Consider the following 144,179-nt stretch of genomic DNA (forward strand, 5'->3'; position numbering starts at 1 on the left):
GCTGCTGTGCCTGGGCTTTTAGACCAATTCTTTTTTGAACTTTTGTCAAATCCTATTTGCATATTGTAAGGAAATGCCTATTTTTTGTATTATCACCTTTTGGACTGATGCTGCTGGTATTTCGACTCTGAAAGTCCACTGATTCCTGCCAACCAAATCTCAGTGCCAGTGTTCTGACTCTAAAACGTGTTTGTCTAATTAGTTTACCCACAATTGGCATAAGTTATCTTACGTTCAAGTCCCTAGCAGATGGTACCGGGTGAACTTAGGAACTTTAACTTAAGTGCCCCTTGTGGATTGCAGCACTTATTATATCACCACAAGTTTGTTTAATTAACGTTACATGTGCTTCTGTAAAAACCCAACATTGTCGTTTTTACTGTAGCAAGGCTACTAGCCACATTGGTGAGTATGGAGTCGTATGCTGACATCTCAGCAGTGTTAACTTCCAAATGGGACTACTAAATATTATACTTCATGGTATCAAAAGAATCATTGCATTAAACCCAGCTTGTTCCTCAAGTCAGATTTAACCCCTTGGCTGCTCATGACGAGCTGTGCTGATGACGAGCTGAGCTGAGGCTGTGCTGATGACGAGCTGAGCTCGTCATGTAAAATGGGATTTACTCATAGCTCAGCACCGGGGGGGGGGGAAAACCTCTAGCAGCCAAGGTGTTAATGTAACTATTTCACAAATTACAACTGTTGCCATTTTGTTGCACAGCATTTGTATCAGCTCTTTCAAGGTTGCACACAAGTTGTTGTCCTCAAGGAAGCCTGATCCCCTCCTAGGGAGAGGTGACACTGACTCTCAGTAGGAGGAACATAGGGCCTGCAGAGGTAAGAGATATGACCTCCTCCTGCCAGAATGGACCCAGTGTGTGTGAGCTCTAAAGGTGGGTTGGGTTTCAAAGGGTAAGCCGTCTTTGAGGGGTAAATGTAGCCATCCTAGGAAAGGACTGCTCTTTTGTTTAGACAGACAGGCTGGCATCTCAGGCAAAGAAGGAGAAACTGTAGACAAACTGTTTTTTCAAGGGGAGTGTGACCTCCAGGTAGCCTTTTCTCTGGTTTCTGCCATGGGGCTCCATGCATTGAGAGGGTTCTGTCATGTTGGGAGTGGGCAAAATAATGCATTCTTGGCTAGCTAGATGCCACACTTCACAGAAATCCAAGAAGTCAAGCCCTTCCCTCGGGAAAGGGTCTATCCCTGTAGACTCTCACAAAGCGAAGAAGATGCTTTAGTACAGTGTATTTCAATAGAATTCTTAATTTATTCAACATGTGTGTCTTTTTTCATTGTAATTCTCTATGTAACTTTCAATAATCTCCTCAATGTTCATTTTATTTTGCATTCCAAACGTATATTGAGTTTCTTCAATTTCAAATAACATTCCTCACACGGTCACACATCACCCTATGCATTTCGGGACCTGCCCTTCGTCAGGGGATTATCCCTGAAAAGATAATAATGATGTCTCAGTTAGGCCAAGAAAGAAAATGCATATAAATCATATTTACATCCTTACATTACCGTGGATTCTTATTACTGCTTAAGTGGTGAGGGGAATGGAATCGATAGCGGAATATACATCATGCATTGCAACAGTAAAGTATAGTGGATGTGAAACATTCAGTATTGTGCAAATACATTCTAAACTAATAAAGTGAGTGAAAATATATCTTTGGGTGACTACGCTGTATTCACCCAAGCGCCTGCTCATTCAAGTGGCGTCCGTGATGGTGAAAATGCCGGTGTAGTGGATTTTTTCTCGTATTATGGTAATCATTATTCATACGTTAATGGTATACGTGATTTCAATGTGCGTTAGGCTAAGAAAGAGTCATTGCCGGTCATCGAAGGCATGCTCAATAAGAATCACGTGTAAAGTGGTACCGTGCCGTTTAAACGTATTAAACGTATAATCGTGCGGTGTGCTCGTTGTTCCAAACAATCTCTAGTATGCGCGATTGGAGGAACGTGTTACACGCATATCTGTGGGATTTCTTCGGTGTGTTGATTGTGTTCTACGTCGGTCGCCCGGTGTGGTCAGTGAAATAGTTAGTTTGGGCTAAGCGCGCCTTCGGATGAAAAACCAACCAATGTACGATCTCTTCCGGTATTTCGTAATCACGTGACCCATTGTAGGTCTTACAGTGTAAGCCAATGGGTGGCGAGATAAACCGTAGTTCTACCCGTCGGTGGTTATCAATGTTTGTTTGTCGGCGAAAATGCGCCGAATAAAGATAATGAAACGTAGAGAAGACACAAAAGAATGTATGATCATGATAGAGAGTAAGAGTGTAGTGGGCTTTTGATTTGAGGAAATCGACAGTGTTAGATATTACAAATGTAGATAAAGGAATCCAATCTATGGCAACATGATAAAATACACATAAATATTCTTGTATGACGTAACATTGGTTCGTCCAAACAAATATTCGCATATATTCATAGGCGACAACTGAATTCTAGTGTTTCATTCAGTCCCCTAGGGTGCAAAGCATTGAGTCTGTGAATCGAATATAGTTCCCGTTGGAGTAGAAACTTTTTATTGTTGCGTCCATCTTTTTCTAGCACTTGTTCCAGTATCATATACCAAAGTTGGCTGGTATTGTGATTTTTCTCAGCAAAATGTAACGCCACTGTGGATTTTGTGTTCTTGTTCCTTATGTTACTTTTATGCTCAATGAGCCTTGTCTTTATCTTACGTTCTGTTTTCCCCACATATGATATGACACACGGGCATTTCAGAAGATATATCACAAAATTGGTGTCGCAGGTAGCATTTACTTGCAATTTGATCATTGTTCCTTGTGTAGGGTGCATTACTGTATTTCCTCGTATGATACTATTGCAATTACCACAGTTGTAGCAGGGCATAGTTCCTTTATAAACAGATTTCATGGATGGTGGATCAGAACACAACATTTGTTTCAGATTCCTTGACCGCTAGTATGCAAAGATAGGTCTAGCCTGGACTAGATTGTTGAAAAGGGTTCCAGTTCGAATAGTGACCAATGTTTCATGATGATACGTTTGATTCCAATGCTTTGGGTGGAAAATTTAGAAACAAAAACTGGTCGTTCAGTGGTCGAGGTTGTTGGTACTTTTGGTCTCAATAGTTGACTCTGTTCTTTGGTATCTACTCATGTTTGTGCTTCCTGAATGATGTGAGATGGATATGCTCGTTGTAGAAATTTCTCTTTGATATTCTCACTGTTTGTTTTGTAAATCTCATTGGTAGATGATATGCGTTTCATGTGAAGAAGTTGTGAATATGGTAAATGTCTCTTGATGCTCATCTGGTGAAAACTATAAAAGTGAAGATAGTTGTTGCGGTCTGTTTTTTTTGTGTAAACCGAGGTGACCAATTTGTTTCGTTCCAAAATTATTGCAACATCCAGGAACGTTATTTTTTCTTTGTCTATAGTGTGTGTAAATTGGATCTTCTCATGGATTGAATTTAATTGGTTTACATTTTCCACTAGTAGCCTCTCTTCTCCTTTCCAAATCAGAAAAATATCATTGATGTACCAGTAGTAAGGTAATAGGTGTTGTTGCCATACTTTTTTTGATAAAATATGATCTAGTTCAAACCGGTGCATGTATAGGTTAGCATATGACGGGGCTGCACAATTGCCCATGGCTACGCCTGACAGTTGTGCAAAGAATCTGTTGTTCCAAGTGAAATAACTGCTGTAATGAAAATTGCATTAGTTCCATCAGAAATATTTGTAAGTTTATGTCCTTGCCACTGTTTACCAAAAACGATTCCATTGCTTGTAGACCTTGGTCGTGGGGATTGATGTATATAAAGAGGTTACATCCACAGTACATAGGGTCACATTACTTTGTTCATCTATTTTTTTTCATCCAATTTTCCTAGAAAGTCTGTAGTATCTTGTAAAAACATTGTCATTTTTTGGACACTCGGTTGTAAGTGTAGATCAATGTGCCTCCCTATTGGCTCGTGTATCGAATTTCTTGTGTTTACTATAGGTCTGAATGTTGGTTTGTGTAGGTCTTTGTGAAACTTTGAGACCATTTGTAGGTTTGGTGTACTGGGATTTTCCTTCATTAAGAAATTTCTATCTCGTTCTGTGATGGTGCCCAAGGTCACTGCGTGATCAATAATTGTGTTGAGTACTTTCTTGTATTCTTTGGTAGGATTGCTGTTTAATTCCATGTAGAGTGAGTTGTCATTCACATGTGCTTCTACATTTTTTTTGTAAGATTCCATGTCTAAAATAACAAGTGCTCCTCCTTTATCTGCCTTGCAAACTGTTGTCTTTTTGTTACTTGCTATTTGACGGAATACATTTCTTTCTTGAGTAGTGAGGTTGTTTTTATATTTTCTTTTTTGGTTGGACATCTCAAATATGTCTTTTTGTACCATAGTCTCGAAGGTGTCAAGAATTTTGTGGCTCACAGGAGCTACAAATGAACTTTTTGGTGACAGTCCCATTAATGTGCCTTTATCCTCTTGTGATTGTGAGTCCACTATGTTTTTAAAGAAGTGTTTTAGTCGAAGTGATCTCATGAATTTGTATGCTTTGATCAAGGCTTCAAGCTTATTTGATTCGTATGTGGGGACATATGATATCCCTATTTGTAACGTTTTCATTTGCAACGGCGTTAGTTGTGTTCGAGATATGTTGATCACTAGGTTCTGTGACTCCTCATTGCTTTGGCTATAGGTGTTGAGTCTTCTTATCCTCTTTGCCCTCTGGGTTGTATGGTGATGGTGTGGCCCTTCTCTAAAAAAGGCGTTTTTCCGGTATTACTAGTGTCTGATGTTGATGGTCTATTCTCCTGATTGTCCTGTGTTGGTGGTCTTTTTGAGTACGTTTTCCGTTGAGAGTCATCCAAGAAAGATGTATCACCTTCTGTTGATCGATTGGTATATGTGCATTGTTGTCTTCTTGCTGCATATATTTTGGCCAAATTGTAGACATCCCCCAACTTACAATCAACCATATCTCTTTTAAATTTACGGAGTTTCCTTTCGTTAATTTCTTTTGTGTATTTACCAAGCTATGTGTTAATCTCTTCCAAAGTTTTTTGCCATTTCTCTTTAGTTAGTTTGTCACTCAGTTCCTAATTGAGCAGGGCTACTTCTTTTTCCAATTCATCCAGTCGTTTAGACATTTCTTCGACTATTAATAGGATAAGGTCTAACGAACACTTGTTCAAAATAACGTTCCAACATTCTGTAAAATGCGCGTTGTTTTTACATAAGGTTGGTTTTAACGGTATTCGTAAACCCCTGGGGATCCTTTGGACTTTATGGTACTTAATTAAAGGACTTGCGTGCAACCGCTGGTTAATTTATCTTTTGGCTGCAAAAAGCAATTGTCTAATGTTTGATTGGACTGTTCCTGTGCTGGTCGAAACGCATTCCGGTTCTTGGATTAGTGAGTATATCCGGTTGGTGTCATCCTGTGAAAAAACAAATGTCTCAGCCTTGTTGCCAGTGAGGTTAGCTATATCTTATTACGACATTATTCAATGTAAGGTGCGGTGCGTCATCAGGGGGAGGGGGCCTGCTATAGCTCATTGACAGGTTTGTAGCCAAATCCCCGAAGGCTCATAGCGGGTATAAATGTGCCACTCCTGGCACCAAGACCTCAGATCACTTATATACTGGAGAGAGGATGGGAGAAGGACTCCCCTGGGGCTCATTGGGCCCAGCAAAGAGAGGTTACACCAATGACTTGTTGGCACCTGCTGCACATATGAACTAGCAAAGAAAGGACTGTGTCTGTGGTGCTCCGCTCTAGGAAATGTTGCCCATGAGCCCCAGACAGAGAAGGTGCCACTAGAGTCAGTTGGCTGACCCCCTGTTACAGCTACAGGGTCAAAAAAGCTGAGAACAATGCCTGAAGTCAGCGGCAGGCAAAGAAGCCGGCCTGCCACTGAAGGCAAAGCTGCAGCCTAGGAGATTGAGTCCTGACCCTCAAAAGCTGCGCCTGAGTTTGCTGGACGCAACAGAGTACCCAGAGTGTCATTTGGTTGCCCAGCAAGGAAGCACTTGCCAACTAAAGCAAACTGCTTGATATGCTGTAAACAGAGACCAGTAGACCAGTAGACCAGTGGCAACTGTACTTGTGGTGGGCTGCATCCAGACTTATTTGGAAACTGGCTGCTGCAGTCAAAGTCGCCCCCCAAGCTTGAGGACCTAGGGATGGCCAGAGGAAGACCCCGCAACACCGTCTCAGCATCCTCAGCATACTTGAACAGCTACAGCATCCTGTAGCCGTTGAGGAAATTGATTTCACTGGCTCTTTGTCCATATGATTCAGAACAGCACTGGAGACTTCTGAAACAGACAGGTAACTATCTCTATGGACCACAGTGGTCCCTATGACTAGCTTCTTATTGAGTTGACCCCCTAAGAGTGCCTATATCGCTATTTTTAACTTATTTGTTGTGGCTAGCTATAAACTGCGATTGCATTAGATTACAAACATTTATTGTGTCTAGTGAAAAGCAGTGATTTATTGTTTCTTCAAAAATTCACATCTCCAACACCCTCCAGTGAATTTTTGTCATAAAGTGCCTATTTAAAGATAAAAATACAATCTGTTTTTATACATTGGTATTGGATTTTCCTTGTGTTGGAGTTTCTTCTTATTCAACTGTTTTGATACTTAAAACTTTGAACTTATTTCTTTGATAAAGCCTGACTGATCTGAGTGACAGTTACTTAGGAATGGGCTGTGGTTTTACAAACAAACCTAACTGGGCCTGATGTGTATTTGTGCCATTATTACACCATGGGGGGCACTCAGCCACACAATATAATGATCTATAATTCCTCACACATATCCTTTGTGTTTGCAAAAAAAATAAAAAATATATTGTACACTTGTCAAGGACAAACCTATTGGCTTTCCCAATGTTTAGTATACTTAGCTTGTGGAATTACACGCTTTAACTGTCCACAGGACCTAACTGTGTAGTGAGGAGTGTAGTTATCTAATTTATAACCCACAAATCCAAACCCTCACCATAGTAGATTTTGTGTGTGATACACACTAATTTGAATAGATCATCTTCCAGGCAGGTAGCTAGATTAATGTTTTCAATAGTAGACTTTGCATTTTATGAAACCCCTGAATGCAAGTTTTGGGTAGGCCCAAAATTGTCATAACCAATGCACCATTGAGCAAAGGTGTAATAAGTGACAATACTCAACCAGTGACCAAGTGAAACGGTCTGCCAATGGCTGCCAGCCACTTGGCATTTACATTAAAAAATGGCTACCCATGCATGCTCATATTTGCACATACAAGGTCAGCCATCTTTGAATATTGAATGTTTTTGTGATCAAGATTTACAAAACATTTAAAGATGGCCTCTAATGCATGCACAGGCAGACGCATGCACAGGCCACATTTTTGAACGTTTTTCTAATAAAATTTAACAAAAACATTCAAACATGACTACCCTTGTATGGACGTGTGTATGCAAAGATGGCCATTATTTTGAAAAATTCAAAGGCCATTCAAAATTACATTCTGCGTGCACCATGTGCAGGAAAAAGTGGCTATTTTCGAATGTGTTAAAAAAAAGCCAATTTTAAAACATGGTCTCCACAAGCAGTGCAAGGTGGAGGCAATGTAATGCAAGCATGAGCAAGTGTCCAGTTGCAGATCAGATCAGAAGGAACTCTATGTTGCCACTAGTATGTTCTGGACCAGGCGCGCAACACCCATTGGACTCAAAGGGCTTCAGCCCCCCTGTCGTATGTGGCAGCCCGGGATGAGGCAGCTTCCTGGGCACACACACAGCCGCACCCGACCACTTCATGGGTCTTTAAAAGACAATTTTCATGTTAATGAGGCTTTGTTATTGTTTCAACCCCTCTAAGAGCCCTTGCAGGCCACTCTGCCTATTGCTTAAAAACTCAGCCCCCCCCCCCGAAATTTTTTCTTAGCCCCCCCCCGAAATTTGGCTCTAGTTGCGCTTCTGTTCTGGATAGTTACATATAAGTTGGGAATCATACATATACATATTTTATTATTAAACTGGTGGAGCGACTTGAATGTTCATTACACTTATGTAGTAAATGACTCTCCCCATACATTGTTGACTTATGAGGGCCCTTGTCTTGGATTTTCCACTTTCCTTTTTAGGGCTCGCGCCTGCGTTGCAGTGCGCAGTATTGTCCGCACAGTGAGAGCCCTTTTGTCTGGGGCTTTGAAAGCTGACCACACGCTTGTGCGTGTGATTAGGCTTTCGCAATCAGGCATTGGCTTGTCCCGCCTTTGCAACGCCCATTCCCGTCCGTGTCTAGCACGCGCAGCAGCACGCGTTCACCTCGCTGCCGCTGCCTCGCTCCATCCCCCCGCTCCTCTATGGTGCGCGCGCACCACGAGCTGCTGGGACCTGACGGAGTTAATGGTTACTCACAGCACATACACCTATTATTTTTCTTATTTTCTTGCAGATTCCTAACAGCTGGGTTCTCCCTCATGGCGACCTCTCGAGTACCATAATAACTGGGAGGCCCCATTCATCAAGGCGGGGACAGGCCAGGGGAACTCTTGCCGGCTCGTGGAATTACAGAAGCAAATTGTAGCAATTTATCATTTTTACTGTCATTGACTGCTTCTTGCTGGGGTAAAGTAGCGTCGCCCGAGGAAGTAATGCCTGTTCTCGTGACTGCGGCGGTGTCTCACTTACCTCTTAGGCATCAATAACCCTGACAACCAGAGTAGAAAATGCGCTGCGAACATCTCTCTGCAGCGCTTCTTTGTCGTAGAGAGAAGAGCCCCATTAAAAGGAGACTTGGCCGGAAGTAATCATTTTCAATCATTCGATAACTAGGGGGCTTCTGTTTATTTATTTGTGCTGTGTATAGTCTTGCAATGAATGCTGGCATTGCAGAGTTGTGCCGCATAAAAGGGTATAACTACAACAAGCAACAACTTACTTTCCAAACAGCGCCCAGTTAAGCAGAATCGCCTCTGGGCACACAGGCTTACGGAAAATGGTGGATTCAGGATGGTAGAGGTAAAGTCTAGCTGTGTTTCATCCACGGGAACATTTGGCGAGGACACGCTGTGCGACTCTGACGATACAGATTAGAAGGGATGGTCACTTGTACTATATAAAATATTTGGATCGTGCACACTTCAGGTTCATTTCAGTTATACTTTACCCGTGGATCGGCACCGAGAGGATACCAACCCGGGTCCATTAATGCAAGCGCATGTTCTTGGACTTTACCACTCATACTTTTACTAGCTAATGTGATATTCAAGTTTCTGGTCTGCCGATTGAAGAGGATACAATGCGAGTTTAATTCCTGTGCACCGACAAAGACGCCGATTGCTGTTTTTGGATATCCTGGATCGGTTAATCAGAAGCAAATTTTCATCTTCAATGAATTTGAGCTTGAATCTTTCCACTGCTGCTGATATTCCATGAATGCTATTTGGACGCTGCTAAACTTTCAAGATCCATTTTGAAGTACGGCAGGTTCTACTATTACTGATCTTGCTGCCCAGGACCGAATTAACAGTTGTATTATACTGATTGATTTTATGTACGGAATTGACTGATTGCAGATACACTTTTGTGCCCTGAGGAAGCTCCCATCTTGGGAGCGAAACGCGTTGGCTGTCTTAACTGATTTTACATTTTGGAAAAATTCCGATCTAATAAAAAAGTGACTGTTTTTCAAAAATCTTTGGTCTACTGGACTATGTTAAGTCGTGCACCCGCATTTGTTTTCTAACTCTAGTTGTGAATAGGTAAAATCGGCTGTCAATGGCAACAAGTCTTTCTGCAGCATCAAAATACTGTAATGAGGACGGCGCTTTTCCCGTACCTCAAGGATGCCACCAAGCGGTCACACTCTACTTTTCTTCCTTTAGTCCCTTTCATAATATTTTCCGCTCTCTGCTAGGGCCAGGACTCCCCCCTCCCTCTCCCCCACCATCTCAGCACTGCGAGCTCTGGGCTGTCTCTACCACCAATCCTTGGTGTTTATTAGAAAGGCCATACGGAGAGCAGCCAGTCCTGCTTATTTTTTTTTTTATCAAAACGATGTATTCCTGCAGCCGATTAGGCAATACCCCAGTCCTTTTCATAGCAGTGATCCAGTACCTAAATCCACACCAAGGGTTACCAACCTTGGCAGGATGATGAACCCGCCGCTAGAGTATGAGATTATACCGTCAGCTGACTCACAGATCTCTGCTGAAAAATGTTGGTGGTTCAATATCACATTAATAAGACAATAGTGCGTGTAGGCTACAGTAGGTTTCATTGCACATTCATATACGTTTTGATTATGTACGTAAAATACAACCAGCTGCATTACATGCTTCTAAAGATTGAATAATTTTTTTTTAAACCCAAGGACTTCCTGGAAGTGATTACGAGATTCAAATAGTCTTGTTCTGAACCATGCTGGACTTAGCACACTAACCTGGGGTGTTGTACATGCCCCTGCAGTGTAGAAGGCTGCGCAACTGTCCCATACTCGGTATTTAAAGAACTCTGCGATCTCGGGTGACAGGCGCCTGTCACAGTGATTTACCGCCTCTGCACATGTTTTGGCCTTCCACAGAAGGATCTCGCATCTCCGTTTGAGACTGCATGGAAAGGGTTTCACCGTTTACTTGGTTTAGTGTGTCTTTATTTATTAAAGTGATCAAAGGATGCTTCCAATGGAAGTGGCCCTATGGCTGGAGTTGATCCGGGACCGTGCCTCAGGATGGGGTTCATACAGGCACTGTCTGCCTCTGGGGTGCCAATGGGACAGGGCCTCACGGTTGCTCGATGAATGTGTTAACAAGCATTTTCAATGCAATCGGTCTCGCTAGGATTCACTAACAAAAGTGGAAGGTGCACATACTATATGTAACATTCTCACTCAGGTCACATCCTTGCATGTGTAACTTAGATGCATTTGGACATCACATTCTGCAACTAAACTACAGAAGTGTGAGTCAGACAATTGCATAACATGGTATACCACTTGAGTCCTACTGTCCTCTCCTGCCTCTACACGGCCTTCTCAGCAAATACAAAATCCTGCCGCCTACCTATGCTGCCCTCCCTCTCAACACATCCACTCACACCTGAAAACTACAAAATAACAGCTGGTTGCTCCTGTCCCTCCTCCTCCACTCCCTAACACAGAAGCAAACAAGCATTTGCAATGCAATAGGTCTTGCATTTACGCGATTTTGAGCTATTGACATTGCAAATAACAATGCCTTTTATTTTTGTTTTATTTGTAAAACATAAATAAAAGGCAGTGTCATTTATAATGCCAATAGCTTAAACTTTCGTAAATGCAAGACCTATTGCATTGCAAATGCTTGTTTGTTTGTATTCTGGGATTTGTGGCTCTCTTGAACCCATTATAAAATTAAGACTACAAATCCCAGATTGCAAAGAAAACTCTTCTATACTGGATGAGCTATTCAAAACTATTTAAGGCTCTGCGAGTGACACCCGTCTCTCTCTCTCTAACTCCCAGTATACTGAAATACTATCTTGCCCAAAGGGCAGAATGCTGATAATCGCAAATCCCCAATAAACAAATATATCTGCCCTGAACTTTTCAGAGCGTCTTAATGCCCTCTGGGTTTTTCTATGCCTATTGTAATCTGTGGCTTCGGCTGCTAAACCTCCACACATATGCTGTTTCATGCCACTGTGTAGTCTACCCCAAAACATGTAGGATCTTCCATGACAGAAAGGGTTCGCGCTCTCATTGAATCTCCTCACCTGTGCGTACGAACTGTTGACTGGCCCCCATTTCACCCATCTCAACACATTATCCACTGCTGCTAAGTGGCCCAAAGTGAAGTGTCCTATGAGTGAGAAACCAGCCTCGCTCATTTACCAAAAGTAATTTGCCCGCTGGCATTCTGACCTCCCTTACACTATGGAAACAAAACCTCATATCCAAGAACAAAATGTGCCTAAAAGAAGAAATTATTCAAGGCGACTCACATAGTATGAGCCCGCTATCCAGCTATAAAGAGATAATAAAAGAAAATGTAATAACGAAACTACAAGTCCCAGAGTCCAATTTTTTAAAACCATAACTCGTGCCTATCACCCTGGGCTTTTCTATAAGCCATTCATCCACTCACTTGTTTTCTGGGTTTCTCCCTTTAAGGTATTAGTGGATCGTGTTATTAGAGACTGATGTTCGTTGACTGTGTCAACTCCTCTGACTTACGCCTTCTTTCTTAGTTGTAAAAACGGCAAGCAAAATGTAACCTTTGGCACGCAAATAGCTTTCAACCAATCCAGTAGGAAGGCACATTCTAATGGTATTGGTGGGGAAGTGTAACGACTTTGCATTGGCTTGAGAAATTGCTACTGTGATAGGCGCTGCGCTCGACTCCAGCTTCAGCAGCCATACGGTCTCCACCAATGACACAAACTCGCTTTCAGCTCCCTTCCTTCTATCTCCCTAGCACAGGGAATTCTGGTGTTTGACGATTATCAAGTGGCATTTTTGTGCCGGTTTCTAATGTGTCACTCCTTAGTGCCCGCCGGGTGAGCTACGCAGTTTTGATCTTTGTGCTGTTTACCTTTCTACCAGCGTCGTTCTTCCTCACACCAGGCATGGCGGATGTACTTGAACGCTTGCCATTTTAATATACATCAACATTTTACGTGCGCATACTGTATACATTTATCTTTATGCTTTTAGAGCCCTGAACCATCAATATGTTGATGACCTGCAACAAACCTCATTGAAAAACAATGACTATACGGGACGCGTCCTTCAGTGACTCAGAATCGGCAGTAATTACAAGTGAGGCCACAAGCTGTTAATTAGGTGAAAACCGAAGCGGCTCGAGTAAATGACGGCGATGCTGCAAGAGAGGGGAGAGAGACTGCGTGGGAGATAAGCACAATTATAAACCAGCACGGTCGGGCACAGAAAAGCGGCAATTGAATGCACAAGCCCTTCAGGAAATAACACACTCCTTCTAATTATAAAGCAGCAAGCGGCAAAGAAACCTAACACCCGCCTTCCTAAAGGAAAACTGACACAACACAGATGGCCCTGCATGCCCTGCAGGCTCCCCAGCGTTTACCTTGCGGGAGCGAGCGCGATAATTGGTAACACATGGGGCCACTCGCTCCCGAAAGGGAATAGCCAAACGTGCACACCTTGCAATAGAAAGCAATGCAAAGCGTGCACGTTTTTGGGGAGAAAAGCTGACCAATTACATGAGGTGCCCTCCTATGCAGCGCATGCGCATTGCGTAGGCGAGACCTAAACACAGGAATCCGTTTTGCTGCATTTGCCGATGACACTGGGCAGACGTTCAGACTAAAAAAACAAAATAAAGAAAGGGCAGCTGCAGGGCCATAATGAAAGCAGCCTGTCCTGGCGTCACTGCTTCTGTAAGGGTGAGTCTAACTTTGGTACTGCAGGCTTCTCTTAAGGAGTGGGAGGTTCAGAACACAGCATCCGTACTGTTTAAATAAACTATGTAAAGTTAGCACTGAAAAACTGAAATAACAAGCATTGGAAATGCAATAGGTCGCGCATTAGGAAAGTTTGAGCAATTGGTATTGTAAATGGCACTTTTTTTATTTATGTGTTGGTTTTGAAAATAGCAAAAGTAATAGCTTTGTCAGTTACAATGTCAATAGTTTTAACTTTCGCAAATGTGACACCTATAGCATTTGTAATGCAATGTGTGTTGTATTTACGTGACTTAGATGTATTGATATTGCAAATAACAATGGCTTTTAATTTTGTAAATAATTAATACTTAAATAAAATTTATTGTAATTTATAATGGAAATAGCTTAAACGTTTGTAAATAACTTTTGTGAAGATTATGTTCAGTGTATTTTATTGTGACGAAAATCCAAGAACATTGCATTTGCACCTACACACACACACAGCCACACACACACACACACACACACATAGATGTGGTGGATCTGGGGGATATGGTGGTGGTGGTGGTGGATGTGGTGGTGATGGTGGTGGATGTGGGGGTGGATGTGGGGGTGGATGTGGGGGTGGATGTGGTGGTGGATGTGGTGGTGGAGGTGGTGGAGGTGGAGGTGGAGGTGGTGGTGGATGTGGTGGATGTGGTGTATGTGGTGGTGGATGTGGTGGTGGAGGTGGTGGTGGATGTGGTGGTGGTGGGTGTGGTGGATGTGGTGGTGGATGTCATGGTGGATGTGGAGGTGATGGTGGATGTGGTGGTGGATGTGGTGGTGACGGTGGATGTGGTGGTGGATGTGGTGGTGGATGCGGTGGTGGATTCGGTGATGGATGCGGTGGATGTGGTGGTGGTGGATGTGGTGGTAGATGCGGTGGCGGTGGTGGATGCGGTGGTGGTGGTGGTGATGGAGGATGTGGTGGTGGATGTGGTGGTGGATGGGTGGTGGATGCGGTGGTGGATGCGGTGGATGTGGTTGTGGTGGATGCGGTGGATGTGGTGGTGGTGGATGCGGTCGATGTGGTGGTGGATGTGGTGGTGATGGTGAATGTGGTGGTGGATGTGGCATGACATTTTTATTATATACAGAGGGGTACTTATTTTGTACCAATCACTGACCGATGTTAATGTAAGGGTTGTAGATGGTGGGTTGCGCATGCCTTGTTTTGGAATAGGGAGAGTTACCCGCTTTTTGTGACTGCGAGAATTGAGGTTATAGTGTGCTTGGACGAGGGGCGCTCCTTAATACATTTTGGGTAGTTGTGTGTGTCTGGGTATGCCCTGAACTTTGCTTCCCCTCTGTATCTAGTGCTGCAGGTAACAGCCGCGGGCAGTGGTGACAAGTGCCCGTGTTAGTGAAAATACCAGTGCATCTCTGATATGGAGACCCAAGAAGATGACGGAATTGACTGTTAGTACTGAATTAGAATGTCTGCAGTTCACAAATATTTAAATACTTGACAGCAATGACAGGTCAAAAGTAATTAATCCCATTTTGATATAGAGGTGTACACTACGCTACCATAAGCATACTATGCAATATAAGCTAAAAGAGGGAGTTTTAGGAATCAGGAATCATTTATGATTGAGCAGGGGTACTATATGACATCAATGGGAGTTGGCAGCGCCCCCCTAAGTAAGGGATGATCTTTCAGCCCGCGATTTTAGCCTCCTATGGGTTTAGGTTTTTATCTAAGTGTAGTAGTAGGTTCTGTCAGTCCTCCGCCATGTTGCAGGCTCGCAGAGTTCAGATTCGTAAAGTCCTCTGTGTTGCAGAGAAAAACGATGCAGCGAAAGGAATTGCAGACATCATGTCCAATGGGAGAATGAGACGGGTAAGTTCTTCACTCTTCTAACTCGCAGTATGCATTTCCACTTTGCTTTCTTGTTCTTAAGCACATGCCTGCACAGAAGTCGGCTTTAGTTCAAACGGCTATACACCATACACATTCTCTCCACTGTATTGCCTGTGGCACGTAATCATGACCTTCCTCAAATATAAATTGCACCTTTGAATTATGCGATTAATATCTCAAAGTATGATTGTGTTCATATATAGACGACAATTGAGATTCGTCAGGGTTACCAGGTGTTGTTACCTCTGGTTTACTGTTTGTTTACCTCGAGATCTGCCCTTAATACTCATGGCCCGAGTGGTCAAGAAGCAGTGCAGAACAGAAAGTAAACACCATGCCAAGAACCCTGTCGACGTTTCGTAATTTGAACTCACTGCGTTTCCATTAGCCTCCATCCGCATTCCGTCCATCATCTGTTCTTTTTGCAGTGTTTAGTAGGGCAGACAGGCAAATGGAGATAAAATCACGCGCGCACAGCTGCACCTGTGGATGCCTTTCATTTACTGGGACATGATCTAAAACCTGCCCAGTCTGTAAGTCTGTCTGCGCCGGGGCTGGTGACGTCATACACCTGCATGCTTTGTGGCGCGGTGTCTCTAGATGTCCCTCTGAGTCTAGGAGGCTTCACATCTCTCTCTTTCGCAGACGGTATAATTGCCGCCGGGATGAACAGGTCTCTTCTGTTCTGTCGACCGTGACGGGCCTGGGACCTCCCAGGGCAGAGTCAGAGGCTGGGAATTTTAACAGGATTGATACGCGATGGGATATCTCCCTTAGACGCCAGGAGGAGCCGGCCCGCCACACGAGTCATCTTCCCAAAAATAGGATGGGAAAGGAAAAGCGACCGTCTATCAATCGCCAGAGAGGAACCTCGACCCCCTTCCTCGTTAGTCACCGGCTGCGCGCTCTCATGCGTAGATGCATTGATAACCGCTCGCGCCCGAGACGCATGCCCTCTGGTGCAACATGAAAGAAAAGTCTTTGATGACATCGTACTGCAAATAAAAAAAAAACTGTGCTGTTCCTGCAGTTTTCAATTAGGTCATTGATGAATATATCAGGGCTCTTTTGAACAGAGCCTGAGATTTGCAAGAACTTACATTTGAACTGGGAAATAGAAAAGCCTGTTATCAGAGCTGCCAACATGTCACTGGCATGCAAGTAAAAAAAACAAGGAGAAACACGAGAGACGGCCTGCGGCCGTCAAAGTGAAAGTACGAGGAGTAATGCGACACGGCGGGCAGGGGAGGGGGCGGAGCGGGGAGAACGGCATGAGGGTGTGAAGCAGCAGGGGCCTGAGACGCGGCCGCCTTTGATGTGGTAATGCGAGGCAAGCGGCTGGTGGCATTGTGCACGCGCTTTCACATGCACTGCAAGAAATCGCCTGGGAATCGCCTGATCTTGGTAAGCTCTGTTTAAGCCCCTATATATCGAGCTCCCGCTCAATGCGCATTCGCATTGAGATAGGTCGCTCGACCTCAAAAGCATTTTATCCAAATAAAGCTAAGAAGAGTGTGATATATTTAATGGGCAATAGGACCAAAGTCATGAAAGGCAGGCCTGCTACGATTAATGTTTTATGTGCTTATTTAATATTTATGTTTAGTGTCGATTAGGCCAGTTAGCAGTCTGAGCTCTACACATAAGGGCACAAACTTTAACATAATTATTATTAATACAATGGCATGTGCAGACTATATGTCGCATATGCTTCAGGTGTGAATTTTTAAGAATGTTTGTCCTCCTTGGAAAACAAGGCTCTAGATTAGGGGTCCCTTGGTGTGGAAGTTGGGAGGTAAAGGAGGAGGGAATAGGGGAGCAAAAGCCAGCCAAGCACACCACATGCATTTGGAGATGAACGCTTTCTATGACTTGATATTTTCTCTTAAAATAGCAACGCAAATCAACAGACACTCGTTCAAAACCAAGCTTTCTTCTTGCTGAATGTCAAAATCACTCCTACTGCACTGTAACTGGGGGCTGGGTAGACACTGGACAACAACAAGCATTTGCAATGCAATAGGTATCGCATTTACGCGAGCTTGAGCTATTGGAATTGTAAATGACAATGCCTTTTATTAATGTTTTGGTTTTAAAAACATAAACAAAAGGCATTGGCATTTACAATGCCAATAGCTTAAACTTGGGTAAATGAGAGACCTATTGTATTGCAAATGCTTGTTGTTTTATGTTACAGAATAAGAATCCTTCTTTGCTAGTTCCCTTGCTTAGTTCTGAATAAGAAGAACATTGTTTTGCCTGTGACATTTTTCTTGTTGAGGCGGGTTATAGCCACATATAGTTAGTCCCTTTGGAAACCCCCTTGAATAAACAACAAGTACAGAGGGAGGTGGCAGACAATATACGTCTGCAGAGGTAAGAACTGGAAGAAGAAAGTGAATGGGTTTGGGGTTGGACAGGACGCCACAGTATTCATAATAAAAACACATTTCTTGTATTCCATTGGTAGTTGTATGTAGTATTTATTTTTTCCTCAATGGTGATTGGGTACAGAGGATAGGGTAGTACACAGATATTACCACTACTCACGACTGGGAGGATGAGTACTCTTAGGTGACATCAATAAAGTTATGAAGGCAAGAGGCAAAGGTGATGCATCAACACTTTTCCATCACTGATTGCAGGCTGGTCTACTGGAGGCCAGCATTGAAGTGTGCAAGGGTTGCAAGCACATTTGTATAGTCAGTCAGGCACACTACAGTACTGATTCTCTAGGGCCCATGAGATTGTTTTATGTTATTCTGTGCCCCTGTGACTTATACACTATTCATGTTATGTTTATTTGTTACGTTAAGTTCATTTATTTGTAAAGCATTGCTGATACCAGTAGATGTTTCTTGGCACTAGCTCATAAGAGACTTCCCAAACTATGTCAGCATCAAAAGATATACTTTATATAGAGTTAAGAAGTCACGTTTTTAAGGCTTGCCTAATAAACCAAGAGATTTTTCATTGTTATTAAATGAATACGTAGGGCATGCCAGGTTTGTGATGCACTGTAAATTCTTTCATAGAATTACGATTTGTAGAACTTTGCATTACTTATTCCACCACATCCACCTACATAGCCCGAAACAATGTGCTTGAAGGTATGGAAAAAAATAGAAATGTTTAAATAAATGATGTCATGGATGACACTTCCCTCACCCAACACATATGCGTTTATAAAAATAACTAGACTGCAAAGTTAGATACATTGCATCAAAACCTTTGGTGGTTTGAATGTATGCTGCATAATGTATTTTACAATATCATGCACCATGAATAGAACTAACCTGGTAAAGCATCATGTTCTTCGGACAAAATTCAGCACATAACAATAATTCTAGTGGTCCTACTTTTTCCATACTCCTGACTCCTACCCTAAGGCTCACTGCCCACACCCTACCCTCAACCCTACTACATTACCAGTACAACAAATATTCATGGTTTATGGAACGAGTGAGTGTTTGGGAAGGTTGATATTTTAGGACAGGCTAGGGCTAGGTTTAGATAGGTCTATTGACAGGGTGTATGGTTAATGGAAGCTACATGTCAGTCGGGGGGTCTGAACCAAAGCTTACCGTCTCAAGGAGGGGTCGCGGAGACGCTGCATACACCGCCTTTGCTTCACAGCGCCGCTGGGTCCCTGACGTTGTGGTCGCCCCCGCCGCCGTGCAGCGCCATCGCACGGCCACGGAGCGGAGCGGACCACAACTCCCAGCGAGCCCTGCTGCATCCTACGCCCACTTCCTGCTCAAGCGCCAGGAGGCGCTACTAAAGGCGACAGCTACCTCCGCGGCGCGGACGCGCGCGGGCGGCGCCGGGCGGAGCCCGGGCAGAGGGCGGGCCGTCTAAGGCCGTCCAAGGACGACCAGGGACGGGACGGGCCACGTCCCTTTCATCATGGGTAAGCGCAAATTGGCCACAGCGGCAGCAGGCGAGGGAAATGCGAAGGGGCCTAAATACACTACCAGCATAATCACTTTCTTAACATCTAAGGTGGGAGAATTGTCCACGCAGATTGCTGAGTCAGAGCGTGAGCTGGGGCTTGTTTCCAGCCCTGGGGCAGCCAATTCATCTAACGTCTCTGCTTCTACATTAAACTGTATCCCGTTGGAGCCCCGGGTCATTATCGAGTCATGTAGACCTACTTTGCCACAATCTGCCACAGTTCTTCCGTTTCCGGCTTTGTCTGAAACTGTGATACCAACACTTCCCTTGAGCACGGGGGGTGCTGAAAGGTTGGCTGTTAGTCAGTCTGGTATTCAACAGCCAATTTATGTAACTGAGGATTGCATTTCGGTCCTACTAGAAAAACTGTTCACAGAAAGACTGGAATCTGCTTTGATCCAGATTGCCTCTGACATTACCGAGACTTTGAAGGATTGTGTTAAGAACCTTATGGCAAAATGTGATCGTATTAATGATGCACTCATTTCTCGGGGTCCACCACCCTGCATAACTACATCATCTCTTCCTGCAGTTGTGCAGGTGCCTGCCCCTAAGGGTGGGGGTCAATCCACAATTAGGCTGGCTAGCCCCCCTTTAGTTACCATTGATAACCCTGTGCACAAAAAAGGGAAAGTGGATAATGGAATATACATCCCCTCAACGGAGGCTGCCTCCCAAGTAATTACCCCTGCAAATCCAAGAATCCAGCAGGAGGCTGTGGTAAGAAGGGTTACCCCAGTAAATTTACCGCCAGAGGCAACACCCTTTGTCGCAATTCTAGTTAACGTGCCAAAACTTAGAGAGGGGGAGGTGGAACAACATGATACCCTCCTTAGACAAGTAAAAAAATGGTGTAATGCTAATTGCACAGGAGAAAGCAATATTTCTGACAATATTCTGACAAGTAGAAGGGTTAACTGGGTGGGCACAAGTAAGAAAAAGGCATTGGGAGACTGTGTCATTGTTAATTTCAAATCCAGAAACGTCGCTTGTCGACTTTTTTGGGATGATTCCCCTTTGGACCCTGCAAGCAAAGGTGTCCGGGCTATGCCTCTTGGCTTTTTTTATCCTCGCGTTCATAGATTGAGAGGTGTGGAGAATAACACGACATACCCTAATGAAAAATCTTGGGCGGAGGATAAACTTATTTCATCTGTGGTAACCAATGATTGGGTCACTAAGCCAACTAAGGGGAACGGTTTACTTAATGCTGAAAGGAGTTTTCCCACAAACGATTTATTATTGTCAAATAGGTTTGCGGCCCTCACTGATAGAATAGATACTGAATGACTAGTGCCCGCACATGAAAACCTGACTGCCCCATGTTTAGGTTCTGCAGAGGCCAATACACCTGAGGCCATGGCCAAAACTGTTACAGACGTCCCATTATTAATGGGCGAAGGGCACATCAGGTTATTATCTTGGAATATTGCGGGCCTACGGGCAAAACAGGATGACCCGATTTGGATACAACAACTGAAGGATCATGACATAGTTGCCTTGCAAGAAACCTGGTCACAAGATAAGGGTTTCTGGCTAGATGGTTACATCTCTTTTTTTGTTGATGCCCAGAGCTCCATGGCGGGAAGGGACAGAGGTGGCCTGTTATTTCTTGTTTCAATCAAATTGGTAGGGAAGGTCAGAGAAATACCCAGTTCATCTCCTTTCTTCCAGTTGGTGGAAATTTGTTTGCCAGACAAGAATAAGATTGTGCTCGTAAATTGTTATAACTCATCCCATGGGGGGGGCCCCCAATGCTGTTTTAGATGGCTTATCGGCCTTTTTAACGAAGTATATGTCAAATCAAACCACTTTTGTTCAGCTAATTATGATGGGTGATTTTAATGTTCACTTATGTAAGTTTCACTGCCAGATTGTAGATGATACCGGCCCAGATCACACATCATTGCCTCACTTCGAACATAGCTCCAAGGGTGTGGCAATGGAAAACCTGTTATCATCCAATGATTTATATGAGCCAGGGTTTGAAGACCACACAAATCGAGTGTCCACGTATAACGCGAGGGGTAGCGAATCAATCATTGATTATTTTTTTATGTCCCCGGGGCTTTTGCGTTATGTTTTGTTCTACAATGCTTATGTAAGTGGGTACAGTGACCATAATCCGGTGCTGTTGGTTTTGGACACTCTCTCTGGTTTATGTAAAGGGGAACACATGACTACTTCTGCAAAGGACGTAAGGAGTAGTGACCAGGGAAGACGCCTGAAATGGTGCAAGGTCTGCCCGGTGGACTTTCAGGGTCAGATTGAGCAACATATGGCAGTTGAATTTGAGAAATGTCGGGATGGAGAGAGTAGGGGGGGGATGTTGTTGGTGCCTTTGAAGCTATCTGTACAAGGATAGATAAAGAGCTTACAGCAAAACCGAGGAGGGGCCCTGCTCCAGTGTTTAGGTGGTTTGACCACACTTGTTCAAAGGCTCACTCGGCTCTGTTGAGGGCACTAAAACAATCGCCTAGAAATAGGACTATGGTGGCCCAGTTGAGAAGAGAATATGCAATGGCAGTTAAATCACGGAAAAAAGCCATTAAAGATGAAGCTTGGGATTCTTTAATGGATTCCACAACTCTCAAACAAAGCTCCAAATTCTGGGCCATAATTAATAATCCCCTGTTTGCTAATACCAATAACTCGGATCTTGATATAAATATCCCGGAAGCAGACTGGATAAACCATTTTTCCCATATATATGGCTCAAATGAAGCAATTGAAGCTTTCACAACACCATACTCCCTATCTTACCCTACCAAGCTAACTTTCAGTAAATCAGAAGTAGAGTTGGCAATCCTGGGTTCTGCTGCCAACAAAGCCCCGGGCCCGGATGGGGTACCTCTGGACCTCTACAAATGCAAACCTGAGTTGTGGGCGGAGATCCTGGCTAATGTTTTCAATTGTGTACATGAGGGGGGCTTGCCAAAAACCTGGGCATGTTCAGTTATAGTACCCATTTTTAAAAAGGGCCAAAGAAGAGACCCCAAGTGTTTTCGTCCAATTTCTTTATTGGATTCTTCGATGAAGATATTGGGAAAGGTCCTGTTAGCTAGAATTAATACCTGGTCCCTAGAGAATGACATTCTAGCAGACACCCAGTACGGGTTTCGTGCAGGCAGAGGGACAGAGGACCAATGCCTTAATCTTCATCTGATAATCTCGAAATACACCATTGCTAAGAAGGGCTCAATTTTTGTTGCGTTTATGGACCTGTCCACAGCTTTTGATTTAGTTAATAGAGCTCGGCTGTGGACCATGTTATTAAAATTGGGTTTGGATCCACCCCTTGTATATTTTTTGGCAGAACTACACAAGGATTTAAAAGCTTCCATTAGGATGGACCAAGAGGGGAATTGCACAGCCTGGTTCAAATCGAGCAGGGGGGTGCGGCAGGGCTGCATTCTTGCTCCCATGCTGTTCACGCTCTATATAAATTCACTTGAGAAAACTCTTTTAAATGCCACCTTGGACATTCCGCGTGCAGGGGAAACTAGAATTCCCGTTCTCCTGTACGCGGATGACGCAGCCTTGATAGCGCGTACGCCCATAGGTCTACAAAGATTCTTAAATGGTTTTAATGATTTTATGTCTTCACTGGACTTAGTGATAAATAATTCTAAATCTCACGTCATGACTTTTGGGACTGTCAAAAATAACTCTAAACAGTTCTACTGTAATGGTGACGTGATCACTAATGTCAAAACTTTTACTTATCTGGGTGTGATTTTTGACACCAGGGGAAGCTGGGCTCCCCAAATTACAGCTAAAACTAAAGCAGTTAGGAGTTCGGCTAATGCCATTCTAAGTTTCTCCAGGAGACTGGGCGGGAAACCAACTGGTGCTTTATTAAACATGTACAGGGCGAAATCTGTGGCAATAGCCAGGTATGGTTCAGGTTTATGGGGGCATGTGAACGGCGAGTCGGTCCAAAGGGAAGAAAATAAGTTTCTTCGATCCATATTAGGGTTACCCCAATCCACAGCCACGTTTTCAGTCCACCAGGAACTTGGTCTAGGATACATCTCAGACACTCTCCTTATGGCCCCAATTTTGTTATGGATAAGGACCTGGACCAACACCAATCTAGGCCTGAACCATAAAATTTTGGTGGATTCCTTAAAATTGGACAATTTCAATAAAATAGTTTGGCTTTCTTATATTCAGAAGTGTTCTTTGGTCCTTGGACGCCCAGATATTTTTTCGGACCCACAAGGCCTAAGGAAATCTGATTTGGATTGGGTTAAGCTCAACTTCATTAAACTTAAAAATATGGAGAGAGAGGATCGACAACTGACTAAAACCACAGTCAGAGCTCATTACCTGACCATCACTTCCCTCTCTATACAACCATACCTTACGATTGTCAACATCCCCTTTCACAGGTGGCTTCTGGTTAAACTCCGGTTTAATCAGATCTATATGGTTCTCTGTGATAGTCAATGCTGGTATAGGGAGGAGGACGCCCCTGTTTGTAACTGTGATAACTTTTCAGTACAAGATAACATGCACTTTATGCTGTTTTGTCATTTCTTTACTGTGCCCAGGCAAAAATACCTGGTTCCATTATTGAAGGATAAAGCCTTCCAACAGGCAAAACCTGCCCTCCTGTATCTCCAACTTTTGGATTCTGCTTTGGCTATGTTTAGCGTGGCCAATTACCTTGTTGCTGCAGTTAGGATCAGGAGGAAAAGACTTAAAACTTAATATATGGGATTTTGCACGGAAGGCTAATTTGGATAATGTCTTGTGTATTTGTAATTTTCTAAAAGCGAAATATGTACTCCTACTTTTAGCTGTATTTTGTAAGTATGAATTATATGTTTTTTACTGATGTTTTTAACTTTTTAATAGTGTGATTCTGTAAATAGTACTGACTCAATAAATTTGTATTTTCTCAAGTTGTTATACTGTCACCTCTTTGTGAATGTAGAATGCTTTTATGATTTTTAAACTAAATCGAATAAAGTGGTTTTTGACTTGACTTGACTACATGTCAGTCCAGTTTCAGAGATGACATACAGGGAAGAAACTTAGAAAGGAGCTGAGGGAGAATTTGGGGAATCCTCAGGAATGGGAGAGGATGGAATGGTAGGTAAGATATAGGTGGACAGTGGGCAAAGGCAACATGAACACACCTTTTCTACTTCCCTTAATTTAAATAGCCAAAGGCCAAAGATAGACACATACAAAGGTGGATAATTTAAAAAGGATCGGGGATCGGAATTAGGAAGGAAAAGGGAAGTAAATGAATGTCTTAAAAAAACGCTGCGAATGTGCTCTTCGTTATTGAGAAGGGAGTGAAACTCTGACTTACTGCTCAACCCAGATGCCACTTGCTCCTTCTCTTCCTTCCTGTAATCTTCGTCATGGCCCTTTTCCTCTGCTTTGGCAGATTCTAGAAAACAAGGCGCTTATTTAGTAATGTCAATACCAACTGCATTGCTTTGCACACGATAAAACAAAGGAGCATATTATCAACAACTAGCGATATTTATCGCTAAATGGGCTTAGCGATGGTTTTTTTTATCGCCGCGCGTCGCCGGAATTTATCGCAGAGATAACGTGCTATTAACAACGTTTATCTCTAAAGCGATAAAATATCTGGCGATAGCGGTAAAATGCGTCAATATCGCTGGGAATCCAGCGATATTCAGCCACGGCCCGTGGAGGGAGTTCTGGTGGGGCAGAGAGGTGGGAGGGGGGCAGGGTGGTGGGTGCTAAAAACCGGAATATGGATAATTGGAGGTAAGTAAACAATTTATTAAATAAAACAAATTTCGTAGCGCGCCCTGCATCCCAAAATGCCATGCAGAGCTTGTACGAAATTTGTTTTATTAATTAAATTGTTTACTTACCTCCAATTATCCATATTCCTGTTTTTATCAACCCCCGCCCCTCCTTTCTGCCCCACCGGAACTCCGTCCACGGGCCGTGACTGGCGATATTCAGGCATTATCGCTATTGAGGTTTTAACCTGAATATCCACCTCCCGTTGGATATACAGGTTAAGAAGTGGTTAGAGCAGGCGTTAGGTTTTGGCGACATTTGCGCTTAGCGCAAATTTTTTCATCGCTACACCAGCGTTGATAATAGGCGATAGCTATGTTAGCGGCTGCTTTCAGTCGCTAACAGGTTGGGTACGCCCACTATGCATGTCATTAGCGATAAATATCAGTGACATGCAAAGCGGTCGCTGTCGCTAACTGCTGTTAGCGACAGCTTGCTAATAGGGCGATAAAATTATCGCCGCTTTTTGGCCGAAAACGGCCACAAAAGTGGCGATAATCTCCTATCGCCCGCCTTGATAATATGCCCCAAAATACCTAACGGATCTCAATTTATTGCTAGCTAAAGAATTACTTTAAAAGGTATTCTTCTATAGTTTAAAAATCAAATATTCTAAAATTGAACACATTCTGCCAGATTCATGAAAGCCAAAATATGCGAATTCAAAATTGCGATTAATACCGAATCGCAATTTAGAATTTGCATATTGCTATTCATGTAAAAGTGCGAGAAAAAATAGCGATTCGCATCCGGCCGCAAAAGCCGATGGCGATTTTCCGAAATCGCAGTAAAATCGCAAAATCCGTCCATTTTCGCGTTGGAATTGCGATCTCGCAATTAGCGAGATCGCAAATTGCGATCTCGCTAATAGCGAGATCGCAAAAACGGGAAGTTGCATTTCGAGCACAGTGATGACATCACAACCAGGAAGCAGACAGTTCCCTCCCCCATTGAGAACACTGAGGCAGACATTGAAGCAGCACCACTCAGAGCTCCTCACAAACCACCTCCAGTCTTGGAATTTAGGAAACTGCAGACTGCAGCTATGGCACAGGAAGCAGGAGTAGGGCCCAGTGACACCGGGCGAAAGCGCAAGATAAAGTTCTCGGAGCATGAGCTGGAGCATCTAATCGATGGAGTCTGCAAAGACCACGACAAACTTTTCGGCAAGGACTCCAGGAGGGTTCCTGAGGCCGAGAAACGGCGACTGTGGCTGCACATCCGCGCCAGAGTGAACGCAGTAGGAGTCACCCAGAGGTCCATAGACGACCTCAAGAAGAGGTGGTACGACCTCCGAGGTTGTGCCAAGGAGAGGGTGGCTGAGAGGCTTGGAGAGTGCCTTGCAACTGGAGGGGGAGAGCCTACAGTCCCTTCCAACACCCCCTTGGAGGATCGTGTGGAGGACACACTGCAGCATGAGCCATGTGTTGGGGTTATCCGTCTGGACTCATCCCGACCCACCCAAGACAGCCAAGGTAAGTGCCATGCGACTGCGACCCTGTCCCCTAACAATGGCCATGACCCTATAGCCTCCCATAATCAACCCCAGTCATGCAGCCCATGCACATCAGAACATCCCAATTGCATTGTGGGACATGTAGTCTGACCACAATGTAAAAAAACTCCCATGCAGCCAGACATGTCCCAATGTACGCGTCGCATCAGCCAGTTAGGGAATGGAAGCCAGCATGCATGTAGCAACTGCACATGTCAAAGATACATGTAATTAATCTACTTCCACTTTCCATCACAGGTGGCGCAGATAACACCAGCAGTGACAGCGAGAGGCTGCAGATAGATGACGCTCCGGAGGAGCCTGATGGTGAGGAAGAGGGAACATCCACACAACCAGCACCATCTGGCCAAGCTCCAGTGCCACCAAGCGTACCACCACCTGCAACACCAGCTACATCAGGCACACCAACATTGCCAGCTACAAGACCCATTCCAGTGGCACCATCAACATCGGGTGCTGCTAGACCTGCGACACAGCGCATACCCACTGTGCCCAGCCAGCACGGCAGGCATGTCAGGGAGCAGCGGCAGAGTACACCACGCACCGGCAGGAGGGGGATGGCTGTGCGTGTGCCAGGGCTCTCTATTGAGCGCCGCATGCTGCGCGTGCACCAATTGCAGGCACGACACCTAGGTGCAATACACTTGCAGCTGCACAACACAGGCAGGAACGTTGCCAATCTGTCTGATCGCATTGACCGGATGTCCACTGCCATGGAGGCAAACACTGCGGCCATGATCAGCCAGCGCAACCTCACCCGCCACCGCCACCGTCAGCTACTCACACGCCTCTCGGCGTACACACGTTCAAATTACGTGATAGGAAATGCCACCTCCCAGCTGTCCCATAGGTGCCTGGCAATGCAGCTGCAGATGGTACAATGCTGTGAGGACGTGGCATGTGCACTCGAGCAGGTGACCACTGCTGTCCAGGCTCTACAACCAACTGGCCAAGCCAATGCGGCAGGGGATGACACAAGCGAGGGGACATCGAGTATCAGCAGCCTGTCTGCGACACAGGTCGGTGTCCTACGCCGCAGCAGCAGGCCCAGTGCAGGATCACATGCCCTGCCGGAGGAGGAGCCTGAGAGGCGACTGGGAGCTGCGCACCGGAGGCGACAATGACATTTCAGTACATGGGCAGGGACATGCTGCTGACATAAGCATGTCCAGTTAGTATTATTGAGCAGTATGGTGCAATACTCCTCATATGTAACTGATACAAATTATTCCTTATTATTGTGCACACAACAATAATATTTATTCAAGCATTGAACATCGGACTCATGTCATTATTTCAATTGTCATGCATGAGTGAAGTGTTGGGTGAGGGGAGTGGGTGCACTAGAAACAGTTCATTGTGATTTGGTTGCGCCGTCTGTGTCCTTCAGCAGGATTGTCCCCACGTGCATGACGCGCATGTGCAGGTGGCCGGTGGTCCCCTTCCGGCTCACTGCCAGATATCTCTACAGGTATCCGGCGCTTGGTAGCAATATTGTGTAGTATAGCACACACAGCCACAATGCGGCAGCAGACATCCGAATCGTATTTCATGGCCCCACCAGTCTTGTGAAGTATGCAGAATCTGCTCTTCAGGAGCCCAAATGTCCTCTCAATGCAATTCCTTGTGCGTATGTGTGCTACATTGTAGCGCCGTTGCTGTGGTGTTGCAGGGTTGAGGTATGGGGTGAGGAGGTACTCACGGAGAGCGTAGCCACTGTCACCTGAATGAGAGGAGCAGAGGGTGAGTGCCCGTGCTGCGCTGCTACATCATCACAGTGTAACATTGTGGGCCGAGTAGGTGTCCTTCACCAAAGTCTCCCCTGGCCAGTCATGTGTGGAGGCCGCTGTGCCGGAATATGAAGGAGTCATGTGTGCTCCCAGGGTACTGTGCCACTATGTCCGTGTTGTATGTCTTAGCATTGCACACCATCTGGATGTTGAGGGAGTGGTAGGACTTGCGGTTGCGGTACAAGTATTCCGTTTGTGCTGGTGGGCAGATGTGGATGTGGGTACAGTCAATGCATCCTATCACATGTGGAAATTGTGCAACATTGTAAAATTGATGCTTGGTCTCATCCAAGTCCTGTTGGCTGGTGGGGAATAAGATGTGGTGGTGTAGCTGGGTCAGCATTGCATCTAGGAAACTCCTGAGGTAGCGGGACATGGTGGGCTGGGATATCCCCCCAGCAACGGCAACTATCCCCTGGAAGGTTCCAGAGGCCAGTAGGTGCAGGCTGCACAATACCTGGACATGTGTGGGCACGGCATTGGTCCGCCTTGTTGGGTGCTGCATCAGGGGGTCCAGGTCCTGGATAAGCTTGATGATCATTGGGCCATTCAGGCGGTACTTAGCGTATATTTGCTCTCTGGTTTGGCCCAGCAGGGTGACCTGCTGGCGGAATATCCTCTCCTGGATCCTACGTCTGTTCCGTGCTGCTCGCTGTAGCCGTCGCCGCCTGACCACCATGTAGAGTCCTGGCATTGTGAGTGTCCTAATGCTGCAGCTGCATCTCCTTAAGTGTGTTTGGTCAGGCCAGCACCTGTTGCTGATTAGGAAACGTTTTAAAAAAAAAACCACATTACTAGTTACCACCTGGTTTGGGTTCTCCTTAAATTGCGCCTCGCAAAATGCGATTTTCAGGGTATTCGCAAATTGCGATGTTTCTTGAATAGCGATTGCGATTTATTTGCGAGTTCGCTGATTTATTCGCAGAATCCGTGGTTTCTTGCATTTACAGAATCGCTAATGGGGTACTACCAGGAGTCTGCGAATTATATTGCGAAATCGCAATTCTATGTTAGCGAACTTGCAAATTTTGTTATTGAATAGCTTTTCATCAAATTGCGATCGCAATAGCTTTTTCGCAGCTATTGCTATCGCAATTTGGCTTCATGAATCTGGCTATATGAATGTTTTAAAAATGAGGAAAGGCCAGGGAACAATGAGGAAAACAATGATTAAAGAAAGGAAAAGGGAATGGAGAGGAGAAATGTATGACGGGGAAGGAAGAGATTGATAATGCAACAGCAAGTAAAAGGGGGAAAGAATGGAGAATCAAAGAAAATAGGAGAGAGTAGGTTGCTCGAATATGACAGGATGTAAAGAGGAAATACAAGGAGGTGTGCAGGAAGTACAGACACTGACTAAAGTAGATAAAGGGGAAATTAAAAAAAAAGTTGGGAAAAATACAAAAAACATAAAATATAATTTGACAGACGATTACTCTGCATTACCATAGATGAGATTTTTACTTGAAATCTAAAAGTGAATAAATAATTATACGTGTCTTACCAGCACCAGAGGAATGCCTTCCTATCTGGTGGTGGCAGCAGATGATGCTGACTTCCTTCTCTTGGGTCTGCTTTTCTTTGGTGTTCCTGAAAGGAGGATAATGAAAGAAGACACTGATTATTAGTAGTGCTATCCACAATAACATTAAAGCACAATCAACAAGAATTTGCAGACAAACACAAGTACTGCTTGAGTGACCAAACCAAAGACCCTTTAATCTCCAACCTTAAAACAATTTATTTTCATGCAAACTAGTAACAAGTACAATTAATATTACTTCTCTACTAACTTCATACGTTTGCTAATCAATCTGCAATTTAAGTCGACAATATTGTGCTGCGCCTCAGGGAGAAGGAAACTAACTATGCATCAACCGGGGAGTCACTCAAGCATGGTTACTAGCTGGGGGGGCTAATGGGGCCTTCTGCAATTGCATGAGTTGTGGGTGCCTGGGGTGGAACCGAGGCACCCACAAAATATGTGTTATTAAAAATAAAATAATCAGCTGCGCAAGGCCGTGCTGGAAAGAGAGTAGAATTGCTCAGCTGTCATAAAATATACTCAGCCCCATAGTGCCCTGCAAGGGCTTGCTTTATGAATATTTTCTTCCTCGTGGTTCCCCAGTAGTGTGTAGTGGGGGCTTGGCCACCTAATGGGGCTTGAGGGTCTGGAGAGACTGATTGTTCGTGAAGAGTCCCCTACAAGACAAGGGCTGCGCCTAGTAGGGGCTTTGCCACCTAAAGGAGCTTGGATGTCTGGAGAGAGAGGCCGCTCTGTGAAGAGCTGTTCATGGGGCAAAAGCTGTGTGTAATAGGGGCTTGGCCATCTAATGGGGTGTCGATCTCTGGAGGAAATGGATTTTCCTTCAACAGTTGTGCACATGGTGAAAACTGTGCATTGTAGGGGCTTGGCCACCCAGTGGGGCTTGGTTGTCTGGGGGCAGTAGTCTCTTTGTGAATAGTTGTGCACCTAATGGTGCTTGAGTATGTGAGGGAGAGGGCTCTCCATGAAGAGTTGTACCTAGGGTGAAGGCTGTGCAAAGAAGCGGCTTGACCACTTAATGACGCTTGAGTGTCTGTAGAGAATAGGCTCTCTGTGAAGACATGTGCCCTAGGCAAAGGCTGTGCGTAGTAATGCCTTCATTCTATAATTATCTTTATATAGTTCTATATAGTGCTATATACAAAAACTATTATTGAACAGTAGTAGGGTGGCTGATGTCATCAGTGATGTCAGCATTATCATAAAATCACTTGAACTTACAGATGATGTCAATAATGCCACCTGCAAAGTAATAAATATACAATTAGAACATTTTCAACATCAGTTGCTTGTCTATGCCATATTGATGCTGAGCAGGTCAAGCAGATACTGTTCTCACCCCAGCAAGTCAGCCCAGCAAAGCATGACCTGTGCCTGGGTGTGAGAGATCCCAATTTAATGGTGCATGCTGATCACACTCTACCCCAGCACAGGGTCTGCTACACGGTGTAGGAATGCCACGCAAGAAACACCAGCAGAACCATCTTCCCCGAAAATGATTGCTTGTGGTGGCCACAGCATGTCCATTCCTAAGTTGGGGGAATTTAGCCACATTCTCTTCCTGTGGCACACTGTTTGCCTCTATAACACTACATTGAAACCTCTGGTCTAAGACAACAAAAAGGAGATGAGAGACAACATCTAAGATAAGCCCCTGGTGTCCCCAGGGGTATCCCTTTATAAGGACAAAATCCCTCAAACACCATAGGTAGCATGCTCCATCATTGGTATTTTCCTCGTGACGGGAAAATCTAGTCCCGCCATGGGCTACAACCCCATTTCTAAGAGCAAGGAGCTCAGGGATTTTTTGTTCCTAGTTTTGGATGTACTTAATCGGACAAAGAGGAGTAGAAAACTAGGTTGGGTGAGGTACGCAGCGCAAAAGAAACCAAGGTAACGAAAAGGGTAAGGTGAGGTAAAACTAGCTACCAGGTATGTAAAACAACTTTATTATGTCGTCCTGGGGCCAGGATTAAAACAAGGGCACTAGCAGGGGTAGTATATACCCAGGGGTTGGTGACAAGAAGGAAAAAGGTCTACATGTTTCAGCCCATCTTTGACCCTCTATAGAGGTGTTGCAGCTAGGATTTTATGCTTTGGTAAAATTAGAGTATCGAGACTGGCAACTGCATCTGCAGTTAACCAAGTCTGCACCACTCCTAGACAAACACGATGGGAGTTGAGTTGAGTTGAGAGAGAATTTGTATAGCGCTATTTTACCCGTAGGCGTCAAGGCGCTGACAGGATGTAGCCTTACGACCAGAGCTGCCGACTTTGGAACTGGGGGAACCAGGTTTGATCCTTGGTGTCGGCTCAACATCCTGTGATTCTAGGCAAAGCACTTAATTTCCCTGTGCCTACCACAAATGAATGTGTCCTAGTGTGACATAACTGTTGCTCATTTAAAGTGCTCCAATACCTTCAGGTTGAATTTGCGTTATATAAATCTGCAACAGAATAAAACACACTTGTCCTTTAACATCTTTAGTACTAGGAAGCAATTCTCTGCTGAAGTCTGTTCAGGAATATGGGTGTACAAAGGTTGCCTTGGCTATGTGGAGAGTTGTGGGCACTCTCTGTTACTCCTAGTTGGTTGCCTAGTGTGACTTGGCTGACGTCCCCAATAAGATGATGAGTTGGTTGGGTTATATGATTCAGTGCCTTCTGGTCGTTTCATTGTGGGTTTTTCTCTTTTAATTTCGTTTTTGATTTGCAGGTAGTGAAAGAGTTCATCAAAGTGCCTAGATTACGCTAACACTCTCTATCTGGGCTCACCCTCTTTTTTGTTAAACAAGCTGCAGCTCATCCAAAATGCGGCGGCAAGACTTTTGCTGGGCATCCCCAGACGCATCAGCATAAGATCACACCTGGCCACACTCCACTGGCTGCCGGTGGCCCAAAGAGTGCAATTCAAGGCTCTGGTTCTCACTCATCGAGCCCTGCACGATACTGGCCCGGCTTATCTTAAGGAAAGTGTGACGTTCCACATTCCCAGTCGCCTCCTCAGGTCGGCTGCCCAACGCCGGCTGGTAACTCCCCGCTTTAGGCGCACTAGGCTGGGCGGCCAATCTTTTTCTGTCAAAGCAACCACCCTCTGGAATGCCCTTCCGTTCACTCTTAGGGACACCAGAGACCTGAGCTGCTTCAAAAAGCTTCTTAAAACTCACCTCTTCAATCAAGCTTACTAAAATAATGCTGTGCTTTTCTTCAGTGACTTCTCTGTGGTTATGCTTCGCGCCAGGATACTCAAGAGTAGTCGTGCGCGTAATAAATACCCATATAACATAACATAACATAAGAACTTTGTGACTGGCTTGGCTCACAGAGCTCACCTGTGCGTGATGTTGGAGCTGTTGAAAAATCTCACCTTTCTGTAGTAGGTAGGAGGGAATTGTGGGATAGCAGAGCTAACTTGATGGCATAGTCAGGAACACTGACTGTTCAATGAAGATGATTAGTAGCCCCTTAATTAAGGTACAGAACAATTGTCTTTAACCCTCCCAATGGTCAATCAAGATGTAGTAAAAACAACTCACCGAAGAGTTAGAGCAAGGCTGCTTCAATGTTAGAAAGGGGCCCAGGCAGAAACAGAATGGTCTTAATATAGCCTTGTAGCCCCTTCTGAAGAGGTCAATATGAGTTTTTAAAGACCCTGAGCCCAAGTTATAATGAGGCGTATGGCCTTTAACAACTGGTTTAGCCAGAGGCAAAAGAGCTATAAGGTTTTTAGAACATTCCACTCTCTGAGGGTAGAATGTTCTAAATTAAAAAGGGAGAAATAGAAAGGCATTCAGTGGAATGTTGGGGAAGAAGGCTTAAACCATCCATTATAAGCCCAGAGCTATTCTATTGTCTTCAATGAAGCTGACAACTTTCCAATGTTCTAATATAGCCATGGAGCCGCCATAGTGGGCTTTGCTGGCCATTAAAGCCCCCCCCCCCCCTTAAGCATTAAACAAGGAAGCAGGCCTTTAATGGCTGGTAGAACCCGCTACAGAGGCTCTATGGCGAATAGAACATTTTGTACCTAGAATTTGCAAAAGGTAGACCTCACAGAGCCCGAAGGGGCTGACATCCCCTTGGGCTCTGCTAGGCCTTTGGTCACAACTGTTGCTGTTAAGAAACATTGGAATGTTGATGCTCTGGGCTCCTACTGGCCATTACAAGCCCGGAGCATTCCATTGTTTTCAATGGGGAGCATAACATTCCAATTTTCTAATAGTTTCTCCAGGGTTGGGACAAGAAGACGCTGCTCTAGCAAAAGTAAGTTGGTAGAAAGGGCCAAAATGTAACGGGGTTCCATTCCTGGTCTGGAGCTCAAAACATATGGTTACTACCACAACAGAAACAAACCCAAATGATGTGACTTCGGTGTGTCTGGAGCAATGTCTGGGATAACCTTGATTTGCTGTTCTAAAATATAAATCAGGCCTATGAAGTCAGTACCACTCCCAAGATTAGCTCAGAGCGAGTTAGAAATTCTTCAACAGAGATTGTGTAATGTAGCAGTGTAGTGCACATGAAGCAAAGGCAGCAACAGAGTGCCCCCTGTTCAGTAAAGATTTGCCTTTTTATCAACAATGCAGTGGCAGCTGGTGATCTTTCAATGTGGTGGAGCATAACACATGTCAGAAGTTCAAACCATTTTGTTCTAAATTTCCCCATACATTAAGAATTACCTTCATTGACCAATTTCAACATTTTGCTATGGGTATCCCCTATAGCAATTACAAACAATATTCCAGTACCAGAATTTTGCCACTGGTTTGGACAAATACCATGGATGAACCGTATGTCAAAAATTATCTCCAGTATTTCAGAGGCAGCATTTTATCATGCTTCCCCCAACCCTCCAATTCATCCCCAATATGCTGTGGCTACCACCTCTAAGGCAAAGAATTGTCTTTGCCTTAGAGGTGGTACATTTGTACATTTGAACATTTGTGGTGTTAAGAAGTACACTTTTCTCTAAAGGTGGAGAACTTTGCAGCTGCACTCTGCAATTTTCAATTAGAATTTGGGGCCTAATTGCAGTTCGAAGGCTCACGGTATGTTGTACAGTCATGGAGAGGATGCTGATGAAATCAAGGGGCTGGTATAAATGTGGACAACGATCAGATGCTTTCTAAATCTAAACGCATTGTCATCCTTACACACTAATTAGCTGCTGAGAGGGAAATACGACACCGACTAGGACTCCCATTGGATGAAATTCATAATACATAGGAACTATTGAGATTTCAGTGAGTTGCAGAAAATAATTCCTGGTTAATTCATCACCCCTGTGAAATGTGGGTTTCGGATGCACCAGCTGTTATCCAGCAAAGAAGCTAAATAAGCAACACGCACGTCTGACACATAGAAACACATATATTCACATGCCTGTACACGTACAACAATGCAAAATAAAGAAGGAAGAGTTGTCGATGTAAATAATATATCATAGGTCAGCACAGGCTTGTGACGATTCATCAAGCAATACTGCTAATTTACTGTGTAATTCATTGCTCCATATGTGACACAAATATGTTCAAATGACATCTGACAACTTCACATTCTACATACACACACACACACACACATACATATATGTATGTATATATATATATACACACACATACATATATATATGCTCACACACACACACATTATAGATACATATTTTAAAATTAGACATTTACAGCTATTTAACAATGAATATGCTGCATAATATTAAACTTTAACAAACACACAAATATTTTCAGATTAGTAGGAAGTCATGGCTTCGTCCTCTGTCATGCCAGCTAGGGGCTTACAAAGATTGGCACAGCCTTGTGTACCCCAAAGGCGGCACTTATCTCATGATTGCGGAGAAAGAGAAATCCTTACCTTGTCTGAAGAAGGCAGGCAGGAAATGTAGGGGTGAGAGGGCAGGGGAAAATAAACAAGTACCAGGAAATAAAGGTGCTTAACAATTTTGAATTAGTCAATTAATCCTCCGTGCCAGAAACTAATAAAAACAATAAAAAATATGGCTTGGGCGGCAGTGGTAATGGCCGCCTAACCGGGAGCTCCGTAGATCAGGAGAGCGACTAACACCTTGAACACTGTGATCCCCCGCGCGGACTCGACCGCAAACCAAGGTTTCTGACTCCTGATGACATGAGGCGTCCTCCGATGACTTGAACAGCGACCTACACAACCTCTTGGAGCTCATTTCCAAAGTTTGCTGGCGGACCACGCTCCGACATCGGGAGCGGTCAAAATGGCGGCCCCCAGTCACGAAACCCGCGCCTGACTCCGAGCTCCGATAAAGATCCCCACAGCAAGCAACCATCCACCACTTGCCAGGCTGGGGAAGCAGACCTCCTATATCGAAATATGGCCCTACTGAGAGGTGAGGAGTGCCTTTATACCTGACGCTGCAGCCCGATCTCAGCCCGAGGTGCCTGACCCTAAGATGGCGGCGATTCCACCGCATCTCCGAGAAATGGTTTTCTGCCTCCAATAAGTGCCCAGGCTTTCCACATTACGGAGTACTCCTTTTATTAAAGCGCTATCCCTCTGATCCGCCCAACTCAAGCTATCCTACGCTCAGTACTAACAGGCATACGTGCCTCATGATTTGCCAGCACCTGTTGAGCCTTCTTCCTTTCTCCACACGGTCAGAGTCACATGGTCTCCGCATGTTTAGAGTCACTGCCCGCCAAAAAAATGCGCTGCTGGAGCCACATTGCGACGTGAGAGGTCACAGGCACTGCGTTTGCACACACCAGTAAGCTGCTGATCGACCTGTGCCTCATGTTCGCTGCCATTCAACTTGTGCCTCTGCCCTCCACGAGGCTTCCACATGCAAAAGATAATCCTCTGTCCTGAGTGATGTGAGAGCTGAGCGTTGTTTCCAATCCCATCAACCCCAGCCACTCAACCCTGTCCACTGATGGATATCAATCGCTAGCCTATAGATACTGCCAGAGAAGCAGCTCTCTCCTGCCGCGGCCTCCGGCCTGACCTATACAGGACGGTCCTGCACCCCACGGCGAATAACCCCACTTAGACGCCAAACAGTGAACCGGTAGAAGACTGATCTCTCGCACATCAACTACAATCATCTTCAAGCCACCTGGGTATAATCGACACAGCCACGTCGATGCATCACAATGTCGGGCAGAGAAGAAAGGAACTCTACCAAGAAAGTGAAGTCAGATCCACTGATTTCGGACTCACCCATTTAGAGCAAATCGGACATGGCGGCCACGATGGAAATGATTCTTAGAAAACTAGCTGACCTCCACGACCTCTCTAAATCGACCAAAGCTAACACTGACTCGATGCAGCTGGAACTCACAGCGATCAGAGCCGACATGAACACAATGAATACAGGTTTAGGGGTGGCCGAGCAACGTATTAGCTCGGCAATCAGCGACAAAGATCCAACGCCTAGAGTACACAACGGACGGCCTCAAACGCCACAACGCTGAGTTGAAAGATCGGAACAGAAGGGGGAACATTACAATTTTTGGCGTTCCAGAGAATTCCGAAAAGGACGCGGATTCATGCGGGCCTTCCTTGAAACATGGATCCCCATGATCACCAAAATAGAATTTCCGCACGGTCTTGAGCTGGACAGGGCGCACAGGATCCCCACCTTTGTTACTAAAAACACTAAAGGCCCCAGACCGCTGATATGCAAACCACTCAGATTTCAGCACGTTGAGATGATTCTCCGATACGCAAGGAAAAACCACTCCATCACGTGGGAAGGCCAAAGAATCATTTTCACACAGGACTTTTCCAAAGACACTATAGAAGTCTGTAAGGGATTCCTAGACCTAAGAGACAAACTCAGATCCAAAAACATTGCCTTCTCCTTCGCAGGCCCTGCTAAATTCAAAATTATAATAAATGGCTGCCCAAGATTCTTCACGGACCCCAGAGCCCTTGCAGATCTGCTCGAAGATTGTCACGAACAGGAAATGGATCAATCGACCGGCCTCTCCAACAAAAGGAAAACGTGAACTCCAGCTCCTCATGCGACAACGTATCGGCTGACTGTACTCCACACTAACCAGACTATGATTTTTGTCATCGGGCTCGAAATAAGTCCATTATCAAGAACTCTAGTTTGATGTCGACCATTCAGCTTCGAAGCCCATCATCCCACCTGAGCACTCTCCTGTATCGTGAGTTTTTTAATCTAAGTTGTATCGTGAGTTTATCGTGAGTTTATAATCTATAATCTAAAAAGACTATGCCACTCCTGAGTTTCTAGGACTCTTGATTCACTATAGAGGCATGCTAATGTTCAACTTATGATACCTTAGCTTCAAATGTTGTGACACCGTTTTGCTACAGTTTGGTACTGTTACTTAACGACATACGCTTATGTCTACACATATGTTTAGTCAGGTTCTTATAGTGGGACTTATTCATCCCCAAATGTTTTCTATATTGGGACTGTTACTTGCTACTATCCTGTTTACTATATTGGGGCTGTTACTTGCTACTATCTTATTACTCCTGTTCTACCTAGCACGGTACTGTTGTCGTACTCCCTATGTACGATTTTGGGGGGAGGGGAGGGAGGGGGGAGACATTGGGTAGAATTGGAAGGGGGGAAATGGGGGTTAAAAGGGTTCAGAGATTAAGAGTTTTTATCTATATTTTCTACTGCCTTTTGCTTATGTTTAATTCTTACAGGTACAGCATCCACCTCTCACTGCATCCCCAAATCTTACTTAATTGCTGTACCCTCCATCCTTTACTTAGAGTTGCATCTCCTCACACTGATCCATGCAGGATAAACACAACGATCCAGATCCTACACCAACCGCCCAATCGGTGCGGACGATCCATGACACCACGCATCACTAGCGTCCTCTCGCCAGAACACTACTCAGGGACAATGACCCGCACCGATGTCTAACACCAAATCATTAGCCGACGACCTTAACATAATCTCCCTTAATGTCAAGGGCCTCAACCATCCAGTGAAAAGGCGGAAAGTTTTTGATTACCTCGCTAAATCAAAAGGGGCATTGTCTTGCTTCAGGAAACCAAACTGTCAGAAGATGACTTGCGTTTTCTAAACATACACTGGTCGTCACATATATTGAACTAGCCAGCAACACACAAAAAAGGTGGTGTAATCACCTTACTAGTGAAAAAATCCAATCTGACACTAGTCTCACACTCTCATGACATGGAGGGAAGGCTATCAGTGACTCATCTACTAAGGGAAGATGATCCCATACACGTAATAAACATCTACGGCCCCAACTCTGCTGATCCTGAATTCTGGGACTCTCTCTTGCTCAATAGAACTCATCCCACAAGACGATCTACTGATAGTGGGGGGCGACTTCAATCTACCCCTGGACCGGATATTAGACAGACAATCCAAATGGATATTCCATCCCTCCCGCTCACATGAAGCCCTCCTTCGCCTTTGTGACCGCTACTGCCTAAAAGACTCCTGGCGCCTCCAGAACCCAGATGGGAGGGACTACACTTTCTATTCCGCCCCACACAAATCATATTCACGCATTGATTTTATCCAAATTTCGAGCCCCTTCACACACCTGATAGAGGAAACGGAAATAGCCCCTAAATTAGTTTCTGATCATGCCTGTATACGCACCAAACTTGCTGGATCCCGGTCGGTCCTTCCCCCCAGAAGGTGGCGATTCAATGATGAAACCTTATCCGATCCCGCAAACAAATTGCTAATTGCAAACGCCATTGACGAATACCTAGTTTTAAACGACACCCAAGACATTGCACCCAACACCCTATGGGACGCAGTCAAAGCCTAAATCCGGGGGGTCATTATCAATATCAGAGCCAAAGCAAGCAAAGCTTTAAATAAAGAACTAGAGTCATTGAAACAACAGATTGGAACCTTAGAATCCCATCACAAATCCAACCCACTCGACGCAAAATTGCTAGACTTACTAACCAAAAAGAAATACGAATACAACACCATCACCAGTAAAAGAGCGGGGTGTGGATTAACCGATTCAATGCCCTAAAACTTTGTGAGGGTAACAAAGCAGGTAAACTCCTTGCTTCCTACCTCAATCATAAACAGAAATTATCTACCATATCCTCCATAAAAGATTCCGAAAACAACACCCACACCAAACAGTCTAATATCCTTGACATATTTAAAACCTTCTATGAAGACCTCTATAAAAACGACAAACCATTAGACTTGACAGCCTGTACCGATTACCTTGAATCACTACAACTCCCCAAACTTTCAGAAATAGATAAGAATCAATTATGTTCCCCCATTACAAACGCAGAGATCATAGCAGCCATCAAAACACTGAAGAACAATAAGGCCCCCGGACCGGACAGCTTTTTCTTTGATAAACCTTGACTGCAAGATCTACGCTAAAATCTTAGCAAACAGACTAAATTCCGTCCTCCCTAAAAGAATTAGCCCTGCACAGGTTGGTTTCCTGAAACATCGGATGCTAAACGACAATACAAGACTACTGTGCCACCTTCTGGAGAAAGCAAAGGTCTCTTCCTCTCCAATGGTAGCGATAACCTTGGACGCGGAAAAGGCCTTCAATAAGGTCTTGTGGTCTTTTCTCAAGCAATGTATGCACGCCTTCAACCTCGGCAACTCTTTTGCCAAAATGGTGATGACCCTACACTCCGCCCCATCTGCCAGACTAGTTATCAATGGTGCCCTTTCCAAACCGTTCCGACTCTACCAGGGAACCAGACAAGGTTGTCCACTTTCCCCAGCGCTTTTCCTCCTGGCCCTTGAATCCCTCCTAACAGATATCAAAAGCAACAAAGACATAGCGGGTGTTTCTTTCGGGGATACACGAGTAAAGTTAGCAGCGTACGTTGATGACATCTTAATTGCAACAGAAGACTCTACAAATTCCATTGCTGGGCTCATGTCCTCGATTGATAAATACTCCTCCCTGTCTGGCTATAAGTTAAATAGGGATAAATCCGAGGTTAAACCCCTAAACATCCATACCACTAGGGAATTCCTAGGTGACTCGGGATTAACATGGCAAACTGATGTTATTAAATATTTGGGGATAGAATTTACTGACGACCTCCTGAGCACCCTCAGACACAATGAGACCACGACCCTTGCCAAAATCAAATGACTACTTGATGGATGGTCCCCCCGTTTCATCATATGGTGGGGTCGGATAGAAACCATAAAAATGATGATATCTCCTTTAGTTAACTACCTCAGCACAATGCTTCCCCTTATCCTATCCAAAGAGTTCCATAGTATATTAGATAAAATGATTTCGTCCTTCCTGTGGCAGGGCAAGAAAGCCAGAATTAGTTTGGAAAAACTATGGTTAGATAAAAGCCTGGGGGGAGTCAATTTGGCGGATTTCAAGCTATATCAAACCGCCTTTTTGGCCAAACAAGGCTCATACTGGATAACGGTGAAGACGGACTACACCCCGGTGTGGCTATCCGTGGAAAAATCCATCCTCCATGGCCTCGACCCCTCCGCCCTTCTCACCATCAAACTTCGGCCCAACTTAGGCTCGGGCCCCATCTTTAAGAACACCAAAACGGCTCTACTTCAAGTGAGCAAACATTTCCCACACCAATTCCAGAAATCAAACTGGGAGTCGCTCTGGCACAACAACACATTAACATATAGAGGGAAACCACTACATAACATCCCTTGGATAGCAAAAGGTATACATTTCCCCCACCAACTCTTTGACGGGTCGACACCGCTCTCCTTCAGTGAAATACAGAACAGATACCACCTCCATCACATAGAATTCTACAATGTCTTGCATGTCAAAGTGGCACTTGCAAAAGCAGACCTGAAGGACGTCACCCACTCCCTCCCTGGCTTCCTCACTACACTAAACAAACTTGGCCATCAAGTCTCGAGAATTTACAAACTAATTTGACCACAAACATCCACCTTAACCAAAGCCCTCCAACTCTTTGGGAATCTTACTCATCCTCACCAACTTCAGAAACAGAGTGGGCCAGGACTTGGGAATCCATCACACGCCACAAAATAAGCCCCACTCTCTCCCAAACTAAGTTCTGGCTACTCCACAAAGCCTTCTGGACAACTAAGAGACTATTCTTACACAATATTAGGGACGACGACGCCTGCTGGAATTGCAAAGAAGAGGGTGGAGACCTCGAACACTTAATATTTAAATGCCCATGTGTCACCTCCTATTGGGACAGAATCTTCGATCTCATTTCCAAAGCCTTACACATCTCGCTCCCGAGAGAGTTCTCAACCCTCATACTGGGATTTGCCAAAACCGTCACACTCAATAATAATGATAAAGCCCTACTTGACCTACTGTTGACGGCGGCGGTTAAAATCATACTGAATAATTGGAGAGACACGAGCAAGGCATCTTTCCCCCATTGTCTTAACTGGATCACCAACCTCAGAGGAGCCCATAATATAGCCCTTGCTTCTACCCCATGGCGCCCCCCACACAGAAAACTCTGTCTTCACTAGATGACTACTTCGACTTACACAAACTACCATGATTACCCGATGGGTGCACAGACATAATATTGAGTCCAAAATATCGATTGGACATAATATTGTGTTTTTAATATAGACTGGACAAAATATCGACAGGACAGAATACAGACTAAAAAAATATCATTTTTAAAATAAGTGAAGTAATATCGACTGTTAAAAATATAGATAGTTAAAATATCGAAGTATATAATGTAGATAGTTAAAAATATCGATGTTTAATAATATATAATTTTTTATAGTGTATTTTTATGTTATAATATGTGTGAAAAGTGTGTATTTATGTTATAAATAATTATATTTAATGAATTTTGTTTTTATAATTATTGCGTAATTTTATTCTGTAGCGGGTTGTGGGTTTATAGGGGAATAGGGAGGGAAGTAATTTAATTATAATTAATTAAATATTTAAATTTAATTATTGATAGTAATTTGTAATTCATTGTTAATTAATTTATATGTGTTAATTAATTTAATTGTAATTGGAAAATAATTATTATTAATTGATTAATTGGTAATTATGTAAATTTTACTAATTTAATTCTAAGCGGGTTGTGGGTTTATAGGGGAATATGGTGGGAAGTAATTTAATTATAATTAATTAAATATGTAAATGTATTTATTGATAGTAAATAGTAATTAATTGTTAATTAATTTATATTTGTTAATTAATTTAATTAAAATTGTTAAATAATTTATATTAATTGATTAATTGGTAATTATGTAAATTTTACTAATTTAATTTCTGTAGAGTGTTGTGGGTTTATAGGGGCATAGGGTGGAAAGTAATTTATTAATAATTAATTAAATATTAAAACTAATTATAATTTATTTATTTGGAAATAATTGTAAAATAATTTTAAATTATAAAATAATTAATTAGTTAATTCGTTTTTTTAATTAATTATTAATAGATATTCATATTTAGATATTTGAATAATATATGAAATATTTACTTTCCCTAATGTTGTATTCTCTGGAGTGGGAATAGTAATTGTAACCCCTACGCTATCCAATGCTTTCCCTACTGTTGCATCCACTGGAGTGGGAATAGTAATTTTTACCCCTATGCTATCCAACGCTTTCCCTACTGTTGCACTCTTTGGAGTGGGAATAGTAATTTTAACCCCTACGCTATCCAACGCTTTCCCTACTGTTGCACCCACTGGAGTGGGAATAGTAATTTTAACCCCTACACTATCCAACGCTTTCCCTGCTGTTGCACTCTTTGGAGTGGGAATAGTAATTTTAACCCCTACACTATCCAACACTTTCCCTACTGTTGCACCCACTGGAGTGGGAATAGTAATTTTAACCCCTACGCTATCCAACGCTTTCCCTACTGTTGCACTCTTTGGAGTGGGAATAGTAATTTTTACCCCTACGCTATCCAACGCTTTCCCTACTGTTGCACCCACTGGAGTGGGAATAGTAATTTTAACCCCTACACTATCCAACACTTTCCCTACTGTTGACCCACTGGAGTGGGAATAGTAATTTTAACCCCTACGCTATCCAACGCTTTCCCTACTGTTGCACTCTTTGGAGTGGGAATAGTAATTTTAACCGCTACGCTATCCAACGTTTTCCCTACTGTTACACCCTCTGGAGTGGGAATAGTAATTTTAACCCCTACGCTATCCAACGCTTTCCCTACTGTTGCACTCTTTGGAGTGGGAATAGTAATTTTTACCCCTACGCTATCCAACTTTTTCCCTACTGTTGCACCCACTGGAGTGGGAATAGTAATTTTAACCCCTACGCTATCCAACGTTTTCCATACTGTTGCACCCACTGGAGTGGGAATAGTAATTTTAACCCCTACGCTATCCAACGCTTTCCCTACTGTTGCACTCTTTGGAGTGGGAATAGTAAATTTAACCCCTACACTATCCAACGCTTTCCCTACTGTTGCACTCTTTGGAGTGGGAATAGTAATTTTAACCCCTACGCTATCCAACGCTTTCCCTACTGTTGCACCCACTGGAGTGGGAATAGTAATTTTTACTCTTTTGTTATTGTACGTTAATAATATTGGCTATTATTTAATTATATTTTGTAACTATATATATGTTTTAAGAAATATTAATTAAAACATTTTATTTTTTTACTTTCATTAATTATTTAAATATTATAAGTTAATTTAAGTATTTATAAGTATATTTTCGTACTAAGTTTTAATTATTAATTTAATTTAACATTGTTTTTAGTAAAGTCGATATTTTTTAAAACTATATTTTTGTAAACAATATTTTTAACTTGATATTTTTGTACTTACCTGTTTGTAGATAGAAACTCGATATTTTGTCAGTCGATATTTTCTCAACGATATTCTTGCAGGTCGATATTTTGTCTCTCGATATTATTTCAGTCATCCTACCCGATGGAACTGCGCGCCTCTTGTATAGCCATCCACCCAACTCCATTTCAGGGTTAACCTTGGTGCGATAAAGCTAGTTAGCATGTTACTGTGTTAATTATGTTAAGATATGCTTTCGCACACTTGCCTCCATGTCAGTGGACTGATGCATATTTCATATGTATATTTCATATGTAAATTTCTGCTATGTACATTTATTTGCTTATGTATACTCCTTATGTGTATATTTTCACATGTTTTATTTTCAATTGTTCCTTTACCCTTACGCCCCTTTTCATTTATCTGTAAGAATGTGTATACAGCTGTTCATCTCTTAAACTCCTAATAAAAAACTTATGAACTTAAAAAAAATATATATATATATATGAATTGAAGAGGATGCGCTAAATAACGCTGCCAGGTACCCTACCTTAAATCCGGTTTAGCATTTAACTTCAATGAAATCAATGCTACAGACAACCCCTTAGGAAACATGGAAGTCACTTACAGCTTCTGTAAGAAGACAGTGGTATTTTAATTGCAGCGTTGCAACGTAGCAATTCAAGGTTCACATCTGCCGACACATGGGACATTACCATGTAACCTGTGTGTGTTGGTGACTGTGCATGTGTGACATGGTGGGGGCCAAGGGCAATTCTAGATCTAATCTGTGGTAGGATCAGACTAGATTGAAAGCCCATGCTACCTTTTAAAATATGAGCAAAGAAAATGTATCTACATTAACACCTTGGCTGCTGTGGGTATTTTTCCCCTGTGCTGGAAATGCACTGATGCCATATATTCATGACGAGCTCAGCTCGTCATCAGCACACGACCACCGTGGCTGATGACGAGCTGAGCTCGTCATCAGCATCGAAGGGGTTAAGCTAGGAACATTACAGGTCATTTACAAAAACGAAGGAAATTTCACAAGAATTAAAGTCAGACATAACTGAACTGAAAAAAACACAGACCACAGTCTACTTGCAAGGCAACAAGAATGTATAACATTAAAGGTGAAAGAAATTCCTTGAGGAGGAAACCCAAAACTGAACACAAATGCTACATAATAACAGTGCATACAGAGGGTGTGTAGTCTGTAAACATATGGCACTATCTGCAGGGTGTTGCGAAGCAGGCTCTGTAGTTTAGAGGGAGCAGCTGACATGCTGAAGGGCCTCAGAACATTTGAATGCAGCTATGGGGAAACCCCATACACAGAGGTGACAGCCTGACCATGCTTTAAGGATTTCAAGGGCTGGATGTTTACACTTCTCAAAAATGTACAAGGCATAATGGTGAGCATGATAGTGCTTTAATCTGGCGAAAGCCAGCAGTCACATGCATGTTGTTTGGAGACGTCTCTTTACAATCAACAACAAAAAAAGAACAACCATTGGCCACGCGGCTCACTGAGAACATCAAAGGGGCGCAGCGAAAGTGATCGCTGGCAAAAGTGAAAGAGATCGCGGGCGCCTAATGAGCATGACGAGGTTTGCCATATGACGCCTGTGGTCCTAAGTACGCGCCCGCGAACATGCACTGAAGCTCTAGGCTGGCCACGGTAGTATTTTTTTAAGCCCTCACTAAAAGTCTCGCCAAATCAGCGCATGCACTGGGTCAGGTGAGACCTAAAAAGGGAGATGACACTCACCTAGAAAACTCTGAGGGGCCCTCGGTGAAGGTTTAGAACCGGGAACTAGAAATATGGGTGAGTTAATAGTGTGCAGTGTTGTTATGGTAGACTCAGCGGGCCATGGATCACTGGATATGGCCTGAGCTTGGGAGTCGCTGGTGAATACCATGCAAAATCTTGATCGCCTCTCACCTGGGAGATTGTCTGGACCCCCTAAATGTTTTTAACCCTGAAGGGAGCTTGCATCCTCATTAGATGTAGGTTCTAACATGTTAAAGTGACTGAGACTTTACAAAGAACCACGATATACACCGGGCTTAGCGTAATACACTAATTGAGACAAGACTGAGAGTTGGCACCCCCATTGGGGGCAGAGTATGACAGGGCATGACCATGTTGAGAGATGGGAATGAGGAAGGTAGCTGCCTGTTGTGGGTGTTGAGCAGCAGTTAAGAGAAAATATGGTCCTGAGGTTGACCTGGTAATTGAACTTCACATTGTTATTACGAGAGATGCTACTTATTATTATTTTATTTTCCTAACTGGCATAGTTTGGCTAGATATTACCAAGTCGACGGTGAGATTATTATATTTTCACAAAATGACAGTTAAATCAGTTTACAAAAAAACTATTATGGCTATTTAGTTTTAAGTAAATAAATGTAAAAATCTATAAATTAACAAATAAGGAATGTGATTATTCATAAAGGGCACACTGCAAATCACACCAGGTAATGTAATCAAACCATTCATTCTTCTGTGCTTTGTCTTGCTGCAGAGAATATATCCTCTAGCCCAATAAACGATATAAGAGTTCATTCTGACCCAGCTGGAGAGGTATCCTGGGGGCAGGAGTGTAGCTTAGTCAGTGAGATTCAGGGGGAGGGGGTGAATCGCAAATTGGCCACCCACAAAAGCAATGTGCCATAGAGTGTAGGGTTGAGATGGTTCAGAATGGACTGTTCACAGAATCATCAGGGTCAGTACTGTTGTTTTTCATTAGCTGGACCTCTGTCTAAAGTGGCATAGTGGGTGAAAAACAATGAGTTGAAATTAGAGTGTGTAAAACTACATAATTTTGCGTACTTATGTGAAATTAGAGCAAGACTGCGCGAAATGAAAATCTGTCCTTTAATGCTATTTTTTAGGCATCCTCATGGCAAATTATGGAGCTAAGATACATTTAAATAAGAGCACTTTGAACAAGAGGCTTTTGAGTTCTGTTGTCCCTGTGGTTTCGCTGTAAATTTTTTATATGGATTGCACCATTCACTTTAAATGTTTACTGTGAATGGTGCATAATTAAGCGAAGTGGCATAAATGCATACTTTTGGGGATTGCATGTAACAGGAGCAGCATGATATTCCTGAAATTACAGTAGCTTATTATTACATTTCTCCCAGGCCTAGTAGGAATACTTCTACAAGCAATTGACAGAGCTTAGACGATTTCCAAGCATTCTTCCTATCACCTTTTGGATGTCTGATTACCAGTAGTATGCCAGGAAGCCTGAGAATGGAGCAGCTTTCCAAGCGATGTACTGCAAATGTTTGTGGCTTCCAAAAAGTAGTGCATTTGCATCCATTCAATGAATATTTACAAAATAGTGTTTTGACATGTGGAAGCTTTGACATAAATGCATCACAACATGGCACTGCTCTGAGAAATACTTTTTAAAAGTGATAACTTTTAAGCATGAAACATTATTTATGTGAACCCTGGACAGGGCCCAGATTGTTATAGAGCAACATTACAGTATATTAAATCAAACATAATAGTTTTTGTACAAACTGTGTTCTGAACTCACATGTCTAAAAGTGCTTTATGAAGCGATGACGAAGAAAAAGGAGTTCTGCTGAAATAAAATACTTGCCAAAGATTACATAATTTAAGTGGTAAGCCGCGAGTTGTCCAGGTTTTCTGGTTCTACTTGTACAAATCAGCTACTTAATGGTTATTAATTAGTATTTCCTCTTTTATGTAAATGCTTTGTTTTTACCTCATTGTGCATTATTTGTAACGTTTACATAGGGCAAACTTGCCTCGAAGGTATGGGAGCGCCTTACGTGAGCACCAGTTAGATTACTCCATATTCCATTCTTTTTTGAAAGGCACAGGGAGACTAAGAGATAGATTTGCAAACAGTTTGCACTGTGTTTCACTAAATGTTTTTTTTTTGTTATTTACTTTCCGAGCGCAGGAAAGTTAACTAAAAGAAACACAAAGCAACACAAAGCATTCCTTTGTTTAACATAGCGTCAAGGAGATGTTACATGCGTGGTACATGGGTGTTCCCATTCAACCACCCATGCTTTTCCACGCAAAACACTATCTATCAAAAATGCATGTAAAAAATAAACGGTCTGGGTGGGCCCCATGGAGGAAGAAGACTAGCGTAATGCCCTTATGGCCCCAGAACGGTCACCGCCTCTGCTAGGCTGCGCCTGGTGCAGCTCTATTATATGCATGCTGCATATCTCACCCCTGCACGCCTTAATCGTGCAGGGCTTAGTCCGTCCTCAGCCTGTACCAGGTGTGGATATGACCCTGCTGACTTCCTCCACATGGTTTGGGCCTGTCCCATCTTGGCGGGATTTTGGCAGGGCATTGAAGAAGAACTCTCTAAGGTTCTGGGGTGGGAGGTTCCACACGACCCTAAACACACGCTCCTGGGCATCACTGATGGGCTGGATGGGTCAAGCAACGAAAAACTGTTCTTTACTACAGCTTTGGTGGTAGCTAAAAGAGACATTGCAGCCTCTTCGAAATGCCCTGAACCTCAAGTGTGGGGCGTTGGCAGAATGGAGTGGACTGGACTGTGCGCCACACAGGAGAAAGTTATGTATGCAGCACGTGGTTGCCCCAAGAAATATCGTGGAATTTGGGGAAATGGTTGGGAGGGGGGGTCTAACTGTGGGGGGTTCGACTGTTTGCATCTCATTTCTGCCCTATTAATGTCTGTATGTTGGGTATTGAGAACTTGTGATTGTAATCCTCGATCATTGCAATACGGTGCGGATTTGCTGGTGCATTCCTTTTGTAAAATGAATAAAAATGTGTTTATAAAAAAAAATCAACGGTACTTAAAAGCAGGTGTTAAAAGAAGAAATGTTTTGATTTCATCTTTCTTTACAGACTTTGTATGTGTGCTGCACTGTGCAGCACGCATACAAAGTAAGGAAAGTCTTTAAAGTTGTCTAGGCATAATATTTTGTACTAGAAGGGAACCCTACCAGTACGAAACCTATGCTGGACTCACACAAAACCCTTACACTATGGCGCAAAGGTGAGTGCATGGTGCTCAGCAGCAGAATTCTGCACCACTGCTTCCTTCTTCTCAAGCGATGTAGTGCAGCACAAGTGGCTGCTGCACTACTTCAGTGAAAATTTTGTAAAAGTGGCCCTAAGTGTTTTGCCTAAAATCACAGTATGCTGAGCTGTCACCAAAACTCCAACTTCCGGCTCTGGCCGTAATGTCATATTTTGGGTAGAGGCAGTGTTGCAGGCAAAAAGAAGCCTGTTGTAGGCTGGGATCATTATGGGCTCCAACAGTACCTCGAGTTGAGCCAGAGCCAGGCTTCAGGCTCAAAACTGGCTCAAGCTTTCTGTGGCTCGCCCACCTCATTTTCCCACCTATTCAGAGCAGGTGGAAAATGTCTTGGTATAGAACCCAGTACCGTGAATCAGCATGCGGTAAAAAAACCTAGCCTACTCAGATCCATGTTATTCCCCATTCTGGCAACTTTAACCACATCGCTGCAGCGGCTATTCCGCCGCAGCGCTAGGTGGGCGGGGCGGCCGCTCGGCCGCCGCATGCTGATGCCGGAACCGCTCCGTCATCAGCCGCGGTTGGGCTGTGCTCATGACGGAGCGGTTCCGTCATGGCCCCGCCCGCTCAATAGAACGCGCCGCGCAGGCGCGAAATCAGCGCCGCGCAAGCGCGGCGGCAGGGCCATGACGGAACCGCTCCGTCATCAGCACAGCCCACCGCAGCTGATGACGGAGCGGTTTCGTCATCAGCATAGAAAGGGTTAACTCATGATCCCACAAAATAGAGATGGCGATCCTTCCAGGAGTCAGTATCTTTGTCCCCGGCATCATCATCTCCTAATTTCAGTCCTCCTGTAATGGGGCCCATTAAGTTCACTATTAGATTATGCGTAGTGTGAGGAATTATTCACTGACAAAAAAAAACGAGAGATTGACACATCGAAAATCATTCTTAAGAATTATTTCGTTTAAAATTAATCCATTATGCAGCAGTTTAAATTAAATGTATATAATTATTACTTTGATTAATTTTTATTTTTGATATTTTGGGATTTTTGTATTGTGTAATTATTGGGCAAACACACACACATGCTCAGCACACAAGCTATGTAACCAGATACTGATTATTGTGTTAGAAAAGATTTGTCTCCACAACTGTCATCCGCTGATCCGTGGCCTCCTTGTATTTATCTCTATGCACTCTCACCACAGTAAAATGTTATTCAGACATTTTGTGCATATTTGGCGTTCCGCTAACGGCCCGGGCGAATCCCATTGAAGATCGTCGAGCATGTCACTGATTTACAGAGGTTGCCCTCAAAGTTACCTGATGAATTGGAAAATCTGTTTCGACACCGCAGTGGCTGTGAACTATCAGTGCCTAAGGACCTCTTAAGAGCTAAGAGCTCCATTTGGCAAAACCTAGTTAACATATCAAAGAGCGGTTAATGTGCAAATTGCTGTCATAAGGAACCCTTTATTGCTTTTCCTTTTCATTACCAGCCACTCCCCCACGCTCTTGAATTCTAGCCACTCGGGCGAGGGCAGCCATTGGCGGGAAGAGCAGGCTATTTATGTGCCTCAGATGTTTACCTTCAGTAAAAGACACTTCAAAGAGCGCTTGTGAGGCGGCCCCTCCCCCCGCGGACACTTAAACCCTATTGTTGTATTGATGTATCCTTCCAGCAGATTTAATAAATATAACCAGATCCCTCTTTGAGGCCAGCTGTCTGAATAATGGGCTAATGACTCGTGGGTGGGCCGGGGGGACACAAGCGTCTTCACAAAATACCGAAACAAGCAATCAGCGGTGCCCTAGTTTTTTTGTTTCCTTATTTGAGATTATCCTCTTTTTAATTAGGATTTCTGCAACTATATTTCCAGCCGGGCCTTTAGTGTCCTTGGTACCGCTCTGGCTCAAAGGCCTCGCTTTCAAAGCGTTAAACATGAATGATGTGGATGTTTCCTATCCATTTGAGGTTACAATTTTCAGAAGATTATAAAAATAGAGTGGCACGCCGCCATGTTCTACTGTGTAACTGCGAGCTATTGTAAATAGCGACCTATATAAAATGGAAACAGCTTCCTGAATTCACTACACTTCTCTCAATAGCACAATAATATATAAAATATGTTTTATGTGTGTTAACAATACTAATCACTTAAAACACGAGCATGTATAAAGAAAAGGATGTTTATTTCTGGACATCAGAGGCAAACCGGCAAAGTAGCAATGCACACGTGTATATCTAATGTTAAGGTCACATGTTCGCATCCCAGGAAGACAGAACGAGCCTTTCCAGATAAAAGTACCGCTGGGGAGGAAATAGTTCACTGAAATGCTAGTGGTGCCCGTAGCCATATCACACACCTTTGAATTCTCTAGGGCGTGGCATGGTATGGTTGGCGTGTCCCATCCTTAGCCCTTCAAGAGTCTCTTATTTGATGCTTTGTTGGCTCTAAGAAGGAGAAGGAGAGGAAACTACAGACTACAAGCATTGGCAAAGCCAGTAGGTCATCCTGTGACACCAGATTCAAAACTGCAAGTTATGCCAATACTTGTCTGTTTTTTGACACCGTTTAGGACAAAAACATTCAAAGATGGCCACCAGTGCATGTGCACCCATGACCATGCGCTGACAAGCATCATTGTTTGGTTGATACAACCACAGAAAGAACTCTCCGGCGACCTGCCTTGGTTCTGCAGAGGCAGTGTGCTTGGCCAACAGGAAGGATACCTCCCTCATATGTTTCAGCCTGGACTGCGGACTTGTGCTGTCATGCTTGCCGTCGTGGAAGCCATGGAAGGATTTCCACTGGTGGTGGACTGCTCTGTGCGTCGTCGAGGATGTTAGACTGAGAGTTCGGAGGAAGGATCGTGGTGGTTCAGAGGATCAGAGAAGTATCAAAGGCAGGATGTCAGGCATTCAGTGTCTCTTCTTATTCCTGCCATACAAGGGCTACACCATTTTCCTCTGACCCACGGTATGGTTAGGGTTATATTATGTCCTAACTAGGAAGGCCATTTTGCCAAATTGTGCTGCAAGAGCTTCCCTGTCTATGACAGTGTTTGAGCTTTTTCCTCTGAAGTCATCTTCTGTTCTACTCATATTTAAGGGAGTTTGGACCTGATAAGCATATTCAACGGAGCTTTCAATGTCCTATTTTTAGTTGTGTTTAACATGAATGGTAGGTACGTTTTGTCACAGATTTTTGCTCCTTTGTTCTGCATCTGTTTTTCCCTATTGGTTTCCTCAGCCTGGAAGATTATGCTGCACTCTCTCTCTCAACTCTGGGCAGTTTTGTGTCTCCGAGAACATGGTTAGCTACTAGGAGTACCAAATAGAAACTGGGGGTACGCACACCCCTGCCAGTCCTTAATTGAATTCCATGGGACAGGCTTACGGCCAGTGTGACTAACCAGAAGGTTGTGCCATGGAGGCAGTAATCCACACACAGTTCAACCTTGACCCTCCTCTCTTTCTCATTCTTCTGGTAGATGCACAGTTGGCGTGAGTACACCTGCATGGTAGGTGGAAATAGTGAGACTGACATGAGATTAAGTGGAAGAGAAAATCCTACCATAGGGCTACAGCAGACCATATAGGGAGTTTCTACAGTGTACTTAAAAGCACACAAATCCACACAGAATGTACACTACCAAAGTTGTGGGAGCTATCAGTGACCTACAGTGGACCAGAGCAAGAAGCAGCATGGTTATGACAGATGTTGCACCAAAGGGCCGTGATCTCCATCCATTCTTCCGTGCACAATCAGTTTTTTTTTAAAGTTGTCTTTTTATTAAGCATCAAACATGGTAAAAAAAAACAAAAAACATCCATCTCAACGGTACTAAGGGCAGTCAATTGCCCGGGAGCAATATAAGTAGCTATGTTGGTTACAGCTTCGCACAGAACCCAAGCCGAACAACACCCTGTACAGGTTGGATGATGCTCATTTTCAAGAACCCGAAACTCCCCCCCAACCCAACAGTCTCACCCCTCCCCCCACCCTCCCCCGTCTGGTGGTAACAAAATAAAAAAGTGGAGCAATAGAAATGTACACAACAGAAACAGAAGTAGGCAATGAGGTAAGTGCTAGCGGGAACATACAGACCGTATCATGTGACTCACATAATGTTCACCAAGGCCCAACCGCTCAACAGAAAGCTGCTATAGCTAAAATAGGTGCATAGCCCGAATGGATGGCGGACATACCGCATAGGGCAGGCCCCGGGATAAGTAGGACACCAGAGGTCCCGAGCGTAGTGTGAAGTCTTCATAATCAGTCTGAAAAATGTCCACTAGGCGTTCCAAGGATATAATCCTCCATAGCCGAGCATGCCACAAGGAAATAGCTGGAGCCTCGTTTTTTTTCCAGGCAACTGCCAAAGTGAGTTTGGCAGCACCTAAGCAGGTCCACATGATCACTTTGTCTGCCTTAGTTTGTCTGAGCAAGAGGGGGTCCCGAAGACCAAGAAGAGCAAAGTCAATGGAAGTTGGGATTTAATAGCCCAATATGTCTTTGATGTGGGAGAGGATCTCCTCCCAAAAAGGACGAATCTTAGGAAGAGTCCCACCAAATATGCCTAAAGTCCCCCTGCAGGCCACATCCCCACCAGCATAGGTCCGAAGTGTCTGGAAAGATACCCCAAAGCTTAGTGGGGTAAAGGTACCAGTCATAGAGGGGTTTATAGTGGGCTTCTCGAAGAGAAAGTGATCGATTATGCTTGCAAATATCTCGCCAGATGTGAGACCATTCCCCATCGTCAATTTCCCTCCCCAAAACCTGCTCCCAAAACTGCATGTACCTTGCCCTTGGGGGAAATGTAGTGGAAAGCAGCATCTTATAGATGGCCGAAATGGCCCCCTTCATTGACCCCGCCCGCAGATCCACAAATTTCTCCATCACCGTGCGTTCCCTCACAGCCGCCTCTCGAAAGGGAAGCGTCAAAACCCAATGTTTAAGCTGCAAGTAGTGGTAGTGCTCACTCTGCGGTAGGGCAAATTCCTCTCTGCATTCTACGAACATCAAAATCTCCCCATCTTGAAACAGGTCGGCTATTTTAAGGCAGTCTCCTTTCCTCCAGCAGTCAAAGAGGCCCTCACGAAATGCCGAAGGGAAATATGGATTCAAATGGATAGGCGTGTAAGGGGAGGGAAAAGAGGTCCAGCTCTCTCTCTTGGTAACCTTATCCCAGGTGATAAGAGTGGTACGGGTGGGCGTACTGATATAAGCGTTGGCAGGACGATATCGCTTAGGCTTCCATAACACATCCCATATATAACTCCCCACCACGGCGTGGTCCATGTGAAGCCAATGCTTCTCAGATTCTCTAACTGACCACTCCGTCGCCACCCGAAGCTGTGCGGCCTGGTAGTATAAGGTAAAGTCAGGTAGTGCCAAACCCCGCTGGGCGCGCGGGCGGCGTAGGACATGAAGTGGGAGGCGGGCCCTGCCCCCTGCCATATGATTTTAGTGATCAACAAGTGGCGGGTCAGCAGTAGAGGCCCGTTTAGGTCTATGGGGAGCACCTGAAATAAGTATAAAAATTTGGGTAGGACCGTCATTTTAATCGCGTTAATCCGCCCCAGCCAGGAAATGTACAGGGGTGACCAACGCTGACAATCTTGTTGGAATTGGGCCAGAAGAGGCGGATAGTTCATGTTATATAACTCGCCCAGTTTAGCCGTGAGACGCACTCCCAAGTAGAGTAAGGAGTGTTTCGCCCATTGGAAAGGTGTTGTTATTTGTAGGCGAGAAACCTCCGCATGGGGGAGGGTAAGATTAAGTATGAAAGATTTTGAATAGTTCACCTTAAAGCCGGCCACTTGCTCAAAGCTGTTGAATTCTCCCTGTACCGCTCGCAACGATTGTGTCGGGTCTACAAGAGAAAGGAGGATATCATCTGCGAATAATGAAGCTTTATGCTCCACTTCGTCAAAGGGAATGCCCCGTATCTCGTCGTTGGCTCGAAGTTTAATCGCCAGGGGTTCTATGCTTAAAGCAAATAAGAGCGGCGAGAGGGGACACCCCTGCCACGTACTTCTGCTCAGGGTAAAGGGGGAGGAGGAACATCCATTTGTAGTATCTGGCTCCCAAGGCCTACATGCTCCGAAGATAACCCACTTACATCGAAAGAACTGTTGGCACGGAAACTGAAAAAATCAAAGAACAAGTTTATTAAGACCCCATGGGGTGGTGGTACATTCCTACAGCACCCTTCGGTAATGCAAGAAGTATCACACCGAACATCGGTGTGACTTGCTCTTTTATACAATTTGCAGGTAATAAAACAATAGGCGGTACAAGGTTACAAAGCGTTATGTACATATATGGTCATCTTTGGAACACAGCCAGCTCATTGGAGGGGTTACAACTCCGCTGGTCAGTTTAGGCGGCACATTCCAGAGGGGTGACTGGTCAGTGGGGACTGCGCATGTACGGGCTTGACCAGTACTAAAAATAGCCTGTTGCTGGGCAAACTCAAGTGGTCAATGGCACGGACAACGGACTAAAGGCCATGCTGGCCACGAGGCCGCTTATGATCTAAGATGGCCGCCGTAACACACATGAAATGGCGTTTTCGAGTATGGCCAAGTTAAACGGAAAAACGTGTAGCACAGCTAAGCGCTAACTCGGCCATCGCCAAATTACGACAGACGACCCTTTTAGCGTTTAGCTGAAGCTACCTCATAGTGAACATAATCAGGGTGTTCATCTTCAATATCGATCAACATTATTTGGGTTACTTCTTTATGAAGCATCATTTTATCATGCGCAAGAGCTCGTCTTGATGGTATACAAGCCGATAGGCACATAGAACATAAAGCAGGGCCACATTGAATACATAAGCATACACCAAACAGTATCCCCACAATGATACATAGAATCGTTAGCAATTTCCAACCCCAAGTGGTAAACATTGACCAGAACCACCCTGAAAGAGTCCAAGTTCCATTATCCGGGTGTATTTCAGCAGCTATCTTATGCAGTTTCGAAATGGCATCATAAACAGATGGTGAATTGTCAGGTACATAGACACAACAGCTGCTTCCGATGATTCTACATGCCCCCCCACGGTCAGCTAAAACTACATCTAGAACCATTCGGTTCTGGAGCATGACGATCCTAGAAATCTGAAGTTCCTCAGTAATGTTCCCTAATGCGATAGCGGTATCATTTGCCACAGCCTCAACTACACGGGTCAGTCGTCGTATCTTTCGACTATTCAAAGCAGCCCCAACAAAGGAAAACAGTCCCAAATTGAAATCCACATACTGTTGCAAAGCAGTGTCCGTCTGGTCAATGTCGTCCAGAACAACAGCACGTTTAACACGATTCAGCACGAAATCATGATACAAAATATAATCATTATGATACATTGGTGGGGCAATAAATACAGGAGGCAGTACAAAAGATACATAGCAAGTACCTAACCATCCCAACGGGAGCTGATGATAACCCTTCGTTCCGCAAATAAAATACGTATTTCGAGATGCTACAACGAACGATATGCCATTCGGGCTGTCAAATGTGATTGTAGTATTGCATTCGCTTTTTCCAACCGAGATCGTACCTTTATTGCGTATACACAAATCAGCTTTGGTGGCAATAACATTTATAACATGTGAGCTCGAAACATTAATGTTACGTTGGTTGCTGTAAACACGTGGGGCAGATACATTGTCGAGGCGATACTCCTCCCATTCAAATCGAGTACCCTCAGCTCATGGATACCCATCCCGGTCATGATAACATACTTTATTCAAACGGAAAAGCACCCCCCCTTTTGTTGGCCATCTCAAAGTGAAGAGAAGAGTGTACCAGGCATTGCAGGATCCATTATGTGAGAACGGGAGTGGAATGAGTGGAGTGCCCCCTTTCTTCTGGTGCCCGGGCAACATCCCACACACCCAGCAATTAGACGTGTTTGTCATGTTATGTGTATGATGTAGGATTTGAATAAAGCTATTGTTCAAATAAGTCTGTCGGTGCCGTTCTTCATGGTAAGGCAAGGTGAAATGAAAATGTTCAGATGGGGCCGGGGTAGTCGGCAGCAAATGTTCACGTGCAGGCACCACAAGTTCAACTACCCAAGCTATCACTGCTATTACCACAATCGTTAATACAAAAAGGATGGCACCAAGTATTCTTTTGTCCCGTGATGCAGAAGACGCCATAGTTCAATTATTGTTCAAAGTCTTAAAAGTTCAGAAAGTTCACAAATTCTCAAATGTACATATGTGTGTATTACACCTAAAAAAGAAAAATACGGTGGTAGCCGTTGTTTTCTTCTCCGGGGTCAAGACGGGGGTCGCTACTCTTGGCAGAACTGATCCCCCCCCCTTGAGATTCCCGGCTTCCGTTTCACAAACCCCAGAGCGGTAACCAACCAGTCTCGAAAACCAAAAAAAATCTTCCTATCGTGGCCGCAGATTGTAGCGCTCTCGTCCAGAAACAGTGTGGTCCGGGAAGGCTCCCTCAACTTCGGCCGATGTCACAGCTGGGCTCTTTTCTTTCTCCAAAATCTCTTGGAAGTCGGTCAACACAGCAGGATTCACCAGATCAGGAGAGACACGACGACAGTGGGTTGAATGTATCCACCGCTTCCTATTGGTCACTCGTACAGCCGTTCGAGTCGCCAGAAGGACCTGCTCGGGGCCTCTCAACCTCGGTTCCAAGCTGTTCGCCCTCTCAAACGATCGGATCATGACGTGGTCACCAGGGCGAAGATCATGGCCTTCTCCAGTAGAGTGATCAGGGAGCGCTTCTCGAACCTGTTGATGAATAGAAAGCAAATCATTTGTCAATCGTGCCAAATAATCGTTCATCATTATACAAGGCACATCATGTATCAATCGCGGCTTAGGCACCCCCCAAATATTCATAGGCCTTCCAAACACCACCTCATATGGTGTGAGGCCTGTTCGAGAGTGGGGCACTGATTTGAGAGAGAGCAATGCTAGCGGTAAGGCATCCGGCCATTTCAATGACGTGGACGCCACAATCTTAGCCAGTTTCAGTTTCAACGTGGCGTTATACCGCTCGACAAGACCTGCCGACTGAGGGTGGAACACAGCATGAAACTTCTGCTGGATCCCTAACCCCTTCAGCACATACTCCACAATTTTCCCGACAAAATGAGGCCCATTATCGCTCCATAAAAATTTGCAAACTCCAAAGCGAGGAAAGTACTCCTTGAGCAACACCTTAGCTGTTGTTAAAGCTGTATTATCTTTCGTGGGGAAGGCCTCAACCCATTTGCTAAAAGCACACACCACCACTAAGACATACTTAAGGTTATTGCAGCACTCAAGCTGGATGTAATCCATTTGAAGTACCTCGAATGGTGCAGAAGGTGGAACTAACCCTCCTTTCGGAGTATGGGTCCCCTTAGCAGGATTGTGCTGCAAACAGTCGTGCCATCTGGCAGCCTCAAACATGATCCATCAACCCACAGTTCCCCATCCACATCTGGAAGTGGCATATCCTGTAAGTCAACACGACCCTTTGTCTGTTCCTCGGTCAGGAAACACAGTCATGATGTTTTTCTTCCTGACCCTCCTCGACCGGATAGGGCAATAAAGTGGCAGGGTTCAGGGTAGCACATCTTTTTAGTGTGATATGTGGCGCCAACAGTGTAAGCTCATATCCTGTTAACCGTGCACTCGTGAGATATTGGGTCTTTGTTTGATTTAGCAGGGCATCTACTGCGTGGGGAACTAACACCAACAATTTGTGCGATAACACTATTCCCTCACTCTGCCGTATCGCTACTGCTGTTGCTGCAACTGCTCGAAAACACCCAGGTAACCCTCGTGCTACAGGATCAAGGATGACAGAAAAATACGCACATGGCCTCTGCTTGTCCCCGTGTGTCTGCACTAACACTGATAATGCGCACCCATCTTTCTCGTGTACGTACAATGTGAAAATCTTCGTATAATCTGGTGTACCTAACACGGGTGCAGAGCAAAGGGCTTGTCTCAGTTGATCAAAAGCATTTTGACATTCATCTGTCCATTCAAGGGGCATTGGTGTAGTTTTGGACAGTAACGCTAACAAAGGCTTTATAATGTGCGAAAACCCCATGATCCACTGCCTACAAAAGGACGTTAACCCTATGAAGGCGCGTACATCTCTCTGCGTGCGGGGGACTGGTGTGTCTAAAATCGCCTGAATTCGATCTGATGTTAATGCACGCCCCTCCTTAGACAAAAGATGACCGAGGTAGGTCACCTTGGGTTTACAGTATTGTAGCTTTTTCTTAGAAACCTTGTGATTATTCTGTGCCAGAAAGGAAAGCAGCGCAATCGTACTCTCCTCACATTGCGCGTAAGAATCTGCAGCAAGCAGAAGGTCATCCACATATTGAATAAGGACAACCCCCGATTGCAACTCAAAAGAATCAAGCTGTCTTTTCAAAGCCTGGCTGTAGATACTCGGGCTCTCAGTGTAACCTTGAGGAACACGACAAAATCTATACGATTTATTATTTAACGTGAAGCCAAACAGATATCTGCTATCCGGATGGACAGGGATGGAAAATAAAGCGTTTTTCAAGTCAATTACACTAAAGGTTATTGCCGTTGGTGGTACCAGTGTAAGCAAGGTCGTAATGTCGGACACCACCGGGTATTGGGGAATGACAATTTTGTTGATTTCTCTCAAGTCAATAATAAACCGATAGACTTTGTCGTCAGTATCTCTCTTAAGAATCGGAAGAATAGGGCTGTTACAGACATTATAAGGGACCTCTTCCACCACTCCTGCAGTTATCAAATCTTGAACAATATGAGTCAGGGCAATTTCACCTTCCCTCGAAATCTTATACTGTGGCACCCGTGGCATAGAGGCCCCCTCCTTAACAGTTATATGAATAGGTGGAATACGCATCTCCCCCACATCCGTGTCTGAGGTCGCCCATAACGTGTGCGGGAGAGAGGCCAGAGCTGGAATGTCTAGTATGGTATAAAACCTATTCGGGTCAGGGTAATTGTCATTCAGGATAACCCACACTCCTTCAGGAGCGCACCGTATCGTTGCTCGAAAATATTTAAGCAAATCAATGCCCAGGATATTATCTGGTGTATAGGGCGATAACAAAAATTGACCAAAACTAAAAAATTTGTCAAGACAGAGTGCAAGGGGTTTGGACAATGGGCTAGGGGAGGGTGTGCCATCGAACCCTACACATGTTATCATTTCGCCAGACAGGGGAGCCCTCGGAACCAATTTCTTTGACAAAGCGCTACGAGTAGCTCCGGTGTCGACTAGGAATTGATCAGTTGAACCCAAAATGCCCGCTGTTACATATGGACCTTCCTGATCTACCGGCACTTCAATTGGTTCCGTACCCCATCCTACGCAGTCCTATGCATGCACATAATCCTGGTGCTCCACATTCTCACCCTCTGATATCTGATATTGGTTTCGTCTATCAAAAGTATTTCGTTCATCCTGGCCACGGCCCCTCTGCTCAGCCCTTCCACGATCACCTCCACCACCTCTCTCCCCCGTATAACCGCCCCGCGACCTACCACCTCCTCGACCACGCTGACTACGTTGTTCACGAAGTACCGGACAATCCTCAGCCCAATGCCCAAACTCTTTACAATAAGCACATTGATCCTCCGCTATATCCGTACGACCATACGACGTATTTCCTCCACCTCGTCTACCTCTTTCATTCCCTCTACCCTGTGTTCCACGAACCTGTGCCAACATCACCTTCGTTTTCAATTCTTTCGCTTTTTTATCAACACTTTCTTTAGCCTCCAACTCCTGCCGCTCATAATACTGAGCCATAGTCAACAAAGACGCAGGGGTCGCCGTGGCCCAGGAACTTTCACTCGATTTCAATCGCTTTGCAATCTCCGGCAGGAGATTAGCCACGTACTTATCTACAAACAAATGCCGACCTGTATCGTCTGTTAAAGATTGACCACTGTAATCGTGAAACGCCTCTTCGAAGCGTGTAAAGAAATCTGAAACCGTTTCATCTGGCTTTTGTTTACACGAAGCTAACATGGTCCAATCGATCTTTTTAGAAGGTACGAGCGTTTTTAATTTATTCAAAATAGCCCCCGGGAGGTCTAAAATCAACTGGCAAGGCTTACATGCCGGTTTCCTTTCTAAATCAGCTTCATTTATCTCTTTCCATGTACCCCCAAGTATTGTTTCATCATTATTTTTACGAATTTGTCTCCACATGTCAGGCTGAAGGATTAACCCAAAAAACAGATCTATGTCAACAAGAGTCATCACACAAGACGAAATAGCCCCTTCCACCCCTTCATAGAACGCTGCCGGATTTTTACGAAGGTCAGGTAAAGAATTTTTCAACGCCATAACATCCGCTCTATTCCAAGGCGTATACACCCAGTTATATATAAAATACCCCTTCGCATCCTTTGACATTTTATCATCATCTGTACCTTCCCCCTTTGGTGGAACATACAAAGGTGCGGCTTCACGCATAGGCATAACATGCATTGCAGAACTCTTATCTGAACCCCGGAGAGAACACTCCTTAGATTGCCCATTAGATTCCGGCCCGGACTCCTTATTCTTTTTCCGCTCGTCCCGCAATCTGGTAGTCTCATCTCGCAACTGGATCAGTTGCTTGTAAAGGGCATCAACATCTGCAAGATCAAATATACCTTTATCCAGATTCTCACGATGAACTGACAAAACCTTAGGTTCTAGCGTATCTGAAAATTGACGATATGCGGTAACAACTTCATCTGCCAAAGTAACCAAAAACTACAGTAATTCTTGGTCTGTCCAAGTACTCCTTTCAGCAACAACTTCAGACTGAGAAACATACTTCGTATTCACTTTACGAGCCCAACTACGTAAATGTGCGGATCTCGCCACAGAAAACCTGAGACCAGATACACCCTTCTTTCCCGGCTTATCCTGTCCGTCCTCGTCCGATTCTGCAGTTGGAGCCGTAGGCGAAACGTACGGAGGCGGTGATCGATCTAGCAATGAAAAATCATCAATTTCATTATTAAGGACAGGATAAAGCGGTCGACGAATAGGGAATTGACCAGTCGTTTGCAATTTACGTTCCCGTTCCTCCCTCTCTTTCTTTTCCTGAGCCTCTTTTTCCTCAAGCTGTAAAGCCTTATCTCGAGCAGCCTTACGCTGCTCTTTGTCCGCCAAGGCAACTTCACGCTTCATTCGCTCACGCACCGCTTTCTCCCACATTCGTACACAATCAAACATGTTCTGTCTAGACCTTCGTTGAAACAAACATTGCTCCACAAACTGTACTTTACGTAAATCGAACGACCCATGTAGAGGCCATTGCAATTCAGGATCCGATTTGGTATACTTATTCCATAATTTACTGTGCATTATAGGTGGAAGGCCAAATTTTATATACATTTCCCTATTTGGTGTTCCTTCTGGGGGAGCCGGCTGTGCTTCCGCTAACCTAATTGTGGTACCATTTCCAAGACAGCACATCCCTCGGAGTGTGCTTAAAACAGGCATGTTCAAAAAGTATCACGAAAGCGCGATACCGTAAAAAAAAATGGCACTTACAGTACTCCACACAAACGTGCCGCTCAAAGGAAAAAAACAAAATTAGAGAAACATCTCTACATGCCTGCCTATGTGAAGTGCACTACACATATATTCAAAGTTCACAAATTCACAAGTGTTAGCTAACTCAAATCAAAGTCATAGGTCACAGGACTTCGGCAAGCGTCCAAGGACTACCTTACCGATCACAAATCATAGGACTTCAGTAAGCGTCCGCAGACTTGCCTTACCGATCACAAATCTTACCCAAAGCCTCAAAGGTCCAGATTCCAACTGCCAAGGTCTTTTAATCGAATCAGCCAAACGGCACTTTATCCAGCAACACAGACGATCGAAAACTCAGTCGGAGACCGGCGCCACCTGGAAGGTCAGATCGGAAGGAAAGGAAAAAACACCGTGGGTGCCAAGACTCGGGTCACTCAGTGGCAGCGCGCGCCCATGGCGAGTGTCCAAACCTTCGTCACGACCTCTCCTTCGGGCATCCGAGTCGCCGATGAGTCCCTTCGTGGTCGCCAATTTGTAGTATCGGGCTCCCAAGGCCTGCATGCTCCGAAGATAACCCACTTACATCGAAAGAACTGTTGGCACGGAAACTGAAAAATTCAAAGAACAAGTTTATTAAGACCCCATGGGGTGGTGGTACATTCCTACAGCACCCTTCGGTAATGCAAGAAGTATCACACCGAACATCGGTGTGACTTGCTCTTTTATACAATTTGCAGGTAATAAAACAATAGGCGGTACAAGGTTACAAAGCGTTATGTACATATATGGTCATCTTTGGAACACAGCCAGCTCATTGGAGGGGTTACAACTCCGCTGGTCAGTTTAGGCGGCACATTCCAGAGGGGTGACTGGTCAGTGGGGACTGCGCATGTACGGGCTTGACCAGTACTAAAAATAGCCTGTTGCTGGGCAAACTCAAGTGGTCAATGGCACGGACAACGGACTAAAGGCCATGCTGGCCACAAGGCCGCTTATGATCTAAGATGGCCGCCGTAACACACATGAAATGGCGTTTTCGAGTATGGCCAAGTTAAACGGAAAAACGTGTAGGACAGCTAAGCGCTAACTCGGCCATCGCCAAATTACGACACATTGACCATCACTCGTGAGGTAGGCGCATAATAGTTGGCCTTCACCATATTAATAAAAGGGTCGCCAAACCCGAACCTCTGCATAGTTAAAAAGAGAAAGGCCAAAATCGACCCGGTCAAAGGCCTTTATCGCGTCAAGACCCACCAGTACTGCAGGGATCCAGAACCTCGTGGCCTTCTCAATCAAATGGACTGTGCGTCTGATGTTATCATGGGTCTGTCTGCCTTTGATAAATCCCGACTGGTCGTGGGGTATCAAGATGGGCATCAACCCTTCTAAACGCGCTGCAAGGATCGCAGAATAAAGCTTGGCGTCCAGATTGAGGAGCGCAATTGGCATGTAAGAGCCACATAATTGCGGGTCTTTACCGGGTTTGGGGATGACGGAGATCACAACCTCCGCCATTGAACTAAAAACCTGTTCATCAGATGCAATAGCCTGAAACAAGGCCGTAAGATGGGGAAGGAGCTCTGTGGAAAAACATCTATAGAAGTGGGCCGTAAGACCGTCAGGACCCGGGGCTTTGTGCAGTTTGAGCCGCGAGATGGCCACACTGACCTCCTCTTGGGTAATGGGGGCATCTAACTCCACCGCTGATGCCTTGGACAATTGCGGGAGATCCAGAGTGTCTAAATACAGGTGTTGGCGGGAAGTGTCCGGGGAACTGCCTTGATACAGCTCTCTGTAGAATTCCCCAAACACGTTGGCCTTAGCAGTGTCTGAGTGTGTGATATGGCCTTGGCGGTCGAAGATCCCCCCAATGTAGTCCTTCTCCCTTTGTACACGAAGCTGGCGGGCCCACCTTATTGCCCTGGAGAAAGGAGGACTGACGGATCTTCAGGAGAGTGAATTCCGCCCGGTTAGAGTATATAGATCGCAATTTGCCTCTAAGGGCAGTAAGCTGCCGCTGTAGGGCCCGTGTTGGATTGGCCTTGTGCGCATGCTCGGCTGCTCCCAATTCTTCTTCTAGAGCCTCCCTTTCCCTCGCCCTCTGCTTGTTTAAGTTCGAATTTAGCTGAATGCATTTCCCTCGAATCACTGTTTAAAAGCATCCCAGTTATTCTGGGGGGGTAGTATCCTGCCGGTCGTAGTGCGAAAAAAAATCCGCAATGGCTGTCCGCAACCCTTCCCTGGCCACCGGGTCACGGGTCAAAGCTAGTGGGAAATACCATCGAGGGGTTCTGTGGGAGGGCCCCGCCCAATGAAGACCCAGGGTAATCAAGCTATGGTCGGACACTGATATTGGCAATATCTGAGCAGCCAATAAAGCTTGACTAACAAAAAGCGACCCACCCCAACCCGTCCCAGTGCAGGAAAGGTGTATATCTGTTTCACAAAAAGGCACCAACAAATTACAAAGAACCACAGAGTCAGCAAGATGTGGCCTACTTGGGCCCCTGTCGACAACCCTGCCAGCCGAAGGGCCTCCTACCCCCAAGGATGCGTGCGAGGCGCCGTGATCAGGACATCACAGGGACGCTTGTGGTTTCCGGACTGCAGTGCACCCACCCGATGCTCTCTGTCGATCTTAATCTTGAGCTACTGGGGGTTGAGGATCTCAGCAAAGAGACCAGTCACAAAGCCCTCCAAGTCTGGTCCCTCCGTTCCTTCTTCCAAGTGCTGAATCCGAATTTTCTCCCCCGGGTCCTGTTCTCTTGATCTTTAACCTTGATCTGGCCTGCTGTAGCTGAGTCTGGAGGGCCCGCTGAGCATCGTGCATCGAGGCCTGGGACGACGACAGACCCTGCCCCTGTCCCTCCACCTCCAAAAGTCGAGATCCCACCGCATCCACATCTTGCCGCAGCGTAGTGAGCTTCTCGGTGAGGTCAGCCTTCAGCTGGTCCACTGAGGTTCGTAGATCTTGTTAAAATTCCTGGTAGAGCTCCACCTTAAACTCCCGAAGAGTAGCCACCAAGTCCTCGCGACCTTAAACTCCTGAAGAGTAGCCACCAAGTCCTCGCGAGTCAGCACCATGTCTTGTGGGGGAGCAGGAGCATCCCGCGAAGGTACCCGGTTAGAGGCCCGAAAATACGTGGAGACTTTATTGGTCTGCTTCTTGGGAGGCATAAGGGCCCCCCCTGGCGCTCTGTGATGCCGGGCGCCTGCCCAAATCAAGCCAAGACCAGGCAGGGACCAGGGCCACCCCACGCGGGGTAGTAGGAGCGTCTAGAATGCAGGAGCCTCACAGCAGTAGTCTTCCAAAGCCCAAAGGCGTCGCAGTGGAAAGCGAGAGCTGACCTGAAATGGCACTAAAAGCCAGAGAACTCCCTTCAGATCAAAATGCAGCCGCACTGCTTAGGCCGGTGTCCAGACTCACCACAGCAGCACTCGCTGAGTGTCAGCGTCTTCACAAGCCTCGACCCTCTGCCTCCAATATTAAGCTCTCCAACGCCACCATGTTGGGGTCAGGCACATTAACGCAGTGACCCTGGCCTGCCGATGTAGGAAGTAGCCCCCTGCAGGTCGCGGTAGGTCGCTGCTGCTCAGGCCGCCTCCCAGGCCCCCTGCCCCTGCCGCCGCATAAGCCCAGTGCTGTTAAATGCCGCGTCTTGCCGCCACCAGTTCTGAGACTTCCAGCGCCGCCATCTAGAAGTCAGACCACTCAAAGCGGCAGCCCACAGACGCAGGAGAGGTCAACAGAACACCTCGCATGGGAAGCGGCAAGGCAGCTCGGCACCCCCACCTCCTCAAAGCAAGGGGGCCTACTCCGACTGCCCCACCGTAATTCCTCACTGGATTTCGCCGCTGTTTCTTCTGGCTGGCGGGCCGCGAGAACCGGGCGGCTCCTGCTGAGTCTCCCGCCGAACCCCGGCAGCTGCACAGTTGGCACTGGTAGCCTATCCCCATATCGTCGCCAAAGGGGTCCCCGCGGTAGCTGGTCGGGGCCCCGTGGGGGCATCCAAAGTGTCGGTCACCTCTTGGGACCGACAGCTCAGTGCACAACAAAATGGCGCCTGGGGTCCGCAAAGCCCTCCGCGGTTCACCTCCGCTCGCCTTCTCCTCCGAGCACCGCCACTCGAGCGTCAATGGCCACATCAAGGGTCTCTAGGAGCCTTCGGACATCAGAGGTGCAGCTTTAGCCATCCCCAGAGCACAGGTAAGACTCTTAGAAAGCCAGGCGGGCGTGGAGCAGTGCGATTTCACGACCGCTCCGCCATCTTACTTGGCCACGCCCCCCCACAATCAGTTTTTAAGGCACAGAGGGAGTTGAAGTGAGGGATAACACCAGACAATGATAACTAACCTCTCTATTGGAGAATTACTATGAAGAGTGGTCTTTTTTTTTAATTCAACAGCATCCTCAAATCAGTTTCTGAGTTAGTCAAGTCCTTATGGACCCAGGGGTAGATCATCATGTTGCATTTACCACATCTAAGTATGAAGCAATCTAGATTTTCAGATGTACTCCATTTCATGACTTGTGCGCTGTCATGTCTGAAGGCCTTGACATTCCAAAATAGCTCTGATTACCATCCATACAGCACACAAAGATTCATAAAACAAGCACTGGCATAGCCAATAGGTCTCGCCTTCTTGACCTTTAAGTGTTTAGCCATGCAGCACATTATCCTGTTAATAATCTAGCTACATAATTTTGCACCCTATGATGTTTCAGGACCCGATCCCTGTGTGCATTGGACAGAAACATGCTTTGTAATGTATTGTGGTAACACTGGGCTGCAGAAGTCAGTACAAACTATCAGTCACTTCAATAGACTTTAATCGGTTCACACAATAGGAAACCATAAAAGTTACAAGTTACGTTTACAGTGCAACCCACTTTAAAAATATATATTATATATTGCAAGAAGTATACAGTCCCAAACATACAGTACAGTAATTCCAATATGCATTCAACAGTTAGACTGTGAGGAGTACATTACATTAGAACCATTATAAAAATAAAAGCAATTTGATAAGAAATGCGTCAACCAGTTCCTTTAAAAATCCAAACATTTTCTGTACCTTAACGAGCATTTCAGAAATCCAGCCACAAATGGGTTACATTCGGGTTTTAACAGTTGTAAATAATAAAGAGCGGGGCGTGCCTGTATAAAATTTAACTTTTTTTAAAGATATTTTAAAAAGTGCTTCCCAAGTGTTTCATCGAATTTACAAAAAAACATAAAGTGCAGTAGATCCTGTGGAGACATATCGTCGCAGCCACAGGGTGCTAACACTTTACCTTTATAACACCCCCTAGAACAGCTAATAAAAGGTGAAAATAATCCATTCTGAACCTGATTAATAAAAATCGCTCGTACACAGATAGAGACAACAATAGGTATGGCTCTAGATCTAGAGATGTCCTAAGCATCAGGTGCTTACGGACACTGATCTTTAACAGTTCTTTCTACTCTCTTTCCATTTTTTTCCGCAAAATAAAAGACTGTTTTACAAAAGCCACATCTCCCCTAGTGATACTATCAGGTTTAAAAAACAGGTCCGGGCGCTCCAGCTCGCTAAAACACCCCTTTAAGTATTTTAACCATGGAATGTAGATCATATGATCCAGGCTCAAGATCTCTTTTAGAAGTTTGTGGGTAAGTACAAGATGTTTGTTTAGCCAACATTTGAGCCAGAAAATTAAGGGGCCAGTTTCCTCATGGACCGTTAAGTTCGCTGTCCCTTTTGGGACACACAACTACTGCTTTAAGAAGTGATTTTCCGTCACCTTTAAACCCTCTAAACCAGTGTACCCCCATAGATCGCTCCCATAGCTAGCTAAAGACACACTCTTGGCTTGAAAGATCTTTACCATTGCTGCCACCGGGCGATTGCCCATTTTAGCTGCAAATCCAAATATAGCTGCATTAGCCCTGGTGACCTCGCCCCTTTTTTTATTTAATAGGGCGGCCCTATTCAGGCGAACATCCAGTAAGACACCCAAGTAAGAAAAGGTCATGGAAATTGGCACACTGTCACCATTCACCTTAAAAGTGAACTGTTTTTTAGGTTGCAGCCCTACTTGCATAGCGTAGGATTTAGAGTTGTTTATAGACAGATCTTTCTCTTCCATAAACCCACGAAAAGCGTCAAGCAGGGTTTGTAGGCCCTTGGGGGTACGAGCCAGGAGGACTGCGTCGTCTGCGTATAGCAAGAAGGGCAGTCCCGGCGTCCCACATACGGGAAATCCACCCCTGTTTCAAACAATATCCCTTCTAGGTCATTAATATAAAGGTTAAAGAGGAAAGGGGCTAAGATACACCCCTGTCGTACCCCCCTTTCGGTGTTAAACTCCATTGTTACCTTAATGTCTGGGGTGTATCTGGGTGGCTCACCGGTTAGAGGCGGCAGACCCGAGATCAGAGGACGGCCCGGGACCAGGGTTTGATTCCCGGCGCTGCAGGTTTCTAGACCAGGGTCAGCGGACTCGATAATTCTCTCGCCTCGGTGCCCACTTTGATCAGCGATCACACTCGGCAACTCTGGGCATTAGCTTGCCTCGTCTTCACTAACAGCCCCACCAGACCGCCGAGGATGCCTGGTCTCACCCTGGAGATACCCATTAAGGGACCATCTCTCAGGGAAGCCAGGAAGGGTTTCGCTGCGGTCGAAGCGCCTTGGGACCCTACGGGTAAGTAGTGCGCTATATATATGCCTATACATTTACATTACATATTAGCCCTTGTGTCTCTGTGTAGTTCCATCAGGAAGTCCACCAGGTTTGACTCCACCCCCATGGCCCTCATGGATTGCCACAGCTTTCGCCGATTGACGCAGTCAAAATCGGATGAAAGATCTATGAAGGCCATGTAGATTGTCCCTGGGCGGGCAATGGTGTACTTTCCCAGTATCAGGTAGAGGTTAAGCCATTGTGCCATGGTCGAATGGCCTGGTCGGAACCCATACTGGATATCCGAAATGATCTTGTTCTCTTCCGCCCAGGCAGTCAATCTTTTTAGTATGACTCCACCTATAACCTTTACCACGGAATCAATGAGGGAGATCGGTCGATAGTTTAGGGTACAGTTACGGTCTCCCTTTTTAAACACTGGCACAATTGTAGACACTCCCCAGGATTTTGGGCACCCTTCCTTTGCTGCGGCGTTGACCACCGCCACCAAGATTGCTGCCCATAAAGAAGGGTTACATTTAAAAAGGTCCGGTGGGATACCGTCAGGGCCTGGTGCCTTCTTAGTTGTGAGGTTATCAATACTTTCTTCCACTTCGCTTAGTGTAAACACAACTGCATCTTCAATCGGGGTCTTTGCTGGCAGCTGCGACAGGGTAGATGTGCTTTTAAAGATGGTAGCAAAGTGGGACACCCATTCTTCCTCTGATATATTCGTGCCCACTTCCTCTGCTCTTACCATTGGAAATAGAGGTCTATTAATGATGCTCCAGAATCGTGAGCTGCTAGAAAGGGTCAAGGGGTCTAAAAGCTCCCGCCATGTGGCCTCCCTCAGTTCCCTTTTTCTGGAGGCCATCACTTTTTTATAAATATTGCGCATATTACGGATCTGTATTCTATCCCTGGGGAATACTTTCAATGCCACTTTAAGATCTCTGGCGGCTTTGGAACATAAAGGACAAAACCATTTGGGCTCACTCAATGCCCTGTTATTACCCGGGACCGATAACAGACTCCCTACTTTAGAGACAATCCCTTCAAAGGCATAGAGGGTGCCCGTGGCAGTTGATTCGGGGTTCAAGCAACAGGAAAATTCTACTGCGCAGGCTTCTTGGAGCATTTCATAAAAGATGGACGGGATTACTCAGGTCCATTTCAATCGGCGCCTACCATCAGTTGGCTTTAACATGACTAAATCTATCATTCTGTCTTTTTTCTTCATAAGACTCCCACCCAGGTTAACACACACTGGATTGTGATCACTATGGGCACTTACTAAAATTGAAAAGCCGTGCATAGAAGAAAAGATGGTTCTAGAGAACAATATGTGATCTATAAAAGATCCACCGCCGCGACCTTTAAAGGTCAGTTCCCTTTGTTTGCTAGATGGCGAAGCAAAACTCATTGCAGAGGACAGATCATACTTGCTGAACATATCATTGAGAACATTTCCCTGTGCAGAGTGCTCAAAGTGGAGACCCTCTATCAGTGGACAGCCCAGGGTGCCCATGGCGGTGAGTTTGGGATCACCACAAGGGTGGGCATTAAAATCGCCTGTGATCATGAGGTTGTTTCTATACGGACCACAACACTGCTCCACAAAATTATTCAGCTCAGTTATTTTACATCCCTCACATCTGTGTACAGCATTATAACAATGTATAACACAAAGGCTAGCATTCTGTCGCCCCAACACAATTGCTTGTAAGTCTCTATGGTCGGAGGAGATGACCTTGATGTTACATCTTAGGGCCAAGGAAGTAAAAATAACCAGTCCTCCCCTCGCTCTTCCACTGTTTACTGGTATTGCAGGGACAAAGAAGGCTTTGTACCCTACCACTGAGAGGTTGCAGTTAACCTGCCACATCTCTTGAAGACATATTACTGAGAACTTGCTGATAAACTGCACCCATAACGGGTCTGTGACCTTTACGGCCAGCCCTGCAATATTCCATGACTATACATTATAATCCTGCATCGTGGCATAATTATTAGGGGGATCATAGAATATCTCCCCGGGGCAATCAAAAATGGTCGTTCCAGGGGGTTCATTATCCCCAGGCCCAGCTCTTGTAGCAAAGTCTGATATTTCTAGAGTTGGCACTACAAGCGGTGTATCTAAGAGAGACCCTTCATCTTTAGCAGATGTATCTACTGGTGCACAACTACTGGCAATATGGGCTGGACTGACCACATAGTCACTTATTCAGTCACAGTCATTCAGGCCTGAAAGTGCTGCGTATCTATTTAGGCCCTGTGGAAGTGAAAAATAATTGAAATCTCCCCAATTATTTTCATTTACTTCCCTAAAAGACGGGGTGCCAGGCCTAGGGTGTTCCCTATATATGTGAAGCCAGTCAAGGAGCCTCGAGTTGTTTTTCCTGTGATACTCCTCCCTATAGAAGAAACCCAGTGGCAGTATCTCAATACCTTGACCCCTATGAACTGCACCAGAGCTTACTTCCCTAAATATCCTCTCTACTGGCAAGGGGTTGTTAAAGTTTACCACTGTACAGTCCCCCCCTCTTGATTTCCTGGAACTACCCAACCAGGAAACGCGGCGGGCCATAATAACATTGTGCATGGAAATAGGACCTTCTTTGGTATTACGGGACAACCAGTGTGTTACCTTATTTTTGAGTTGACCAATAATCCTCTTTTACTCCTTCAGGGAGGGGTGGTACATTACACAGAATAATCACCAACGGGGTTGGTTTTCTGGCTTAGGTTTTTCGCCAGCTCAATCTAAGGCTCCAGGGTTTTCCCATCTACCCCCTTGGTGATTTCTACTTCTGCTACACTCATTGGCTTTTTCCTTTCAGTCTCTTTCCTTGTCTCAGTGTTAGTTGGTTTTTGTAGCCCCTTCGCTGTGGTAGTTGATGTTAAAGGGGTTGTGTGTGTTAAGCTATTATTGGTCTTGTTAATTATTTTGAGTTGTGGAGCAGGGCCATGGGGATGCATACTAGCTACAAGAGTTTCCAGTGTCTGTGAATTACTTATGGTAGCCCGCTCCAGCTTCCCCAAGTTCTCTTTTATCGCCTTCATTCTTTCTATTAGAGGAAGCATGAATGACCTCATTATTTGTTCCACTTGTTCTACAAAGCCTTCGGGAATTTGTAAAGTTAAGAAGGTTGTTTAGGGGGTTGAGACATAGAAGTGGGTAGGTTTTAAGACGAGCTCAGCTCGTCATGAGCACCTGAGAGGTATACTTCATGACAAGCTGAGCTTGTCATGAGCATCGAAGGGGTTAATGGGCAGTCTCTGGTTAGGATTATTTGATGTAAGTATGGTAGATGTAGGTAAGTTCCCACACTTGTTAATTGTTTTTATTACTTTCAAACATCTACCCTTTTGACGTCCTCCCCCCGCTTCCTTTTACCAGTTTGCACAGGGCCTGTAACATGCTTTGTGGACGGGAGGTCAGTAGGAACCTTCAGGGTGCTTGTTACAGGTGGCACACTTTCTTCGGATAAGGTGCTTTCAATTGTGGTATTCACAGAAGCGCCAAAAGACGACCCGCCAGACCCTATGCTAACTTCTAATAGACATTCACCGTTTCATATCTGGTTGCAGGGCTGATCAGGTGTTTTTGCAGCCATAATAGTGCCCTGTGAAGATCGCCTTGAGTATAAAGATTCCGGTGACAGGCGTTTTTCTGTGAGGGCTATTTCATGATCAAGAACCACTGCAGCTCTTGTTATGAAGTTATCGAAAGTCCCAGTAATACTCCCCCCAATGGAGCAAGGTGCTCCCTTCTTCCCTTTTCCTGTTCGTAGTGCCATGATCCCAAGCCCTAATAGGCCTTATGCTATCGGAGTTATCTGGGGACTAATGAGAACTTGTGATACCTATAATCAATTAGGCAAACAAAAATACAAACATGCATCGAACAATAGGTAAAAGTCTCACTTTAAATTATTGTCTCGTTAGAGGGGTGGCACAGCCCAGCCTCTTCCGGCCTACGACGGCCTAAGACGGTCCTGCCCTTGTCCCGGGCTTCTCCCGGCGCAATCCCATGCGCGTCCCGCATCGCGGGACTTTCAGGGCTTTTTAAGCAACTCCGGGCGCACGCTGAATTACGGCGGCGTCAGCTGCAAAGGCTCTTGGGGGATGTAGTCCCCCCTCCCGGCGGCCGCGCTGCGATGTCCGGTGGCAGCTGCGGCAGCGGGGGAAGACCAGGGCTTGTGGCAGGGGCTTGTGGCAAGCGAAAAATGTAGCAGTCCCAGTAAGGTGAGAAAGAGCTCCCGCTCTCCCGAGGCTCTCAGGGCTTTTTAAGCGCCTCCGGACGCACGCTGAAAGACGGTGCGTCAGCCGCAAAGGCTCTTGGGGGATGTAGTCCCCCCTCCCGGCGGCCGCGCTGCAATGTCCGGTGGCAGCTGCGGCAGCCGGGGGAGACCAGGGCTTGTGGCAGGGGCTTGTGTCAAGCGAAGAATGTAGCAGTCCTGGTAAGGTGAGAAAGAGCTCCCGCTCTCCCAAGGCTTTCAGGGCTTTTTCAGCGCCTCCGGGCGCATGCTGAATGACGGCGGCATCAGCCGCAAAGGCTCTTGGGGGATGTAGTCCCCCCTCCCGGCGGCTGCACTGCGATGTCCAGCGGCAGCTGCGGCAGCGGGGGGAGACCAGGGCTTGTGGCAGGGGTTTGTGGCAAGAGAAGAATGTAGCAGTCCCGGTAAGGTGAGAAAGAGCTCCTGCTCTCCCGAGGCTCCCAGGGCTTTTTAAGCGCCTCCGGGCGCATGCTGAATGGCGGCGGCATCAGCCGCAAAGGCTCTTGAGATATGTAGTCTCCCCCTCCCGGCGGCCATGCTTCGATGTCTGGTTGCAGCTGCGACCGCGGGGGGAGACCAGGGCTTGTGGCAGGGGCTTGTGGCAAGCGAAGAATGTAGCAGTCCCGGTAAGGTGAGAAAGAGCTTCAAAAGGGGAACCCTCCTGGCGCAATCTTTCTCAGGTAATGCAACTAGAATTTGGAAATCGCTACCTCCAAACTTTCGCACCACCACCTCTTTTCGGATCTTCAAAATGAACCTTAAAATTTTTCTCTTCAGACTAATTTTCCTCAATAAAACTCCTCGCAAAGCTCCCAACCAGGCATAAGCCCACACATTTAAATGCGCGACCCTGGCTGTTACATGACACCCTTGAGAGCTATAATGACCTTTCCACTTAAACTCTGTAAATATGTCAAATGTACTTATGTAACCCTAAGCACTTCAACTTTTCAAAATATTCAATTTGCTTTGAACTCTCACCAAGAGTAACCGTAGAAGCTACACGTCTTGCCAACTACCAACTTGTTACTCTAAATTTCTCACGTAACATTCTTTTGTTCTATTATGAGGCGCTCTGACACCTCTGGGTAATGTCCATGTCATATAAAAACGCATAAATAAATAAATAAATAAATAAATAAATAAATAAATAAATAAAGTAGTGTGGAGTCGAACAGAGATGTGTTGCCAACCTGGTTTTGGCGCACGTACCAATTGAAATTATACTGTAATACCCCGTGCAATCAGTGCATACGAAATTACAGAATGTAATACTGGTGTATGCTATTAGCATGCATTCTATTAAACGACAGAATGCATACCACTCGTATACCTCAATATGTCGGCCAGGATGTGCGGAAGCTCGACATTTAACAAAGCACAGCTCTTCCGGATTCAGCCCTACGTGTTACTTTAAGGTCAAAATTCTCTTAAATTCCCCGATTGTGCGCTCATTTGTTTCCCTCTGTTCTCATCAACTACACTGAAAAATCTTGCAGCCAAATGCACAGGTTCTTTTCATTTACGGAAATAGCTATGATATTTTTTTTCCTCAAAACTCTACTTTCAAACAGGCGAATGTCATCGCTGCTCCTTCCTGCCTGGGGCGAAACTGCTATTGTGTTGCCAGTTCTAATTTACAGTGATATTGTAATCAGGCATTGAAAATAGATGGTAGTGTAAGAGTTCATTTAGAAGTTATAACATAATAATTATCATAATTATTGTGATTGTTATAAAATATAATAATAGTTTTTTTCCCATTAGCTTTTGAAAGTTGATTGTCATCATTGTGACTGAAGTACAGCTTCGATGTGCGTGTGTGAGGGCAATTATCTAAACCTCCCACTTCTGGATATTTTACCCTTAGCACTGAATGAAAACATTGAAGCACAGGCATAGCTATCAAGTTTTCCAAAGTAATGAGTAATGATCTAATTCCTCTGAAGGTTTTATGCCACTTTCTACCTGCAGAGAGAAATCTATAGGAAGTATGGCCTTAAAATGTCTGATATGTTTTGCAAGTGCAATAAATGCTGGGTTTATGCACTGATCCCATTTGCCACTCTTTAACCACAAATTGTACTGCAAACCTCTTGCAAAGCATTGTGATGCATGCAGCCGTGTTTTGACAAAATGTAAAAGATCCATTTTGCATTGTATTTCCGGAATAAGGCAAAAAATATGGGGAAGATAACAGGTAATATTGGACCAGTTGGTAAAAAAGTTGCTAATTTTATCAACACTTTTTGCTTGTGCAAAGTCACCAAAAGTGTTGCCTTTGGTGCGAAGTGTTGATTTGTTATTTATTTTACAGTGTAAAACGTTGTTTGCACTGGAGAGTTGCGTAAAAAGTAACACAAATCAATGCTATGTTGCATCCCATGAGCGATACATGCGTTTTTCCCATGGTAGCATTCATGGGTGTGTTTTACCCAAGTCCTGTTTAGTCAAAGGTGTAGACAGGGTTTTGTGACCAAAAAATACACCTCCTCGAGGCTGTGGCAAATTACGGGGAATCAGTTTTTTTTTCTCCAAACCTTTCCTACTTGGTATGTGTGCTGGACTATAGAGCACACGTACAAAGTTGGAAAAGTTTTCAATTTTGTCTAGGGATAGTGGTGCACATTAGTAAGAAGAGGCGATAATTATCGCTAACCCAGGTTTGCAGAATTTTTTTTATCGCCGTCTATCGCTGGATTTCAACGCAGAGATAGCGCATTATTAGCAACGCTTATATCTATGGCGATAAAAAATCCAGTGATAGCAGCGGAAACCAGAAAAAGCATGAGAATACCAGCGCTAAATTAACTGCGCTAACGAAAAGCTTGCTAATAGGCAAGTGTTTACTTAATCTAACAATTCACCCCCCATTGACGAGATGTCTAAGTCAAGTTTTTATCAGACGTTAAAATCAAACGATAATCTCGGTTAGCAAGACTTTTTTTATCGCTTCGCGAACATTGATAATAGGGGGAAGTAGTGTTTGCGACTGTTTCCCTTTACTTTTAGTGAGGAACGCCTACTTTGCATGTCATTAGCGATAAATATTGCTGACATGCAAAGCGGCAAAAAAACGGGCGCTATTGCCAGTAAACTGTCGCTAACAGCTGTTAGTGACAGCTTGCTAATAGGGCGATAAAAATATCGCTGCTATAGCGGCAAAAAGTGCCGCTAAAGTGGTGATACAGCCCTTGATATTATACCCCAGTATTTTTACTGGAAAGGTTACCTTGTTCATGTGCCTGAATTTAGGAAGAGCGCAGAAGTGGCATGTCTTAGTAAATATGGTGCAGTCCTACTCCCTCCTTCTCACCCAATGCATTGCGGCACTGTACTGCATCACGTGACATTTCAGCAAATCTGCCCAGTGGTGGCTTTAGGGCAGTGTGACAAGTGAGGCCGCACTGGGAGCTGACCTGTGGAGGGGGGCGCTGCCCTCAGGAGGTGAGCTGCGTTTAGCAATAACTTATGATTGGAGAGGTGAGGGGCACTTTTACCCAGTGATAGTAAGAGAATCCGAGGAGGAGGTCATGGGGGTGCCAAAAATCACTGTCGCACCAGGCGCCACCAGCACTAAAGCCGTCCCTGATCTACCCCAATGTTCTAAGACACTCTCCATGACATGAAGCACATAAAAACTCCATTTAAAATGGTGGGTTGTTGAGGTGCATGTTGTTTTTTTTCTGTTTATGATTCTTTACTGCAATTAAGCCTATAACAAAACAAATCTATATCTGCTTGAGACGCCTGATGAGCGCAATGTGAAGAATCCTTCAGTTTTGTACAATATTATTCCTTTCTATGCCCTGCAGAATGGATCCCCGTGTCAGCGAAAGAATTGCAGTCTGTACCAACATCAGAATTTTTACCGCATCAATAGGAATTTCACTATTGTGACCTCAAAATCGAAATTTCTCCACAACAGAGTATTGGACGTACCATCAACAAAATAATTGTTTTACATCTACATATTGCTCATTTTGACTCTTGTGTAATCATATTGTAAATAACTTTGACAAAGCACTTTCTTCATATTATCATATCCAATGTATACTTGTGCCTCGCGTTGTATGCTCCTAAACCCCTAACAGATTCATTTCTATCACCGCAAAAACCATGTTAATGAACACAAAAATTGCATTACCTTGTTTTTGTGTTGTGGAGTTATGTTATGTCAACTAGTTTTATTATGCTGTGTTACTTTGTGTTTTGCAATTTATATGGTGCTAATAACCAACTACTGCAACCAAGCATGTTGTGAGTGGGCCTTTCAATCTTTCTGTGTCTAGCACATTCAGTTCTGTGACTAGCAGCCATTGTACAGTGCTGTGGCTTTGCCATTATTATGCGACCAGCTAGACAATTAAATTGAATGAAAAAGTACAGGCAAATGTCATTCGAGGGTTAAAAAAGAGTCAATCTATATAACATATATGAGAGATGACAATACTATGAGTTTCTAATATAACGTTATGCTTGTTGTGTTTTCTTGTGGAAAGACAATGCTTTATGTCATTGCCCTCCAACATTTTTCCTTTCCCATCTCAATCTATACACAATTTGAATGTATTATTGTGCTTGAATAAACTCCTCTTTATGTCCTGCAAACTCAGGGCCTCAGTTATGAAAAGGGTCGCATCCCTGGGGGAAACCAGTGATACAACACTTTTCATAGCACCATCCTTGCAACACCATGGATGCGCCGGATTTATTGTACGGTGTTCCACATCGCAAGGATTTATGGATTTGCCAGTATGCCTATATCTGTAGGTGCAAAATTGACACATTCCTGGAGTGTGTCTGAAAACAGACGCAATTCCAGCAATGTGTCCTTTCACATGGGGCAAGCCCCATGTGAAAGGGACTGCGTCAGACTTACGCCTGCTGTGAGGCAGGCGTAAGGATTTCACGCAGTGGCATCCTCGAAGTGGCGTAGTGAAATCAGGTAGATTTCGCTGCCCAACTTCTATGACCCTTTTTTGCAGGGGAACGCCCACCCTGCATACATTATACCTGACACAGGTATAATGTAGCGCAGAAGCTTACGCAGTGACGCATCAGCTTAGAAGTGTCACTTTGTAAATATGTCACAGTTTGGTGCATATTTTATGCCAGCAGTGCGTCTCACAAAGTAAAGCCCCTCAGTACTTTGGCGGTTACCGTCATCCTTTGGGTTCCCCCAGAATAGTGTCAGGACATAAATCCACAGATAAATGAATGTGCTCACATTCAAACTATTATTAGGGTCCACATGATATATTTTTAAAACGTCACAAAACATTCATCACTTTATTTGTTATCAAGTCCATTGAAGCCTTAGTCATTTAACAATAAGTAAAATTCCTATGTTATGTTATGTTATGTTAAAGTGCATTTTTATAGCGCTCGGCTACTCTAAAAGAGTGTCCCGGCGCTTTCCACAGGCAACTTACAGTGTAAAATCAACATAACAAGTAAAAGCAGAACCCGAAAGAGAAGGAAAAAGAAAACCACCTAAGCAGAGTGATTAACAAGCCACGTCTTCAAATTCTTCCTAAATTGAAGCAGGTTGGGGGTGCTACGCAGTGCCAATGGAAGCGAATTCCACAACTGGGAGGCCTTGAGGCTGAAAGAGCGCCCCCAGTGCGTGCCTTCCTCACGCGTGGAACCACAGCAGTGAAAAGGGATTCTGAACGCAGTGAGCGAGCCGGGCAATAGAAAACTAATCTTTTCTTCAGATATCCAGCGCCTGAGCCAAATAAAGCCTTGTGCATCAGCGTCATAGATTTGAAAACAATCCGCTTCCGAATTGGAAGCCAGTGGAGCGTCTGCAGCAACACAGAAGCCCGTGCTCGTCTGTGCAGACCAAAGATTGCCCGGGCTGCCGAGTTCTGTGCCACCTGCAGACGCTGTGCAAAAAATATTTCTCCAGTTGAAATATAGTTTCTTCAAATACATTATTTACGGTTCTCCAACCTTACTTATAATAGCCCCACGAGTGGGATCATTATTGTGACCATTAACTGAGTAAACTATTTGATTTAGTCTAATCAGCTTCTGGACTTTCACCAGCAAAGTCAATCCTGTAGACTAAAAAGATCAAGTCCATTGTCAATAGAATTAAACTGTATGCTCCACCTCAATTTCTTACTGTCCTCAAGGAAGTTCATTTTTGTGCCCCAGCAGAGTCCTACTTTTGCCCAGATTACATTTGTCACCATATTTCTCCTTGTTATGGCAGTCTTAGATAGCCACATAAGTTTGTTGTAAATTCATGTCTACAAGTCTTTGCAGATATACACGAACATTAAAATCCATGGGTGGATTTAAGGGAATGCAGATGCACCACCCATAGAATGCATCCCTGAGGCAAAGTAACACAAGACAGAGCATTGTGCTGCATTGTGTTAATTTTTGTTACAAACCAAAACAAATCACCATTTGCGTTGATTTGTAAAAACCAAACAGGATTTTGCATCAGGTCTACATTAAAAAAAAAGGTGATGCAAACCCGATGCAAAACCTTTGTAATTCTGGACCTGAATCCTTACACTAACAGATTACCATCCCTGCTCACTGTAGTGCAAAACAGTAACCTCATCTTCAATAGACTCTTTCTTATGGTAAAGAAAATGATTGCCTGTAGAAGATTCCACACAGTTCCAAAATTATATGTTATTGTGCTTAGAACACTAGCGAAGCCCACACCCTAATAATCTAAACAGTGTAATTGGCCTCTGAAGCCTATTAAAACCACTGTTAGTATACAGGAAATAATTACAGTGTAAGCAAAATGGCATAGCTACTCATTTAAACTCATAAATTAATTGAGCATGCAAAACAACTCAGTAGAGATAGCAAGTGCACCAGAACTTGGGTGTTCTTGGCGCCTAGTGTACACATGAGCCAAAGAAATGGGGTAGCAAGTGCAGTGTTTGAAGTTTTTTTTCAAGATCTTCACCTCGCACTATATATATATATATATATATATTTATATATATATATATATATATATATATATGGGGAACAGCGTTTACAACACAACTTTTACAACGCCTTTACGACGCAACCATTACAACGCAAGTCATTACAACGACTTGCGCTGGTGGGGCGCTCTAGGATAGGGAATAGTTTTAATTTACTATCCAACACCTTCCCTACTATCCACGGGGAATGGAGTTGGAATAGTAAATTAAACTATTCACTATCCAGCGCCCCCCAACTTAAGTCGTTTTAACGACTTGCGCTGTAAAAGTTGCGTCGTAAAGGCATGCGTTGTGAAAGCATGCGTTGTAACGACGTACATCCTATATATATATTAGTCTAAAGGACCCCGTGAGTGTATTTATGGATTGTTATCATACCTGACCATGTCAAGCCAAAGTATTTGTACAGGTTAGATAAAGCTTGGAGGTTTGGTCGAGTGACCAAATTAACATACGACATAGGGGGGGGGGTAATTACGACATCGGGCAGAAAGCCTCCTCCCAACAGTCGGATTCTCCTCGACCGCATTGGAGCCCTTCTATTAGAGCTGACCATTCGGATACGCTCATGGACTTTCACCCATTCTTTAGCTGACTAGGGTTCCTCCAACAGGATGCCCCACTTTGCTTGTATAGGAAGCACTGCTCGTGACAGGCCATCCGACAGGGCCCGATAAAGGTGGGATATCAATTGGCGTCCCTGGGCCATACATAACATGACCATCAATACATTAGACTTCTGCGGCTCTGCAGGAAAAGATGGCCACACCTCTCGATCGATGCTTGAAATTTTCATATATTGGAGCTATTGCCCCTTACCCAAAGCAAAGGAAGCCGTTGCCTCAGTTTGTGTGATAAAATGTTGGTCAATGTATTAGATTGCAACCCCCATCTTTCCAATGCTGCACCGACATGGACTAACCAATGCAGGAGAAGGGCCGCACCGCCCAGTGAGGTATATCTGGTGCATTGGGAGCCCATCGGATTACCCGTTAAACAACACTCTCCCAAATAGTTGCAACGTGCCATATAATACAAGGGAACATTGTTGGGACACAGGATCTACACATCCGAAGGGCTGGTAAAGGCCTCCTGCCATGGGTGCTGACTAAGAGCCGTTTTTCCCAATTATCATCCTCTTCCAACCAATAAATTCCATGTTTCAGCTGAGCTGCAATATATTGAATGAAATTCCAGGCAAGTAACCTCAAATCCTTTCTTACTTCACTTTCCCTGTAAAGTGGAGTGTCTAACCCGTCTAGGTTTGGAACCTCAGAAGGAGGTCTACCACCAAACTGTCCAGCGTAGAAAAATAATAACTGGGGATCCCATAAAAAGTATTTTGCATGGAGTAGGGACATTGAAGTAATGTTATAATTTTAACTATCGTGATCCTGCCAATAAGCGGCAGATGTAATTCCTTCCAGAACCTGATTGACGCTTGTATTCACTCCACCACCATTGCAAGGTTAAGATATAAGAATATTAAAGCCAGGTCAGCTCCCAAATATGGAATATTAAAGGTCACCCAGGGGACCCCAAACAACAGGCAGCCAGTCTTCTGGCACTCCCATCAGCGTTCCCAGGGGGAATAGCTTAGATTTATTCGGGTTGATCAGAAGGCTTAGACCTCCTTAAATGTCTGCATAACTTTAAGTAGGATGGGTGCGGAATAACCCGGTTGTTGAAGATACACTAAAGCATCATCTGCATAGAGGAAGAGCATCTGGTTAGTTTACCCTAAGAATATGCCCCACAGTCACATCTTGATGCGCAGGGTCTCCACCAACAGCCCCATCTCAATTGCGAAAAAATGCGGTGATAAAGGGCATCTCTGTCGGGTGTCTCTTTATAATGTAAATGGATCAAAAACCACTTCTCCAGATTGTACCGTAGCATATGGAGCAGAATAAAGTAAGTAAACCAATCGAATAAATCCAGAGCCCAACCCTAGCTTTTCGAGCACCTGCCACAGGTAGGACAAAGTTACAGAATTAAATTCTTATTCAATATCTAGGCGTGCCAGAGCAAAGCCGTCTGCCAAAAGTTGCATTGAGTGCCACACATGAGCCAGTTGTCGTAAATTATAAACGGTACTGGACTTCGGGATAAATGACGACTGGTCCGAGTGTATGAGAAGGGACAGATGGGAGAGGAGATGCACCGCCAGAACACCAATCCTATTTTTTACATCTATATTTAGGAGTGATATTGTTCTGTTTGAGGAAGCAAGCAAATGGTCCCTGCCGGGCTTCTGTATTATGACTACTAGGGCCTCCCAGAGAGAGCCGGTATCTAGGGCCTCATTGTACACCTCTAGAATTTCATCAGCACCCTTCTCAACCGAGACAAAACAGCAGCCCTTGTCCTCCTGGACACTGTCTTCCTTTGCACCCAATGCACAAGACTCCACAACACCGGCATCTGCGACAAAGCACTGGAATGGATCTGCTCCTCTCTCATCGGCTGAACACAGAGTCAAACTACCACTGTTCCACTCTGGACCCACAGAGTTCAGCTGCGGTGTACCTCAGGGCTCCTTGAGCCCCGCACTCTTCAGCATCAACATGGCCCCACTTGCAGCCATCGTCAGGAATCACAAACTCAACATCGTCTCCTACATCAACGACACCCAGCTGATCCTCTCCATCACTAACGAACCCACAGTCACCAAGGTCAACTTCCACAGCAGGATGAAGGCTGTGGCCACCCGGATGAAGGACAGCTGCCTCAAGCACAACTCAGAGAGGACCAAAATCCTCATCCTAGGCTACACCCCCTCAGCCTGGGATGACACCTGGTAGCCCGCAGATCTTGAATCCCCCCACAGACCACGCACAAAACCTCTGCATCATCCTGGACTCCTCACTCACCATGACCCGCCTGGTCGACGACTTCTCATCCTTCTCCTTCCACATGCTATGCCTGCTCTGAAAAGTCTTCAAGTGGATCCCCACCGAGTCCAGAAAGATGATCACCATGGACTCATCAGCAGTAGACTTTACTATGGCATCGCACTCCATGCCAGCATCACCCATAAACTCCTCAAGAAACTGCATAACATTCAGAACGCATCCTCTAGATGCATCCTCAATATCGCTCGCCACACCCACATCACAGGCCACCTGAGAGACCTCCACTTGTACAACCAGTCAACAAAAGAATCACCTTCAAGCGACTCACAAACACTTACATGACACTGGACCTGAATACTTCAACCACATGCACCCACCAGAGACCTCTGCTCCATCCAGCTGGCCCTGGCCACCATCTCATGAATCCATGAGACCACAGCTGCAAGAAGATCCTTCTCCTACCTCACAGCAAATACCTGGAACTCCCTGCCTCTCCACCTCAGACAATGTTAGTGTTAATGCCATTTATAACGCGCTCAAATCACCCCAAGGGATATCTCGGCACGACCAGGCAGCCAAGCAGCATAGTGCAACCAGCTCAGAACACAACTGTCTTCAGTAATTTCCTAAAGTGAAAATGATCCGTACAAGTCTTAATATAGTGTGGAAGCTTATTCCAATATAAAGGGGCCAAATAAGAAAAGGAACTTCCCCCAAGCGAGCCCTCTTTATGCGTGGTACGCTTATTAGTGATTTGTCACTAGATCTCTACAGTCTAGGTGGGTGGGACTGTCACCATCACTTTCTCAGTTAAGGAAGGATCTTAAGACCTGGCTCTTCAACTGAACCTAGACTAGGATTTTGTGAAAATCCACATTTTTAATGCCTTTCTGAACAAGATCTTGTTAGCTTGCAAGCGTAGCTCTGTAGGGAGGGAGTTCCATAACTTTGCCTCCTAAAATGAGAAACCCTTGCCACCCCATTGGGCTCTTTTTATCTTAGGGAGGCAGACCAGCCCTAGACTGTCCGATCTTAGTGTGCGGGATGGTACATACCGTGAAAAAAGAGATTTAATATCCGCGGCACCTCCTCCATTTACAGCTTTTTGAACTAGGCGTAGCGCCTTAAACTGCACCCTTCGTCGAACAGGCAGCCAATGTAGTTGCCTTATGCCATTCGACGTCGGGTTGTGTTTAGGAAGATCCAGCAGTATTCTTACAGCAGCATTCTGCAATGACTGAAGTTTGGAAAACTGTCTTTCTCCAGTTCCAACATACATTGCATTGCAGTAGTCGATACGCGATAGAACCAAGGCTCCTACTACTGTTTTACTTAATGAAAAAGGTATAAATGACAGTATTTTTTAGAGGACCTTAATCGTAAAAAAAAAGGCAGAATTAACATGATTACCTTGAAAAGTAAGTGTTAAGTCCTTGTCTATCAGGAAACCTAAATTCTTAGCCTTTAGCACAGGGACGGGACAGGTGCCAGCTTCTGGGGGCCACCATAGATGATTCCAAACTGAGGATTTTTGACCAAATTCTACCACCTCAGTTTTGGAAAATGTGTATTCATCCAGCTCATCACACTTGTGAGGCAATTTCGGAATCGTTCTGCAGTAGCTTCGACACTCTGTTTAAGTGACACTTTAATGCAACTATAGGACGAAGGCCTCAGGGGCATCCCATCTAATCAATGGGGCCAGCAAAGCACCTGTCCTATCCCCTGTCATAATTATTCGCTGTCGGTAGGCCATATGGGTATGTTTCTCCAACCTATGCCAGTCTTATATAATAGCTTCCCATGTTTTGCACAGTTTCGACAACCTATGGGGGGATAAAGGGAGCACTGTCTCAAACTTGCCCAGGTTGGACTCTTGGGCTATGATGTCTCTCTCCAACTGATGCTGAACCCCATAGGATGTCCTCATACACCTCTCCTGAGGACGACCTTCATGGCCTCCTAATCAAGCACCAGAGAGGATGGCCACCCCAGTATTCCTCGAAATAATGTCCCAGTGTATCAATGATTGCCGCCACAAAGGGGGGGTCCCTCAGAGCCTCTGTACGAAGGTGCCAAGGGTATCACCAGTCGGTGAGCTACACCACCAAGGCTCAACAAGACTGCTGAGAGGTCCAAAGGTATTGGATGAGATAGGTGATGTCGACAACCGTGGTTACCAGATTTGCAGAAATAAAGCAATAATCTAAGTAGCTGCATGTGCCTGTTGCTGGGGTCTGGCAAGAAAACATGCATCTCCAGGGATGACTTCACACCAGGCATCGCACAAGTGCAGACCATCTTGCATGTCTTGGTGTGCCCCAGTGAGCTGGAGTTTAGTATGGACTGAGGGGGGGGGGGGCTCCCTGTCTAACATCTCATTCATAGCACAGTTAAAATCCTTTGCCAAAACCATTGTGGTGCCGAAATTGGGGGCCGCCGCCGATGTCATCATTGTAGGAAGAAATGCGGGCAGTCAGCATTGGAAGCATAGTCATTAACAAACAAATATCCCGACACTCAAGTGTCCCATGTGAAACAACATACCTTTCTTCTGCATCTACAACATGATTTAGATGCTTAAAAGAGACCCCTGGAGCCTAAGTGTCCCTCATGACAACCCAGAATAGAAGATAGCATAAATTTATCCTTTCCATCGCTTCCACAGGCATGGGATGTAGTCACCCCAGATATAGGTTTCTTCCACTTTATAGCGCTTCAGATAGACAAACACTCTTCTATGTTTCTCAAAGGTGGCTATGCCTCGGACATTCAAAGAGATTAATTTGTTCATGGAGGCAGCCATTTCTCACAGAACATCTATTCACCTCCCGTCACGTGCGTAACTTTGACGCTCACACAGCACCGGTGGGGGAAACAAGTCAAGGCTCCAGGTATGGCCATTTGACACAAAAGCAGAACTAGTACCCCAATCCAAACCAAAAAATATAAAACTTACCTCACCCACAACCCCGCTACTCCCCATGGGCAGTAACGCCATCCCACCCTGTCCACACAAGTTAGGAGTTAGCGAGTGCCACCCATACCTCAATGTTGATAAGAAAAAGAGAAATGAAAGAAAACACAAAGACAATATTCCCACCCCCCCATGTGCAAACTTGTGCTGTGCAAGAGGTTAGAAAGCTCGGAAGGGCACGAGGCTTGTGCACTCCAGCACCCGTCTCGTGACCACACTTCTCTGGCGGGTACAGATCTCTCACCAACACAGGTCTATCTATAAGGGGGAAAAAACACTCCTCCCAAATGTACAAACATAACAATTTTTTATCAGATGCACAACTAGAGAGAACACAGCACATTATATATCATGTAAACAGGTCTAAGTTGCCTCCCCTCAAACCATCTTACAGTCCTCAGTAATCTCCTCTGGAGCATCTCAGATCTAGGTTCGATGGAACTTGTCCAATTGCCTCAAAGGTCACCAAAACCGGATCACAGCCTCAGGTCGACGTGTTCTCAGTTTGGTCATAGTCCTCCAGTTGTTCCAAGAGGCCACATCCAAATCTTGGACCACATCAGTGGCTTGCAAAGTACCTTCTGGACAAACCCAGATCCTATCTGATCCTGCATTTGTCTCTTGATTCTTCCACCGGCTCTGTCGTTTTCAGCCATGTCTAGATTGGCTCGATGTTGACATTTGAGTGGACTTCATCTGGGCCCTCAGCCAGACGCAGGAGTTTCCTCTAAGGTCCAACCAGTCACTTGCTGCTTCAGCTAAAAAAACAGAACAGTACTTTTCCTTGGTGTTCAACCCTTAATTTAGCAGGGAAGAAGAGGCTATATTTAAGATTGAGTTCCGAAAACACTTTTTCACTGATAGGAAGGTGTTCCTTGGATCTTGCATCCTTTGGCTGTAGTTAGGATACATGATATGGGATGGCCTTCAAACAACAAATACCCCCATATTCAGGTGGTTTGTAGTAGTACATATCTATCCTTGAAGTTGAACAGCCATTCTATATTTGCTCGGGGTGGTACACCAGGTCTTGGTGGGGCATAAGGGCTCTATGCGCTTGTTTAATAGTAAAGAATTTAGGGAGGCGTTTGGGCGCCAGAGTGGTAGTGATCCAGTCTTCCAGGAAGAGTTCAGGAGATTGCCCCTTTGCCTCCTCCAGGAATCCCACAAAGCACACATTATTTCTACTGGACCTCCCCTAGGAGTCCTCCATATGATCATCCAGGCAAACTGCCTGTTTTGAAGATGGACAGCATCGCAAAGCATTTTGACCTCCCTCATTAAGGCACTAACATTTTGTTCGGTAGTGGTCACGCGTTCCGATACCAGCTCACAATAGGGTAACATGTATTGCAACAGAGTCAATCTTATGGACCATTTCACCCCTTGAGTTTTGTATCACCGCTAACAGCTCTACAAGAGAGGGATCCTCCACCACAGTCTGTGGCAATGGCTCTCAACCACCATCAGAAGTCTCCTCCTGGGACCCCTGTCCGGGAGGAATTGGATGTGCATAATTGAGTATTTTGTTAGAATAGGCTGTCTGAGTTCCGTCTCTTTCACCATCATTAGGTCCAGTATAGCAGCAACCTCTAAGCACCAAGAACAAACAGATCAGGGATGTCGGAAGGCACCTCGCCATGTTCCTTACCACCACTGTGCCTCAGGCTCCTCTACTTTTCATACAGGCATATGATTTACCTAGTAGTCTTCTCCCAGCCTCACACCCTGCACACCCCCCCCCCCCCCCCCCCGGGACCCAAAACATCAATCTCACAGCACGCTAGGCTCAAAGCGCAATGCAAGGGGCCCATCAACACTCCTTTGGGATGCCACAGGAAGGAGAAGTAGCTGATGTCTCTTTATTTTGTCACCATCGCTCTGAGGCACAGGCTATTTCTCCTGCAAAAATCACAGAGGTTAACACAATGGTTCCTCCTTATTTGCATTGCTTCAGCGTCTCATTCTCAAAAGACCAGGGCTGGAGATCTTTTCACATGCAAGTGCCTCCTGTCGTAGCCACCATGGGACTCTATGTGCCTCTACATTCATCTCCTTTGGGGGTCTCCATCACTATCATTCACAGAGTTGCCACCAGCTCTTTGGGCAGGCTCTCTTGCCAGAGTTGAGGGGGACCTGCCATTCTCCTCTGCCATCACCCGCCACCTGCTGCAGCCTCCTCACCTAAAGCAAGCCTAGTGGAATATGGCCTCCATGTCTTGGCAATTCTTTACCAGGACTAAGCAGGGGTATGGCTTTCTCCTTCAGGATCCACTCAGGCCTCTATTGGGTCCCTCAGGTTAGCACCAACCAAGCCACCTCACTGCATGGCCTCGCCCGGTCTCTACGCAGCAGGGCCTCCTAGGTCTAGGACCTTCACCAACTCGCCTAGAGGCCAGCAGCCGGTGACTCGCCACTATGTGCAGAAGACTGCTCACTTGTTATGGTGTTGGCATTTCGCCAACAGTCCCTTTAATCATTAGCTCACTGTGCAGCTCGAGAAGGCAATCTGCTCCTCCTCCCCCCACAGCAGAATGCCGTTCAGGCAAGTCTGGCCAGAAGGGCACTCAGCCTTTTCACTGGACACCATTGTGGTTATCATTATGTATCTGAAACAGGCCATGGACTTCTCCGACCTCCGCAGGGAAAATGGCACCTGGCCATTTCCCCAGGGCATCGATGATCGCAACATGGCCAAACCGCTCCGGGTACCAGGATAAGGCTTCCTAGCACACTACAGGGCACTGCTGGTATCTTAGGCAGCTATCAGGCAGGATATCACAGGATACCGAAGGATGATGACTGTGTCCGCAGGAGTGCGGCAGGCACATCTACTCCGCTATCTTGCCTGGCCATGCCCCTTGGTGCCAGTTAATATATGATGATTTAAAAAATGACTTAAAATGATAAATGTATACAATACATTACAAATGTGACTATGGAAGTTGCTCCAGGTTTGTGCAAATATACATGGTGAGTTAGACTCTCATGCATCTCATTTTGCCTATTGCACTACAAGCCTCGGAAAGTTCCAATTGCTCATTCGCAAACAGCGGCCCATAACTGTTGGTGATTTCATCCTATACTGGTAAATGGCACTAGAAAATGTGCCTGATTTAGTAAGTATCACTGTTGTCTTGTAAATGCAATTGAGTAAATTTGTGACAAGTTGTCTATAATCATAATGGAAAAGTGTGGCTCACTGGTTAGAGGAGGCAGACCTGGAAGCAGAGGTCAGCCCGGGACCAGGGTTCAATTCCTGGCTCGGCGGGGTCCTGAGTCCTAAAATGTCCATGGACTCGACAATTCTCGCTCCGGTGCCTACTCGATTCACGGGTTCACTCTGCGACTCTGGGCAATAGCTTGCTTAATCTCCACAACGGCCCCTCGCGGCAGGATGCCTGGCTTTCACCTTGCGGATACCCTGCCGGGGTTATCTCACAGGGGAATACCAGGACGGGTTCCCTAAGCAAGCGCTTAGAGACCGGTTGGTGATTTGCGCTATATAAATTCATTTACATTTACATAATTTGTTGGTATTGTCTGTTCATGTCTCCTTTTTATTGCCATACACAGCCAGAGTACATTCACCCACTCAAGCAGAGGTCCCTGCACTTGCAAGGAGGCAACGTCATGGGGCCCATCAACCATGCCATCAGCAACTGGTACATAAATATGGTCAGAAGAGGGTGCCATCAACTACATTGGGACCAGGCAATCCATAGATAGTTTACATAAAATCCATCAATAGTCTAACTAGGTAATGTTGTTCATCACTTGTGTCAACTAGAATGTGAACTAAATACACTCATATCAATTTAGGCCCTGTGTCGCTATCCAGCAAAACACAGCCCAGAGATCTCTGCTCCATGTATGGGTGTGACATCTGGGCATGCAACACACTGGGCCGATTGTAGACACTGGTAAGTACACATAATAATGACTTCACAAAAAGCTCATGCTGTTAAATATTGGATGATAAGTCAGCAGAATGTGCTGAGGTGCTCACATGTGGCAATGGAAAACTTCTGGCCCACTCCGTGCCGCACCTGACAATCTGGGACCCCCTCCCGGGCTATCAAAAGAAGTAAAGGGCCTTGGTATTGCCATGGACTCCAGGTTGTCAATGGGGGCCCAATTTGACAAATTGGCAAGATAGAGCTTCATTGCCATGAAAACTGACTCTTCTTGCCCCACCTGGGATTTCCACGCTGGGTCCAGGCTGCTGTCTCTCATGTACTGTTGGGCTAGGTTATACCAGTGACCTCTGCCACAGAGCATTTTTTTCAGCTATGAAGGGACTGCACCAAATTCAGAGCTCTGCTGCCAGACTGCTCCTGCGTGTTGAGTCGCAGACCCACATCTCCCCTGCAGACCCTGCATTGATTGCCGGTTGCCGGAGAATCAGCCATCAGGCTTTTTTGTATCACCCACGGGCGGTGCAATGAGCAGGCCGCTTTTCATCTGGTATAAAATCCTGAACAAAAGAATGTCCGCTCTGGATTGGCGCCTCGTCTCAAACCCCACCATACAAAAAAACATCATAGGTGGTACATCTTTCTCTGATCTGGCAGCCAGGCTGTGGAATTCATTGCCCGTGGGCATGGGATCCATGGACAGCTCTTGTATTCGGAGAATTACTTTAGAATATTTAAAATTATCTGGTTTAATTCAGACATAATTTACCATTTATACTTGTTTAAATGCAATTATTTGTAATTACTGCGGGGTTGGTGGGCTTGTTGTAGTACCAAAAGGCAGGGAGTCTGTCTTCTCATATTGTAAAATGGAAGTATTTCTTCTATTGTAATGATGAGGAATGGTCCTACCTCTATGTCTTGTAAATACACTGTATAATGGTGATCACTGGTGGTGAATCCCTGGCTTGTGAAGAAGAGCCTTTGCTCGAAACGCGTCAGCCAAATAAATTATTCTGGATTACAGTCATCGTGGAGTGGGAGTCTCACTTTTCTGTGCACGAAACGGAACACAGGGAATTTCCTTTCATTTTCAGCCGGATTCTGGCACCCGGAACTTGCACCGACCCCGAGAGGAGTGGAGCCGGTTTTCTGTCGGAACCTTTCCTTCCCTTATATATATATGTTATATAGTTAGGACCTAGTTTCCATAGGATAACTGTTTTTTGTTTTCCCAATAACTTTGGAGCCGGTTGACGAATCTTTGTGACATTTTTAACACTTGTGGCCCGCTCCGGTCAGCTCCTATCCTAAAAGTTTCGGGGTGATTTGCCAAGTGAGGGCCGAGAAAAAAGGGGGTCCCAAAACGTGTTTTTTCCATGTTATTTTACATAGGAAACTTTAGACACTGCTACAGCCCGAACTGCTGAACGGAATCACACCAAATTTGTCAAAAAGGTAGCCCTTGTTTCAGAAATAACTCTTTTTGTTAAATGGTGTAAATCCATTCAGTAGTTCCTGAGAATATTTTTTAAAAAGAGGTTGAAAAATGCATTTCCCATAGGAAACTTTAGAAATGGTTACAGCTCGAATTGCTGAACGGCATTATACCAATTTTTGGCAAAAGGTAGTGCTTGGTTCAGAAAGCACCCTTGTTTTAAATGGTGTAAATCCATTCAATAGTTGCTGAGAAAATAAAAAAATAAAAGTTTCTATATATAGAGGCACGGAGGATCCGCGCACCATCCCGACCACAAGCTTTATTCTAATTGGCTGTCAAAACTCCAAACTAGGAAATGTTGGCAGCCATCTTGTGCCTCGGTAACCAAGGCACAAGAAAAGAGAAAAACAAACGTGAAAAACAAGAAAAGGGGGCACAATAGAAACACCCTGAACCCCTAGGCCTGCTCAGGGGGTCCCACAAGGACCCCCAGGACCCAAAACAGCATTTAATAAAAAAACTGCCAAATTCACGCTGGGTGCACGAATCCAGCCGCGCTTCATTATTATTTAACCCCTGAGTGGGCCAAGTCCCAGGGGCATGCTGAAATAGAATCACGGGGGCCCAGAGGGACCCCCTCAGCCCTGGGACCACCACTCCCAGGGGCTTTGATAAAATATTTGCAGGGGGACCGCCGCTCCCGGGGCTTTCATTAATTATTTGCGATCAGCAACTGCCCCCCGCAGCCCCAGGGACCGCCACCCCCAGGGCTTCTTTTCTTTAAAAAATGTACATGTGTGGGGGGCTCCCCGGGGCACTATAATGCAAATTTGGGGGTCCGTTACGGATCCCCAAGCTCCGGGGACCACCACCTACCCGGGGCTGTGCATTGCTTGGGAGTGGGGCTGCGCCCCACCCTCCTGGAGCCTGTGATGGCCCTGAGGACCTCCACCTACCGGGCCGGCTCCTGCACTGTCCCAGGGCGCCCACTGCTGTTTGCTATGGCAGGGTGGGAGACGTTTGGCTCCAGCCCTGGAGAAGCTTGGCTCAATGGTTAGAGCGGCAGACCCTGATGCAGAGGTCTGGCCCGAGACCATGGTTCAATTCCCGCCTCGGCGGCTCTTGGACTCAATCTCCCCGGACCTGATAATTCTCGCCTCGGTGCCTAGTCTAATCATGGTTCCCACTCTGTGACTCTGCGCAATAGCTTGCTTAATCTCCACAACGGCCCCAGCAGCGCTTGGATGCCTGGCTTCACCTTGGGGGTGCCCAGGAGTGGATATCTCACAGGAAACCCAGGAAGGGTTCCACAGCGGTATGAATACAGCGCTACGAGACCTCCGGGTAGAAGGCGCTATATAAATACAAACACATTTACATTTACATAGCAAACACTGGTTTGGATTTTGGAAGAGAGAGCAGGAAACCTGCTCTCTCTTCCAAAATTCAAACCAGATTGCTTTTCCACACGGAGAGCTGCATGTCAGCAGCTCCCCATGTGGAAAAGCAATGCCGGCTCCCGCAGGACGTGGGGAGCTGACAGGGACTGTGGGGGCATTGGGGCTCCCCCCATGCTCCCCAACCAGAGTCCAGGCCCCAGGGGATGGTGTCCCCGGGGCCAGAAGTGGCAAGGGAGGGGGGCCAAGTAGCCCCCTCCCAAATAATAAAATTAATTTTAAAAAAACACAAAGACCGGCCCCGGGGATGGTGTCCCCGGGGCCATAAATGGCCTGAGGAGGGGGGCCAAGCAGCCCCCTCCAAATACATTTTTTAAAAACCACTGGCCATTCCCTGGGGGATGCAGCCCCCGGGGCCGAATATGGCCCCCTTCCATTTTATAAAACAATTAAAAAATAGGGGTCAGGCCCTGGGGGATGGGGTCCCCAGGGGCCCTAAAATAGAAAAGGAAGGGGGGCCACACAGCTCCCCTACTTAAAAATAAATAATAATTTTAGAAAAACGCCATCGTTGATGCCCCACCCCCTCCCAGCACACTCAGCAAACGCACCCTGTGGCGCTTTTTAAGTTTGGGAATTAATTCCCCTTCAGTACTGGGGGTCCCTGGAGGCCAACTAGCCCACCAGGTAACTCCAGTAAGTGCCACAGGGCTCCGTTGCAGAGAGGTGGTCCAGGCCACCCCTTTTTTTACACCTCTTTGCAACGCAGCTCTGTAGCACTTACTGGAGGTACCTGGTGGGCTAGTTGAACCCAAGGGACCCTCAGGATTCAAGGAGACTTTATCCCTCAACTTAAAACGCGCCACGAGGCGCGTTTGCACAGTGGTGAAGGGAGGGGGCGGGGCCTGAGGTGACACGTGTGCAAACACCCCCTGTAGCACGTTTTAAGTTGGGTAATTAATTCCCCTTCAATCCTGAGGGCCCCTGTGGGCAACTAGGCCACCAGGTACCTCCAGTAAGCACCACAGGCCTGCATTGCAGAGAGGAGGTCCAGGCCGTGCCTCTTTTTACACATCTCTGCAATGCAGCTCTGTGGCGCTTACAGGAGGTACCTAGTGGGCTAGTTGGACTCCAGGGACCCTCAGGATTCAAGGGGACTTAATCCCCCAACTTACAATGCGCCAGGTGGGCGCGTTTGCAGAGTGGTGGAGAAAGGGGGCATGGCCTTTGTCTACCTCTCACCAATCCCACTGCTTGGGGCTTACTGGAGGTAAAAGGTAGGCTAGTTGCCCCCTAAAGGACCATCAACAGTGAAGGGGACTTGAATCTCCATCCAATAGCGTGCCAGGGAGTGCTTTTCTAGAGTGGTGGGAAGAGTGGGCGTGGCCTGTCAAGAGTACTTACCAGTGCTACTGTGTGGGATTGACTGGAGGCAATAGTTTGGGAAGTTACAGAGTACGTCATGCTAATCACAGAGGCATCCCAAAGTATATTGTTCCCTAGTGTATGTAGGTGTTTTTACTGTATTCTAAGTGTCTTTTAGCATAGCACTGGCTTTAGTCCAGGTTATTCAGAGTCAGTTACCACCAGTACCCATCTGAAAATGTTGTGGGCACGGGATGATTTTGCAACAAGGCCTCTTTCTGCTCCTCTGTTGGTTCTTTCTGCACGTCTTGCTTCTTCCTGTACTTTTTTTCATCTTTGTGGACTTCTGTTGCGTATTTCTGCATTTCTTTGCTTCTTTCTCTGTGTTTTTTCTTCTTTCTTCACATGTCCTACCTCTGTAGGCATAGTTAGAAACTAGCATTTAAAAACCTTTGAAATACACCTAAAAAAACGTAAGTTTTAGGCATGCTAAAGTTAGAAATTAGCATTTAAAAAAACTTAGAAATTCACTGAAAAAAACATAGGTTTCAGTCATGTTATAGTTAGAAATTAGCATTTAAAAAACCTTATTAATTCACTAAAAAAACATAGGTTTCAGGGTTATTATAGTTAGTTGGATGTTTGACTTGTACAAAACCAATGAAATTCGCTGTTATAGTTAGTTCAGCTAACTATAATTTGCGCACCCGCAATGCACTGCTGATGACGTCACATATTACATCACTCATGACATGGTCATTGACATCTCTCATGACATCACTGATGACACATCAAATGACATCCCTGATGACATTACTGATGACATCATCCTTGTGATAGAGTGGCAGAGTTACTCGCACACATAGTCACACATGCAAACAAAGTATCAAACATCCATTTACTTACATATACAGTTATACACACACACCACTACACTTACTTCTACAGAAACTTACACATACTTACTCTCTTAAACAATCACTTATAGAAACACATACTTATTTATACAGGAACTCTTCCAATCTCTCACTCTCACATATACTCACTTTTATTCTCCAATACTCACATATACTAGTTTAAAACATATGTAGTTACTCACAAAGACACTATTAAGACAGTCATTCACTCACCAACACACTTATACACACACTCATCCACCCATACAGTCCTGCACACATGCTGTCTTCAACACATACAAACAGTGAGTCACTCAGTCATGCATCTATGCAGTAAGTATACTCCCCACCAAACCATACAGTCAGACACTCATACTGATACTCAAAATACCAACTAATAACCCATATAGACACTCATATAGCTACTCACCAACCCATGCAGACACTTATACATAAAGTGAGAGACTGATTCAAATATTTACATATTTAAACATTACTCACTAACCTATGTATTGACTAAGATACACTTAATCAGTCAGTTATACAATCAGTTTTACACAAACAAAATCATCCATTTAGATACTTATATTCCCATTTATTCTTCCATCCACCTTGAGATATACATATATGAAACATATTTAATTTTCAGAAAAACACGCATTCACTGGATGATGTCATCAGTGATGTCATTTGAGATGTCATCAGTGATGTCATGAGTGATGTCACTGACCATGTCATGAGTGATGTAATAGGTGACATCATTAGCAGTGCATTGCGGGTGCACAAGTTATAGTTAGCTGAACTAGCTATAACGGCGAATTTCAATAGTTTTGCATGAGTGAAACGTCCAACTGACTATAACAACCCTGAAACCTATGTTTTTTTAGTGAATTAATAAGGTTTTTTAAATGCTAAGTTCTAACTATAACGTGCCTGAAACCTATGGTTTTTTCAGTGAATATATAAATATATATATATATATATAATTCAATGCTTGATATGTTTGTGGGTCGCTGCATAGTTTTTATTTAAGATGTTTGATTGGTTGCGTATGGGTTCTTTTTTTATCAATCATGGTATGTGAATGTTATCATGGTTGTTTTATATGCAAGTGCTTCACTACTGAAATATTGAGGGAAATATCAAATAAATTGAAATAGTTAGACAATACACAGATAAGTTAGCTTCAAATGCAGCATCACTTGAAGGTCTGAGTTTACATAATACAAATGTAAAATCTCGATTTATTAGCAAAGTTCAGGGTCACCTTTAAATACTCTATTTAGGGGCCTTACATGGGTGTGCAGGTTGGGACCAATGTGTCCCTCCCTTGGGGCAAGTACACCCCCTATTATGCCACCCTTCAGTCGGAGGAGGTCATGAGTCTCTCTCTAATGGACTGTCTCCCCATATTCAAGATAGAGGGGACTGAGATGTGTTCTTTACCTCGGCTCCCCATCTGAGAGGTGGGGTTGGCAAAGGTGGGCAAACCTCTCCTTCTAACTTGATTTTCCCGCTAATTTTCCCACCAAAAGTGGGGGTCAGAACTGGTAGGAGCCAGTTGCTTGGGGCATCAAAAGGCTGGGTCATCTAACAATGGTGGCAGGCCTTTGAAGCTTCCACTTCGGGGACCCAGCCCACCCTGGGTGTAAAGGCATGACACTTCTGCCTACAATGGGCTTTGTTTCTAGACCCAGAGAGCAAAGGCCATTTACCCATGGGTCCAGAAAGCTGTCTGGTGATGGCAAATGGCGAGTAGCCATTCAAGAACCACAGCAGGGCTGGTAGTTTTTCAGGGGGCATCTCTAAGATGCCCTCTGAGTGCTTTTTACATGAAATCCCACACTGACATCAGTCTGGGTTTAATGTGCTGAGAGGTTTGCTACCAAACTTCACAGGATTTGGTAAATCCATTATGGAGTTGTGGAATTCGTAATGACCAACTCCCACACCATATACTGTATGGCTTTACTGAACTTAGACACTGTAGGCGTACAGTGCTCAGGCAACTGTACCCTTACCTGTGGTCTAGTATACCCTGCTAGAGGGGTGGCTATCCTAGGACACAGGCAACAGGTTATAGGCATGGCATGCAGGGATGTGTGCCATGTTGACTCTTCACTTTTCTCTGCACCAAAACATGCAGCCTTCAATGGAAGTGTGTGGGTGTCAAGATGCAGGCCTCTCATAGTGGCACAATAGCTGCTGCAGCCCTTAGAGACCTTCCCTAGTCACAATGCCCTTAGTACCCATGGTATCTTTACAAGGGGCTTACCTTTGGCCAGAGATGTGTCAATTGTGGATACAAAGGTACAGTTTTGGGGAACAAACAGGCCCTGGGAACTTGATTGGCAAGGGCACATCAAGTCAATGTCAATCAAGTGTCAGGCAAAAAGTAGGAGGTAACCATGCAAAAAGGGGCACTTTCCTACACCTTACTTTCTTTATTTTTACTCCTTCCCTGCCACGTTTGACTACCAGTCATTTTCCCCTTGGTGTTTTGAATAAGTCTGATGGTAGTCGAAGCACCTCAGAAACACATACCATGAAATACAATCATGTTCTCTTCTTCTATAACACCAAAACCTTTCTCCTATCTGTCCCTATCCTCATTCACTCTCATTGCCCATCTTGTCCTGTTCCCTGCTGTGCTTTGAAGCAGCTTTATTGAAGATCCACATTCAAGCTGCTTTGCAAAAGCACAAAGCAATACGTGGAACAGGGCCAATCTTTATCAGAAATAAAATCATCAGATACATTTAACAAAGGAACCTCCGCTCTAGATTGGCACCTCGCCTCAAAATCCCAACATACAAGAGAAAAAACCATAGGTAGCACATCCTTCTCTGTTCAAGCAGCCAAACTATGGTGGAACTCTTTACCCCACGGATAACTACCTTATCTTCTGAAGACTACTCAAGAGTTGGCTCCTTTGCGTTCCTGCCAGTGTATGGGGCATATGTATGTGGAGATAACCTCTCCTATTTATGTAGCTTAGTATCTGACACAACCATAAGGACAGGCTTGCTTGAGAGATATCCACTATGTCATTGGACACCCTCTGGAAAGGCTCTGTAGCAAAGAAAAGGAGAACTGCTAGGATTTTGACATAGGCCGCAATGGCGTGGGAGCTGCATGTCTTAGAGTCAAGATTCTGCTCCCACTCAAAATCCCTCTCCAAGATGGCATCAGGAGAGAAAAGGTATCTGGACCTGACATTTTTGGTTGGACATCCCCAAGAGGTTGATCCTCTGTCTAAAGATCCTCGCTGCTCTCCTCCCCTTTCTCCTCAAATCATTCTGTCACATGCCAAGGGGCACACCGACAAACACTTTCAGTGACATGTTGAAAGATCTGAAAGGGTTTGTGTATGGCAGCTCTGAATTTATGTATGCATCCAGGCTGGATTTGGCTGTTGGGCTGAGGACTTTCAGTTGGAGCTGGGTGGGGGATGGTAGGCATTGATACAGTGGTGTCATGCTGAAAGTTAACTTATTCCACCCGAGAGCAGAGTTTCCGCAATTAAAACACACTGTGACAAAAAAGTCAATGAATAAGGTGAAGCACGTCCATTGGAAACAATTGTGATGTTTCTCTCCTTTGCCATTTTTGGGGAATTAATATAGACAGAAATAAACTCGAGTAAATGGATTTGGTAGAATGTGGAGCGATTTTGACCTGTTGTTAGAAGACCACTGATAAAAGTGAAGTTTTCAACGAAAAACCAAAATGGCGTGAACAGCTTTTAATTATATGTGTCGGAGACTTCAAGTGAAATACAATTAACATTGCAATCACTTTTCATGAAGCATACTTGCCATATTATTTTTTCCTTTGCAATAGCTATGATGAATTCTAATTACAAATGTCATTTTACAGACTCAGTTCCTGGGGGAGCTTTGTGGCTCAGAGAACCTTTTGTTCACTGTGCTTGACACTTCGTTTTGATAATTATAATCATATTTTTCAGTGTGTGGATTGTCAAAAACTGTGTTTTGCAAAGAATATAGACAGGAGAGGCTCCAGCTTATCTGATCCAAATGTATCCGATTCCTAAACAAATAACCTATAACATCACATAATGTGTACCTAAACGCATTTAGTGAAGCATCAATTTTAAGATACGAAAGCAAAGTCAAAGATGTATTTCTAGCCAACACTAGCTCTATCTAGAAGTACATTAATTCACCACGGCTCAAAGGAGAGAGACAATCTTTAACAAACGCCTATTTTATGCTATTGTTATGTTCTTTTATGTTAACTTTTAACCCCTTGCATGCTGGTGACGGCTCCCGTCCGTCATGGCACACAGTGCTTGTGTGCTGATGACCGCCGGGAGCCGTCATGACCACGCCCGCGATCGGAATGTGCTGCACAGGAGCAGAATTCCGACCGCAGGCAAGGGGTTAAGTCTCATCAAATGTATTCATATTTTAGAACGAAGACATTTAGTCTGAGACGAGTGCTATCCACAGGAAGAATAACAATTCTGCGCAAATAACCTTTACACTGGGTAGCTGGCGTGTTTTTGCACCTTGCTTATTAAATTTTCAGTAAAAATTGAGATTATGGGCCAAATGTTTCTGTCTAAAATAATGTACGTTTTTACTCATTTTGTGCCGGATCTAGTGCACGTTATGAACCCTAGCACATAGATTTGCTTGGTTAATGTCCAAGCCGAGCACCTGAGTGATCTGTATGTCCATGCGTCTCCTAATGTGTGCAAATGGCAAAATTGGCACAGTTTTGCACCTTTCACCACCACAAAATGAGGCTTTTAGTGATAATTCTTCACAGAGATCACACATTCACTAAAGTCCACCTCCGATTGTCTTCATCAAATCCACATGGAGTTCTGTGGATACTGCAAAATGAACTTTCTCTGCTGATATGTTGCCAGCACTATGCATGCAAGGTCGCGTGTTCCCTAACATCTGTGCACCTGTAGAATTCAAGTACCTTTTCCTATTGTCTTTTCTAGACCCCATGGATTTTCACTTTGTCACCTCTTTGTGAGCCCCTTAAATTGGAAATCTGATGCTACCTAAGGACCATCTTCGGGGTACCCTGAGATGGAAAGACCCACCACTTCTTGCCACACATGAAGTCTCAAGGGCCCTTCCTCTACCCAGGCCCTGGTGTAAGGTAGCATACTTTTTGGTGTCTGTTAAGCATGGGCGAATTTTGCGAATCTGGCGTTCGCGAATTTTGTGAATTTGCGAACTCGCAATCCGCAAAATCCGCGAATTCCCGCGAATTTGCGGATTTTTTTTTTTGTGTTCGCAAGGATTTCTGCCAGTTTGCAAGGATTTCTGACAGTTTGCGAGGGTTTTGTAACAGTTCGCAATTGCGAACTTACATGTCGGCTCGCAACGGTCTCGATTATGTTGTTTCTACGTCTGGTTCATCATCACAGGTTCCCAGCACCCTCTGTTTCACCCCTGCCACCCTCTGTTTCACCCATGCCACCCTCTGGTACATCAATGCCACCCTCTGGTTCATCATCACTGTAGATTATGGGGGGGGGAAAGCAAGCACACCTGCCTGCTTCAACTGACATGAATTAATTTGGGGTTGATTTATTAATGTGTCACTGTTTTAAAATTCCAGTCTGACACCTGCTTCCTTAACTGTAATTTGCTTTCTGTTGCAGTGCAATTTTTTTTCCAGGACCTTTGTGGCCTACTTGTAGCTATTCTATGAGCCTGCTGTGAGGGTCAGAGCAGGGTCATACAATTGTTGCAACTAGCAACTGAACTCTGGAGGGGCCCTTGTCAGGAAGCACTACAGGGAACGGTTACTAATGATGAGTTTGAACTTTTGAACCTGCTTTCACTTTTGCAAAACTTGTTTTTCTGCAGAACAGCATTACAGCAACTGTAATGCCCCACCAAGCTTATATGAGAAAGTTGATTTCTAATCCAAAAGTTATCCAAAGAAAATCAAAAGGCCTCAAATCCCAAAAAGTGCAGGCAAATGTCAACCTGAGGAGTTATTCTGATAAAAATCATCATTTTCAGAAGGTCTATGCTGCTTGCTAGTAGATTTCTTGTGCAGAATTGCAATTTTTGTAATTTCGCGAGTGCGAGATTGTTGCTGCCCGCCGCACCTACATGTTCGCAATTGCGAACTTACACCGCAAAGAAAAAAAAATCCGCTGCGTGCGAATTTGCGGATTTTCTGTAAATTCGCGAGCGTTCGCGGATTGCGAATTTACCGAAAATCCACAAAATCCGCGAGCGTAACGGATGTTCCGCCCATGCTTAGTGTCTGTTTGACATCTAGACATTACACCCTTTACCACTAAGAGAGGTCTTGGATCTCAGCCAACCGCATGCTCGAGAGAACTTGGATCTTGCAAGTCCATCTACAGGCAATTCTACCATCAGAGGGGTTATTGTAGTTCATATAGTTAAGGGTTTGTTCATTGTCTTTAGCTTTTTAGATTTGTTTAAATGTCTTGCTATTCTATTCGTTAGCAAATGTCTTCCGTTGAAATATGATGCTGGCTGCAGGCAGGGAACCCCCTACCTCAGTGAAAAATTATGTTTTATTGATAAACATCCGGTTCTGGTTTTGGAGTGTACCAAGTAGTGATACCTACTGATCTCCTCTTCTAGCTTAGATTCAGTGGCCTGGGGCAGATGGGTTCACTTTGTATGATTTATATCATAACACTAAGTGACAAAATATTACCTGATAAAATATGGAATGCAAGATACCCACTACTATCGTCACGGTGAGTATACATAGGTGAGTATAGATTTACAATTCCTTACTCCACATCTTTGTAGTGTCAAGATATGTATATATATTGTTAAGGAACATAGATGTAGAGAGGAGCCAATAATAGTAAATCTATGCTTGTCTTTATGTACATTTGTTGGCAATATTGTGTGTGTCAATATCTTGCATTCAATATTGTTGCCGGGCAATAGTAAATATTCGATATTTTGGTACAACACCACTTTAGAATAGTTATTTTTTTTGTATAAATGAAAATGTTTGCAAACATTATCTGCATTGGTTTTGCAACAATCAATAATTTCGAAATGAGCGGAAATGTTTGTTATTATTAGTGATTATTAGTGGTGCATCTATCATTAGAATACTGATATATGATTGCAAACATCTTTAAAATTCTGAGCTTGTTGTTTGCAAGATGGAGATTGGATGCTGCTCATAGACAAATAGAAAACAAATCTAGGCAGATGTGTAACTTCGTAAACCTCTGCGCTACATTATACCTGCGTCAGGTATAATGTATGCAAGGTGGGTGGTCCACCGCAACAAAGTCTTGTAGAAGTGACGCACTGAAGTCTATCTTTTGAGCCTACAGATGCATCGGCATTACTGACGTATCTGTAACTTCTTGCGACATGATGCGCCGCACTGTTAATACGGTGCGTCCATGATGTCGCAAGTAGGGCCCACTAAAGAGTGTTACATCGCTGCTTTGTCCCAGCGATGCAGCACTTCTCATAGATAAGGCCCTGAATGTGGAGTCACTGGTTCAAAGGCTATAAGACCCTCAGGGCTTGAGATCTTCCCATTTATAGAGGCCAACTGCATATAAATCTAAGTCAGGAGATAAGCACGTTTTTCTTGATACTGAAACTCTGAGAGACTCTTGCTCCCTTTTCAGGGATACTCTTCGAGTAATGATACCAATGGATCTGCTACCACATTTTTTTTTTTTTATGGTTTTCAATGTTCAAGTTCGCCAGGAGAGCACAGGTTAAAAGTTAGCAAACCTGATACAAAATTACCTGTTTTGTCAGGGGCATTGCATTTCAGATTCCATTTTACAATGTCTTTTTACCTATATGGTTTTAGAGGGTTGTTTCAGATCTCTAAAATAGCGAACTGCTGCTCTGAGTAAGTGTCTGGTGGTCTTATGAGGGACTTCACATACGGTAGAGTTCACTAAATTACTATCGGTCAGATAAGTCAGTCCATATGTGCATTACTACTATTTTGTCATGCACGCTCTCAGGCGGTCTATCTTGCAACACTCTGCTCTAAATACAAATACATTTACGATTAAAAGTGATGTATTGTAGCACGGTTTCTCTACTGGTTATGTTTATGCAAATTAGATCTCACTTGAACTGAGGATGGAAGGCCTAATTCACACCGAGGGGTGAAAAACATCAAAGCCTCATTAACAAGTAAAGGTCTTTTGAAGACCTGTGAAGTACTCTGGTGTGCCTTTGTGTGTGTCCCTGAAGCTGTTTCAGCCGGGCTCACATACACGAGCTGCGGAGGGGGGGGTTTGGTGGGGGGGGGGGGTTGAGGAGGCTGTAGCCCTTTGAGTTCAATGGACTTAGCTGTGGGGTTTATTTTTATTTTTAACATTTTATATAGCGCTAGTTTAACCCGTAGGTATCAGAGCGCTTTAGAAACACACAGTAAACAGCAGGACATTACAATCATTGGTTCAAGTCCCACGAGCCCTCATACCTGGCGCCTGTGCAGGAGAAAAGTGGCTGAGAGTCTGTTCTTCACGGTCAGATGTTTATACAGCCTGTCTGCCCCCCCTCGCCCCCCAAGCAGGGAAGCACAGAGATGCCCTCCCATGAGATAGGAAGAAGAAGGAAGAAGACGCTGAGAGATACTGACCCCCCTCCCCCCCATGAGAGAGGCACAGAAAAGGTGGGTGGATGAATGATGGGTGGATGGATGGATGAAAGGGTGGATGGATGAAGGTGGATGGATGCATGAAAGGGTGGATGGATGAAGGATGTATGTATGGATGGATAGAAGGATGAAAGGATGAGTGGATGGATGGACGGATGGATGTAAGTATGAAAGGAAGGATGTATGCGTGAAAAGGTGGGTGGATGAATGATGAGTGGATGGATGTAAAGATGAAAGGGTGGATGGATGGATGAAGGATGGATGGATGTGTGAAAAGGTGGATGGATGGATGGATGGATGAAAGGGTAGATGAATGTATGGATGGATAAATGGTTGCATGGATGAAGGATGGATGGATGTGTGAAAAGGTGGGGGGATGAATGATGGGTGGATGGATGGATGAAAGGGTGGATGGATGAAGGATGAATGGATGTAAGGATTGAAGGATGAAAGGGTCGGTGGATGGATGTATGGAAGGAAGGATGAAGGTTGGATGGATGGATGAAAGGATGAAAGGATGGATGGATGTGTGAAAAGGTGGGTGGATGAATGATGAGTGGATGGATGTAAAGATGAAAGGGTGGATGGATGGATGAAGGATGGATGAACGTGTGAAACGGTGGGTGGGTGGAGGATGGATGGATGGATGGATGGATGGATGGATGGATGAAAGGGTGGATGGATGGATGAAGGATGGATGGAAGGATGAAAGGGTAGATGGATGAGGGATGGATGTATGGATGGATAAAAGGTTGCATTGATGAATGATGGATGGATTTGTGAAAAGGTGGGTGGATCAATGATGGGTGAATGGATGGATGAAGGATGGATGTAAGGATGGAAGGATGAAAGTGTGGATGGATGGATGAAGGATGGATGTATGGACGGATAAAAGGTTGCATGGATGAATGATGGATGCATGGATGGATGTGAAAAGGTGGGGGATGAATGAAGGGTGGATGGATGAATAAAAGGGTGGGTGGATGAAGGATGGATGTATGTGGGGGGATGAATGATGGATGGATGGATGAAAGGGTGGATGGATGAAGGATGAATAGATGTAAGGATTGAAGGATGAAAGGGTGGGTGGATGGATGTATGGAAGGAAGGATGAAGGTTGGATGGATGGATAAAAGGATAGATGGATGTGTGAAAAGGTGGGTGGATGAATGATGAGTGGATGGATGTAAAGATGAAAGGATGGATGGATGGAGGAAGGATGGATGGATGTATGTGTGAAACGGTGGGTGGGTGGAGGATGGATAGATGGATGAAAGGATGGATGGAGGATGGATGGAAGGATGAAAGGGTGGATGGATGGATGAAGGATGGATGGATAAAAGGTTACATGGATGAATGATTGATGGATGTGTGAAAAGGTGGGTGGATGAATGATGGGTGGATGGATGGACGGGTGGATAGGTAAAGGATGGATGGAAGGATGAAAGGGTGGATGGATGAAGGATGGATGTGTGGAAGTGTGGGTGGATTAATGATGGATGGATGGATGGATGTCATGAGGTCTAACAGGCGCATTTATGGTTGTCAATAGTTGTTGATGAGGAGGAGTACAAGTTTCTAGAATCTTTCGTCGGAAGGGGTCCTTACGCCTAAAAGGGTTTTACAAGGGGGTCTCGGCATCAAAATGTTTGAAACCTCTGGTGTAAGCTGAGAGTAGGAAAGTATTGCCTGGTCTGCCAATTCTGAATTTCACACTCAAATCCTCAATAAACGTTGAATTTCAGATTTACGCTGACATACAATTGGCTAATGTTCTGCTGACCAGGGTCTTTAAAATGAATACCATGTTGTATTAAATTATTTTAATGTATCTTGTACAGTACATACACTAAGCAAGAATCTCGTTTGGGAAGCAAACGGGAATTTGCATCATAAATAGATTTCAAAGATGTGTCAGCATTACAACTCCTGCTGGCTCTTTCCCTGCATGAATTTCACCAGAAAAAAGTGGCGGGTCAAAATGCAGCGTTCGAAGTTCCTGATCTCAGGATGAAGAATGTTCAGCACCTCATAACAAAGAGATACAATTGGTGCTACTGTGTTATTCCCCATTACCAGGTGTGTCTCCACCAGACAAAGAAGTTCTGTTTATGCACCCACAATCTGGAAAGACATCCCTGTATCCATCATAACTGCCCCTACCCTGGTCCAATTTAGAATAGAGCCGAAGACACACCTATTTAAAGAACACTTCTTATCAACAAACTGAATCCACCTGAACTCAGGCCCTAGCTTTCACTCCAATCACTGATTGAGTGTATCTTTGCCTTTCACCCAGTACAGGGCTCATCTGCTTTTCGGATAGGTTTGCTTATAACAAATACAGCACACAGACCTACATACATATTGTGACGGATGTGCTAATAGCACACCTGGTAAATACACATTGCACTCTCTGGTTCTGGTATTTAGCTGGTGTGGTATTACCCATTGCTGGACTGAGTTTATGTCACTGCCTGATGGCCAGCTTGATAGGGTAAGAGTTTGGGCTGTCTTCAGGTCGAGCCTGGGCAGTGCATACGCTGCTCTGCGTCATGCTGTATTGGAGTATGGAATAGAAGCCCCGTCCACTCTCTGCCCATATTTGTCATTGGCTTGTGTCATTGCCCTTCGTAAATGCTGGCTTCTGATTTGTTAATAAGCGTGTTAGTCACGCCTTAGTACCGCCTTGTATTCATTTGTATCCTCCCTTGAGGACTGGCCCTTTACTTGGGTTGTTACACAAGTGCGTCTTTTTCAGTCTGTAAGCACTATTTTCATTAATGAGTTTCTCCTACTGCAGGCAAGACATGTTTTCCTGTAACATTCAGAGCACTTTCACTTTCCAAGCAGTCCGAGACAACGGCGGGCCACTTCTTTGAATAGGTCTCGCATTTATAAGAGTTTGAGCTCTTGGCATTGTAAATGACAATGCCTTTTATTTATGTGTTAACTAGCAAAACAGGTAAATAAAAGGCATTGTCATGTACAATGCCAATAGCTTAAACTCTCGCAAATGCGAGACCTATTGCATTGCAAATGCTTGTTTGTTTAGCCTTGTGGGCCCTGACAGGGGGCCTCATTTATGAAAAGTGACGCATCGCTGCATGAAAACAGCGATGCGTCACTTTTCACTGCGCACTCCTTACGACATTCCTGATGCGTCATATTTAATGTATGACGCATCATGTCGCAAGGAGTTACAGATACGTCAGTATTTCTGACGTATCTGTAAGCGCAAAAGTGACGCATTGCTGGAGTGTGTCACAAAAGTGACGCAACACCAGCAATGCTTCCTTTCACATGGGGAAAGCCCCATGTGAAAGGGCTTGCGTCAGTCTTACGCCTGCTGTGAGGCAGGTGCAAGATTTTGACGCAACAGCGTCCTAAAAGTGACGCCGTGAAATCTCATAGATTTCACTGCGTCACTATTACGAGGCTTTTTGCGGGGGAACGCCCCCCTGCATACATTATACCTGACGCAGGTATAATGTGGCGCAGGGGTTTAAAAAGTGACGCATCTACCTAGATGCGTCACTTTTTAAATATGGCGCAACGAGGCGCATTTTTTACACCGCTGTTGCTTCACAAAAAGTGACGCTCCGGCGGCGCAAAACTGACGCAAGGCCTTCATAAATAAGGCCCCAGGACTAATTTTTTAAACGCCCACACATTGGCCCTTTCAAGCTGACATATCTGATATATCTAACAGGGCCAGAGAGTCTGACTGCCCTATAGGTTACTCCAACACTGATAACAAAGCACCAATAGGGCCAGCTCGCAAATGGGTCCTAAATCGAACGGTCTTCTCCAAACAGCGCCCCGTTATTTCAACAGAAGGCCTAATTGTCCTTTATGAGAGCCCCGGTTCCGATGCCATATTGACAGTGGGGCACATTTAAATTCCAGGAGATGTTTGGAAGCACTCTCGTCCCATGCTGCCAGCTTCCCTCCCCAGGCCTCCCCTCGCCCTCGTCGCGGCAGATGACAATTAAATCTATAGATGCAAAGAACTCACCTCACACCACTCTGCAGTAATTATAACTTTGCTGTCGACTCCCCGAGCTGACAGGCTCCGTCTTGTCTGCCCCCTGATGCTGCGGCATGTATACACAATCCCAACAGCAGCTTTGCAGAAAATTAATTGAAACAATGCCAGGGATCAGTGATTGATAAATTGACATGTGATCTTGGTGGAGCCAATATCAAAAGACGCGGCACAAGTGGCTGACGAGAATGGGGGCTGACATCCATTACATTTAACGAGGAGATATCCGTTTGCAAGGGACAGGGAATTGATTTTGAACTGCAATTGAAAGCACCGAGTGCACAACAGGGGGAATGAAAGGGTAGACAGGGAAGGGAATACATAATTTCGGAAATGTGACAAGTAGGCAAGCAGCTTTCTTTACGGACCCTGTAAAAGTTGCAGGAGGCGGTTGAATTCGGACGAAAATCGTTGCGCATTTTAACTCGGAAATTGCGTCATACTGAAATCAATGGCGGATTTGGGGACCAAAGGCAGCCTAGGCAAAAATACCCAAACCAGCTTGCTTACTTTCTTCGATGTATCTGTTTTCATTTATTTTCTCCTCTCCTCCCTCTCTGGTCGCTTTCTCTCTGCCTCCTTCTTTTCCTCTGTCTCTCTCTCAAAGCCCCCTCTGTCTGCTGCAATTAACCTCGGGGGCTGGAGAGAGTGACAGAGGCACCAGCAGTAGTAGCTCTAGGTTAAAAAAAACACAGCTTCCAACGGCACCAGTCCACCTGGAAAATGTCGGATGGAATAAAAGGCCAGTCCGACACTGATTCTGGTCTTTTGTCAATTTAAAGATTCTCAATATTGGAAAGGGAGAATTGCTGGAGAATGGATTGTTGACTGAATTATAGGATTTCAGAAGGTGAGACAACCGTGGTATTCTTTACAAAGTGCTAATAAAGATGCCTAGGATCAACACTGGACAAATAATGTCATAGAAACATTGTAGTGCTCAGACGAATTACTGCCTGTTTACCTGAAGAACATGATTGACCGGCAGTTGTTCTGTCCATGATCTTTGTTTAAGGTTGACTGTGCATTTGGACCAGGTTTTATATTTGTATACTTCTGTGCAATCTGGATGAGTGGTGTGTGTGTTTCCACTGCTTCCATGACCAGCCATGGTTTGCAGGAGATTGGGAGGACATCACAGAATTTTAAGGCTGGCTAGATAAATCTTTGGTGAGAGGAGCTGGCTGTGGGCTGTTGACTGAACCTGAGGCTGAGAGGGGATGCTTCTAGGCACCCTGAAAAGGATAGAGTTTTCCCACTTAAACCCTACCCAGGACCCCTCTCATATTAAGTGAGGGAGCACAAAATCCTGTGTTTTTTTGCCTAAATTCATTGGAACTTAACCTTATATTAACGGAACATTGTCTAGGTGAGAGGCGAACCTCGAAATCATTAGGATTTCTAGTGAACCACCAGAATCACAATTGGTGACACTGTCACTACTTTTCAGGTTGGCTGATAAATACTATTCTGCGCGTTATATACGTATATTTGAACTGTGACTTTCACGTTATAGGTGACCATAATTAAAGTGTGTTCATGTTAAGATAGCCATTTTTAATGTAGTCTATACAACTCATGCTTAATTTTTGCTTCTGTGCCATCCCTCTCATTTCAGGGTTTGAGTTGCAGTAATTGGAATTAATTAAATCTAACAAATGTTTTGGTTTCTGTAAAAATAGATTATCACAATGTTTTCTGTAGAGAGTGAAAAGCGAATATCAACAACTGTGCCTGGGACAATCTGACGCGATGTGTCATCCTGTTATGAGACTTCACTTTAATGTCACGCAGCTGAACATTTCCATTGTGCAGTACGTAGGAAGAAGACTGCAAATGTATTGTCAGTAATGCTGGTTACCTTTCCCTGAAAAACTTGGGGAGTATAGTGTATTGTCGAAAATTGTATGTTTTAATTGTGCTTTGCTGAGTTAGTCAGTTGGAGATGCCCTTTCTACTTGTTTAAGAGCATATGCTCCTTTCTACTCTCTTGAGACATGCTCCAGCCCAAAGAGTTAGGCTCTTGAGAAAATTCTTTCTCAATTATTTGACCTAATCTTCATTTGATTCTGTCAACTAGAGGCTTTACTTTCTGACACCTTCTTCTCAATTTCCACATTTTCTCAGCCCTTAATTTAGCATGTTACGCAATTTCCCTTCAGTGGCGGCTGGTAGAGAACGGTGGAGGGGGCGGGGCAAGGTGGTGGGGTTAGGAATGAAAATGAAAAGAAAACTTGCTTGGCAGTCGCAGTCGCCAGCCACCGCCTCACCTCTGAGGCAGGAATCAGGAGGCACCCAGACTTCCCTGACCAATCACAACGCTGCCTTAGAGCAGCGTTGTGATTGGTCTGAGCACAGTGGTTCAGCGCTTAGAGAGCGACTGGGAGGTTGGGCATGTTATCCACCCAGGCGGTGCAACAGACCCTGTGGAGAACATGCAAAGTGTGCATGGTGGTTTGGCCGGCCCGGGACAGAGGACCAAACCGTCATGCGCTCTTAAGGTGCAGCCACCACTCCTCCTCCCTCAACATCACAGGAGCCTGACCCCACCACACCCTAACTTAACCAGGCTGCGGTGCAACTGCAATGCTAAAAATAAAATGATAATAACATTCCATTATTAGCATTTAATTTTTCCTTTGCACTGCTTTAAAGCAGTGGGGCAACGCTTCTCCACCTTTGCGGCGGAGCTGCCACTGTTTCCCGTCAGGGAAAATAAAATTCATCTGATTTGGTAATGATGAGTTTAAACAGTCTGTCTTTGTATTAGCTTTTTTGAATTGTTTTGAATTTCTTTTAATTATACTGACCAATATATCAATACACCTTACTATTGATTAAAGACTAATTTGAATGATTTGAGTTTGTAACTTTGTTAATAAGCTAATAAACCTTCATGGTATGTAAGTCAACTACTCTCTGTCATTCTTGTGGGGCCTAATGTGCTTCACTGTCATTGATGCATTGCTGAATTGTTGATGCTACACTTCAGCTCGGGGCAAAAGGTCCATCTGTTTGAGTTTTGCTTCTACTGGAGTTTGCACCAAGGATCTGAATGATGCAAAACCATCCCCAGCTGCAACCCATTTTAAATGACTGTATCACGTGGCATCTGTGGAGTGTTTTTCCCCTGTCTTTTTGCTTCTGACTTCCTGTTTTTGACTGTGTGCTGCCTTTATTTTTTGCTGGTTTTAGGACTGTGGGCCATTTACCACTGTTGACCAGTGCTAAAGTGCAAATGCCCTCAGTGTGAACTGTATCAGTAATTGACATATTTGATTTAATGGTAAATCCATAGTAAAGCACACTGTGCATGCCCAGGGCCAGTAAGTCAAATGCTATTGTGTGCATGCATTACAGATTGTGCCACCCACATGAGAAGCCCAGCAAACACGTCTTAGGCCGCCACTGCAGCGTCTGGGTGTGCAATTTTAAACTACCATGTCGACCTGGCAAGTGCACTCACTTGCCAGGCCCAAACCCTCCCTTTTACTATATGTCAGGCAGCCCTAAGGTAGGCCCACGGTAGCCCTGTGGGCAGGGTGCAATGTATTTAAAAAGGTAGGACATGTACTGGTGTGTTTTACATGTCCTGATAGTGAAATGCTGCTAATTTGAGTTTTCACAAATGTAAGGGCTATCTCTAAAATAGATGATTATTGGAGCTGCCTTGTTCCTTCTTATAAGTGTTACTTTTGATTGGGAAGAGATAGAGATTTGAGGTTTGGGGTCCCTGAATTCACAATTTAAAAATACATCTTTTATTGAATATGGTTTTTAAATTGCATGTTTGAAAATGGCACTTTTAGAAAGTAGGCATTTTCTTGATTTGCCATTCTATGCCTCTGCCTAGTTTTGGAATCACCTTCTGAGGAAGGGTGTCAGTTGGGCTGTTTGTGCATTCACTCTAGACTGTCACACAAAGGGAGCTGAGGTGTGCCCTGAATATCCTGTTGGCACATTACCAGGCTGATGGGTTTTCCTGATCTAGCGTGGCGGGAGGATTTGCCATTGATACCCAGGTAGGGTTGTGCTTCTCCTCACACAATGCTGTCTACACCCCTCTGTACTGGGTTTGGAGCCAGGTCAGAAAAAGGCAGTGCCTTTTGAACTACAAAGACTCCTTTGAAGTTTCCCTACTTCAAAGGTAGAAACTGGTATAAGTACTGGAGCTGGGACACCATAAGTTCAGAACACTTCTAGATCAAGAGGACATCCTGCCAGAAAGAAGAGCTGGATGCTGTGGGAGTAAATGACACTCTGCTTGGTTTGTTGGGCTGACCTGTGCTTGGAGCATCTGTCCTGGTAGTGAAAGGACTGGACTTTGCTTTCTACATCCTGCTTCCAAGGTTCTCTAAGGGCTTGTGCGTGCTTGCCTTCTGTTAAGAAGTCCCAGGGCCATCAAAGAATTCGCCCACCAGTGCCTGGGACCTTCTGCTAAGAGCCCTGACTTGCCTAGTGTTGCCAAATCCAGGTACCGGGCCCTTGGAAGTAGAATCAGGTAACCTAAGAAGAAAATCCACGCACCAACTCTCAGCGCCTGCAATACAGCTGAAAGATCCCCGCAATCTGAGTCCCAAGTACAGTGTCACCGACGTTCGCCGAACATACTCTGACTCCAACTAGGGCCCAGCTGTACAGTTGAAGAATCTATGCAGCGCCTGCTCGCCTGCCTCTGCATCAACACAGCAATAGACGCATCATCCCTGGGTGCCAAGTTCTTCATAGACTCCGCCCAGCACTACGAAACTAAGGCCACGTGCCCAGGGATTGATGCATCACCTCCCCAGACAGTAAGGAACAGATGCATCACCTCCCTTGGCAGTAAGAAACCAACGCATCACCTATCCTGGGAGTAAAGATCCAACACATTGTTTTGCTTTCCCAGCACTTCACCTCCCCTGCGCCTGTTTCCAACTTTGATTTTGATGTATTTAAGGTACTTTGTGCAAACCCAACGCATCCATAGATATCTATGGACTGAACTTATTTTACCTTTGAAAAGTGATATCTTTACTTGTATATATTGGATTTTTGTCATTTTGGTCTTGTTTTATTTAAACAAATATTGGCTATATTTCTAAACTGGTGTGGGGTACTTTTGTGGCCTTTTCACTGTGTTACTGCGTGTGTATGTAAAAATGCTTTACACTTTGCCTCGGAGATAGGCCTGACTGCTCGTACCAAGCTACCCTTGGGGTGAACAGGGGTTATCTTAGCTGTCTAACCCCCTTACCCTGACTTACCAGAGGGTCCCTACTTTGACCGGGTGTAAACCACTGCCAACTAGAGACCTGTTGTGATGTGAAAAGGTGCAAATCCATTGTGCTTTACACGCGTGGGTTCGTATCCCATCCTCATCGCCAAATTTATCGAAGTTACAGAGACCACGCAGATGTAGGTGGAAGAAAGAAGAAGTTTATTTGCTCGACCCTCGTCAGCTCCCAAACAGCAGCTGACACCAGCAGAACTTTCAATATGAAACCAAGGCATTCCACATTCCAACGTTGGACAGCTTGGAATGTGGAAAGCGTTACGTCACAACCTGACCTCCATTTCAAATAATGCCAATAATGAAAGTTATAATCCTTATTACTGTGAATAGCCAGCAAGGAGGACTGCATTGCTGTGGGCCCGATATACAATAGTCAACCGAAATGTATCTTCTCAATCATCTAGTTTGGAATTCTGACTAGAAATATCAACCTTTCTTTTGCCTCATGGCCTCTGAATTTTTTTACAGATCCCGAACTACGTTGAAAAAAACATAAAGGACAAGTGGTGGATTCTGCTACTCTATTTGCCTGAGTAGCTTCTGCCTGTAGATGGTTTCCCAGGTTAATGCAGACGATTTCATTTTAGAGAGGCATTTGTAACCACAGATGTGGATTCAGGTGCTCCAAAATTCAAATATTAAGATAAATGATAGTAACCTAAAACAGGTAACGTGTAGAAATGAACTAGATTCTGAATATTATTTGCTCATTTTCTGTAAATTTTCATTTAAGGATGCCCCTTTGTAAAGGAGCAATGCAGTGCCACTCATCTAGTCGCTACTGCTAATCTCGCTGCTAAATTCACGAGGCCTGTACAGTGTGGCATCAGTTTACGATTAAGAGTCTATTTCTCCCAGAATCCATAAGTTGGAACCCGAATAGCATCTTTTAACAATATCACTTAAATAGAAAATGTTTGGGGTACGATCGCTATACAAACAAGTCTACTTCTTCTGAATGTTCTCTCATCTCATCTCCATCAGGAACCGACATTCTTAGAAGCACACAAGCACTAGAAAACCTACCTCTACAGACAGGAGTTAGTTCCTAATTCCTAACGTAACTAATGCCCCTAATAATGATAATATAACGTTTGTTATGTTCACTGGGACACTGTAACACACAGGATGTGTTATACCCACGAATAGATTGTGTGAAGACCAATTCTCCGACTATATAAGGGCTGGTGATGATGTGAGGATTGGAGATAAATGGTGGCAACTCTACTTTGTAAAATGCATGTGGGAGTGATACTTAAATATAAAAATGGAGGCGGTAAATTAAGGAAGTCAAGGAGGGCACCAAATAAAAAACCCAGAACACAGGAAATTCCATCTCATGAGAGACCAAAATTCTTAATTTACTCCAAGTCACATCATCACCTCAAAATCAGTTTTGTGAAGCAAGTTCAACATCACATCAGCTAGATGCATCAACAGTAACTGATCTCTTCAGATTGCCCCATCGATTGGTGTTTCACGCTAAAATAACTTACGGTGATATTTTTGAACATATCTTTTGGAATGCACATTTTAAATTGTTTTGCATGTGCGAATTGTGGTAGTGCTTGGGCTCAACCTGTTTTTATGTGACAGGTCAGTTCTCTTGGACCCAGGCATCTGAGGGACATCAGGTGAAACATGTAACAAGTGTTGCCTCTTGTTCCTGGAACATAAGGACCAGATACTGCACAGAAGGCACTGAATTGGAAAGTGCCTCCATTTTAGACTTTAACTTAAACGAGGTAGCAAAGTGCAACAGTCAAGGTGTATTATTGGAAACCTAGGCTTAGAAGGACAGATTAAGTCAATACTTGAATCCCACCCATTAATTATATTATTCAATCAGTGGTATCATGAAAAAAATAAGGGTTTCATTTGAAAGTGGATTTAATAGTTTAGTAATATGGAAGTGTGGCACAGGCATGGGGTGGAGGTACAGAGTACAGAATACATGATTTAGGCACACGTGTAAATGTTTTGTACTTGTATAGCACACAGCTACCCAGACCGGGTCTCCCGGCGCTTGTACTCATACCGCTAAGGAACCCTTCCTGGCTTTTCCCTGTGAAATGTCCACTCCTGGGCATCCCCAAGGTGAAGCCAGGTATCCCAGCGCTGCTGTGGCCGTTGTGGAGATTAAGCAAGCTATTGCCCAGAGTTGCAGCGTGGGACCCATGATTAGAATAGGCACCGAGGTGAGCAATCAGGTCAGAGGAATTTAGAGCTCAAGACCCCGCCAAGGACGGCCAAGGCGGGGAATTGAACCCTGGTCATGGGCCAGACCTCTGCATCAGGGTCTGCCGCTCTAACCATTGAGCCACACTTCTCCTAGTGTTCACCCACTAACCATTCACCCACACTGAGGTGCCGGGTTTTTAGTAACCCGGTGGTGCCAGGGGATAACACCCGAAGACCTCTGAGTTCTCCCTGTTCCGGACCACAGAAACACAGAGTCTTCTAGGTGAAGTCAGAGATCGAGTTTTATTGGTTGCAACCAAGTAACATGTGTCCTAGAATTACAACAGCACGGGCTGTAAGTTCTCAGGAGACTGTTCGTTTTTACAGAACCAGTCTTCTCCTTTTATACACAATATTACACTTCAGGCAAGAATTCTTGAGTTTATAATACGGTCATAGACATATTTACACAATAGAGCAAAACGCACAGTCATGTTGGCCAACCTATATTTTAGATGTCCAGTGGTGATAGATGACCCAGCCCAGCCCGGAATTACTATCAGATATCGATGAAACCCCAATAAAACAGGGCACCTCCTCGTCATAAAACTGGCCATAAACAATAAGCATAGACAGGTGTATGTGTGTAGAAAACATGGTCTGTACGTAGTGAATGGTTTATGGCATGTTGTGCTTTGATGATATCTTACTCAGCCACTGGGCGAGGAGCTGCCCAAACAGGTTTGGCTGGAGGCAGTGGAGTCAGTTCGGCCAGGTCATGGGGAAGTCAGCTAAGGTGGACGTGTCCTTTCAGATGAAGCTCGACCTTAATCAATTGACTTATATGAGGGCAAGGCATAAGATGGAGGCCGTTCACAAAATGGAGTCCGAGGGTTCAGAACGGAAACCACGATTTGGGGGTGTTGGCACCGCTCAATCATGACGCAAATGTACAGGGATAATGTCCTAATCATTACCGGTCTGTTGATACCAAATTCGTCATGGTACGACGATATTTTGTGACACGAGTGTTGGACCTCGGTACCGTATCACAGCAGGGTCCGGAATTTCGGAACCACAGACCCTCCTTTTGCCCTCATATTAGGCAATAACTCATGCTAATCTGAGTCCAAGTCTGTATTAATGAATTCATGGAGATGCTGCTGTAGCATCATTCTGTTGCTCAATTCGTCCCTCGACACAGGTTTCCTTACACATGAAGCAGCACAGAGGCCACATATTGCAGGAGCGCACTGTAAAAACAGGCAGAACATAAACAGAATGGCTAAGATCATCCCAATGAAGATCAGAGTTTTCCATCCCCAGGCAGAGATCAGTTTCCAGAACCACTCTAGCAGGGACCAATCCCCTTTATCCTCATGAAGGGAATCAGAGATTTTGTGTAGTTTGGAGATGGCCTGGTACACTGTTGGAGCATTATTAGGGATGAAAATGCAGCAACTGGATTGGATCATCCTACATACACCACCACGGTCTGCAAGTATGACATCTAGGGCAACCCGGTTCTGAAGAGTCATAAGCCGGTCCGACTGGAGCTCAGCTGTCAAATTACTAAGGGCACCGGCCGTTTCGGTCACGGCGGATTCGACGATCCTCGTTAACTGGCGAATGTTCCTGCTGTTCACCATAGGCCCCCAAAAGGGCAGAAAACCCTTTGCGAAGTCCCCAAATTCTTGACCCGCCGTGTCGTCTTGACTCACAACACCTCTAACTATCCTTGTCCGATGGTAATCTGCTCCGGCCGTGTAGGTGGGTGGCAGCAGAAACGAGATAAAACAGGTGCCCGAGAAGTCAGGGGGCAACCAAGTGTATGCTTTGTCATGGCAGATGAAGTATGTACCCTTAGCTGCCAAGAATGGAGGGGAAGTTCGGGATGCAAACACGTACGTTTCTGTGCATACGCTCTTCCCCAACTGTGCTTTGGGATCCCTGCCAATACTTTGCAGACATAGGTGACCTCGGTGGGGTACCACCCAAACTGAGGAGGATTTCTTCGATTTCTGGCTCTCACTTAAGGAAATCCCATATTTGGTGATGTTCCACCTACTGTACGGGGTAAACTCATCTTTGGGAATCGTTCGATATGTGTCGATATCCCTGCTCATATTCCTTACTCCTGCCACTAGTGCCTTGTTGCTGGAACTGCTCCCTGTGGGACGTGGGGGATATGGTTCTATGGCAAACAGGAACATTGTCTGAAAAGCCCACAGAGAACCATAGTAACTGAATGGCAGGACGAAGTAACGGATACCCTTATCGGTCGTGTGTGGCATAAGTCCACATATCCAACAGTTCGATGTGTTCATTATAGACTGGTGCTGGTGTAGGAGCTGGATGAATGAGTTATTTACAAATTCTAGTCTTCTGGCGGGCTCGTGTTCAGGCGGAGGGTGAAAGGAGTGTGTAGGAACAGTAGGAGGAGGTGTGGGCTGAGTGTTATTTACAAAGGTAACTTGGAACGTGGATAGAGTATAGCTAATCAAGAACATTGTTATGCTGAACAACAGTAGAATACATACTATCAAGAATCTCTTTCTGGTCATCACAGTGCATATTTGCCTTTTAAAGTTTGTGGGTCTAGCAGGTCTCTCTACCCTCGGAAACTCCATCCTCTAGTTGCTGCCCGCGGTGGGAGTTTGATTCTGCCAAGGAGTGCGCTCTGTTCAGTCTGGGGTAATTCCCTCAGACCGACCAGAACCGTTGACCTAGGCGTCCCCAGCTGCACTCCTCAGACTATCAACCGCGACCCTAGCAGCAGAACCGGATGGCGGTTCGAAAATCAAAAATGAGCTAGTTCCCCGGGCGAGAGAGCTGTAAAATCAAAAATAGTTCATGGGAAGGGGGGGAATCGTATCAATCTGTTTTTATTAGTTCTTTTCCTCTTGACCTCAGATTATATCGTTGTTTCCCAGGTACGGTGTGGTCTTCAAACAATGTTTCAGGTTCTGTAGTGTCCAACTGCATTGACGGGGGCACAAATCCTTGCAAAATACGATCACTTTCCTTTTCGGTACCATTTCCTTTTAAATGTGCATCGCTGAAAGGGACGAAGCGTGGTATGGACTCGGTCTCGGAGTCAGCAATTCCCTTTTGGACCCACCGGTCATATGGAAGGGGCAGCGGGACCCGTTTACAGTGGGCGCCGTGCACCCAATGTTTTTTCCCGTGGACACGTACTGCAGAACGGGTAGATAGCAGGACCTGGAAAGGTCCGGTCCAACGAGGCTCCTCGTTCTTGGTTCGCCTGAAGTTCCGGACTAGGACCCAGGAGCCAGGTTCGATGGCGTGGCCTGGATCGTCAGACGCCGGTGGAGAGGAGCTGTGGACCTGTTGATGTAAAACATGCAGTTTAGTTGTCAATTCGTGCAAATAATCAAGCAGTACAGGATGCTCTACTTCGCTTAGCCTTTTTGGTCTTGGTACGCCCCAGATGTTAGCTGGGCGGCCAAACACTATTTCATGGGGGCTAAGTCCTAATCTAGAATGGACAATCATTCTGGTAGACAGGAGTGCTAAAGGCAGGGCGTCAGTCCATTTAAGGCCTGTGCTGGCTTGGATCTTGGCCAATTTCAGTTTTAACGTGCCGTTGTAGCACTCTACCAATCCTGCTGATTGGGGGTGATTTGCAGCGTGGAACTTCTGGTGGATGCCTAGACATTCGCACACTCTCCTCATCACCCGTCCCACGAATTCACTTCCATTATCACTCCAGACCATTCTAGGCATTCCAAACCTAGGGAAGAATTCCTTGACAAGGGCTTTGGCAGTTGACAAGGCAGTGTTGTCCTTGAGGGGATTCGCTTCCACCCACCTGGAGAAGGCGCAAACAACAACAAGCACATATTTCAGATTGTTGCACCTCTCCATGTGGATGAAATCGAGCTGCAAGACCTCGAACGGATACGTTGGAGGTGCAAAATGACCAGCTGGAGTTGGGGTTCCCCTACCTGGATTGTACTTCAAACACACCATACAGTTCCTGACCAAATTCTCCGCACATTTTGGGATACCACTATTCTGCCATACTGGGGCCAACAGCTTACATATTCCTTTTGCACTAACATGAGCCATTCCATGGGCCATTGTCACCACTGCAAGCACATATGCATCGGGTAACAGCCATCGCTGATGTTCTGACAATTCGACCCAACAATCATTCGCGTCCAACCTACCCTTGCGTCCTCTCCATTCATCCACCTCTTTCTCAGTCGCCTCGGACTGTATAGACTTCACACTTTCGATAGTGTCCTCACACATACCTACATCGGCAATCCATCTCGCAGGACCTACAACATACATTCGAATCATTGTGTTCCTTGCAGTCTCTTTCACAACTTCGTCTGCAAATGCATTCCCTCGACCAACGTCATCTTGAATCTTTCTGTGTGCACTGCATTTTACGATCGCAACTTGTAGTGGCAAGGTCAGTGACTCGAGGAGCTCATTAACTAGCTGACCATGTTGTATCTTTGCACCATGCGACGTCAGGAACCCACGTTCACGCCACAATCTTCCAAAACTATGAGCCACGCCAAAGGTGTATTGGCTATCCGTATACACATTCACTCGCTTTCCTTTTGCCAACACACATGCTCTTGTAAGTGCGATTAGCTCTGCGGCTTGTGCAGAATTGTGGGTAATGTGCGCGGCCTCTACAATCGTGTGCAATGTTGTTACAGCATATGCCGCAGTCGTATCACCGTTTGGCAACTTGAAGCATGAACCATCAACCCATAAAGTGTCATAACATTCAGGAAGGGGAGTGTCCTGCAAGTCTACTCTCCCTTTGGTCTCTTCTTCTGTCCTAAAACAGCAATCATGCATTTCGACCTTATCTGTCTCAGTTGGAATGGGCAATAGCGTGGCGGGGTTGAGTGTATCGCACCTCTTTATGTGTATGTGGCTTGCCAACAGTGTAAGCTCATAGCTGGACAGTCGAGCACTAGTTAAATGCTGCGTCTTCGTTCTGTTTAGTAAAATGTCTACTGCATGTGGGACCATAACGATCAGAGTATTATTCATGACTAACCCAGCAGACTGTCGAATACAGACAGCTGCTGCAGTGGTGGCCCTCAAGCAACTTGGTAATGCCTTAGCCACCGGGTCTAGAGTCGCTGAGAAGTACGCGCATGGGCGCTGTTTGTCCCCGAAGTATTGTGTCAGGACTGACAATGCACATCCTTCCTTCTCATGGACATATAATGAGAAAGGCTTACTGTAGTCGGGGTTTCCCAACACAGGAGCCGAACATAATGCATCACGCAACTCGTGGAAACTTGTCTGACAATCTTCAGACCAGGGCATAGGATTGGGTGTGTCTTTACAGAGTAGTGCCAGCAAAGGTTTAGCCAGTAGTGAGAAATTCGGTATCCATTGTCTACAGTACGATGTAATGCCCAAGAAAGCCCGAACTTCTCTTTGTGTCCTTGGGACACTCAGTTCAGCGATTGCCTGTATTCTTTCTGGGGTCAGTCTCCTTCCCTCCTTCGATAAGATGTGACCTAGGTAGGTCACTTCTTGTCGGCAAAATTGCAATTTTGAAAGAGAGACTTTGTGCTTCATGTCACATAAGTGACGCAATACCGACAATGTGGCTTGTTTGCAAATTTCTTCAGTATCTGCAGCGATCAGCAGATCGTCTACATACTGTATCAGAGTCGCACCATCAGGTAGAACAATCGTATCAAGTTGTGTTTTCAGAGCCTGACTGAATATGGATGGACTCTCACAGTAGCCCTGAGGAGCGCGTTTGAAGCGGAAGCTTCGTCCTCCTAAACTGAAGCCAAAATATCTCTACTCTCCTCAGCGATCGGGATGCTGAAGAAAGCGTTCTTCAGGTCAATTACCGAAAACCAAGAGGCTGAAGCTGGAACCATTGTCAATAAGGCAGTAATGTCGGGGACAACTGGAAACTGTGGGATAACTATCTTATTTACTTCTCTGAGATCAATCACGAATCTGTATACAGGGGGCTGTGAATGATCAGTACGCTTTAAGACAGGCAAAATAGGACTGTTACAAATGTTGCCTGTTGTTTCTTCAATGACATCTTTCTCAATCAGATTGTAAATGATCGCTAACAACGCCTTTTCACATTCGCTAGAGATCTTGTATTGGGGAATACTTGGCAACCTAACATTGGCTTTCAATGTTATGACATACGGTGCTATCCCCAAACGACCTACATCATTAGAACCGGTAGCCCAAAGTATATCTGGAAGAGATGACAATTCCGTTGGAATATCTTCTTTTGACAAATACATTGGGGAAATCACTTTCTTACCAAGGGTAAGTTGTACTCCCGAAGGAGAACAGTACAAAGTCGCATATAATCTTTTTAACAAATCCAAACCTAACAAATTTTCGCCACAACCTGTTGTAAGGATGAGGGGTGCTTCTAATTCGCATGGGCCAACAGAAAGGGGCATGGGACTAGAAATCGGGTTTCTAACAGGGGCGCCAGAGAAACCTACTGAAACATTCATTTCGCCAGACAAAGGTGCGCCAGTAAGTTTTGGGTGCATTATAGAACTTTTTGTAGCACCAGTATCCAGCAGAAATGGTTCTGACACTCCTGATGTAATCACCTCGACATAAGGTCCATTCTGATCTACTGGAACTGAAACAACTCCCTCTCTTTGTCCATGGCTGTCCTAGCAATTATTACTCTCATTCTCGGCGTAATAGTCATCAGCATAGTACTGAGCTGACCTAGAGGACGCATTATTCTGTTGATCAAAGCTATTCATAGAATTCTGAGGCGGGAAAGAAGTGGTGTTCTGGGGGAAATTTCCACGTCCCCTACCCCTAGGAGCCTGTTGAACACCTCTACCTCTTGCACCGGAAACACCATTTAGACGTCGCGCCAAAGCTGGACAATTATTTTTGAAATGCCCCTCTTCTTTGCAATAGGCACACTGATTCGGGCCATACGGCAAACGCTGATGGGAAAACTCGTTTCCTTGCGGGTTTCTCGAATACTGCTGTGGTTGTTGATAATTGGGCTGACTAGGAGTGCGAGGCGGAAAGGCTTGTTGGAGAAGAACTTTGGTCTTTAAATCTTTGGTCTTTTTATCTGCCTTATCTAGCTCGTCTTTGCGCCTATTTTCATAGTACTGGGCTGTGGCTAAAATCTGCGCTGACGTAGAGACAGCCCAAGCACTCTCTGAATCTTTCAATTTATTACACAGTTCAGGAAGCAGATTATACACAAATTTGTCTACAAACAATCTTTGGCCACCCTCGGTAGCCATATCCTGACCACTATGATCGACGAAAGTCTCTTCAAATCTCGTGAAAAAGTCAGACACATTCTCATCTTTCTTTTGCTTGCACGCGGACAACTTATCCCAATTTACATGCAGTTCGGGCATTAACGTCATCATGTACGCGATAATTCTACCAGGGAGTTCAGCTATTAAAGGCTCTGGTTTAGAACCATCAACTTGTCTAGCATCTGTAGCGGTAATATTAGCCCATGAGTCACCTAATTCTTGATCATGATCTGCATGACGAATTTTACTCCATAAAGGCTGTGGAACAACGTTCCCAAACAACATGTCTACATCTGGTAAATTCATTATACATGAGCTGGCAGTCTGTGATAACTCCTTATAATACCCTACAGGATTTTTACGTGGATCAGGTAATGTCTGTTTGAGTGCTAAAACTTCAGATCTTTTCCAGGGGACATGTACCCATACACGCTGGAAATGTGGCAGAATTGGTGGATTTACATTCGCATCACCTTCCCTCCAAACTGGAGGAACCTCTCTCATAGGGTACTGTCGCGCCTTTTTCCTACTTAACGAATCATCCTCATATAGTGATCTAGAAACGTTTCCCTTACTCCTATAGGATAATAACAGATCTATTGCTTTTTCAACATCGGCACCTACAATCATGCCTTCATAGAACTTAAAACGCATACAAAATAATTCTTGCATTTTGCGCTTTGGATCGTTTGTCTCCAAATCTTCACAAAGATATACACACATCTCTTCGAATACATATCTTTGAGTGGGTGCATCCCATTGACGGAAAACTTCCATAACAGACTGAGTATCATATCTAACAGTGTCCGTAATCCATTTGCGTGCTAACTCATTCAGCACTTCTCTTTCCTCGTAATCAGGCAGCTGACTACGCAACTGTCTACGTCCTGTTTTAGGGGTCGTTTTAGGCGACCCAAAGAAAGGTGAAAACAGACCAGTGACAGTACTTGCCACTCTCTGTCGAACAGAAGGAGAAGCTTGCGGAGAGGCAGATGCGCCAGAAAAGACAGGCTGATGTAAAGAGGAAGTCGAGGCAATAGCAGAGGAAGTCGAAACAGTGGCAGAAGTAGTATCAGGATAAACAGTTGGAGCAGTAGGCAAAGTTGTAGAAGAAGTGGATGGAGTGTGTAGCAAAGGCGGCGGCCCTTGAGAAGGCTGCACCGGAGAAGTAGGAACCAGCTGAAGAGGAGCTGGTGTTTGTGCAAGAGCAGCGTTTCGTGCACCGGGGCGTGGTATAACAAAACGCTTTGGGGGTCCAACAATACTCGATGTATATGGGGGTGGTGAATTCAACAAATGGGACATTAATGGATCTTTGTCAGATGCTCCCTTTGAATCTTGTCCCTCATGGGGCAACATCGGGTAGCATTTATCTACTGCTAACTTCTTACTTCTGAGTATTTGCTCACTCTCTTGCTCTTCCTCATTATTCCTGTATGCAATGGCAGCTTGCACCATCGACATACCTCTTTTATTCTTTTTTGCTAATTTTATTTCTTTCTGTTTGGCTTCTTTGCGCCATAAGCGAAAAGAGTCAAACATCGCCGGCCGGGCTTTCTTCTTGAACAATTTGACCTCGAGGTTATCTAAAATTTCTGAGTCAAAACTACCATATTGGGGCCATTTTAAAACACCATCTTTGCGGGTGTATTTTATCCATACTTCATTATATGTGATAGGACCTACTCCGTGCTTTATATATAATTCATATGTTGGAGTTCCAATCGGAGGAACCGGACAAGAATCCTCTAATCGGGAGTCCTTACTACAACCAAGACAAAACAAGTTTCCAAGTCTGCTAAGACCAGGCATCTTTGCTCACTAGTCTAGCTTCAAACTTCAAGGGATTATCTAATTATGATATTGTCGTGAATACAGGAATCCCTCGGTTTTGGCGCTTGCAAGCTCCAATACAAAACCGTATCTCGAGGATACCAAAAACTAAGAACCAAACTAAGGACTGGGAGACGCTCCACTTATACTTAACTGAAGTTTTTTTGAAGATCGATGACGTCACTAGAAGACTCGTCTATCGTTTCGCTGTACCAAGGATCACTGGGTCCAAAACAGAGCGATAGTCAGGGCAGCAGTCCTTCGTAGCCGTCGGGACGCGGGGAACCTCGCAGCAAAGACCTTCGGAACCACGTCGACATGCAGGGGTCGCTGAAGTGGCTGGCCTTCCTCCGGAATTTTCACACGGAGCTCCTCACGAACATCTGGCTTGGACCGTCACCGCTTGATACCGCCTCAAGTTGGGCGCCAACTGAGGTGCCGGGTTTTTAGGAACCCGGTGGTGCCAGGGGATAACACCCGAAGACCTCTGAGTTCTCCCTGTTCCGGACGACAGAAACACAGAGTCTTCTAGGTAAAGTCAGAGATCGAGTTTTATTGGTTGCAACCAAGTAACATGTGTCCTAGAATTACAACAGCACAGGCTGTAAGTTCTCAGGAGACTGTTCGTTTTTACAGAACCAGCCTTCTCCTTTTATACACAATATTACACTTCAGGCAAGAATTCTTGAGTTTATAATACGGTCATAGACATATTTACACAATAGAGCAAAACGCACAGTCATGTTGGCCAACCTATATTTTAGATGTCCAGTTGGTGATAGATGACCCAGCCCAGCCCGGAATTACAATCAGATATCGATGAAACCCCAATAAAACAGGGCACCTCCTCCTCATAAAACTGGCCATAAACAAGAAACATAGACAGGTGTATGTGTGTATGTGTGTAGAAAACATGGTCTGTACGTAGTGAATGTTTATGGCATGTTGTGCTTTGATGATATCTTACTCGGCCACTGGGCGAGGAGCTGCCTAAACAGGTTTGGCTGGAGGCAGTGGAGTCAGTTCGGCCAGGTCATGGGGAAGTCAGCTAAGGTGGACGTGTCCTTTCAGATCAAGCTCGACCTTAATCAATTGACTTATATGAGGGCAAGGCATAAGATGGAGGCCGTTCACAAAATGGAGTCCGAGGGTTCAGAACGGAAACCACGATTTGGGGGTGTTGGCACCGCTCAATCATAACGCAAATGTACAGGGATAATGTCCTAATCATTACCAGTCTGTTGATACCAAATTCGTCATGGTACGACGATATTTTGTGACACGAGTGTTGGACCTCGGTACCGTATCACAGCAGGGTCCGGAATTTCGGAACCACAACACTAGTTCATGTCACAATGTCTAGTTCACCACACAGTTCAGACAATGGTGCACATGACACTTTGGGGCATATTATCAAGAACGTTGTTAAAAATTATCGCCAGTTTAGCGGCAGAAAGCTGCCGCTAAAGCGGCGATAATGGGCTTGATAATATGCCCTTGGGAATTTCAATAGAAGTTCATCTTGTGGTGGGAACTCTTGGAGGCATATTATCAAGCCCATTATCTCCGCTTTAGCAGCAGTTTTCTGCCGCTAAACCAGCGTTAATTTTAACGCTGCTCTTGATAATATGTCCAGTTCTGCTGTTTCCACAGAGAGAGTGGTAATCACATCCTTGGAGTTACCGGTAATCCAGGAAAGAAGGCTGACACAGGTCCCCAGCTTAGAGAAACCTCTGATAGGGATCCAAAGAGGGACATAACAATGATCAGTAGCATAAAGGGGGATAAAAAGTGTCACATGGACAGATGGATGAGACCTTTATGATTGTGCCAGGTTCGGATACTCAGGTGCAGGCAATGCAAGGCAGATCTCATCTACACAGTGACAAAGAACGTGACTGGGTGGCTCAGTCAACCCTATAATATCAGCCGTGCTCCTTGAAGGGTTCGGACCTTCCAATGCAGAAGCAAGGAACAACATGGTTGTATATCTCTCAGTGACAGTCTCTAAGGAGGACAGATGACAAGGAGGTCATCTTCCTGCAACTAGTCCTATCGTACTGCAGGGCTGGTGCGCAGAGCTTCTGCTTGAAGTAAAAACTTAGAGTGCCTGTGCGTGCATGTGTGCTTGTTTGTGTGGCCAACTAGCAAATCAGGATCTGCAGCCCTTAAAAAGTAGGAATGACTTAAATAAAGCTAAGTTCATCTTCCTTTTACTACAATGCAGGTTCTTAAAATGAGTATTAGAGAACTATCCCTGTCACTCTGCTTTCATGGTGATGGCTGCCAACACATAACAGTGGCAGGGAACACTTCCATACAGCTGAGAGAATTGGCCACACATGTAGAAAACAACATATTGTAGAGTATTAGAAATGCAATTTAGAACATGCTAATATGCAAATGAAATGCACATTTTAAAAATTAGTCATAAGCTGTGTGAATACCTTCAGTAAAACAAATAAATAAAAACAAAATATATTGTAGAGTAACAAATATAGACGTTAAAGCTTGTTTCCGGTCCAGGGAAGGCATGGCTTGGCAGTTCGGGATGGACTGTTCCCGTGAGGCACAGGGTCAGACTGATTTGCATATGGCCAGGTCTGAACTGGGGTGGTTTGGAGTGCAAAAAAACGATGGATTCAGGCCCAGATCTCTGTACTGGGGTGAATGTATGACATTGTTCTGCATTCTGTCCATCAACTGTGGTTTTTGCATTTGTCAGCCCGAGAGGGATGGGTATGCTCAGACGTGAGTCCCATGCTCTCCACTCCTCTGGATTCAAGCAAGCTGGGCTGAAGACGGCTGGAATGCCAGAAACCTGTCCTCGGAAGCTTGTTTCCGGTCCAGGGAAGGCATGGCTTGGCAGTTCGGGCTGGACTGTTCCCATGAGGGATAGGGTCAGCCTGATTTGCATATGGCCATGTCTGAACTGAGGTGGTGTGGAGTGCAAAAAAAACGATGGATTTAGGCCCAGATCTCTGTACTGGGGTGAATGGGGTGAATGTATGACATTGTTCTGCATTCTGTCCATCAACTGTGGTTTTTACATTTGTCACCCCGAGTGGGATGGGTATGCTCAGATGTGATTCCCATGCTCTCCACACCACTGGATTCAAGCAAGCCGGGCTGAAGACGGCTGGAATGCCAGAAACCGGTCCTCGGAAGCTTGTTTCCGGTCCAGGGAAGGCATGGCTTGGCAGTTCGGGCTTGACTGTTCCCATGAGGCACAGGGTCAGACTGATTTGCATATGGCCATGTCTGAACTGGGGTGGTGTGGAGTGCAAAAAAACGATGGATTTAGGCCCAGATCTCTGTACTGGGGTGAATGTATGACATTGTTCTGCATTCTGTCCATCAACTGTGGTTTTTGCATTTGTCACCCAGAGTGGGATGGGTATGCTCAGACGTGAGTCCCTTGCTCACTTTGCCACTGGATTCAAGCTAGCCTGACTGATGACGGCTGAAATGCCAGAAACCAATCCCAGGATGCTTGTTTCCGGTCCAGGGAAGACATGGCTTTGGCAGTTCGGGCTGGACTGTCCCCATGAGGCACAGGGTCAGACTGATTTGCAAATGGCCATGTCTGAACTGGGGTGGCAGAGTGAGCTAAAGCATGGTGATGGATTAAACCCAGATCAGTTGACTGAGGGTGAGTGTTCGATTTGCTCAAACGCTCCATCCATTGAGTCAGATGCTCCGTCCATCACCTCCCCCTTTTGTACCGCTTTGTTCGCCATAAGTTGGCAGGGTATGCTCAGACGTGAGTCCCTTGCTCACTTTGCCACTGGATTCAAGCAAGCCGGGCTGAAGACGGCTGGAATGCCAGAAACCGGTCCTCGGAAGCTTGTTTCCGGTCCAGGGAAGGCATGGCTTGGCAGTTCGGGCTGGACTGTTCCCATGAGGCACAGGGTCAGACTGATTTGCATTTGGCGATGTCTGAACTGGGGTGGTGTGGAGTGCAAAAAAACGATGGATTTAGGCCCAGATCTCTGTACTGGGGTGAATGTATGACATTGTTCTGCATTCTGTCCATCAACTGTGGTTTTTGCATTATTAGAAATGCTTCATTTATAATTGCATGTTTTCAAAACTTTTCACCGAGCAACTATAATTTAGCCTGTGCAGCGACTAGGCCTTAGGCTTTCCTTTCGACTTTTGCTCAAAGTGAAGCACTCTGTTGTGCCGCAGCCTAACAGTGATGTCATCCTAGAAAGTGCTGATATTAATATCATGTTCATTTAGTTCCTTTCACCCCATGTTAAATCTTTTCCACTAAGAATAATAGACTTATTGAAACTGTAAAGATCAAATGTTGATGTAGACTTATAATTCTTGCTTCGAATTAACTTGAAATATGTTTTCATATATGCTGACTAGCCTTTGTTTCTGAGCTGAAGCTCATAGTGCATCTTTAGCCTAGGTAAGAGGGTTCTCATGGGAACCTTCCCTCATGTAACAATTGTGCTAGGAAACTGTATCAATCCAGGTGACGAGAGTGAAGACTGTGGGAATCGGAAGAAGATGCACTGTATGACTGACAACACCACCTTACGAGCTGTTCTGATTGGGCATCGAGTGAAGGCGTCTTTGAAGACATTATATATATATTCAAATGTAATAATAATGAGTTTTCCTAGCTAGAGACATCTCTACCTTCCCTTTGCCTGCCCTTTGGTCTTACTACTGGAGTTTTCCTCTGCCCGAGACTCTTCTTTATGGAGAGTTGGTTTCTTTTCAGATTCCTTTATATTTTGTGATTGATGCTACTGCACAGATTGTCATTCTAAAACTGTTGCTACTTCAATTGTGGGAATCTCATCTGAGTTTCCAGAATAACTCTTCATGAGAAGTTAGTCTTTTATTTACCGCTCTTTTCCAACATAACTCTTTATGAATTCATATGTAGAATCCATCCTTTAGCTAGCTTATTGTTATTTTACAATAGGACACATCTTGCTTGTTGATTTTTAACCTTTTTTTAATTATTCCTATAAATTACTAAACTGAATAAAAATATTTGAGGTTTTAACATTTTAGATAAAAATAAAGCTTTTAAAACTATCTTAACCTCTCCTCATTGACCCATTGAAAATTATAAAAGACCATGATGTTTTGACGGCTTTACTCTGCAGGGAGCTATAATTTTGAGCACAGTGGAAAAGGTAACTTGTCTTCTCCGAAGACTGGAGGATTCCCCATGGTGCCATTTGTAAGTTAGTGTATGTAAAGGTTTAAACCATTGAGAAGAGTCCCTTTGGGCTCTGGCACAGTCCTTCAGGCAAACAGTGGCTGTTGCTGGGCTTCAGCTTTATTCTGCCACATCTTACAACAATGGGTTATGATGAACAGGAAGACACATTTTTACTGGTGTACGTACTAAATATTGAAGTCATAAAATTGAAAGTACTAAATCGCAAGGACAAAATATCAAAAACAAAATATTGACAGGTAAGTAGGCCTAGATTTTCTATACCTATGTGGTACATATACCTTCAAGATATGTAGACGTGGAGTTAGGAATGGTAAATGTATACTTCCCTGTATGCACTTACCTTTCAATATTTTGTCCCTCAATATTCTGTCCTGGATATTCTTGTATATTGATATTCTTCATGTGGAGATTCAGTAATGCAATCCTTTTTACCAATATTTTTCATCCATGTGGCGCAGGCTCCATGCCCTTAGTCACAGACCTTATTCAGCTGTTTTTTTTTAAATTAAAGCCACATGCTTAACCATGTACTGCAAATGCCAAGAAGTCTGCCTGATCCATTAAAGTTACTTTTGATCTGAACCAGCACACAAACACCTATCTACAATCTAGCTGCAATTAACCCATGGCTATCAATGAGCAGCAACAAACTGTCAGTCACGTGATAGACTAAACATAGGATCAGGAGTAACCCATGTTACAAAATGGTTTTATTTTCGGTAAACAACATCCAGGTCAGAGTTGAATAGACACTGATATAACAACGGAGTGTGACCTTGTAAAAGGGCTGTCAGTTACTCCACCTATGACAGAGATGCACTTGTAACTTCCAACTTATAGGTTAACATTTTGGCAGGACTGACTCAGCCAACTCAGGCGTTTATTTGTTTTAGGTTTAAGATTGTTAATATAAGTGCAGTTGAGCAATTCATTCATTTCCAATCTTTATTTCGACCATTCGGTCATAAAAGATACACAGTACAAATAAAAATCACATGTGACTCTGTCATAAACAGATAAAACATTAAGTACATATGTTAAAAAGGATCTTATACAGACTTAAAACATCTTCAAAAAGAGAAGAATTTCTAGGTACTACCCAGCATTTTTTTAAAAGCGATTACGCATATACCAGACATTAGTAAAGAATTTGGAAAGTGCAAAAACAGTTGGGCCGGAAACATCGGATTTTAAAATCCTGTACATTGGTGCGTATTCCCTGCCACCCAAATTCCTTATCAAAGGGAGGAGCCAGTATTTTCTAGCTGCCTTGTAGGATGGGCAGAAGAAGACCACGTGCAAGTCGTTTTCCTCCTTGTCAGCACAGAAAGGACAGTGCTTTGTGGAGGAAGCCGATGACCAGGAGCTTGTAAAGGACCGAAAAGGCAATGTGCCGTATCTCCATTGGAGGAACAGCTTCCTAGCAAGTATGGGATAGATAGGATCCAATGCCTTCTCAAATCTATAGAGATCCTTGCTTTGCAGGAACACAGATGATAGGGACCCATCTGGCTGTGTAGCTTGGGCCCTAGCCCATTTGTGTTCGTGGTACAAATTCGCCAGGGACCTCTTGGAGATGTTTGATGCTACAATCGCCGGCTCAGTCCACAAATCAGGGAGCCCCAGTTCCACACAGGTAACTTGAATATTTTTGACCCAGGGAATGCTAAGCGCCTTGGGGTGATTCAGTAGTTCGACCAGTTCCGCCCTATAGTCGGCGAGATCATTGCTGCTCCACAGCCTACGCCAGAAGGCTATGGGTCTCAGGCTTATCTCGTCAGCTAATGGTCGTAGCCCTAAATCAAGCCTCAAGGGGAGGAGCGGGGTACTAGGGGGGAGTGCGGCTATCTGTCTTATGAACTTATTTTCTGTTAGTGACAGGTTCCGGCAGGGCATATGGCCCCACAATTCAGCCCCGTACATAATCGCCCCCCTAGCCTGGGCCTTATATATCTGGATTAGAGCCCCCAATGGGCGGTATGACGAGCCGGTCATCATCCGGGAGATGCCCCCAGTAGTTTGTATTAGTTTAAGGTTTGCCCTACCCTGGTGGGATCCCCAGGTCATGGTTTCGTTGAGGGTCACACCAAGATATTCAAAGGTGGCTACTCTCTCAAGCCGCTCGGTTCCCAGTTGTGGATTCGGGCGCTGTTTCTGGCTCGGGTTCAAAACCATGAATTTGGTTTTTGTAGCATTGATTTCTAGCCCTCTATCAAGGCAGAAAGCCATGAAGGAATCAAGTATCCTTTGTATACCCATGGGGGTTTTAGATAGCAACAGTGTGTCGTCCGCAAACCTAATTGCGGGCACCCTGCTGCCATTTAGTTTGGGGGCGTCAGTATAGTCGGTGGCATTGAGATGGGCGATTACCCCGTTGACAAAGAGGCAAAACAGGGTCGGCGCCAGCACGCAGCCCTGTCTTACCCCTCGGCCAACGGGGAATCTGTCAGTCAGTTCCCCCGACCTCCCACACCTCACACGGGCGTAATTATTGTGGTGCAGCCTCTGCAAGATCAATAGGATATCTGGGGGGACACCCATCTCTGCCAGGACGCTCCAAAGTTTCCCCCTGGGCACCAAGTCGAAGGCGGCCCGTAGGTCCACAAAAATTGTGTACAAACTGCCGCCCTCGAACTTTGCTGTCCTCCAATAGATTAGATTCAATCTAAAAACCTGGTCCACTGTGGATACCCCCTTCCTAAATCCCGCCTGGTAGGGACTAAGGGCGCCCACCTCCTCCATCCAATCCTGAAGCCTGTTCAACAAAACCCTACCGAACAGCTTCTGTGCTACATCTATCAGACTAATCGGTCTGTAGTTGGCTGGGAGGAGGGGCGAGCCCTTTTTAAAGATGGGGACCACCTCTGCCCCCAGCCAAGTACTAGGTATTTCCATCCCACCGAGAACACTGTTGAAAAGGGAAACAAGGTAAGGCGTCCAGACAGTGGGCTCCTGTTTAAACAAGTCCCCCGGTAAGCCGTCCAGTCCCGGCGCCTTCCCCGAAGCCAGACCTGAGATAGCAGCAGTAACCTCACCTAGTGTTATTGGGTCCCCTTGGCAGCCCGGCCAATCCACCTCAATAGGAGCAGGGAGTTCTCCCGGCTCAGAGCTGTATAGGGACTGGAAATGGGCCTGCCACACCCCAGGTGCTATATTAGGCTCTAGTGCCGAATGTAAACTCCCTGATCCCCCATTCACGGTCCTCCAGAACAAGCGTTGATCTTGGATCGCTAGGGCCTTACTGAGTTCTTCCCACTGGTTTTCCTCCCATTCTGCTTTAGCCTGGACAAGAAGCTTCTTGTAGGCTCGCCTGCTTTGTTTAAGGCGTTCCCCTCCTATACCCTCCTTAATTACTCCAAGAAGTTCTGTTTTGGCCCGTCTACATGCTATATTGTACCACAGTGTTTTGCCTTGGCGCCTCTCCCTTGGCTTTCGTGAACTACAAGTGAAATGAGGTGCTGCAGCTTTTATGAGTTCCTCATGGGCTTTATACAGTTTGATCTGTGAGTCTCTATTGTTTGCCTCGATGTCAAGGCTCCCCACGATTTCCAAGATGGGAGTAATCTCCGCATAGAGCAGAGGGAGTTTATCCTTGTTTGTAACCAGGTGCTCCCACCTAATTCTTCTCCTGCTGTTATCCAGGAGAAGCGCGGGGTTGTTCCCTTCCACTTTAGACACTGAAGCCTGGGGGCCTGGATGAACAAGGTCAAGCTCAAGGGCGTTGTGGTCGCTATCGGTCCTTTCCATCACCCTAAAATCCTGAATTGTCGGCCACCTCACTAGTTGGGCCAAGACATAGTCCAAGTGGGACTCTCTCCCCAGTCTATTGTAAGTATTTTTACTGGGTATGTCGGATTTCGTTCGCCCGTTACAGGCTCTGAGTCCGAACCTTAGAGTGAGGGCAGTAATTTGCAGTGCTAGTGGGGTCCAGGCTTTCGGGGGTGGAGCTTCCACCGAGGGTACTGCCCACCTAGCCTCTTCTTCCGATGTGAACCCTTCCAGGAGGCCGGGGAGTGGCTCAAAATGAAAATTAAAATCCCCACCCACCACATAGTATGAATCATTCGGCAGATCAGATAAAAAATTCGAAAGTTCATCAATGGTTGGTGATTCCTTTGCCATTCCCATCGGCCTGGAATAGATGTTAACCAGCACAAGTTTAACTTTGTTTGGCCATAGTAGTGAGACCACAAGGATATCATCAGAATTAAACGGCCACCGTGTGGCCACGCAGCCCAAATGAGATGCAATCCACGTCGTGAGCCCCCCTGATGGACGGCCTTTGCCTTCCCACCTCGCTGGAATGGAGAATGATGTATAGCCTTGGTGCCCGTACTCCTCTCTGGCCCAGGTTTCCTGGAACATACATACGTCGCCAGTCTCGATGTAGTTTGCCCAGTCCGGCTCACCCAGTTTGTTGGCCAATCCCGCAATGTTCCAGCAAATTAGCTTCAAATGTTCAGGGGTGTCTGTTGCCATGCCATAGGGGTTAGGGGAGATAGTTCCGGGCACCACTTCTATCGCAAGGCCTGGGGCAAGGGCAGCAGTGGGTGCAAGTGGCTCAGAGAGTCTAAGCGAACCATTGTCCGCAGGCAAAAGGTCATTGGCTATCCCCTCAGCTGTGGCTACATTATCAGCGGATGGATGGGGAGATCCACTGATGCCGTAATCAAGAGTCACTAGATCGTTCGATAGGCCAGAGGTTATGCCAGTAGCCACGGTGGGAGGTTCAGAAAGTCCGCAGGAGCCATTATCCCAGGTCACTGACTTATGTACAGTGAGTCAGTCAACCCCGTCCAAGCCGTTCAAGCAATTGAAACGAATAAAATGGAAATAGGGTGTGTCCGGTGGTTGGAAGTGCGGGCGTTGTGCATAGTCCTTGTGTCTGCGTCTGCGTTCCACCCTTGTCCATTCATCATGCGATGGAGCCTGGTGCATGCGAATGGGGGGGAAGAAGAAGGATACTGGGAGGGTCTGGATGGTGGAATCCAGTGATCTATTTACTCCTTCACAGATGTGCAGAACAGTGCCCGGATCTTTAAAAGTTACCAGAATACAGTCCCCTATTATGGTTTTTCTGGTCTTCCCTAACCAAGGAACCCTTCTCACCATAATAATCTCGTTGTTAAAATGGGATGGTAGGGGTCGGTTCCAATTAAGCCATTTGATGACCTTTTTCTTAAGGGATTGATAATCTTCATTTTCCCCTGATCTTAGATGGGGGGCACCTGCTAAAACCACAGTTAGGCTATTGGCTTCTGGCGGGAGGTCTGGCCTCCGTGGTCTTGGGGCTGGCCGGACCGGAGAGTGTGGGGGGGTTTTACCGTCTTCTTGGCATCTTGCATTAGTCTCCACCTGAGATCTATGAGGGGCATGGTCTAATGATTGTGTAGGTCCATTAGTTTGGTTGTTATGCTGTGCCTGGAGTTGGATAGCCATAAGTGGTTGCAAAGGGGGGGCAGATGGCGCATTCTGGGGGGAGGCCTTGTTGGCAATTGTTGAAGCTCCTACTTTTGGAGGGTCCCCTACAGAAAGGTGAGTTCCCACTAGCTTAGTTTGCTTACTGACTAAGGTGTTCAGGGTAGTAAGAGATGTTTCTAATAAAGTGAGCCTAATCTCAACTTTTTTCAAACTATCGCTAATGGGCTGCAGGAGGGAGCGGAATAAAAATTCGATACTCCCTGAGGCTGTGAGTGGAGGGATTTTGTTCGATGTGTTAGCCTCTGGTTCCTTGGTAGTAACAGCTATGGTGGGGCTTTGAGCCTTAGGAGGTGGAATGGTAGGCACGATCTCATTAACCTTCCCCAGTAGGAGTATTTTAGTGTGTTTCTTGCCGAAATCAAGATGAGATGGTTTAGATTTCCCCCGTCCCCCTATTGACTTCCTAGTGCGTTTACTAGGCGGAGGCCTATGCACCTCCACCACAACATTTGATTTTGGCTTACTCTTCTTCGCTATTTGCATAGGGGGAGTTTGGGTTACCAGGTTAAGAGGAGTTGCGGATAACAATGGGGGGGTTGGGTCTGCGTACATTCCGGGCACTCTCCCTGGGGTGGAGGGAATATCCCTAAGTAGAAGGGGAAAGTCCTCAAGGGTCGGGGGATTTGGGTTGTTAGGGGGTGTACCTTCCTCTTGGGAGATAGGGTAGGGGATAATCTCAGTCAAGGGTCTGTTTTTCATGGATTCTATGGAGCGCCTACGCTCCGCTCTACGTTTCTCTAGTGAGCTTTCCTTGCCCGCATCTCCCTTAGCAGATTTGAAATAATTGTCCAAAGTCCCTGTACTGGTTTGCTGGTCCACAGGTGATGCCTCTTAAGGTGTAGCAGCCGCTGGAAGCCGCGAAGCGGGACCCGCGAAGCGGGTCCGGCGAGGCGTGTGGGCTCACAGCAGGCTGAGTCCAAGGTAAGGAGTGGTGTGCGCGGCGTTAGTGCAGGGAATCCGCCCAAGGTGCGCTTGTCTCCCGCTTAAGGCTTGCGTAGGTGGGGGCGGGGCCGGCAGGGAGAGGAGCCCAGCTGGAATCGGGCGCGCGGGGACTCCTGGTCCGTGGAGTCCTCCGCTCTACCCTCGCAGCCCTGCCGGTTTGCTGGTCCACAGGTGATGCCCCTTAAGGTGTAGCAGCCGCTGGAAGCCGCGAAGCGGGACCCGCGTAGCGGGTCCGGCGAGGCGTGGCAGCTCACAGCAGGCTGAGTCCAAGGTAAGGAGTGGTGTGCACGGCGTTAGTGCAGGGAATCCGCCCAAGGTGCGCTTGTCTCCCGCTTAAGGCTTGCGTAGGTGGGGGCGGGGCCGGCAGGGAGAGGAGCCCAGCTGGAATCGGGCGCGCGGGGACTCCTGGTCCGTGGAGTCCTCCGCTCTACCCTCGCAGCCCTGCCGGTTTGCTGGTCCACAGGTGATGCCCCTTAAGGTGTAGCAGCCGCTGGAAGCCCCGAAGCGGGACCCGCGAAGCGGGACCCGCGAAGCGGGTCCGGCGAGGCGTGGCGGCTCACAGCAGGCTGAGTCCAAGGTAAGGAGTGGTGTGCGCGGTGTTAATCAGTCTTATTTTCCATACTACAAAGTGGCAACACTGTGGCATTAAGTGCTACACAGATATTATCATATGTCAAGGCACAAATAAAAAATGCGCATGTGTTGAGAAAACGATATGGTACCAGAATATTGTTGTCAGAATGTCATCTGAAATAAACATTCTGTCCTAAATATCGTCAGCAAAAATATCACCCCTTTGGAGTTCATTGAAAATCTACACCATTGGGGCAATATGCTTGTAAACAATATTTATCACACTATATTTATGTCAGACAATATTTCTGTATACAATATTCAGACACATAACTGGAAAGCTACAAAGAAACAAATGATGATATGTAGATAAATCCAATTGATTTTTCATGGAGTATGGTTGGAATTAGTACTGTTTTTAAGGGTTGGGGGCTCACAGCAGGCTGAGTCCAAGGTAAGGAGTGGTGTGCGCGGCGTTAGTGCAGGGAATCCGCCCAAGGTGCGCTTGTCTCCCGCTTAAGGCTTGCGTAAGTGGGGGCGGGGCCGGCAGGGAGAGGAGCCCAGCTGGAATCGGGCGCGCGGGGACTCCTGGTCCGTGGAGTCCTCCGCTCTACCCTCGCAGCCCTGCCGGTTTGCTGGTCCACAGGTGATGCCCCTTAAGGTGTAGCAGCCGCTGGAAGCCCCGAAGCGGGACCCGCGAAGCGGGTCCGGTGAGGCGTGGCGGCTCACAGCAGGCTGAGTCCAAGGTAAGGAGTGGTGTGCGCGGTGTTAATCAGTCTTATTTTCCATACTACAAAGTGGCAACACTGTGGCATTAAGTGCTACACAGATATTATCATATGTCAAGGCACAAATAAAAAATGCGCATGTGTTGAGAAAACGATATGGTACCAGAATATTGTTGTCAGAATGTCATCTGAAATAAACATTCTGTCCTAAATATCGTCAGCAAAAATATCACCCCTTTGGAGTTCATTGAAAATCTACACCATTGGGGCAATATGCTTGTAAACAATATTTATCACACTATATTTATGTCAGACAATATTTCTGTATACAATATTCAGACACATAACTGGAAAGCTACAAAGAAACAAATGATGATATGTAGATAAATCCAATTGATTTTTCATGGAGTATGGTTGGAATTAGTACTGTTTTTAAGGGTTGGGGGCTCACAGCAGGCTGAGTCCAAGGTAAGGAGTGGTGTGCGCGGCGTTAGTGCAGGGAATCCGCCCAAGGTGCGCTTGTCTCCCGCTTAAGGCTTGCGTAAGTGGGGGCGGGGCCGGCAGGGAGAGGAGCCCAGCTGGAATCGGGCGCGCGGGGACTCCTGGTCCGTGGAGTCCTCCGCTCTACCCTCGCAGCCCTGCCGGTTTGCTGGTCCACAGGTGATGCCCCTTAAGGTGTAGCAGCCGCTGGAAGCCCCGAAGCGGGACCCGCGAAGCGGGTCCGGTGAGGCGTGGCGGCTCACAGCAGGCTGAGTCCAAGGTAAGGAGTGGTGTGCGCGGTGTTAATCAGTCTTATTTTCCATACTACAAAGTGGCAACACTGTGGCATTAAGTGCTACACAGATATTATCATATGTCAAGGCACAAATAAAAAATGCGCATGTGTTGAGAAAACGATATGGTACCAGAATATTGTTGTCAGAATGTCATCTGAAATAAACATTCTGTCCTAAATATTGTCAGCAAAAATATCACCCCTTTGGAGTTCATTGAAAATCTACACCATTGGGGCAATATGCTTGTAAACAATATTTATCACACTATATTTATGTCAGACAATATTTCTGTATACAATATTCAGACACATAACTGGAAAGCTACAAAGAAACAAATGATGATATGTAGATAAATCCAATTGATTTTTCATGGAGTATGGTTGGAATTAGTACTGTTTTTAAGGGTTGTTGTTAAGGCAAGATGCAGAAACATTAGAAAACAAAAAAAGGGAGTAGTAAGCTGCCATTATTATGAGCCTGTGGCTTTCATTTCCACAAGGCCAGAACTTTGGTGGTTTGTAATGCACGTTAGAACTGAATTCTGTCACTTCTACATTTTAGCTAATGTCAAGGGCTCAGGAGCAGCCCGTGTAGGTAGGAGCGGTGGGGTGGGGTGAGCAGGGAGTCAGCAGACAAAAACGAGGGAAAATTACATTAAAAAAGAGAAAAACACTTATTCTGCGCTGAGTCGGCAATGTGGCAAGCGCAAAGTAAGTGTTTTTCTTTTTTTTAATTTCGATATATTTTTTAGTGTTTTTACAACATATAACATATAACATGTAATCGTCAGCGCTTTGTCGTTACAGGGTGACAGCTGTGTTATTTGTAGTACAGTTTCAGCTTGTATATGCTTGGCTGTCCCCCTATCCACTGTAAAATATATTTTTTCCTCGTTGTCATCTGTCGACTCCCTCCCCTCCCTGCCCCACTGCTCTTACCTTCACAAAACCCTCCTGCAAGGGTCGTGGATAGCAAACGAAAGCCAGATTTTATTAGCACAACATTGTCTAATGTTAAAGCCTCCATCCAGCAAAGCCACATAAGATTCCACAGAAGTGAAGCTTTCTTTTTGCTGACAACAATAGGCTTTAGGTGCCAGAAGAAGAGACAGCTGTGCATGTAGTCAGTCACCTTATTCCAACAGACACCATGACTCTGCACAAATGGCAGATTTGATGGGGCTGTTAGACAGAGTTGCATATAAAGAGATGAAGTAGGCGGCTGCAGGAGCGATAGAATTGAACGGAGAAATTAGAAGCAGGAACATTCAGGAAGTGAGACAAGTGCAGTGTTAGTAGGAACAAGAACAAGCGCTCCCCTTCCAAGCTGCAAAATAATCGATTGGCATGAATCCAAATCTCTACACCATCTAGGCAAATCAGTCTATGGCACCTTCTTTGCAGAAAAGCAGGAGGTGAGCGGGTGAGAGATGCATGCACGTGCTCATCACCTTGCATTCATTTGCTCCTTGTAGTGATAAGGCTCAACTACATACCAAAATGTGAAGAAGAAGAAAGGTAAACAAATCACAATATTAGTTTAATATCAAGCCTCTCCTTTCACATATCAATTTCCTATATATTTAATTAAAAAACAGGGACTTTGTGTCATACTCTTTGCTCAAAATATCTTTATTTGTGAATTTCACCAACAGAAATCTCTGGTATTTTAAACATCTTTGAATAGTTTCAGTTTGCACTTCTCAAAATTTTAAATTTAGAGCCGTGACTGATTTTCATTCAAGGCCCAGTAAGTCAAAGTTTAACATTAGTTGATTGAATTCTTCAAATCTTTTCTTTTTATACAGCAGCGTCAGTGACAATCTTGAAAGAGAAGCCTTCTAGCATTTTCGTCAAACTCTTTTCCAGGTTTTTTTGCAAGGGTGTGTTTCCTTAACAAGAAAAATCTATCTAAAAGACATAACCACATTTTTTGGTCTTGCACTCTCTGTAGAGTTTGTAGCTGGAGTTATATGCACTCTGGCTCCTGAGAGAGTGCAATACCTTATGTTGCAATATATGATTCTTGATCAAGCCAAACTCTAATTAGGTCTGCTCCTTCTGAGATTCCAAACCTATAGAAAATATTTTAACAGAGGTGATTTTGAAAGCCTCATTCATCAAATGAACTTACATTGAAGGTTTTTCCCATTGTTATCTTTCATCAGACCTATGATTGCTGTAATATTTTCTTCAAACTTTACTATGCAGTTTATTACAATTTCAAATTTCGCATCTGAGAAATAATTTTCAGTTCATGTGAGTTATATTACAGCATAACAAACACAAGATATCTGCCCTCTTATTTTCCTGTTCTTCACCATTTAAGTGCCAGTAGAGGTAATTTGAAAATCACGTGTGTTCTCTAATTACACAATTTTCTTTCAAGTGCTTTTTAGCTTTATCAGAATCAAGTTAATATTTTTTCCTAGTGTTTCACTTGCTCTGACTCATCTGACTTCAAGGCTTATCCTCTAATTCGGAACCCTCTCCATTCATCTGAGTTGCATGCTTGTGAACTTGGAAAACTTGCTATCAAGAAAACATTCCTAGTGGCCTTCTAATTGTGAAGGGCCTGATATCGGTTGTCAGTAGGTGTTGTTTCTTTAGAGGTCTGTGTACCTTGTTTTTCATCCATCTCTCCAAAAATGCACCTTTCTAACAGCGGCATTTGTACCTTCTCTAGTTCATTTTTAAATATGATTTTAATCTCACTGTAGATTCTCCACATAGCCAGTTTTATCTATTCATTTCCTTTCGGAAAAGTGGGGTATATAGTTCACCTAATGACTGATGGCAAACTTTTCCTATGTTATTTGACTCATTTAAAGGTAGGCAATGCTCTTTGGAGGAGGGAATGTGGGGTTTTTGCAGCTGCATTGATACTAGTGTGGAAGGCAACTCTAAACATCTGAGTTCGTGGGGTACAACTTTCCCCTTTGAAAGTGTCTCTTCTCATGTCTTCGGACTTTGGGACTTGTCAGTGCAGTAGTGGATGGATTAACTATCCGCTTGTGGCTACTAAAGTTTGACCCATGGCTGTCATTTTCTAAACCTTCAATGTATCTTTGCCCAAGATTCCATTACTGCCTGGGGGTAGATCTACTTGTGGCTAAAAACCACTGTTCATGGGTGATAAGGTCAGACAATGCCCCAAATGCACTATGTACTCAAGGAATTAACAAACGACCACCCTACACCTCTCTTGAGCAGAGACGGATATTCCTTGCCCTACAGTAGATCTCAGGAAGGACCTCTGTTATGTCTGGCGTCAGTGTCATGTCTGTGTGGTTGAGTGTTGCATACTTTGTTTAAAGCAAAATGATTAGGGTTGAAATATTACATTCTATCTCTCAGTTACTAGTGAGCGTGGGTTGATTGTCCTCACTAATTAAACAGGTTTTCACTAAAAACATTCAACATTTCTGCTTCCTGATTAACTAAGATGGTTTAGCCGACATGGTCTTAATTTGATGATGTGTTATACATGCCTGTGTGTGGTTTGCACTCTATTAAGAACTCGAAACAGGAAAGAAAAAAGAAGAATCGAATAATTTACTGAATGTGGGGAATCGTTTGAAACAGCTACACAGCCACTGTTGCCCTTTGACCTTGTGAACCAACAAAAGTCTGTGTGTCTTTGATAACCATTTTCTGATAGGATTTATTGGAGCGCAGCGTTCCTAAATGTGAATTTTGAAAGGAGCTAAGAAAAGCAAACACATTTCATTGTCAAATGAGGCTTGAAAAACATCACTGCGTCCACCAACCATTGGAAACACAAACAGCAAAACAGAGCAAGTTTGCAGCCTGATCAATGATAACCCATTTCTCAATAGGCCTGTGCAAATCAGTAGAGCTTTCCTGACGACACAATTGCATTCTTTGGGGAAATTAATGCTAATTGTTGTCTAGACATTTTATTACAGCAGTGGGATACAAGCCACTGACCATCCGTTTTAACGCATCACAAAACACCCCAGAGAGAATTTGTTTACTTCTGCAGACAGTAGCAACCTGCTTGCAGGGTGGCATGAAAACAAGCCCTTTGTGTTACCAATATCCATCCGCTCATGAAGGAATCCAGCAAGGTCCCCATTGGCACTGTGCATTTTATGAAAGGTCTCTTTCCCTTGCTTGAAAAACACAAATAGCTTAATTTTGAAGAGACTACATGCATGCAGGGCCGGCGTTAGCTCTGGTGACGCCCGGTACGACATCACTTTTGGTGCCCCCACGTCCTATCTCTGCCTCCTCTGATTCTCTCATTACCATTTGCAAAAGTGCCCCTCATCTCTCCTATCATAAGATATTGCGAAGCACAGCGCCCCCCTGAGATCACAGCACCCCTTTCCACAGGTTAGCGCCCAGTGCGGCCGTACCAGTAGCATTGCCCTAAAGCCGGCCCTGCATGCATGTAGCGAGGTCCGAGACGCATGTCCTGAACTCATTCACTTTCTTGATCCATGTGTAGGAAACTGGCGCATATTAGAACAATTGGGAAGCCTTTGCCATGTAGATGCTGCCATTGATACATTGATGATGCCATATTAAGTAAAATTCAAGCAGCATCATTTGTTGTCCCTTCCTCATGGGTGTGCTGCAATAATCCAAAATGGGTCTTTTGACCTTCTCTGCTTTCCCCTTTCTCAGTGGCGAATAATGCAGCATAAATGTTTCGACACACGCCACACATCTCTCAATGTTCTAAATTTGTTGAAGAGTCATTTTAATTTAGCAAATATCCTCGAATTCAATGAGTAATCAAAAGCAACGAGCACACCTAGGCATAATAGAGTTGTTTTCTTTAAATTTTCTATAGTTCTTTAACCCCTTGCATGCTGGCACACAGTGCTCGTGTGCTGATGACGGCTCCCGGCCGTCATGACCGCACCCGCGATCGGAATGTGCCGCACAGGCGCAGAATCGCAGCAGCATCCAAGGGATTACATTTTGATAATATATCAGACAAGAAAACTACTTGTTGTACAGTCGGTCTAAAGGTAGCTCAAGCAGTACTCGGCAACAGTAAAAGTTTTTATATGCTTTCAAACTAATATTGCAGAAAAAACATATGGACAGCAACATGAAATAAGCACCAAATGAAAAAATCGTCTTTCTGCAAGACAGCCAGAATTTGCTACTGCTGAAATATGAATAAAATCGACATTGTCGACACCCTCCCAAAAGTCTTTTTAATGG

This window comes from Lissotriton vulgaris, chromosome 4_1 (genome assembly GCF_964263255.1).
Source record: "Lissotriton vulgaris chromosome 4_1, aLisVul1.2, whole genome shotgun sequence".
NCBI lineage: Eukaryota > Metazoa > Chordata > Amphibia > Caudata > Salamandridae > Lissotriton > Lissotriton vulgaris.